The sequence below is a fragment of the Neofelis nebulosa genome, chromosome 17 (assembly GCF_028018385.1).
Source record: "Neofelis nebulosa isolate mNeoNeb1 chromosome 17, mNeoNeb1.pri, whole genome shotgun sequence".
NCBI lineage: Eukaryota > Metazoa > Chordata > Mammalia > Carnivora > Felidae > Neofelis > Neofelis nebulosa.
Window position 1 is genome coordinate 10314848 of NC_080798.1, and position 109099 is coordinate 10423946.

General features: G+C 47.9%; 2 protein-coding genes, 1 long non-coding RNA gene and 1 pseudogene across 9 annotated transcripts; 2 read left to right on the forward strand and 2 right to left on the reverse strand.

Annotated features, from left to right (window-relative positions):
* Positions 1 to 802: 802 nt before the first annotated feature.
* On the forward strand, positions 803 to 10094 carry BBC3 (BCL2 binding component 3). Of its 5 annotated transcripts, none has more exons than XM_058706973.1 (4): positions 803 to 885; positions 4696 to 4984; positions 6492 to 6682; positions 8993 to 10094. In XM_058706973.1, the coding sequence occupies exons 2-4, from the start codon at positions 4711 to 4713 to the stop codon at positions 9107 to 9109; spliced, it is 582 nt and encodes a 193-aa protein (XP_058562956.1). In that variant the 5' UTR covers positions 803 to 885; positions 4696 to 4710; the 3' UTR covers positions 9110 to 10094. The 5 variants fall into 5 exon arrangements, with proteins under 5 accessions (XP_058562956.1, XP_058562955.1, XP_058562959.1 ...); XM_058706972.1 differs by lacking the exon at positions 803 to 885 and adding an exon at positions 1990 to 2129; XM_058706976.1 differs by lacking the exon at positions 803 to 885 and adding an exon at positions 2689 to 2762.
* A 7264-nt stretch (positions 10095 to 17358) lies between these two features.
* On the reverse strand, positions 17359 to 92592 carry SAE1 (SUMO1 activating enzyme subunit 1). Of its 3 annotated transcripts, XM_058709532.1 has the most exons (9): positions 92405 to 92592; positions 79912 to 80023; positions 73585 to 73758; positions 71351 to 71493; positions 68998 to 69097; positions 56381 to 56486; positions 32791 to 32935; positions 22705 to 22774; positions 17359 to 18405 (listed from the first exon to the last, which is right to left on the reverse strand). In XM_058709532.1, the coding sequence occupies exons 1-9, from the start codon at positions 92500 to 92502 to the stop codon at positions 18313 to 18315; spliced, it is 1041 nt and encodes a 346-aa protein (XP_058565515.1). In that variant the 5' UTR covers positions 92503 to 92592; the 3' UTR covers positions 17359 to 18312. The 3 variants fall into 3 exon arrangements, with proteins under 3 accessions (XP_058565515.1, XP_058565517.1, XP_058565516.1); XM_058709534.1 differs by lacking the exon at positions 73585 to 73758; XM_058709533.1 differs by lacking the exon at positions 22705 to 22774.
* Positions 26605 to 32089, reverse strand: LOC131500372 (uncharacterized). Its single transcript, XR_009256263.1, has 2 exons — positions 28678 to 32089; positions 26605 to 28409 (listed from the first exon to the last, which is right to left on the reverse strand). It is a non-coding gene; the product is annotated as an uncharacterized LOC131500372 (long non-coding RNA).
* On the forward strand, positions 58252 to 58971 carry LOC131500371 (glycine cleavage system H protein, mitochondrial-like; annotated as a pseudogene).
* Positions 92593 to 109099: the final 16507 nt, after the last annotated feature.

The window sequence follows — 109099 nt, forward strand, 5'->3', positions numbered from 1 at the left end:
TGTGGTGGTGCACGCACATTTACACACAGCATACATTAGTCACAACTCACCAAGCCTTACACCTAAAAGAGTGAAGTTAATTACATATAAATACAGCTCAATAAAGTTCAGTAAAAACAAGATCCACAAAAGTGATTTCACAATCCATGGTTTGCTCATGATCCCCAGTTTGAAAAACACTGGAAGGGAGGAAGAAAAGGGAAACGAATGAATGAAGGAAGGGAAGGAAGGCTGAATTAGTCCCCAGTATTTATTTATTTAGTGAGTAAGCTCTACACCCAATGTGGGGCCTGAACTCATGATCTGGAGCTTAAGAGTTGCTTGCCCTTCGGACTGAGCCAGCCAGGCGCCCCCCAACTCCCCAATATCTCAAGTCAGGAGATTTCACAGGAGATGTGCATTTCCTGTTTCTCCTGGGAAATGGAGGGACCTGGCCCCCCGGGGGAACCACCTTTGAGAACCTGGAGAAGCCCACCTTTGCTCGCGTCTGGCATCCTTCTCAGCCAGCCCGGTGCTGGGCACTCAGAGGCCACTGGCCCTGAGTGGGGGGGACATAGAGGGAACTGAAGGTGTACAGGAGACCGAGCTCCGGAGCCCTTGGCGGGAGGCGGGGGGGGGGGGGGGGGGGGAGGGGGGGGGAGGAAGGATAGGGGGTCACCAAGTCCAAGAGAGGGCAAGAATGACAAAGAGAAACTGAGAAAGGGAAGTGAAAGCCAGAAGGCAGGGGTGTACCTCAGTGCAGGGGCTGCCCGGGCATGTCCCCGTCAGGTGCCTGGGGCTTCCTTCTTCCCTGGGTGCCCCGTCAGATTTGTGGCAAGTGTGGCTAGGTGTGCATGCTCCAGAGTGTGTCCTGTCAGTGGGCCAGTTACCGGGAACCTTTTACAGGTGTGACTTTGTGACCGTATCGGGGGTCAATTTTTGTTGATGTCTAACTCGATCTGTGTCTGTGAAAGTCCGTTTCTGACAGTTGCAACGTGCCAGCTGTGAATTGGTGTGGGCGTGTTTGCGTGTGTCCCTGTAGGAGTGGGAGTGTCACCTAGATCGCGCTGTGTGTCCAGGTGTCCCTGTGACAGGTGTGTGTGTGTATGTCCCGCTGCGCCTATCAGGAAGCGTGCGTACATCCTGAGAAGCTCTCAGCCTGTGAGTGTGTGTGTGTGTGTGTGTGTGTGTGTGTGTGTGTGTGTGTTGTGGGTGCCTGTTCCGTGGGGACGTCTGTGAACACAGTTTGTGGGTCTGGATGCGCTCATCAGTGCAGGTGCTTGTGCAACACACCCCCGTCATCGTGTCGTCTGCGTGTCCCTGTGACCCTCTCGTCCAGCCGGACTACGCGTTGGTGCCTGGGTGTGGGAGTGTGTGTGCCCCGGTGTGGGAGTCTGCACATCCACGCCCCCGCCCAGGGTGTGCGTCTGTGCGTGGCCGTGTGCCTGCGAGTCGGCGTGTCCCCGTGGCCCTGTCAGCACGTGACTTTGTGTACCCCGGAGCGCCAGTCGGTCAGCCTGCGTACACGTCTCCGGGCGCGTGGGTCTGTGGGTCTCAGTCAGTGTGTCAGTGTGTCAGCGTGGGTGTCCGGCTGTCCCGCGGTCTGGGCGGGGCCCCCGTCCGCGCGCCTCGGTCCCCCTCTCCCCGGGGCCAGGCACTGCCCCGCCCCCGGCTGCAGGGAAACCCCCGCGCGGAGGTAGGGGGCGCGGCGCGCGCCTGCAAGTCCCGACTTGTCCGCGGCGGGCGGGCGGGCGGGCGGGGCCGTGGCGTCACGCGGGGGCGGGGCGTGGGACCCGCCGGGCGGGGGCGGGGGCGGGGCGGGGCGGGGCGGGGCGGCCGCCGAGCGGGCCGGGGATCCGCCGGGCGGCCTGAGACGCGGCGCGAGCCACATGCGAGCGGGCGCCCGGCGGCGGCGGCGGCAGCAAAATCGGCAGCGGCGGCCACGACGCGGACGCGCCTGCAGCCGGAGCAGGAGCAGCGGCAGCCACAGCCACAGCAGCCGCCACTGCAGTTAGAGCAGCAAGTAGCAGCGGCCGCAGCAGCAGCAGCAGCAGCCGTCGCAGCGAGCGGCGCTCGGCGGGCGCGCCCTCTTGAAGGAAGCCGCCCGCCCCCCCCATCGCCGCCCCCTCCGGCGTGTTCATGCCCCCGGGGTGAGTGTGCGCACCCCGAGTCCTCGCTGGCCGCGATTGGCCAGGCCGGGTGGGCTCCCTGGAGGAGGTGGCAGGAGTGCGCTGGGAGAGCAGTGGGGGCGCGCTGCATCCCCACAGCGTGCCTCCCTCTCTCCCCGCCCTCCACCCCACCAGCGACCCTGGGCTGGGGTCGCTGGGCGGGAGGCGCTAAGGGTCCGGGAGCGCAGGTGCCTCAGCGGTCTGGCGGGTTTGTTTACAAACAATGGGGTGCAGGCTCGGCAGCGCCCCCTGGCGGCCAGTGCGGGCCCGGGGAAGTGAGTCGACCCCGACTGCCCCGGCCCCCGCAGTCCGGGAGGGGCGGGCGTGGGGGGGGGGGGGCCCGGCTTGTCGGGGCGGCCACACCCCAGGCGCGCGCCCGCTGGGGGCGGCGACAGGGGGCGGCACGCGGGCCGTGGAGTCTGCGGCTCCTACGGGCGGGGGCTGCGCCCCAGCAACAGCCGGTTATTGGCCCCGCGCTCGCCTGGCGGGCGGGGCGGGCGCACGTGGCGGTGGCGGGGTGGGGGGGGGGGGTGCTGTGACAGCGGAGGGGGGAGTCTGGGCCCGCCGTGGGAGCGCGCGTGTGCGGGGTTGTGGATCTGCAGGTGTCTCGCCTGGGTGTGTGCGTGTGCCTGTCTCCGAGTTTGTGCTGGGGTCTGCTGGGAGTGGCGGTGCCAGTACAGGGGAGTGTTGGGGCTGTGGCCCGTCGCCGTGGGCGCTGGAGTCCCCGTGTGCATTCATGTATGCGAGGCTCTGTGTGTGCCCTGCCGGAGGGGTGGGTGTTGTTTATGTGTGCTGTACCTGGGGGGGGGGGGGTCTCGGTGAGAGTTGTGTGTGTGTGCGCGCGCGCGCTGTGTGGGGGTGACTCCGTGGGTCTGTGTCGCCTGCGCGTGCCACGGCGGGTGGACGGAGTGTTTGTGTGCTGCGAGAGTGAGCTGTGTTTGTGGGTCCGTCTGTGTGTGGCTTGCCCCATGTGCTGGGCTTGCGTCCACGATGTGGACTGTCTGTGACTGTGTGTGTGTGCATCTCCAGGGCATGTGTCTCAGCTAAGCGTTTGTGACGGTGCGCGTGCTGAATGCGACGTCTGTGTGCTGTCCAGGCGCGTGTGTGAGTTCTCTCGGTGTCTGTGTTCTGTCCAGGTGCGTGTGTGTGTGCGCGCGCGCGCGCGCTGGGTCTGAGGGGCTTCTCTCTGTGATCGGCTGGCTCATGTGTGTCATGTGGGCTGCGTGTGTAGTGTTTATGTCGGTCACGTGAGACCAGTGTTTTCTGTGGGTGCTTTAGGTGTGCGTTGCCAGGGCTGTGTGGGATTAGAGTTAGCCGCGGTGTGTGCGTGTGTGTCCGGGGCTGACAGTTGGCGGAGGAGGGTGAGTTGATGTCTGCTCGCCTGCATCCGTGGGTCGTGGCCCTGGCCGTGGCCCGGCATGTGTGGTGACGCATCTGGGTCCGGTGACCTGTGCCTGTGGGGGCCCGACGTACATGTGTCCTGGGGGCCGAGAGTTGGTGACAAGGGGGCGTGTTTTGGTCGTGTCGGTCTGCATGTGGCCGTGGATGTGTTTCGTGTTGATGGGCGCCTAGGTCTTACCTCTTGGGTGTGCGGGGGGGAGGGGCGTGTGTGTTTGCAAAGTCTGGCAGTGCGTATTTAGTGTGTTTCCGTGTTTTCCATGGCTGCGTTGCGTGTGTGTGTCCACGGGCATATCAACAGTGGGTCAGCATGTGAGGTTCTGGCGGTCTGTGTGTGTGTGTGTGTGTGTGTGTGTGTGTGTGTGTACGGGGATGGAGGGGACGGGTCGTGCCAGCCAGTATGCGTTGTGTGTCTATGCCTTCGGACGGTCTGAGTGTCTGTATGTCCACGTTGTGGCCACTGTGTGTGCGTCCCGCACTGGGTAGCAGTGTCGGAGACTGTAACCATCTCGGTGTTTCTGTGCAAGTGGGAGATGAGGGGGGAGGAGGTCAGGCTGGCCAGTCCTGAGTGAGTCCTTATCTGTGTGCCGTGGGCCTTTCGCACCCATCCGTGGTCTCTTCCATTGGGGTCCTGCATGAGTCCCTGTGTGTGCCCATCACTGTGTTCTGGAAGTTAGCCCCACCAGGCCATGCCCCCCCCCCCCCCGGGGGACTCCCAGGCTGGGTGAGTTTGTGTTGTGAGGCTGTCAGCTCTCATACACACACACACACACACACCTGACAGACCCCTCCATCTGGGTCCCGCGTGAGCCCTTGGACTTGCTGTGCCTCCATCCTGTACCTCCTTGTCCCTCATGTGTGCCCATCACCATGTGCGCGGGAGGCTGTCCCCACCGGCCAGGTGCCCCGCATCAGACCCTCGGTGGGTGTGTGTCTTGTGGGGTCATCAGGCACACCTACAGTCCCCCATCCGGGGCCCTGTGTTCTGTGGGAGCCATCCCTGGGCTTCCCTGCCCCCCCCCAAGTGTGCTGATAGCCGCGTGCAGGAGAGGGGGTGTCCCGTGTCCCCCAGGTAGGGTGTGTGTATTGTGGGGCCTTGGTGCCCTCTGCACTTCCCCGCTGACCGCACCCCTCTCCCCCTGTCCTGCAGGCCCCAGGGAGCGCCATGGCCCGAGCACGCCAGGAGGGCAGCTCCCCGGAGCCCGTAGAGGGCCTGGCCCGCGACGGCCCGCGCCCCTTTCCCCTCAGCCGCCTGGTGCCCTCGGCCGTGTCCTGCGGCCTCTGCGAGCCCGGCCTGCCCGCCGCCCCCGCCGCCCCCGCCCTGCTGCCCGCCGCCTACCTCTGCGCCCCCACCGCCCCGCCCGCCGTCACCGCCGCCCTGGGGGGCCCCCGCTGGCCTGGGGGTCCCCGCAGCCGGCCCCGAGGTCCGCGCCCGGACGGTGAGTGCCGCCCCACAACTGGCGCCCCGGGATGCTGGGAGCCGGGAAAGAGACACTGAGGGACTGGAGAAGTGGGAGCGAGTGGGGGGAGGCGGCGAGCCGGCCGGGCCACAGGGAGGGTGTGGCCAGTGTGGTCTTTGTGTTGCAAGAAGCAGGAAGAAGGAGTGGGAGGCTGGGGGCGGGGGGGGGGGGGTAGGAAGGGGGGAGGCCGAGTGGGAAGTCCCTCCTGGAATCTGACTGCAGTCCCCGAGTTGCAGCCCACGGCCTTTTCCGGGCCTGGGGCAGCAGCTGTTTCCCAGCACCGCCCCCTCCCCTTCCCCCCCCCCCCCCGCCGCCCCCCTAGTCTGGGTCTCCTTAACCTCCCAGAGGACCGTGGTTGGGGAGAGTGTGGGCAGAGCGAGAGGACTGTCACTTCAGGACTTAGGGGAGGGTGGCCTTTTGCCTTCATCTGCATCTCCGGCCAGGGCCGCCCCTCTCCGCAGTCCGGGTGGAGAGAGGAGAGGGGGAGGGGCCATTGTGCGGGGGAAAGTGGGGGTGGGGGAGGCGGGAGTGGGAAAGTGAGTCTTGGGAAGGGAAGGGTTAAAGGTCCCCTGCCGGATGGGCTGTTAACCCTGTGGTGCCCTGCTCGCCCCATCGCAGGGAGCACACTCGGTGGCAGGGAAGACGCTCCTGGCTTCTCTCTCCACCCCAACCCCCGCACCCTGTGCCTGAAGCCCAGGGAGGTCAGGGGAGAGAAAACTTCCCCGGCTGAGTTCCCCGGCAGGCAGCGGGGGCAAGAGGGGACCCGGTTTCAAGCCCACAGTCACAGGTGTGGAAACTGAGGCCCCGATCTTAGGCCTCAGAGATCCCTCACACCAGGACCTGGTGTGGCAAGGAGGGAGGAGGAGACTTCGGGGCTGCTCAGAAGGGGGTGAGGCAGGAAGGCATCTCCCGAATCCCAGCCCCCGCCAGGCCCGAGCTCGGAGGCAGCCAGTCTGGCCTTCTGGTCTCCATGCCCCTGCCACATCCGGGGGGTGTGGCTTCACTGTGGTTGGACACGAGAGGGCAGGAGACCTGAGGCTTGTGACTGGGTGTAGTCAGTCGCCTTATCCCTATGTGACCTTGGGCCACTTCTTAGGGTGGGCCTTAGTTTCCCCGTCTGGTAAATGGAGCAGGCAAAATTTGGTCCCGTTTTGGAAGAGTTAGGTCGGATAAGAGGAAGGACTTCCAGACTAACATGGGTAGTGGGGGTGGTAGCTGGCTAGACAGGTGGCCCCCAGAGAGGCCTCCTCCGGGCCTCTTCTTGCTTTCTGGTACCTGGGGAGTAGAAGCTGAGAAACCTGACTTTAGGAGGGGAAAACAGAATTGCTAGAAATGAGGCGGGGAGTAGAAAGGAAACCAGGAGGCTGGAAAAGGGAGAAGCGGGCCCTGGCTAATTGGTCCCTCGGGAACACCTCAGGGCCTAGAGGGGTGGTGGGTGCTGATCACGCCCCCCCCACCCCCCCACCCCACCCCCGGCTTTCCCCAGGTCCTCAGCCCTCACTCTCGCCGGCAGAGCAGCACCTGGAATCGCCGGTGCCCAGCGCCCCGGGGGCCCTGGCGGGCGGCCCCACCCAGGCAGCCCCGGGAGTCCGGGGGGAGGAGGAGCAGTGGGCCCGGGAGATCGGGGCCCAGCTGCGGCGGATGGCGGACGACCTCAACGCGCTGTACGAGCGGCGGGTGAGTGCTGGGGGAGGGGAAGACGGCAGGTGGGACTTCCCGCCCGGGAGGGGGCTGCGGGCCGCCCCGCCAGATGTGCGGCAGCTGCCGCCCGGCGCGGCGGGGTCGCGCCGGGGACAGGCAGGTGGGAGGGGCGGCGGGCCCGCGGACCTGCCGAAGGGCCCGCGCCGCGGCGGGCACAGCCCGGGCAGGGGCCCGGACCGCCTCGAGCGCCGCGGCGCGCCCGTGGCCCGCGGCCGCGGGGACTGAGGGCGGCGCTCGGCGGAGCGGCTCATATATCCCGGGCTATTTATAGCCGGTGAGTCAGCAGCGGCGGCGCGGCCGCGCCCGCCCCTCCCACCCGCCGGCGCGCGGCCGGCAGCGCGTCACCCGGCTTCCCGGGCGGCCGGGGGCGGGCCCTGGAGCCCCGCCCCGCGGGACGCCCCGCCCCCAAGCCCACACCTCGGCCTCTAAAACAAAATCTGTGAAGCCTGCAGCGGAGAATAGAGAATAACAAATATCAGCGCGCCCACCACCCGGCTCTGTCCAATCCGAACATTACACCCGCACGGCTTGCTTGTTGAAAGAAAAACAAAACCCGGATGTTGTGAAGCCCCTTGTTCCCTTCCCTTGACCCTCTTCTCCTCCTTTCCAAAGCAAACCTCTCAAGTTGGCTTGTCCCCTGACCCCCCGGGTGCTGATTCTTTCACTACGTATTTATCAGGCCACAAACAGTGCTTAGGTTGGTAGGATGCTTTTTGGCTTAATGTACACGACACGGTGTGTTCCTCTCCAAACTTTCCCCCTCCCTGTATCGTGCTTTGAGATTGAGCCATGGGAGCAAAGAAGCTTTTAGCTCATACATTTTCGCTGCTGTGTAGCATTCTATCGGATCGTATAGTATCCTTGTTCATTTTCTCACTGGTGGGTATTTAGGATTTTTAAAAATGTTTCAAATGTTACTGGCCTTTTTTGTTGCTTGTTTTTTTTTGGCGGTGGTGGTGGTGCTGGTGGTGTTTTTGGTGTCTTCCAAACGATGCCCATCTCTGGTGCACTTGTGTGTACCCCCAGGGTAGATCCCCGGGTGCTGCGCCCCCCCCCCCCGCCCCCCGCCCTCGGCTTTACTAGATGATTGCCAGCTTGCTCACAGAGATGTCTGTGCCAGGTGGCACCCTGTAACAGTGTGCCATTGGTAGGCTTTTTAACTAATGTCATTCTGACGTGCCCCCTTTGCTACCTCCTGGCTGCAGGAGGGAGTAATGAGGCGGCAGGGGCTGGTACAAGGCATCCCACACCCTGGCACCCACTAGGATCATTAGGATGGCTTCTCTGACCTTGTCCTCAGCTGTAAGATGGCTTTCTCCTCTTTTCATGGGGCTGAGACTAGGTGGGCCCTTAAGCACAGGGCCCGGCCATGCACTCAGGATAGGAGCGGGAGAGTGCTACAGCTTACGTTTAATTTTTACCGGTGGGGACTCTTTTCGTGTATCTAGTATCTTTTGTTCTCGCTTTGCTAGCAATTTGGAACTGAGAGGGGCCTGGAGGCCACCCCAAGCCTTCATCCTGTCACTGGGGAGGAGGGCAGGGGGTTAGCTTTGCCTGGATATGTTTCCACGCAGCCTCCACACAGAATGTGAACTGTGGTTCTCAGTTCTTGTCCTTTTACAGATTGTTCTAGAATTGCTGAGACCGGGGCTCCTGGGCGGCTCCGTCAGTTGGGCGGCTGACTTCGGCTCAGGTCATGATCTCACAGCTCGTGAGTTCGAGCACCACGTAGGGCTCTGTGCTGACAGCTCAGAGCCCGGAGCCTGCTTCGGATTCTGTGCCTCCCTCTCTCTGCCCCTCCCCCGCTCACACTCTGTCTCTGTAACTGTCTGTCTCTCAAAAATAAACATTAAAAAAGAAAAATAGAATTGCTGAGACCGTGGGCTCCCTGCTCCCTTCTCTCCCACTTGCCAGCCTTTGAGGGGAGGGCGGGACAGGCTGCCATCCAGACTCCCCTGCCGCCTCCCCCACCCCCAGCCTTGGCTGACTTTGGTGACTTTCTGGAAACTGGAGACGAGGGGCACCCCTGCTCCAAGCAAGCACTGTGCTGAGAGCATTCTGTCTTGTCTGCAGCATCCTCTCCATCCTGTTCTGCTCTAGATGAGGATGCCCTCGTCCCTTGAGGTGGTGACATGAGCCCAGGTGGTCGAGGAACTGGGACTTGGGCCCAATTAACGACAAGAGTACCTAGGCTCTGAGGGTTGGTTCAGACTGCAGATCGCTCTTAGGACTGTGCCTCCCCTGCCACTAGCCCGCTCCAACTTCCTTTTCTCTCTCTCTCCCTAGAGACAAGAGGAGCAGCAGCGACACCGCCCCTCACCCTGGAGGGTCCTGTACAATCTCATCATGGGACTCCTGCCCTTACCCAGGGCCCGCGGGGCCCCGGAGATGGAGCCCAATTAGGTGCCTGCACCCGCCCGGTGGACGTCGGGGACTTGGGGGGCAGGACCCTCCCACCTCCTGATGCCCTGGCCAGCGCGGGGGACTTTTTCTGCACCATGTAGCATACCGGACTGCCAGCCCTGCCTGTCCCAGGGGCGGGCCAGGGCAGCCACTCCAGCCCCAGCCCCGGCCTGGCCTGGGTGCACTGACGGAGATGTGGACTCCTGGGTCCCTGGCTGAGGAGCCAGGGGAGAGAGGGCTGACGGACTGAGCGTCTGAAGGCGGCGGTGACGGAGAGGGTGGGGACAGAGCCGCCCGCCTCTGCCGCCCACCACCATCTCAGGAAAGGCTGCTGGTGCTGGCTGCCCGTTCCAGCTGCAGGGGTGACACTGGGGGAGTCTCCCTCCCAGTGCTCCTTCACTTTGGGCCTGGCCTCAGGCCCCTGGTGCTTCCCCCCCTCCTCCTGGGGAGGGGGCCCGTGAAGAGCAAATGAGCCAAACGTGACCACTAGCCTCCTGGAGCCAGAGAACGGGGTGGGTCTGATTGGCTGCCCCAGCCCAGCGCCCAGCCGTCTTCCCTGAGCCAGCCGGCGGGTGGTGGGCATGCCTGCCTCACCTTCATCTGGGGGTGGCCAGGAGGGGCCCAGACTGTGAATCCTGTGCTCTGCCCGTGACCACCCCGCGCCCCATCGATCCCATTGCATAGGTTTAGAGAGAGCACGTGTGACCACTGGCATTCATTGGGGGGGTGGGATATTTTGGCGGAAACCGCCCCAGCCTTAGTCCCCAGGGCGAAGCGCTGGGGGGAAGACAGGGGAGTCAGGGAGGGGGGGAAATCGCAGAGGAGGGAGGAGTCTGGGAGTGGGGAGGGATGGCCCAGCCTGTAAAATACTGTATATGCGCTGCTGTAGATACTGGAATGAATTTTCTGTACATGTTTGGTTAATTTTTTTTGTACATGATTTTTGTATGTTTCCTTTTCAATAAAATCAGATTGGAACAGTGAACGCTTTCTGCTTTCTTTCTCCCCTGCATGCTCTGGTCCAAGCCTCTGTGACCCCTATGTGAGAGGAGGTGGGAGAGGGGGTCCATGGAGCACATCGGTCTGTCTAGCTGTATCCGAAGCGAGACTAAACAGCACGGGTGCCACAGTATGTACCCAGTCTTCACGCATCCCCATCAAAAGCAAAGCCTCATGGAGGGCAGGGTTGTTTTTTTTTTTTTTTTTTAAAGACTTTATTATTATTTAAAAAATATTTTGGGGAGAGCGCAAGTGGAGGAGGGGCAGAGAGAAGGGGAAAGAGGATCCGAAGCCGGCTCTGCGTGGACAGGCTGACAGCAGCGAGCCCCATGCTGGGCTCGAAACCACCAACTCTGAGATCGTGACCTGAGCTGAAGTCAGACACTCAACAGACTGAGTCACCCAGGCGCGCCTAAAGATTTTAAAGTAATGTGGACACCCAGCATGGGGCTTGAACTCACAACCCAGAGATCAGGAGTTGCAGGCTCCACCCAGACAGCCAGCCAGGCATCCTGAGGGCAGGATTGTTTTTATCTTTTTTTTGGTGCTTTCTTCTCACTTCTTCCCTGCTGGAGGAAGTATGTCCTGGAAGCTCAAAATATTTACCGAACAAATGAGTGACCTGTAACTTATTCAGAAGCACCACCATGAGGAGTCCCTGGGAAACGTGTTGGTAAGGAGGTGGACCTTGTCCCCACCCTCAAGAAGGCAGGTGACATCTGGGAGAGCACCTCAGGCTAAGATCAAAGTGAAGCTTCACCTACACGCAGCTGCCCTAGAGCCTAAGACGCGGCCTGGCATAAAAAGCCTGTAATTAATTAGCGGGGCCCCTACCGCTATCTTCCTGAAAACGGGCAACTGGCCAAATGCTTTCCCTACGCCCTCTCCTACACGACTGGCCCAGACACAGGTTGTGCTTCGGGGAGTCCTCACCCGTAAGGGGGAAATTCAGGGGAATGGTCCTTCTCCTGAACGACCGGGGTAAGGTAACCGGGATCCATCACTTTGGACAGGGATTTGGCAACAGCTCGTCAAGCAAAGGATGCGCGTAATCTATGCCAGCAATCGCCTTCCCGGGTGTCCTCCCTTAGCAGTGGACGCGCACAAGTGTCCATGTGTTGGCCAACCATCCGACACAGTATCCGACAGCAGTTGAAAGGGTCTCAAGCCGTGCAACAGAACAGACAGCACTTAGCCGGAATGAACTAGAACACTGCGAACGACAAATGATGGCGAGGAAAGCAAGTGGCAAAATGGTGGTGGGTACTTGGGTGCGTCTTCTTCTCCAGATCGTCCCTTGTGCTTAAATGCCTGTGCACAGAGCCGGAGGCCCCTGGCCGGGGGGTGGGGTGAGGGGGGGTGGTGTTCACACCCAGCTGTGTGGCAGCCGATGCTTCCTGCCCCTGCAACCGACTCCTTCCTCTTTCCAGCAAGTTTGTGGAAATATTGATAGGGCCAAATTGGACCCATCGATTTACTTACTTTCCCTTTCCGTTCCTCTTTCCTCTCTCCTGTCTTCTGTTGGATTTATGAATGCTTTTTTGAATGCTTTGAGACTTCTCTCTTGGTACTTCAGCTTTTAGTACTGCTCTAGGGATTAAACACACATCCTTACCTCTTCTCGGTCTATTCAGGGTCAGCATTGAACCACTTCACTTACACGGTAGAGATGGCCACTGCGTAGGCCGCTGGTCCGTTCCACCCTTCCCACCATTTTGTAGCTCCAGCTTACATCTCCACGCATTAGATTCCGCAAGGCAAGGCCAGAACTTTTGCTTGAACTCGAAGGACTTCCATTAACATTTTGTATAGTGTAGTTTTCGCCGGTGACAAGTTCTCTTTAGTCTCCGTTTATCTGAAAACGGCTGGTCTTCACTGGCTATAGAATCCTCGGGTTGACCATTTCTTTGCCCTATCTTGACGACATTCCGATCTCTGGCCTCCCATTTCTGAGGACAAATCCAGGATCACCCGAATCACAGTTCCCTTGATTGTAGTATGTTATTTTGGTAAGGCTGCTTTCAAGACTTTATTTAAAAGGTCTTTTCCTCTTTTTCAGACTGGATAATTCCTATGAATGTAGTTCCAGTGCATGAAATCGCTCATCCTCTTTCTGCTGTTAGGTCTACCAGTGAATTTTAAAAATTGCTGATATTGTATTTTCAGTGTTAGAACATCCATTTGGTTGTTTCCATTTTCTTTCTCTGTGGGGACTTCCTATTTTGCAACATTATACATTTATTTTTCTTATACCTCAATGAGCATAATTGTAGTAATTGCTTTAAAGTCCTTGTCTGTTGATTCCAAGTTTTTTTTTAATTTCCTTAACATACGCTCCACACCCAGTGTGGGGCTTGAACTCACAACCATGAGATCAAGAGTCATGTGCTCTGAGCCAGCCAAGCACCCCCCCCCCCAACACTTGGGTTCTCTTGGTCATCTTGTCTTTTCCCTTGAAAATGAGTCACATTTCCCTCATTCTATGTATATTGGGTAATTCTGCCTTGTGTCCCAGATAGTGTTACATTGTAGCCATTCAGGATTCTGTTATATTCCTCCAAAGGATGTGAATGTTCTTGTCTTGGGGAGATCTGGAAATCCCAGATTCACACTGTTGTAGTTGCTGACAGTGTAAATCCGGTTTGCTTCAGTTATGTTGAGTTGGCCCCACACATCCATAGCCCAGTGGTCAGCAAGAGACTTGGGTTGAATTTATACTTACAACTTGGGGTTTCCCTTCCCTGGCACCCTCCTTTCCAGTAGCTGTGGTTATTCGGGGTTCTGTCCTCTGCTTCTTCAGGCCACTAAGATAGACGCTTTTCCACCTGAGTTTTAGCTGCCTGGCACAGTGCCTGGGGCCACAGCCTGCCCTCAGCTAACACCGTAGGCAAACACACACACGCCAGAAAACTACTGTGGTGGGGTCTCTTGCTGCAACTTTCAACTGCCTCCCCCAAACCCACCTGCTTTTTAATCACTATCCTGAGGTTTCCAGTTTTGTTTTGGGTTTTTGTATTTTGGCAGGGAGACGGTTGTTAGAAACCTAATGCATGATACCATAAGCAGAACTGCTGGTTGTTGTTTTTTTTTAATGTTTACTTATTTTGAGAGAGAGAGAGAGAAAAGAAAGAGCAAGAGGAGAGGGGCAGAGGGAGAGGGAGACAGAGAATCCCAAGCAGGCTGCCACTGTCAACGCAGAGCCTGATTCAGGGCTCGAGCCTACGAACTGCGGGATCATGACCCAAGCCGAAATCAAGAGTCGGATGCCTAACTGACTGAGCCACCCAGGTGCCCTTGTATTTTCTTTTTAATAGACCTTAGTTATCATTTTTTAGGACTGGAAGTGGGGAATCCTAACTCTCCAGGTTAGATGGAGAGTCAGGGGCCCAGGGACAAAGTCAGAGAAGGCCAGATTTTATTAGCAAAGTCCAAAGCTCTCCTAGGAACACAAAAGGCGGCTCACTTGTTCCAGAGGGAATGGAAACACCTAAAGTCACCTCTGTGGCCTTTTCCCTCAGAACCAAGGTGCTGAAGTCCTGCAACTTGGCAGAGTTGAGACTCAGAGTGCCTGGCGAACGAGGCCCAGGACTGAACCTTTGCCGCTGGCGAGCTGTGCCCCCTCTAGCAAGCTAATACCCAACTTGAACTGGTGCTCCCCACCCAGCTCCAGTAATCCCACCCTGCAATGGTGGCTTCTGGAAGGGACAGATTTACTTTTCATTGTTTATGTTGTTTTTTTCTTCCTTAAAAAGACTGCATGTCTTTGTAAACCTTTCAAGTTCTGCACTACGTGCCCAAATGATCTCTCCGAACAACAAATGACATGTAAAATGCTACCATGCTAGTCTTTTGGGAGGAATCAACATCCCAAATGCATTTATACACTCCCTGATGTCAGACTTTGGGAAGTCTTTCCCAAGTGTATCCAAAGGAAACCAGCTCAATGTCACTCAACAGCAGACTGATCAAATAGCTCATGGTTCAGTGTGGTTTTGGAACTCGGTGCACAACGCACTGACAAGGACCTCCAGGACATAGAGAAAGCAAGATGCAAGAAAAGCTAATGCTACATGTGCGTAACAGTAACTAACACAGAGCGATTTCCATTCAAAGAATGTATTCATTCAATTCCCACATATCAGAGGAATGTACTATTACCCCATTTGACACACGGGGCAACAGAGCCACAAAATGGTCACTCGTCCAAGGTCACATAGCTACATGGTAGGGTCTGCATTTAAACCTACCAGTCTGGGGCGCCTGGGTGGCGCAGTCGGTTAAGCGTCCGACTTCAGCCAGGTCACGATCTCACGGTCCGTGAGTTCGAGCCCCGCGTCGGGCTCTGGGCTGACGGCTCGGAGCCTGGAGCCTGTTTCCGATTCTGTGTCTCCCTCTCTTTCTGCCCCTCCCCCGTTCATGCTCTGTCTCTCTCTGTCCCAAAAATAAATAAAAAACGTTGAAGAAAAAAAAAAAAAAAAAAAAAAAACCTACCAGTCTGATTTAAAAGAAAAAAAATTAAAAAAAAAAAAGGGGGGGGGGTGCCTGGGTGGCTCAATCGATTACGCGTTCGACTTCAGCTCAGGTCACGATCTTGCAGGTTTGTGGGTTTGAGCCCCGCACCAGGCTCTGTGCTGACAGTTCAGAACCTGGAGCCTGCTTTGGATTCTGTGCCTCCCTCTCTCCCTCCGCCCCTCCCTCACTTTGTGTGCGCTCGTTCTCAAAAATAAACATTAAAGAAAAATATTTAAACCTGCCAATCTGGAAGGATTCACTCTCCAAGGCTGCCAAGGGTGACCTCTGGGAGGTAGATATGAAAAAACCCCCGAGTTTGGCAGTGGGCAAGGGGGCGGGGGCAACGACAACTTTTCACCCCTATGTATGTGTCGCTTGAATGTTTTACTACAAGCTTAAAAACAGAACCTACCTGTCCTTCTGGATGGAGCTGAAGGCCCTCCCTCAACTCCGGGCCTGCCTGATGGTTTTCAGAGGTGACCACTAGGTCTCAGGACCTCGTGAAGGCAAAACCGGAGTCCGTGACAAGCAGCGGTGCAACTAGATGGTGTCTGCGAAGTGTCCTGCGTAGAAGCCTCCCCGTCAGCCCACATTCTGGCCCTTCCCTGGGGGAGGCTGTGCCCTCATCTGCAGTATGGGCGTCCACCCCCGCGGGGTTCCTGTGAGGACCACTTTAGCTAAAGCACAAGCGCTGTTAAGGGCAGGAGGCAGACAGCGTGGGGAGGTTAGCCATCAGTAGGCTCTTCTGACCTGCCAACCGCGACCTAAGCCTCCATTTCTCTATCTGAAAAGGGCAAACTGGACATACCTCAACAGACAGACACGTTTGGATTTACAAAAAAAAAAAAAAAAAAAAAAAAAGCCAGAAACTGACAAAAGGGGTCTGCACTGCAAAGGGAAACCACAGAACGTAGGGCTCTGATGGGACCGAGAGCTTTTTTTATTGTTGTACTTTTTTACCTTTGCATGTGTTACTTTTCTGAGTAGCACCTGTTCCACTAGAATGTTCTGAGGCTTCGACACATTAAGCACTTAACAGAGTTTGGCTACTACACATACCACAAACAACAGAAGTGGGGTGTGGAGTGGAGAAACCTGGCAGGCCCGAAGTCAGCCCACTTCCTTTCATTTGGCAACTCTAGCATCCCAAAAGTATTTGTTACCTTTACAGATTAAAAAAAAAAAAAAAGTTTATTTATTTTGAGCGGGGGAGGAGCAGAGAGAGAGACAGGGAGAGAGAATCCCAAGCAGGCTCTGCGCTGTCAGCGCAAAGCCCGATGCAGGGCTCGAACTCCTGAACGGTGAGATCACGACTTGACTCAAGATCAAGAGTTGGACGCTCAACTGACAGAACCACCAGGGCGCCCCTACCTTTTACAGATCAGATCCTCCTTCCCAAGTAGGCTAGAAATCTCCCGGAGGGATTAGAAACCACAGGATAATCATTGTGCTCTTCCTGGAGACTTGGGGAAATCCATTTTTATGGTAATACTATCATGAAATATGGGAGAATATGAAATGTGAAGATACGAGAATAAAGACGTTTCTCGCCTGAGGCTGGCAGCTTCCAGCACCACCCCTAGATTCCCGAGGGGTCCATTCTGGATGACTCAATTTCTGCCACAAGGGGTACAGAGGTGAAGTCTGAAGCGCGTCAGAAAAGATTCTAGGATGACAGTTTTGTTTTTATCCATCCAGACCCACCTGCTCCCCCTTGTGACCAAGGCCCCACATTACCAAGCTCGAAATTTCAAAGAAAGGGTATTTTCACACACTGATAATTGGTGCCCCTAATTTGACACTGACAGGGTGCAGAAAGGGGCCCCCCCAGAAACACAGCCCTAGTCTCCCCTAGGGAAGGGCAGAGGTGACCAGGAGAGTCGGGGAATTGAGTTGCCCCTCCCTGGGGAGACCATTTTTTTGTTCTCTCACTGTAGCAGGACGCAAATACGAAAGGAGCTGCTGATTGGATTTGTTCAAACGGGCCAGACTCACACCTCACACACTTCTACATTAAGGGAGAAACCCGAGGAGGGTGACGAGAAGTGGAACATACTCAGGCTGCCGAGTCAAGACAAAGCCGGTGTCTGAACCAATGAAAGCTCTGACCTCTACCAGCTGTGGGACTCGAGGCACATTACTGAAGTGCCATGGAACTTTAAAACGAAGCTGGGGCGCCTGGGTGGCTCAGTAGGTTAAGTATCCGACTCTTGTTCTCAGCTTAGGCCACGAACTCACGGTTCGGGAGTTCAAGCCCCGCATCAAGGCTCTGTGGTGACACACAAGGTCTGCTTGGGATTCTCTCTCCTCTCTTTGCTGCTCCCCCCTTGTCTCGCTCAAAATCAACTTTAAAAAATAAAATAAAACAAAGCTATTGTGACTGTGAGTCTGCACAGTGCCTGGTACACAGAGAATCTAAACAGAAGGCAGCATCAGTATCCCCTCTTTTACTTCTTTCTTCTTTCCCGTCAAATAGAATTCTTGTCACTGAGACCAACCGCTATGGACCTGAATTATTCAAGAGACAGGTGGAACCAGAAGCTTCTATGCACTCTAGAATTTGAACAATCTAATTCTTGATGCATTACCCAGTAAAACAGTGGCAGGAATGGTGATGGAGGGGAGGAATCTCTGAGTCACATCGAAGCATCCAGTAAGATTTCTTCAGGTTAAAAAAAGCAATTGGTAGGATCACTTCCTGTCACAGGAAGATGTTTATAATGTGGAAGAAAAACAAATCCTAAAGCAAATAACTTTATTTCTATCATTCCTTTTTAAAGAACCAAGGAAATATAGAAAATATAAAAAACCACACAAACAGCTGCAATTCAGGGGGGAAAGGAAGGACTGACGGGGCCCTCGAAAGCAACAGCCTCCAGGATGGTCTGAGCTGCATCGGGGATGGGGGCTCCGAGAAGACGGGCTCTCACATCCTAGCTTGGACCCCAGTAAATCAGAATCCCCAGGGGCTGGGAGCCCGGCACCTGCCTTTTTAATACAAGTTTCCCCATTAATATACACTTTGCAAGGTCTCGCCCTAATGCCCGAGGGAACTTTGGTAACATTTCCTCTCTTCCAAAATCCAGGCTGAAACCCAACTAATCCTGCACTAAAGCTCCAGAACAGCACACCAGATGGCACCTGTTGTTTTTCGGGATCTCCGACTCTGGAGGAAATACATCCCGCCTGCCACGTCGTTTCCGCTCTAGGGCACCTGTCTGCATTTGGGACTGTGGCTCCACTAGTGTTTCACGGGGCCCGGCCTTACTCCCCACCTGGAGTCATCGTCTTCTTCTCTGTATGACATCAGGCGGGGAGTAAGTCCAAGAAGGTGGTGAGAGGATCCTAAGCGATGAGGCGTGCTGGTTCTGGGCGGGCATCTCCCGCGGTGCCCCAGAGGCCTGGCGACACCCGGACAGAGGGACGCATCACAGGGGGCTCTCTGGCGATGCCCAGTGAACGGCCCTGGACGGTGCCGGGACGGGGGGCGGCCAGTCCCTACGCCCCGCGTTTCGCAGCTGCTGGCGCTTGCAAGTCGCGTGTCTGCACAACCTCACTGCTCCCAGGAGGTGGTCTGGACCGGTGAGAAGACTTCAGCTCTTCCCTCGCCTGGAGCCGCCTTCGTGGGGGGAGGGGACGGGAAGGCGCGGGCAGGCTGCGGGCTAGCGTCGCCGGGGCCGCCAGATCTCGGTTCACTTGGGGCCGAGGCACTCCACAATCCCATTCCCCTTCATGCCGTCAAAAAAGAAGAAGTTGTTGTGAGGAGGGTCCCTTTGAGACAGGGCCTGGGAGAAGAACAAGAAGAGGGCTCAGCTCAGATGCTTTCAAACGGATAACAGGGCGAGAAAAAGAAAAAAACCTCAAGCACTAAGATCTTCTAAAACTGCGCAGTTTGGGCACTGGCTCTCAAAGGAGGTGGATTTTGCTTCCCGGGGGCTAACGGGCCATGTCTGACACATTACTGTGCCTGCCAGGCTTCTGCTTTGTCCCTTACCAGTTGGGGGTCTCTGGGCAAATCAGTTAGCCTTGCCGAACCCCGTTTTCCCATGTGAGATGAAAACACTACCTGTACTGTCCTAGGCTTAAAAGAGATGATGTGCCTCAACTGCCTGAAAGTACACTCCACGTGCAGGGGCCTGCTGGCCATGGGCAGCAGTAATGATTTATGACCGTCCAACTGAGAAAGGAGGCAGCTTGTCCCGACACGGTGCAGGCGGCAGCCGTCATCACCTGTGGGGCCACACACTGATGCGGAAGCAGCTCTCCTATGAGGAGACACGTTTCCTGCGATCTTCTGCACGGTGGGCCGGGGCTAAGATCCAGAAAGGCTGGGAGGTACTATTTAGCCATGGAAATGGTGATTATTTTGCGAGGCTAACAGAAGTACACAGCACATTAAAAAAAAATTTTTTTTAATGTTTCATTTTTGAGAGCCAGAGCCAAAGCATGAGTAGGGGAGGGGCAGAGAGAGAGAGAGAGAGAGAGAGAGAGAGAATATCCAAAGCAGGCTCCAGGCTCTGAGCCATCATCACAGAGCCCAACAAGGGGTTCGAACCCACAAACCGTGAGATCATGACCTGAGCCAAAGTTGGAGGCTTAACCAACTGAGCCACCCAGGTGCCACACCCCCACAGCACCTTTAATATGTTTTTATTTACTTTTCAGAGAGAGAGAGAGAGAGAGAGAGAGAAAGCGAGCATGCGAGAGAGTGAGCACAAGCTGGGGAGAGACAGAGAGAGGGAAACATGGAATCCAAAGCAAGCTCCAGGCTCCAGGCTCTGAGCTGTCAGTACAGAGCCTGACATGGGGCTCAAACTCGTGAATCGCGAGATCATCACCTGAGCCGAAGTCAGACGCTCAACCGACTGAGCCACCCAGGGGACCCCACAACACCTTAAAGATGGGGCTAGCCCTCCTGAAATTACATGCTGAATCATGTGTAGTAGAGGAAGGACTCATACGTGTCAATGAGTTTTCTCAGAGGTTCTTAATCAAAAAGGACTGCCATTTAAAGACATGGACATGATCCAAGCAAAAACCTCTAGGCAGGAGCACCATGCCTGTCATTCTTAAAGGACCTTTTTTACAAGGTTAGGAACACGCTCGAAATATCTTGAACTTCTCTCTGAATTGGGCACTAATCCCAATCTGTTTCTTCATCTGTAAAATGGGGTAATTATACCTACTTCAAGTGGTTGTTCAACCATCCATCCACGGAAACCACCTAGAGCATCCACCCCTGTGCCAGGTATCGTGTTAGGTACTGAGGATTCCGAAGCACGGTTAAGACAGAGGTTCACTTCCCTGCGCACACATACAAAATGGCAAATCGACAGCACCTGCCTGGTATAGTTTTTGGTGAACCTGAAACACGATCAAGCTTGCAATGTGTCTGGCCCGTAATAAATTCTCAAAAAGTGGGAGGTGCTGTTATGAACAGGAGCCAGGGGGTCTCTCACCAAACTGTGAGGAGATCCCAGGCACTCAGCCGGGTGGAAGGGCCCAAGAGCCCACAGTTAGAAGTTCTAGACCCTAGAACTCAAGTTACAGGAGGTGATACGACGGGGCCCGATATGGCTGCCGCCGCCATACTGCAGGCAGGGAGGCCTAGCAGGGACAGCGGGAGACAAAGGAAGGACGACTTACACCTAGGGAAGCATGACGGGACAAGGGACGTGGACGGAGGATGCAGTGTTTGGAATGATGGCAGGAAGGAAGAAAAGAAGAGGATTCCAAGGGAAGAGACTTACGTTTGCCCCCCGCCTCCTAACATTTATTATTATGGGTGGTCAGATGGTCGTCAGGAGAGAAGGGGGGAAGGTCTGCGGCCCTCAGATTGTGGAACCCTGGTGCCAACTGGCTGAAGGCAATACTGTGTTAAGTAAGGGTGGGGTGGCAGGGACAAGACACCAGGCCATGGGGTGAACACGGGGCAAAAGGTAAAGTGCTTCCCAAGCAAGATGGGGGTAGGGGGAGATTCCAAACACACCCAGCAACCAAGAATGCAGAGTACTCTGGCCGTCTGGGATAAACAGAAACAAGACGCGGGCAACAGCTGTCCCCAGCAGGCAGGAAGGAGGGGGCTGCATTAGAGGTTAGGACTGGGACGCAGGGAAGCCACTGCAAACAATGGGGTCAAGGCCAGCTGCCCCGACCCCTAATCTCCATCCCACGTGAAAAACCCAGGGAGCAGCTTCTCGGCGGGGGGTACAAAGTGTGGCCGAAGACACAGAGGCGGTGTCCCGGGTCCAGGCGGACAGCACCTGAAGCACAAGGGCCGAGCGGGGCGGGGCACAGGCTCGGAGGCCAGACAGCCCGGGCTCGCATCCTGGTGCCGCCATTCTCTGCGCCTCCGCTCCTCCTCTGTGCCTCGGGGGTCGCACCGGTTCCCACCTCCGAGGGTTGCTGTGAGGAAGAGATGAGCACATCCATGTGAAGAACGTGGTCCGAGTGAGGGTACAGGGTGGGCCTCCGATACGCGCTGTTGCGGTGTTGTCACGGTAACAGGTTACGGACACGCGTCTGTTCCCTTAGGATTCTTCCATCGCCGCCCTCCTTCCCATCCAGTCTGTCTACAGGCAGCTTCCCAACCTCAGCGCGGGCTTCTGGGCAGCCCTACCGACCGACCGGGCGCACACACCACGATTCTCACGGCAGTCTGGGCTCACCAGAAGGCACGAGCGAGGCAAACGGCGCGGCCATCACATCCCTCTCTTCTCCCTCTACCTCCCTGGTGCTCGCCCTGCTCCCTAGGACACAAGAGGCGGGGGGGGGGGGGGGGGGGGGCACACAAGAGGGTCTGAAGGAGAGAATCTGGTTCAGAGAGAAGGACCAGGAAAGAGAAACAAGAGCCTTTAGAAGACGGTGGCAGGACCATCAGACTCAGTCAAGCGTCTCCAGAGCAGACGTACTGACTTCAAGACAAAGTAGCGAGAGTGGGGTCTCCACACGCCTCTCCCGAGCTCCAAGATGACGTGTGAACGGGCTCGGAAAATCATTTAACGAGGCACGACTCCACTCCAAGAACAAAAAGGACAAATCATCACCGCCAATCTACTGAAGCAGTCAAGGACCTACAAAAGGCAAAGTGAACGGGGCGCCTGGGTGGCGCAGTCGGTTAAGCGTCCGACTTCAGCCAGGTCACGATCTCGCGCTCCGTGAGTTCGAGCCCCGCGCCAGGCTCTGGGCTGATGGCTGAGAGCCTGGAGCCTGTTTCCGATTCTGTGTCTCCCTCTCTCTCTGCCCCTCCCCCGTTCATGCTGTCTCTCTCTGTCCCAAAAAAAATAAAAAACATTGAAAAAAAAAAATTTAAAAAAAAAAAAACAAAAGGCAAAGTGAACATCTTTGGGCGAGTATCTAAGTCCCAAAGAAAGCATTTGGGAATATGCTAGAATTCTGACAACCCAAATGTTCCAGAAGAGACTCAAAACGTTGTGCTAGTTACCAGTTACGGGACCGCCAGTTGACTTCCCTTCCGAGAGGGACGATGCCACCAAACCTAACGTGTTCACAGGTCACCCTCTGCAGAGCTCCACGGGGCTCCCAGCACCGTGCACACGCTCCCCTGGTACCGGATGCCCCCTTCTGAATAAACACCCATGGCGTGCGCATTAACAAGAAGCTCCGATGCCACGATCGAGGGCAAAGAAACACCGTGTGAAGTAGAAGTTAAGGGCACAGGTCTTGGAGGCCCATCTCCGGGCCTCGATGTCCTCCCCTTACACGGAGATCATGATAGTACCATTTCACAGAGCTGTGAGAAGCAGAATACGTGACAAGGGTCGGAAGCACCACGTAAGCAATCAGTACAGTCAGGGGACAGTGGCAGGTACACCTGAAGACACTATGCCCAGCTCTGGGCACAGCACAGAGCAGACACTCAAAGATCATTTGCTGAATGCTCATCGGGATGGGCGGGAGAGAACAAGATGAGGTAGAAAAGGGAAGAAAGGAAATAGGGCACGAAACAGGGATGAATGGGGTCAGAGAAACCAGGCAGTTCTCTAAGGCAGTCATGGTTCTTTCGGTTGGCACTCTGACAAGGTCACGGTGGACCAATGACCTGCTCCTCAGGGACTCTTTACCTTCACAATTTCCTGGGCCAGGATCCCTCCAACCACTGCACACACGGGGGCCATCTCAGAGAAGCAGTACCTACAAGAAAACACAAATAAAATGGAGCCCTGAGGAACAGGAAGGCTGGTAGGACATCTGGCAAAGGTCAGGAGTGGGCTTGCGAGAATGAAGACATCTCCTACCAGGAGGAGTCCATCCACACGGCAATGGTAATGCTGGCACCTAGGCGTGAAAATGAAATCTGGTCCAGGAGGTTAGCTGGGAAAGACCTCTGAACCTTGGCAGGCAGGAATTGTTTCACAACATTTTTTGTTTAAGTTAAAGGAAAGACTATATCTGTGCTTCCTAAAAATAAGGTCAACAAATATCAGATGTTTCGGTGCCCGGGTCACATTCTCGCAATTCTCCTCTTACCCACAACGGGCAGTGGGTCCTATATGCTATTCCCAGACAAATGTCAGGGAGAAGGCCTGTGTTAACATGCAGGAGGCATGGGAAATCTGGGGCCTGAAACTGAAGCATGGGGACAGAAAGTCTTCACTCCTCCTATAGATACCAACCCTTCTGGACCGGGATGGGGCATCCAGAAGACAAATTTTGGCCCATACTGTCACCTGCCCCTCCAAATCACAGGTCCTAGGCAGTAAAACACTTTTCTACCACCTCTCCAGAGGAAGTGTGCTCTGCCAGTTCTCAGCCCTGAACACAAAGGCATTTTTCTTTTATTTTTACTTTTTAAAAGTTTATTTATTTTGAGAGAGAGAGTTTGAGCGCGTGCGTGGGAGAGCCTAAGTGGGGGAGGGGCAGAGAGAGGGAGAAAGAGCATTCCAAGCAGGTTCTGAACTGTCAGCATGGAGCCCAATGCAGGGCTCAATCCTAAAACCGTGAGAGCCAAAATCAAGAGCCAGATGCTTAACCAACTGAGCCAGCCGGGTGCCCCACAAACGTATTTTTTAAATGAGCAAAGCGGAACACAGAGAAGTTAAGGGGAGAGCTTACCCAAGGACCCCACCACCAGGAGACTACCTCTAAACTTCCCAGTGTGGTACACACTCTTCCTGATTTTTCAAAGTGCACGTATGAAACACACATAATCAAAAACCCAAGTAATATTATTCACTCTGCTCTGTAATCTACTGACTGATACTTCTGTTCCACACGGCAACACACATCTTGGCACAGGTGTCCAAATAATTCCTTTTGGCAAATTCCTAAATGTAGAATTTCTGGGTCCTGACACATTGTGCCAAAATGCCCTCCAGAAAGTCTCTGCCAATTTAACTCGTGCCTACTGTGTGTGAAGGTGCACATCTCCTCACGGCCTGGCCTGGCTGGGACTGACGTTCCCGTCTGTGCAGCCACAGCGGTAACTTTGACTCCAGATCATCAAGGTCCTTCACAGAACTATAAAACATATAGAGAACGATACCACAGAAAAACTAGTCACCCATAATCCCACTACTCAAAGACAAATGTGGAAATAGGTTTTCTTTAAAAAAAAAAAAAATTACACCTATACTCTGTGTGATACTGTACAATTTATTTATTTTTTTAGTGTTTGTTTATTATTGAGACAGAGCGAGACAGAGCATGAGCATGGGAGGGGCAGGCAGAAGAGGAGACACAAAATCGGAAGCAGCCTCCAGGCTCTGAGCTGTCAGCACAGAGCCTGACACCGGGCTCGAACCCACCGAATGCGACATCATGACCTGAGCCGAAGTCGGCCGCCCAACCGACTGAGCCACCCAATACTGTACAATTTAATATTTGCCCTTCTTCTCTTAAAAGTTTATCATCAGCAAAATGCTAGCAAACCTAACCAGCAACATGCAGAAAGGATTACACACCATGATTACATGGGACTTACAACCAGGAAAGCACGGTTGGTGTAACATCTGAAAAGTCAATCGATGTTAGTACTGCGTATTAACTGAATAAAGGGACCATAAACACACGATCATCTCAACTGACAGAGAGAAAAAAAAGCATGTGACAAAATCCAGCACCTCTTCATGCTAAAAACATGCAACAAACTGGGAACAGAAGGAAGTTTCTTTAATCTGATCAAGGGCTATGAAAAATCCACAGCTAACATCATACTTAATGGTGAAAGACTGAAAGCTTTCTTCCTAAGAATGTCTGCTCTTACCACTTCTATTTGACACTGTGCTAGAGGTTCCAGCCAAGGCAATTAAGGAAGGAAAAAGAGACACGACAGCCAGATTGGAAAGGAAGAAGGAATACATATTCATAGATAATATGATCTGGTTATATAGAGAATACTAAGGTATCCAGAGAAAAACTATTTGAACTATTAAATTTATTCAACAAGGTTGCAAGACAGAAGATTAACATACAAAACGTATACTTCTATACATTAGCAATGAACATTCTGAAAATGAAATGAAAACTTTCATTTATAATACACCACCCAACAGTATTTTTTTTTCAAAACAATAGAATATTTAGGAATAACTTAACAGTAGTTGTGTAAAACTTATATTCTGAAGACTATAAAACATTGTTGAAAGACATAAAAGACCTAAATAAATGGAAAGATATCCCACGTTCAAGAATTGATACACTTGGGGCGCCAGGGTGGCTCAGTCGGTTGGACGTTTGACTTTGGCTCAGGTCACGGTTTGTGAGTTCGAGCCCCGTGTCAGGCTCTGGGCTGACAGCTCAGAGCCTGGAGCCTACTTCAGATTCTGTGTCTCCCTCTCTCTGCCCCTCCCCTCCTCACACTCTGTCTGTCTGTCTGTCTGTCTCTCTCTCTCAAAAAGAAACAAACATTAAAAAAAACTCTTAAAAAAATCAGAACACTTAACATCATTAAGGGGCCAATGCTCCCCAAATTAATCTATATATCTGGCACAATCCCAATCTAGCTGCCTTTTCTGTAGAAATGGAAAAATGCATTCTAAAAATTAACATAGGAATGGAAGAGACCCAGAATAGCCAAAACAATCTTGAAAAAAAAAAAAAAAAAGCTGAAGAACTCACATGTCTCAATTTTGCAACTCACAACTACACAAGTATAGTCATCAAAATACTATGGTATTGGTATCTATATGGACAGACACATAGATCCATGAAGTACACGTGACGATCCAGAAATAAAGAAATACATACATGGTCAATTGATTTTTGACAAGGGTGGTAAGACCATTCAATAGAGAAAGAAAAAGTCTTTTTACCAAACGATACTGGACAAGTGGGTCTCCACATGCAAAAGAATTAAGCAGGACCCCTACCTCACACCATGCACAAAAGCGGACTCAAAAATGGCTCACAGACCTAAATGTAATAGCTAAAATTACAAAACGTTTTTTAATGTTTATTTATTTTGAGAGTGAGAGAGAAAGAGAATCCCAAGCAGTCACCACTCTGTCAGCAGAGTCATATGCAGGGCTAGACCTCAAGAACCATAAGATCATGCCCTGAGTCAAAATCAAGAGTTGGATGCTTAACTAATTGAGCCACCCAGGTGCCCCTAAAACTACAAGACTCTTAGAAGAAAGCAGAGGAATAAATCTTCACGACCTTGGATCAGGCAATGGTTTCTTAAACAGTATCATACCAAAAGCACACATAAAAAAAGAAAAAACAGAATAATTGTATTTCATAAAAATTAAAAACTTCTACTTCAAAGGATACTTTTCACTTCAAAGAGGGTGAAAAGACAACCCACAGATTAGGAGACAATTTTTGTGAATTATGTATCAGATAAAGGACTTGAATCCAAAGTGTACGGAGAACTATTATGATTAACAATAAAAAGATAAACCAATTAAAAAGTGGTCAAATGATCTGAACAGACATTTTGCTGAAGATCATACACAAATGGCCAGTGAGCCCATGAAGAGATGCTCTACATAATCAGTCACTAAAGAAATGCAAATCACAACAACAGCGAGATAGGATGTATTGCCCACTAAGGCTAAATAACAGACCATAACACTTGTTGGCAAGGATGTGGAGAAACTGGAACCCGCACAAAGTGCTGGTGGAATGGAAAAATGGCGTGGCTGCCGTGGAAGACAGTCTGGCAGGTCCTCAAAATGTTAAACAGAGAATTACCATGTGAATCATCAACTCCGCTCTTAGGTGCACACACCCAAGAGAGACAAAAACTTATGCTCACACAAGAACACATGAATGTTTATAGTGGCTTTAGTCGTTAATTGCCCCAAACTGGGAACAACCTGAATGTGCTTCATCTGGTGAACAAACTGGTGTATCCATACAGTGGACTACTGCTCAGCAATAAGAAATGAGTTATCGACTTCATATAACATGGATGAATTTCAAGTGCATGAAGTTAAGTCAAAGAGGCCAGACTCAAAAGGCTACATGAACTGAACAGATTCCATTTGTTACACTATTGGAAAGGCAGAACTGCAGGGATAGAGAACAGATCGCTGGGTGCAGGAAGGAAGGTGCTGCCCTGTTATCGAGACTCTACAAGAGAATTTTTACAATAATGACACTTTTCTATATCTTGACTGTGGTGGTTACATAACTCTATACCTTTGTAAGAATTCACGGAACTTTAAAACAAAACACACCCACACAACTCACATTACTATTTAACAAAAGGTAAATTTTACTGTATATAAATTATTTAAAGATTTTTTAAAGTTTATTCATTTACATCATCTCTACACCTAACATGGGGCTCACACTCATGATCCTGAGATGAAGTCACATGCTCTTGTAAAAACACCATTGAGGAAACAAGTCTAAATAATAAAAATGAAACAAGAAAATACAAGCATCACCTCAAGAAACAATCAGAAGAACCCAGAAGATGGGTGGCCTGGACTCCTTAAAACAAAAAAGTGTGGGGTGCCTGGTGCCTGGGTGGCTCAGTCAGTCGGGCGGCCGACTCTCGATCTGGAGTCACGTCATGAGCTCACGGTTCCTGAGATCAAGCCCCACCCATGTCCAGCTGCGCACTGGCAGCAGGGCCCTGCTTGGGATTCTCTCTCCCCCTCTCTCTACGAGAAATAAATAAACTTAAAAAAAAGGGGGGGGGGATAAACTGTTCTAGATTAGGAACTGGAAAGCTTTCTCTGTAATGTACTCGACAGTAAATTGTTTTGGCTTTATGTGCCATATGGTCCCTGTTTAAACTCTTTGAGTCTGCTGTCACAGAGCTGTAAAAACTACAAAAGCTACCACAGATAATACATAAATGAGGAGGTGTGGAATAAAACTTTATTTACAAAAACAGGTGGCAAGCACAGTTTGCCAACTCCTGAATTAAATGAGACACAGAATTGAAAGCAAGTGATGAACTTGGATGTGTCCTTAAGGATTCAGCTTAAGTATCATGTCATCAGTGTCGCCCCCCCCTCCCCGCGCCAAAGTAAAAGCAAATTATTAACGACTGAATCCAACTGAGTGGTCCGTTGGCATTCACCACTGGATGATTCTTTCCATTTTTCTGTATGCTTGACACTCTCTATAATAAACATCATTTCAACCTGCACACAGCACTGCATTGATCTGTGTCATTAACTCTTTAATGCCGTTCCAAGTTTTCTTTTAAATATGATAATGAATACCTTTTGTACATGAATTTTGCTCACATTATTTCTTAAAGGTATATTCTCAAGTAAATCAAGGAGAATTACTGGACCAAAGAGAGAACAGGATTCTTGATGCACATTTCCAAACTGCTTCCTAAAAAGGCTGCACTTTGGGGCACCTGGGTAGCTCAGTCAGTTAAGTGTCAGACTTCGGCTCGGGTCATGATCTCACGGTTCATGGGTTTGAGCCCTGTGTCGGGCTCTGTGCTGACAGTGCAGGGCCAGCTTGACATTCATTCATTCATTCATTCATTCATTCATTCATTCTCTCTCTCTCTCTCCCCCCCCCCCCCGCCCCTCCCCAACTCGTGCTTTCTCCCTCAAAATAAATGAACTTTAAAAAATATATAGAAATTTAAAAAAAAACAAAAACCTTTTTTGGGGCACCTCGGTGTCTCAGTCAGTTAAGTGTCTGACTTTGGTTCAGGTCATGATGATCTCGCGGCTCATGACTTCGAGACCTGCATGGGACTCTGCTGTCAGCATGGAGCCCGCTTTGGATCCTCTGTCCCTCCCTCCCTCTCTCTGCCCCTCCTGTGTTGGTTCTCTCTCTCAAAATAAATAAACTTAAAAACAAAAAACAAAAAACCTTTTTAAACAGCGAAAGTTGAATTACATGCACAAATTATGAATGTTCATCATAAATGTTTGCAATACTGAGAAACTATAAACAGCCTGAATACCCACCAATAAACTAATGGTTACATAAACAACCATCTATCTATCAAACAATGAAACATGCAGTACAAGTGAGGCTACTGATCCATATTTTTGCCGCAAACAGGTTGAACACATGCTGGAAAAATAAGGCTATCATAAGGAAAGTGTGATCTCATTTTGCTATTTAAAAACTGAAAAAAATAGGGGTGTTTGAGTGACTCAGTCGACTTAAGTGTCCAAATTCAGCTCAGGTCATGATCTTGGGGTTCATGAGTTCGAGGCCCACGTTGGGCTCTGGGCTGACAGCTTGGAGCCTGGAGCTGCTTCAGATTCTGTGTCTCCCTCTCTCTCTGCCCCTCCCTCACTCTGTCTCTCTCTCAAAAATAAATACACATTAAAAATTTTTTGAAGGAAGGAAGGAAGGAAAAAGAGAGAGAAAGAAAGGAAGAAAGGAAAGAAGGAAGGAAGGAAGAAAAAAAAAAAGGAAGGAAGGAAGGAAGGAAGGAAGGAAGGAAGGAAGGAAGAAAGAAAGAAAGAAAGAAAGAAAGAAAGAAAGAAAGAAAGAAAGAAAGAAAGAGAAAGAAAGAAAGAAATATAGGGTGCTTGGCTAGCTCAATCAGAAGAGCATACGACTCTTGATCTTGGGGTCTTGAGTTCGAGTCCCACACGGAGTGTAGAGATAGATCACTTAAATAAATAAAACTTAAACAAAAATTGAAAGGAAAATTAGAATAAATAATACACGGAGAAGTCTGTGAGGTGAAACCCAAAACATTAACAGTGGCCACTTCTCAAGGGTGGGACTATGGGCGATCTTGTTCCTCCTTTCAATACTTCCTGGCAAGGGGCATCTGTTACTTTCATAATCAGAAAAGCAATACAGCTCTCCGAAAGAGAATAAATAACAAAGGACAGTGTTAGAAATTGCAGAGACGAGGGCAATGGAGACTTGTGCACAGCTCTCTCAACTCAAGCGAGTGCACCCTGCTCAGAGCTGGCAGAGGACAATTTGTGAGGGCAGCTCAGCTGCCAGGCGGCGGCTCATTTCCTCGCCAGCGTCTCTAGCCCATGTCAGGCCGTATCTCCATCTACCTGCACACAGACACTCTTCAAGAGGCCACCGGACACCTCTTACTTAAAGGGCAACAGAGTGGGAGCGCCTGAGCACATGAGGACCTAGACAAGGGAAGGCAGTTTCTGCAAAGAGGGTGGGCAGGGAAAGAAAACACTCTGGAAAGAACACCAGCCAGCAGCCGGTTAGGCTGTGGCTTTTTCCTTCGGGAAGGCAAGGCCTGCAGTGCACAGGCAGACTGTTCTTTTTTCAGGCCGTTCTTCACTCAAGACGCCAAATTAGTCACTAAGCTGCATCCTCACAGCCCGGCACTCGGCGTCGGCCTTGCTTGGTGGCCCCGCGTGGCCCAGCCCCTCCTCCTATAACAAGCACAGAGCAGACGCCACTTGCTTCTTACACACTGTTCTTCCTCCAACAGACGCATACCTGGCTGTTAGCAGGACACAGGGACCCCACCCAGCCCACGGTGTCGTGAGCCCCTGACCACACAGGGCCACCTTACACAAGTGCCCCGGAGACTGCTGCCTCTTTTTGGCCGACAGCTTGGCAGGTGGTTCAAGGCCCAGTGCCAGGCCTAAATTGGTTGGGCTTTGGTAGGGTCTAAATGAGGTTCCCGGCCAAAGTGAAGAAAGTCGGGACCAGGAAAGGGAGGGACCCTGATATACTCTATTGTTGAAAAGAAATCAAGGTAGTACTGTGTTGTTACCAGAAATTAGCAGTGTGGAAGATCTAAGTGAGATTTTGGCTGGCTGCATACTAAAACCTTGGGCAAGGGGCGCCTGGGTGGCTCAGTCAGTTGAGCATCCAACTTTTGGCTGAGGTCATGATCTTAGGGTTTAGGAGTTCGAGTCCCACCTAGGGCTCTGTGCTGTCAGTGCAGAGCCTACTTTGGATCCTCTGTCCCCCTCTGTCTTTCTGCCCCTTTCCCACTCAACGTGCATGCATGCTCTCTCAAAAAACAAACATTAAAAAAATAAATTAAAAGCATGGGGTGCCTGGGTAGCTCAGTTGGTTAAGCGTCCGACTCTTGGTATTGGCTCAGGTCATGATCTTGCAGTTCCTGAGTTTGAGCCCCGCACTGGGTTTTGTGCTGGCATTGCAGAGCCTGCTTGGGATTCTATCTCTGCTCCTTACCCACTCTCTCACACACAGACTCTCTCTCAAAATAAATAAATAAACTATAAAAAATTAAAGTAAAAAATTAAAAATAACACCATGGGCAAGTGATTGCATCTTTCTGAGCATTGGTTTCTTCATTTAACTAATGGGAAAATAAAAATAATAATGCACACTTCAAGCGATTATTGTGACAATTAAATGTAGCTGTACAGGTAGGTAAAACACAGAAAATCTTCAATACGTGGTGCTATTGTCATTAGCTGTTGAGCTTTAATTTAGCTTTTCCTCCCCTATATAATGGGTCGTTGCAAAGGGAGACCATGTACATAAGACAACCACCACAATGCCCGGTACATAACAGCTGCTAAATTAAATAAACCCAATACAGCCACCATCGCTAGTGGTATAAGCTGGAAGCATTTTGGGCACCCTGCAGAGACGCTGAAAGAATGACAGTACGATGATCCCAGAACTGCCTGGAAAGGGGATCCAGACCTAGTCGCCCTCTGGACCTCTCCAAGCAAATCCTAAACCTGCTGAGTATCAGAGTAAAAGACTGGTCATCTAGGGCGAAAGCATCCCAGGACCCAAGGGTGAGGTGCTAGGACTGTAGATGTCTTTGCTGCTGAGGGTATGGACTGATAAGCTACCAATGGAGAATAATGGGGTACTAGCCACCAAATGATAAATTACAATCTTCTGACCCAGCCACTGCCTTTCTAGGAATAGATACTGCACTTACACCTGCACACATACAAAACGCGACTCACAAGGTCATACACTACGGCATTATGTGATAGCAAAAGCCTGGTCACAACTTGAGTCGGTAGGGGATGAGTTCAATAAACTATAGTGCGCCCATGTTGAAATACCACAGAGCTGCAGAAACAAGGGAGGGAACTATGTACTGATCTGGAAACTTCCCCAAAAGATGATATAAAGAGAAAGGTATAGGGGCGCCTGGGTGGCGCAGTCGGTTAAGCGTCCGACTTCAGCCAGGTCACGATCTCGCGGTCCGTGGGTTCGAGCCCCGCGTCGGGCTCTGGGCTGATGGCTCGGAGCCTGGAGCCTGTTTCCGATTCTGTGTCTCCCTCTCTCTCTGCCCCTCCCCCGTTCATGCTCTGTCTCTCTCTGTCCCAAAAAAATAAATAAATAAATAAAAAATGTTAAAAAAAAAAAAAAAAAAAGAGAAAGGTATAGAGTAATGTATATAGATTTTTTTTTTCAATGTTTATTTTTGAGAGAGGGAGAGAGAGAGGGAGAGGGAGAGAGAGAGAAAGGAAAAGAGAGAGAGAGAGAGAGAGAGAGAGAAATAGAATATGAGCGGGGAAGGGGCAGAGAGAGGAAGACATAGAATTTGAAGCGGGCTCTAGGCTCTGAGCTGTTGGCAGAGTATATATAGAGAGTATATATATAGTGTATCTAGATTTTCTATTGCCTTGAGTTTTCAGCCACGTGAATATAAAGTATCTATGACAAAAGACAACCTGCACCTCTCTTACCAGAGGTCAATGGGAGTAGGCAGAATACAGCAAAGGAGGCTCTCCTCAGGGCTTTTGATCTTAATAAAGGATCTCCCCAAACTAAGCATGTACTGAAAGCAGGCAGTTCTCGATACAGGCTAACCTGTGGGAAACATGAAGACTAACCTGACGAAATCTTCAGGAAGCAGGTCAGGACTAACACCCAGGGAGTCAAGCACATCGTTTCGTATCTGGAGCAACAACTCAGAATCTTCCCCAAAGGTATCAGAACTAGGATCTCTTCCTTTATCTGTGCGGAACTTCAGGAGCACTGGAAAGACAAAAAAGGCAGGTTAGAAACAGGTCTTTTCATAACAAATGCTTACAGATGCTGAGAACGAAAACACAGAAAACGGTACATTAATTAAAATGTGGGCCAAGTAAGGGGCGCCTGGCTGGCTGAGTCGGAAGAACGTGCAACTTTTGATCTCAGGGTTGTGAGTTCAAGTCCCACGTGGGGTACAGAGATTACTTAAATAAATACAACTTTATCTTGTTAAATTAAAAAACAATTTTTTTTAAATTTGTATTTTTGAGAGAGATAAATACAGAGTATGAGTGGGGGAGGGACACAGAAAGAGGGAGACACAGAATCCGAAGCAGGCTCTAACTCTGAGCTGTCAGCACAGAGCCCGACGTGGGGGTTGAACTCATGGACTGCAAGTTCATGACCTGAGCTGAAGTCGGACGCTTAACTGACTGAGCCACCCAGGTGCCCCTGTTAATGTATTTTAAAAATGTTTTTTATTATTTATTTTGAGAGAGAGTGCAAGTAGGGGAGGGGCACAGAGAGGGAAGGGAGAGAATCCCAAGCAGGTTCTGCATTGTCACCGGAGAGTCTGATGCGGGGCTCGACTTTCCAATCGTGACCTGAGCTGAAATCAAGTCAGACGCTTAGCCAACTGAGCCACCCAGGCTCCTCTAAATAAAACTTACAAAAAAAAAAAAAAAGTGGGCCAAGTGAAAGGTAACATACTCTTAATTTATTCACAAACATAGCCAGAAAGGCAATCGATAATTTTAAAAATGACTAAAATTACTGTGACGGGTGCCACAATAAGGTAACAGAGGATCCGATGTCCTCGGTAGGGTGGCATCAGTTAAGGCCTCTCTGAGGAAGCAGTTACTGAGTTGAGTGTATGTGAGTCTGGGGGGCGGGGAAGCAGGGGAGAAGCTTTAAGCAGAGGGAAAAGACCCTATTATGCCCCAGAAGACAGGTCAGGGGTGGGAGGCATCATTCTAGGCATCAGTTCAAAGGGCTGCTTCGACCAGAAAGGCCAGCCAAATGCTCAGACTCATCAGACAGCCAGGTCATTACAAACAAAACCTCCCTCGTGTGTCAACCTCCAGAACGAAGGTTTAATTTCGCTTGTGAAGCAGAGGAAAGGTTCAGATGACGGCAGCAAATCAGAGCTCCTGCATAACGAGACCCTAACGAGGTTTGAATTTTTAACCCCAACAAAAAGACACAGGAAGGAGCCTAAGACTGATCAAAGTGCCGGCACCCTCTCCTGCCACCGCACCTCGTCCGCGATGTTCACCGCACACAGGGTGGATGGTGTTCTTGTCCCCCGTGTGCTTCCTGAGGCCGGCCTATGGCCAGCCCGGGGCCTCATCCCTGGGGCAACACCCCTCCCGCATCACCCCAGCTGCTTCAGAGTGGGGGTGGAGACATGCGGACCCTGGGGCGCTGGGATAGCAACCCACACCTGGAGGGGGCTTCGCAGTTACCAAGGCGCTTCCCTTGGGGCGCCTGGGGGGCTCAGTCGGTTGAGCGCTGCATTTCAGCCCAGGTTCCATTTCAGCCCAGGTCAGCATCCTGCGGTTCAGGAGCTGCAGCCCCCCAAGGGGCTCTGCGTTGACAGTGTGAAGCCTGCTTGGGATTCCCTCTCCCTCCTTCTCTGCCCCTCCCCTGCTGGTTCTCTCAAAATAAATAAACTTAAAAAAAAAAAGTGCTTTCAAGTCTCATGGGGATTTGCGAACCGAAAAAGTGAACTCCGTCAACAAATTATACTTTCCGTCAGTACAACAGGCTCTTCCCTAAAAATTAAGGTGGATTGAAAACTGACACAATTACTTCGAGGCTCTGTAAAAATTTAAGTATTTGGAAGCCACCCCAGACTAAGGAATCAGCCCTACTTGTTTTCTGAAGACTCAACTCACAAACCGTCTCAGTGACGAGCAGCGTGGCTTGACAACCAGCAAGATGGCCAAGCACAGGCTGTGGGCCGGAGGCTGAGGAGGCTGAGGCCCTGAGGCTGCACCTATGGAGGGGTGGGGGGTGGGGGGGCGAGGACTCAGGAACCACAACCGATGGCCCCCACGAAGCCCGATGGCCCCCACGAAGCCCGAGGGAAGTTCCTAAGTGGGTTGTTGTGAAGTGCTCCAAACCATGAGGCCCAGGTAAAAGAAAGACCCGACCTGCCCTGGGCTGAGTTTTTCTCAGAGACAGGCTCCCGGTCCAAATTTCTCTGGCAACCTTCACACTCCCAGGACGGGGCTCTGCAAGTCGGCAACTGTGAAGAATGGACTCCAGAGTATCTGTTTGGAATATCGTTCCTTTCCTCTCTTCCAACAGCAGAGCTCCTAGAACCTTCCATTCTACCTGAGCACTTGGCAGCGGACTCCGAGCTGCTGACAACGTGGATGCTGGCTAGCACTGTCCTGCCATCACCTAAGCCTCACTTCGAACTCGGCAGATGTGCTGCTGGAATTCCAATTTGGAGAAAATAAATGCAGTTGCAGAATAAGCATTTGGGGGCAGGGTGGAGAAGATGGCAGGAGCGGCCGTTAAATCCCTTTTAGTGCAAGCCTCTTTTTCAACAATGTCCTGTGAAGATAAAGGAACGTGGAAATTTGCTAGTGTGGCCAAAACGAGGCTACTCTGAGCGGACTGTATCGAATGTCATCATCATTCCTATCGATCACTCCCGAGAGGACACGAGGACAGACCCAGAATGAGTTACCAGTGTTGCCTGAGCAGTGACAGAGGCAATGGCAAGCGTGGGCCGCTCAAACTGCCCAATCCAAGGCCCTGTGGCAACCGTGTGGAAACTGAGGGAGGCTGCTTGATTTCCAGCCGTCAGGGCGGTGGGCAGCAGGAGCCCCACGCTGGCCGCCTCCAATGCCCCTCACTTCTGTGTCACTGGGACAGAAGCACCAACTGTCATGAGGGATGGGGAGAAGAGAATTTTTTCAGCCCCACCGCAAAACTTTTCATCTTCTGGTTAGACAATACAGCTCCTGGAACAAAGTTCACACCATTCTGATAACTACAGCACAAACAGTGCCTACAACGTGCCAAACACTACTACTCTAAACATTTTACGTGCGTTACCACTCCTCCACAATGACCTGGGGAGGTAGGTAGGTCCGATTAAGCTCCCCACTTTATTGATAAAGAAAATGAAGCTCAAAGAGATTAAGTGGCTTGTTCAACACAACTGCCAATAATAAGCAGTGGAGCAGAAATACCAATTAAGGTCTGGCTTCCTAATCTGTGTTTCTTAACCCTAATCGAATCCAGAAGAAATGGCCAGAAAATCAGGAACACAACCCCAAGGGTTCCAAGTGGTCTGGCTCTTCGCCCCGACCTCCAGAGGACTCCCACATTTGACCACTTTTTTGTGAGATGCACTTTCCAGATGGGTCCTGCCCTCTCCTCTCCCAATTGGTCCATTAATTCTAAGTTCTTAATTCAATGGGTGAGACGCAGAGGCAGAGGCCACAAGTAACCATGCCCGTTAATCTCCGGAGTGTAAGACCAGCTTCATCTCAGGAAGAGGGAAGATGTGGCACAAAGAGAGCAAAGGCAGCCAGCAGCTGGCCCCGCTGTTTCTCTGGGCCCCTTGCCCGGTCCTGGTGCAGGCCGCCTGGCCAAGGGCCGGCAGGCCGGCACCGTCCAGATACCTCACTGACCACATCTGAAGTCCTCTCAGGGCCTCTGGGAAGGGGGCCAGTCCGTCCAGCCACTTACTTGCAGCAAAGCAAACAGAAGCTGTATTTTTCACTCTTTTTCAAATGCCAGCGCTCCAGTCAGCAGGCGTGGAGGGGGACGGGGAGAAGCCCATGTCCTGGGCAGAGAGCAGCCCCAGAATTGACCCTGTCCCCTAACAAGCTCTTGCTCATTAAATTCTCTCTTTGTTCTGCTTTTGACCCCTCCCAAATAGCCAGCCAACCAGCCAGCCACACACACACACACACACACACACACACACACACACACACACACACACAAGTTGACTCTGCATTTCTGAAGAGCACCTCCTCACCAGTTTCCAGATTATAAAACTGTTCCATTAAGATCAAATATTGTCGGGGATGGAGAGCTGCTCTGCCAAAAGATGACTCATCGAATCATATCAAAACACTGCACAAAATTAGAGTTCCAAACTTGATTAACTTCCTCTGAACCTTTTAATTAACTCAGGTTGTTAAAGTCTGGGGGAATGACATTCATCGCTACAGATGATAGGCCAGTGTCTCTGCCCAAGTTTAGGACTTGCCTGTGTAAGGGAAAAAGGCAAACTTCAAAAAGGAGAAACCAAGAACCTTTTCATATGTTAAAAGAAAATTATGTACATGTGAATATACTGCTCTTCTGTAAAAAGAAATTGACACTCAAACTCACATTTAATCTGAATCAGAACATCAGATTCATGTTACAACAGAAATTTGGAAAGCAGTATTATTAATCACTGTATTTCTTTCTGCAAATTCCTTACTACATTTAAATGGTTGATTATATTTAGCATAATCACTAAGGCCAACGAAAAAAAACAACACTTTTATAGGGGAAAAAAGTGAAGTCAATGTTGCAAATTAGCCCCAACCCAATTGCTGTCCCCCCAAAACAGCTCAATTGAGAAGGGGGAAAAGCCACATCTACACAAAAACCTCATCTGCCTGACACCTAAAGCTTCTCTGTACCAGACGCCCTTGACCCATCTCCCCAACCTCCCACAGACCCGTTCTCAAGCTGGCTCACCCAGTGGAGACTCATCATCTCTAGGAATGGCCTGGAAATCAGCTCGAGTAAGAAAAGGAAAAGTTATCCTCCTAACCTATAGTCTATCTTTTAAGGCAAAACACTACATCTCCTGTTTGGTCAATTGCTCTTTCAATAAATACATACCAAGGATACTAATAACTAGTATTATTGTGATCATTTCACAGCGTATACCAATATCAAATCATTATGTTGTAACGTAAAATAGAATATTACAGGTCAAGTACACCTCCATAAAAGCAAACAAATATGTGTCTGGGTGGCTCTGTCAGTAAGCGTCCGACTTTTGATTCTGGCTCAGGTCGTGATCTCACGAACCATGATCTCACATTTCTTGCGATCGAGCCCTGTGTGGGGCTCCAGGCTGACAGTGAAGAGCCTACTTGGGATACTCTCTTTCCCTTTCTCTCTGCCCCTCCTGTGCTCATGTTCTCTCTCTCTCAAAATAAATAAATAAACGTTAAAAACAAAAAAAAAGAAAAAAAAACCCCAAAGGTGGGAACCAGAAAAGGTGCTCTGAGAGAGCACTCTTAGATAGAATGGGGTGGTCTCACTGGGCAGAACCATCTCGTCCTGACCGGCCACCAGGCCCAAACACTGGCCCTGGGCACGTTCTCACCCTTGGCACATCCACGTGCTGCTCTTCAGAGCCTGAGGAGCTTTGAAATTGGCAGACGGCAGCAGTGACGACCACAGCTTTGGGGCCAGGCTGCCTGGGTTGGATCCCCATTTTTCCACTCACTGTGACCTTGTGCAAGTGACAACACCCAAGTTGCTCTGTAAAATGGGAATCCTAAGTGCACTTCCCTTACGGGGTTTAAGAAGTGAAGTTAATACCCTGAGAGCAGCCAGGACAGCACAGGGAGCAGCGTAAGCACTGGGTAAATGACACTACTCTGGAACGGCGGCTCTTCCGCGGTCTCCGTAAACCCAGCTTGCACGTCCCCAGAGAAACTGACACACTTCACGCTGAAATCTCCCACTTAACTCTTATTACCATCGCTAATTCAGCTGTCAGCTCTGGAGACTAGAGAGACTCGGCTCTGAACAATCCTGATACTCTCCACACCCTACACTCTTTCCTCCAATGCTTGGACCTCAGTATGGCATTTTACAGGCGTCTATAAATTCACTTGTGCAAGGACTGACCTGTCTCCTCTCCTGGATTTTTGTGCTTGTGGGACAGAAACCATATCTGCTTTGTTCACTATTCTCTACTTAATGCCCAGCGCAGGGCACGCCCCACGGTAGGCACTGAGAAAATATCTGCTCTGTGGGAAGCCTCAATGTTTGGCCAAGGAAGAAAAAGTCACACAGAGGAGGGCTCACAACAACTGACACAAGGTCCTCACACATCCTAACTAACCAGGCCTGCTTTTCTACTAACAGAATTTAACAGAGTTTTCAAGATAGCCAGGATGGATCTGTTCCTTACCATGTCATTTACAAACACAGTAGATCTGGAAGGTCCAGCAAGAAACAAAAAAAGATACACAGTGCACCACGTGTGCCCTCAAGAGGGAAACAAGATGAAGTCTGGCTTTCAAGGCCATAGCTGAGGGTTAAAGGTGCAGAAAAGCCAGCCAATGGGCATGAAGCTCAAAGGAGGGGGACAGAGCTGGATTGGAGAAGGCAGGGACATTTCACTGGGAGTTTGGCCCTCTCAAACTCTTTCCTACCTTTGGAGGCACCTGGTCATCTGCTCAGCTCAGTTCCACAAGACTTACCTTACCCCCCCCCCCCCACCACACACACATTTTTTAAAGTTTATTTATTTTGAGAGAGGGAGAGAGCAAGTAAGCAGGGAAGGGGCAGAGAGAGGGAGGGAGGGAAGGAGAATTCCAAGTAGACTCTGCACTGTCAGGGCAGAGCCCAAGGCAGGGCCAGAACTCACAAACCATGAGATCACGACTTGAGCCGAAGTCAGACACTTAACTAAGCCACCCAGGCGCCCCCACTTCCCCCTTCTTTTACCCCACTCTTTAACGCAGAAACTTATAAGTAGGTATTTGCATGCATTCATTCATTCATTCATTTTTCATCCACAAACATTTCCTGAGCACCTGCACTCCACGCCCACACCCTGTGCTGAGCTGTGCTGGAGGCCCAGAAGGGACCCAGACAGCCCCAGGCCCTGCAATCCAGAGGGCATGCTCATAAGCCCTGAATGTCACCACTGCCACAGAGTGCTTCGATCTTGCTCTCCAGAGAGGCTCCCCGCTGGAGCGGCCTCAGGCTTGCTCTGAAATGCCCCTCCAGAGCTCCAAGTCCTAGCCACCATTCACCAGAGAAACCCGGTGTAGGACCTCATCACGTATCAGCTCAAAACAGAAAAGAAAGTTGCCTGTTATTTACGTCTCACTTTCTTCTGAAAAGCATCTGAAGTAGCTGCGTGGAAGCTGTTGGTGGGGGGAAGGAAAGGAAAGTGCTACTTCTCAGAAATGACCTGAAAACAAGATGACATGTTTTGCCTACCAAATTAAAGGCCAAGGTTACTCAACCTAAGCAAGAAGGCAGAGGGCACTGCTCTGTCACTCAGAGCTCTGGTGGGCGTGTACATGCTCAGTAAACCGTGAGAAAATGTGGTTCACAGGATCTTTATGAAGGGTCGTGACCCTTGGCCAGTGACTGAATTATGTATAAATGGTCACTGCTACGTTATTTATACCACTGAAAATCTGGAAATAACCTCACGTTAGGTGACAGGATGGTTACATAAAATATATGTTGAGAGGTTGGAATAGTATTCAACTATTAAAATTATGTTTAAGCAGGTTTTAGTCACATGGGTTTTACAACATTTAGGTTTAAAACAAGTCCTACAGGAGCACTGGTTGGCTTGGTCAGTGGAGTGCGTGACTCTTGACCTCAGGGTTGTGAGTTCGAGCCCCACGTTGGGTGTGGAGATTACTTAAAAATAAAATCTTAAAAAAAAATTGTTTTAATGTTTATTTGTTTTTGAGAGAGACAGAGAGACAGGGTGACAGCAGGGGAGGGGCAGACAGAGAGAGAGGGGGACACAGAACCTGAAGCAGCTGTCAGCACAGAGCCTGACACAGGACTCAAACCCACGAACCGTGAGATCATAACCCGAGCTGAAGTCAGACACTTAACTGACTGAGGCACCCAGGCACCCCAAAAACACAATCTTAAAAAAAAAAAAAAAAAAGAAAAAAGAAAGAAAGTTCTCGGGTGCCTGGGTGGTTCAGTTGGTTAAGCATCCAACTCAGGTCATGATCTCTCAGTTCATGAGTTTGAGCCCCAAGTCAGGCTCCGTGCTGATGGTGTGGAACCTGCTTGGGATTCCCTCTCTCTCCTTCCCTCTCTGCCCCTCACACACACGCTGTCTCTCTCTCAAAATAAAATAAGTCCTATTATAGCCTATATTCAAAATGCACTCTACCACGTGGAGATAAAATAGAACGAGGCAGATACAACTATCAGCACTCTGCTCTAGAGGTGGGAACCGGAAGCTTAGAGGTTCAGAGTCACAATGGACTCAAAGGTCACCACCACACACACTCGGAACCTCAATGTTACACTGCCTTCCTGGGAATAGAGACAAGGTAGGAAAAACGCTAGTCAGCAAGAAAAAAAGCACTTCCAATGGATTTGGCTCCCCACCCCAGAGCCCACCAGTTTAATTTTTTTTTTTTCAACGTTTTTTATTTTATTTTTGGGACAGAGAGAGACAGAGCATGAACGGGGGAGGGGCAGACAGAGAGGGAGACACAGAATCGGAAACAGGCTCCAGGCTCCGAGCCGTCAGCCCGGAGCGTGACGCGGGGCTCGAACTCACGGACCGCGAGATCCTGACCTGGCTGAAGTCGGACGCTTAACCGACTGCGCCACCCAGGCGCCCCGAGCCCACCAGTTTAGAATAATGCAGACCACTCACTCAGTCAAACTCTGGTCCAGCCAAGTGTTCTGTTTCTCCTTTAAAAAATGTCAAGTGATTCCTGAGCTAGAATCTCACCTTTGAAAGTAGAACAGTATGCAAAGACTGTAACTCATAAAAAGAGAAGGACAAAGAAATTCTCAAATGCGGAGGCAAATTATGCGGAGGGCGAGGAGAGAGACCCACAGCCCCCCGCCGCAAGGCCCCTTCTCTATCAGCTTTGCCAACGTCACCCTCTACTCACAGAGGGGTTCTGACAGGGCCCTCTGCATTCACACTCACCCTGCCTGGTCACAAGCAGCAGGGAGACAGGGCCTTTTCTCTAGCCCAGCACTTGAGCGGCACATGACCTTGACTCTGGGCATCTGCTGCTCTCTGCCAACCGCTCTTACCGAGGGAAGATGGCACAGGACATTCCCGTGACCGTTGTCTGACAGTCAGAGAAAAGATGGGAGGCGCCAGACAAGAACTGCAGCTGGGCTGGGGGCCCGAGAGGAGCGCAAGCACAGGCTGATGTCGGGGGTGGGGGAGACGCCGGGGCCGCAGAGCAGACAACCAGGCAGGTCTCGCCGACAATGCTGCCCATTATTACAGTCTGCTCTTAGGGGCCTCAGGTTCCCATCTGCCAAGTGGAATAAGGAAATGTCACAGGGCTTTTGAGAAGTTCAGATTTTTAAAACAGACATAATGCCATTATTAGTAATGCTAATATAGTCGACCCTTGAACAACACAGGGGTTTAGGGGCATTTGGCTCTCCATAAACTTCACTACGAATAGCCTACTGTTGACTAGAAGCCTTACAAACAATATAAACAATAGTATTTCATGGTATGTGTATCATATACTGTGTTCTTACTATAAAGTAAGCAAGACAAAATAAAATATTAAGAAAATCACGGAGAAGAGAAAACCCATTTTACGCTACCGCCCTGTATTCATCGAGAAAAACTTCACGTGTAAGTGTACCCACACATTTTAAATCTGTGTTGTTCGAGGGTCCCTTGTAATGAAAATCTGACTGCGGGGGGCAATGCTTGAACACTTACTAGGTTTGGTGACCCTGGACAAATGACTTAGCCTATCTAAGACTCAATACCCTCATATGAAAGTGGATGACCATAGTAAGACATGCTCTCACGAGGGCATTATGAAGATTTAACGCGATTTTGACACAGGTGAAACACTTACTTAATCAACAATTACGAATGCACAATATATGCCGGGCCTTCATTTAATCCTTGCGACCCAATGAGGCAGACTTAGGGTTCTACCCATTTGTCAGACTGAAGAGTGGAGCAGGTGCCTCACCAGGGTGGGTTTTCTCGCCAGACTACCTGCTGCCGGCTGGAAGGTGCCAGACCACACTTACGGGTCACCTCTGCCCTTCCCCTCACCTCTCTTCTCTCACATGGCACTGCCTTCCTTTCTGAATGACTGTGGTCTGTGTTCTCTACCACTGATAAGGCAGTGGCACCAAAAAACCCAAACAACAACAACAAAAAAACCCCACTGCTTTTCTTCTTTCACCCTTCCTACAAATTATTTTTAAACATCTGCGGTCATGACAGCAGCAAATCAACAAGCACTCAAGTGTTGGCCCCATTATCGGAACTCATTTCCCTGTGGCTGTCTCCTCCTCAGTAGTTCTTGTCATTGATGGACACCAAAACACCCACTGGGGAATGCCAGGCCCAAACAGCGATGGCTGCCTCTGACCCGGTTCGCAAAGGTTGTGAAGTTCTAAAATAAGAAGTTCCTTCTGGGGTGCCTGGGTGGCTCAGTCAGTTGAGCGTTCAACTTTGGCTCAGGTCATGATCACATGGTTCATGAGTTTGAGCCCCGCGTCAGACTCACTGCTGTCAGTGTGGAGCCTGCTTCAGATCCTCTGTCCCCTTTGCTCTTTGCCCCTCCCCTGCTCACGCACACACACTCTTTTTCTCAAAAATTAAAAAAAAAAGAGAGAGAGCGAGAGAGAGAACTGATCACCAAATCAAGCTGAGGTCTAGAGACCAAGACAATTACATATCATTACATATCATAAAAGCAGACAGATAAGTAAGGAGTGTGGTGGGGGCAGGGGAAACTAAAGCAGGAGGGATCAAAGAAATAAAAGTTTTCTGAAGTCTACAATAGTTGACAAATCATCAAGACACCTTGCAACAGAATCCATACAGAGATGGAGAATGAGGTATAAGATACTAGAAAGTCCTAGAGGCACCCAGCTAGCTCAGTTGGTGAAGCATGTGCCCCACACTGGGCATAGAGGTTACTAAAAAATAAAAAAAAGAAAGAAAAGAAAAAGCTCTAGAAGAATACACAATGAATGGCGGTTTCCTCTGAGGTATCTGAATATTCTGATATGTTTCACCGTTACAATTTAAAAAAGGAGAAAACAGAACTATTTCAAAGGCTCAAGGATACAAGATCGTCAGGAGTATAAAGTTATCAAACTTTCCTCCATTTCTACAGAGGCCACTAAGTGAAGGAACTGACGTCAAGGCTAGGAAATACCTAGCAGGGCTGGGACCTGAACTTCTTCCTTCAGATCAACGCTGGAGACTTCAATGCTTAAGTGACTGAGAAGATTCTACTGGTGGAGAAAGGAAATGTGAACTCCAAACTTGGACTGGCTAGATTCACAAACCAAGATTCGCCACCTTAGAAAAGATCCTAAACTCCCTGAGGGAGGTCCTTAACCTTGCCAGCTCCTAGCAGACACAGGAGCTGCTTGCTCCGTGGACATGGGGGGTCCAAGGAGAGTGCAAACCCTTCTCAATCCTTTACATGCTTAGGGCACAGTCTTGCAGCCAAGTGTGGGGCTTCCAGGTAATTCTGGTCTGGTGGCATAGTGGGGGAAAGGACAAAGACTATGCAAATTGGCACCATCTAGGTGGCTTTACATGAGCCCAAAGAAATTAATGAAGCCACAGATTAAGAATTAGCAAAATTCTTCAAACTTGGGACAGGTGGCCTCAGCAATCAATTCACATTTACCAAGGCTCTGCATCTGGCCTGTGCAGGACAGTCAAGAGACAAGGGAGCCCACAAGACAGACGTCAAGTCAGCTATGTTGTCAGGAGGGTGGTATGGGATTACCAAGGAAGGAAACGCAACTCAGATAAGGGGAGTTAGGTTCCTGGAGGTAACGCTGGAGCTGGGCGATGAGAGTAAGAGGGAAGGGCTGAAGCAGGATGTTGCAGGCAGAAGGAATGGAAATGTGTGTAGAAATGAAGGGATGACAACATGGGGTGACAGCAAGTAGTTCAGTAAGAATGTAGGGCTCGGGGCACCTGGGTGACTCAGTCGGTTGAGTGTCCGACTCTTGATTTTGGTTCCGGTCATGATCTCTCGGTTCGTTGAGTTCAAGCCTCACATGGGGCTCTGCGCTGACAATGCAGAACCTGCTTGGGATTCTCTCTCTCCCTCTCTCTCTGCCCTTCCCCCACTCACACTGTCTCTCAAAATAAATAAATAACTTAAAAAAAGAAAAAGAAAAAGAGGCCAGCAGGTCCTAGGTCTAGGATGCCAATCCAGGGAGTTTAAATTGCATCCTGATGGGAAAAAAGATGCATGGAAGGATTTCACTTTTTAGACAGACCAGTCTGGTGACTGGAAATGGATTAGGAGGAGGAACTCTGAAAGCAGAGGCTGGTAAAAGGACTATGCCACGGATGAAGGCTGCTGGCGAGAGACAATCCTATGGGAAAACTCAAGATCATCTCAATAGGAGGGAGGCATCTGGCTGGACTCTGGCATCAGACAGAGTGCTTGTCTGGGGCTTTAGGTGAAAGGAGCCACCAATCAAGCACTTGAACTTGACAAAAGCTCCGCAGAAGAGAATACAGCAAATAGGTTGGAATAAAACTTACAGCTCAATTTGGAGCACTGGTTTCCAACAGATTCATTCTGTGTATACACAGACAGCATGTTGGGACACCTCATCTTTAATCCAGCCCACAACCAACAATGAGGGTCAGTAGGGGGAAATGACTTGCAGAGGCCACCATCTAGATCTATGCCTTTAGCCCCGCCTAGTACTTGTCCTCAGGCTACCATTTGTATTTTTTAATAAGGTCCTGCCCAGCTCCAGACAGAACTTAAAGGCTTGCTTGGAGTGTGAACTGTTTACATGTAAATACACCCCCTGAAGTCTGCCTACCACTCCTGCTTGACAGAGGAGAAATTCTTTTTTGCAGAGCAAAGGCCCATAAATGGAGGCCATCCCAGCCTTGCACAGCATCTCCTGCCTGATTCACCAAGGCTTTGCTGTTCTCACCGGTGATAAGCGGTATTTCTCTCCCAGCAAGGGTCTCTCGGCACCCCTGAAAATCTAGGGAATCTATATGGCTCTTTTCTAGAGGAACTGTACACAGAAAATAACAGATACAGATCTCCCCACCATTTGAAGAGATGATGAGGATGTTATTTACTTAAACACGTCATTCTACGGACACAGCACAGATCAAAAAGCCCGTTGCAATGATTACTCATCAGCTATAAAATATTAACATAATTCCAGGTGCTGAGAATTAGTTCTTTTGGAGATTGTTCTCGCTTTTCATTATTTTTAGCTTTTGAAATACTTTTTTGACATACAGAAAAACTAGACAGAATTCCTGTATAACTTCACTAGATTCCCCAAATGTTAACATTCTTCCATGTTTATCAGTACTTCTTTATATCTATACATACTTCTATTTTCCTGAATGATCTGGCATTTGTCCCTAAATACTTCAGAGTGTATTTCCTAAAAACAAGAACATTCTCTGACATCACCACAAAACAATTAGGCAAACTAGGAAATTAACCTTGACAGGATATTATCTAATCTACACATCTTTTTCAAATTTTACCAACTGTCTCACTAATGTCCTTGAGAGCAAAAGGAAAGAAAACTCTCCCGCTTTCCAATCTAATCCAGAATCCTACATTCCATTTAGTTAACCAGTCTCTCTCTTCCCCTTTAATCTGGAACGAGAATTCTTCGGTCCTTAGTGACACTTGGAAGAGTACAAGCCATTTACTTTGTACAATATTCTTCTATCAGAGTTTGTCTGAGGTTTCCTCATAATCAGACTCACATTACCCACTTTGGACAGGGAGTTCGGACTGCTGGTGTGTCCTTCTCAGTGCATCCTCTCAGGAGGCATGAGCTCTATTTGTCCCATTTCTGGAGCATCGGCTTTGATCTCTTGGTTGAGATACAATCTGCCAGGGCTCTCTAAAGTCTCTCTCTGCAATTAGTTAGAAACTAACTTGGGGGGTGGCAGCACTTGGGTGGCAACTCAGTCAGTTAAGCATCGGACTCTTGATTTCAGCTCAGGTCATGATCTCAGGGTTTATGAGATGGAGCTCGGCACTGGGCTTTGCGCTGACAGCGCACAGCCTGCTTGAGATTCTCTCTGCCCCTACACCACTTGTGCACTCTCTCTCAAAATAAATAAACATCAAAAAATAAAATAAAATAAAAACTACCTTGGGAAGAGATACCGCTTCTGTTTCACAGCAAACCTTCCCATTAGTTTTAGCATCCATCAAGGATTCTTGACGGAGACAATTTTTACTACTATGGTCATGGTCATATACAGATTTTGCTTTATTCTTCTATGGTGGGGGGGTGGGGGGAGAACTTTCCCCTCCCCCCCATCTATTTACTTATTCACTTAAGTATCAACAAGATTCATGGACTCTTTTTTATTCTGTGGGTTATGTTTCTTTGACCCATATTCTTTTATTTTTATTTTTTAAATTAATTTATTTAAGGATTATAATCTATTGTTTACTTGATCCTCCAACTTTCCCAGATTTCACCAGGAGGAGCCCCTTCAAGTTGACTCCTGTGTCCTTGACATGACCTGTCATTCTTTGAGTGCTTCCTTACTTTCTGGCATAGAATGTTCCCAGCTCACCTGTAATTTTCCAACCCAAGCCCCAGAAACAGCCATTTCTCTGAGCTCAGATCTTGGGAGATCAACAATCAGGGTCTGGGCACGAGGCGTATTCACGGCTTGCTACCAGAGTGTCTTTGCTTCTCAGCCCTCTCAGCAAACAGAACTAGGAAATACATACCTATCATGTGAAGACACATACATACACATGTCTATTTGTGTACCTACACAGAAAAACCAGAGTTTACCTGGTGACTCCAATTCCCATCTGATCCCACAGGGCTCTTCCTAGACTCTCCCACCTTCCATACTTCTAGGAACTCCCTTTTCTGGCAATAAAAAAACCTGATTCTCATCATTCACAATGTATTTACCAATTTGCTCCATTCTAGAACTAACTAGTTTCAGAAGTGCTAATCCATATACCACTGTGAAAAACAAACCAACTAACTTGAGTCCAATATTTGTTTATAGTTCTTTTTTCTTCAGTCTGAGAGTATATATTCAAAAACTACCTGGGTTAGTTCCTTTTTTCCTGCCTCAGTGTAGTAATAGCCCCATTCAAAATAAATACTTAATATGTTGTAAAGTAAGAACACAACGAGTGACCCAAAGCTGTGACACAGGACACGGGATGGCCTTCTCTGTGGCAGTGTCCCTCTAACTGGCTGAGCCTTCAGAAACCGGGGGGCTGCACAAACATGCAGAGATGCCAGCCTCACCTAGTTACTTCCATCCCCTAAATCTGAGCTAGAACCTGGGTATCTGTATTTTTCAAATGTTCCCTAAGGGATTCTGACATCCTACCAGTTGGGGAATGACTTGCTATTAAGAATAAAAGCCTGGGGGGCGCCTGGGTGGCGCAGTCGGTTAAGCGTCCGACTTCAGCCAGGTCACGATCTCGCGGTCCGTGAGTTCGAGCCCCGCGTCGGGCTCTGTGCTGATGGCCCGGAGCCTGGAGCCTGTTCCCGATTCTGTGTCTCCCTCTCTCTCTGCCCCTCCCCCGTTCATGCTCTGTCTCTCTCTGTCCCAAAAATAAATAAAAAAAAAACGTTGAAAAAAAAAAAATGTTTAAAAAAAAAAAAAAAAGAATAAAAGCCTGGGGGCGCCTGACTGGCTCAGCTGAAAGAGCGTGTGGCTCTTGATCTTGGGGTCGTGAGTTCAAGCCCCACATTGGGTGTAAAGATCACTTAAAAATCCAATCTTAACAAAAAGAGAGAGAGAGAGAGAATTAAAGGCTGAAGAGCAGGGCCCTGATGACCTTCCCTCCAGCCAGCTCCCGGCGAGCTCCAGCCTCGCTACACCATGGTCTTGGCGCCAGCGACCTGGTGCAGAGACTGCTCGTCCACCTGCTATATTCTTGCCTCTCTTCAGCCCCTAGCAAATCCCTTCTTTTTCTTTAAAATTTTTTTTCTAATGCTTATTTATTTTTGAGAGAGAAAGATACAGAGTGTGAGTGGGGGTGGGCAGAGAGAAAAGGAGACAAAGAATCGGAAGCAGGCTCCAGGCTCTGAGCTGTCAGCACGGAGCCCGACGCGGGGCTCGAACTCAGGAATAGTGAGATCATGACCTGAACCAAAGTCGGACATTCAACCAGCCTGAGTCATCCAGGTGCCCCGCCCCCCTCGTCTTTAAAAGCCAGCTCAGATGTCTCATCCTCTGTGAAGACTTTCCAGCTCCCCAAAGACGGCCAGACCCCCAGTTCCCTGAGCTCCGTGGCAGTTTATTACGGAGTAATTCACACAGGCTGGAGAACAGAATAGCACAACATGACCGCCATCTCCACGGCTCTGGTACAGCTCTCCTCAAGAGGAGGAGAACTGTTTATGTTTCTCTTTTCCACTGGCAAGGATCTGATGAGGATTCCCAGGCACAGGATCTGGCACATAGCAGGTGCTCAAACAATGTTTGGTTAAGATTATTTTCAGCTTTAATTCTATGGCTCAAAAATGGCCTAAGTACTTTTCCACAACTCATCAGAACAGAGACTAAGAAAGTTCAGATTGCCAAGGATTCTCTGCTAAGTAATTCTCATCTTGTGATGAAGGCCATTTCTTCCTGCTCTGGGCTAAACCTGCATGGTATTGGTTCATGCTGGTACGTGAATGCTGTTTCCATACTAGACCTGATATTTTTAGCACTCCTGTTATGATAAACTCACAGTAACCTCAAAAAGAACAAATCAAAGTCAACTTTTTGCCACAGGAAACCAGCTCACGCTTAATGTTTTGCAACATGCCATGGGAGAATAATAAAAAGATGAGACCTTTTGCTCACAGATGGTGAGGCCAACTCTCAAGATAGTGGAAAAATGCAGCAGGAAGCATGCAGTCTGGCCACTGTCTTATGAAGTAAACTGGAAAAACACTCGACACCCAAACGAGGCAACACACACACACACACACACACACACACACACACACACACACACACACCCCCAGGGCAGCTGCTTCATCAGAGGCTGTTGTGAATGGGGTGGTAAGAAACTCCTCCGTGTGAGGGGCAGGCCAGGGCGACGTGGGAATCAAGAGTCTGATGGGTGCCTAGAGGAGCAGGCTGGCAAGATGGTCCTCCAGGGACACCAGCGGGCAGGCCCTTCTCCCTCTAGAGGGGAGCAAATGACCAGAGGAGCCCGAGTCAGTCACTAGGGCAAAAAAATATTTCTTTATGGAACACCTACTATATGCTCCACAGGACAATGGGGACACAAAGTCAGGTTCCCTGTGAGGTCTTCTCAGGTGTACATCATAGCCAAGCAAACACTCCATCCTCATTAGGAACTCCTAAGGTTTCATGAGATGTGTAAGACACCATCCTAGAAAGGCTCTCAGGAACAAATTCCAAGGCCTAGGAAAAACTGAAAACAACCTACATGGCCTTTTAAGATGAAACTGGTCACAAACAATGGTACACCCAAAGGAACACTACACATCATGCAGCCAACAAGACATGTGAAGTCACTCTATATATGCTCCAAGATCTCTCCAGATCATGTAAGGCCATCCGGTGAAAAAAAGCAAGCTGCCCGACAGCGTTGAAAAGTTTGGTTACGTACACACATGCGTGATTGTAATTGTTAATCATTTTGCAAGAAGACAGGCAACACATTCTTAGTAGTTTCCCTGACAAATTGGAAGAGGTGTGGAAATAGGGAGGGCTTAATGAAGAAAACTTACTTTTTTACATCACTGGGAATTCTCTGAAAATTGCTTACTGTGATATTATTCCCAACAAAAATAAAACTCAAGTGTTTTTTAGGGAAGGAAGAAAACTATCTGGGTCAGAATTCAGAGCACCTCTGTGCCTAATATATACTTGAACCAGGGTTTTTTGTACTGTAGTGGCCATCCTATTTCCCTAAAAGGCAGAGCTCCTGATCTGAAAGGTAACGAAATCACTTAGAGGTGCATATAACAGATGTGAAGAGCAGAGTCCATGGGTCAAACAGACCTCATGGTCTCAATCCTGGTTCTGTCTATAAAACCCAGCATATGCCTGAGCAAATCACAGCCATGCTCAACCTTGGTCTCTTTCAACAAAGCGGGACAACAACCACACTTCAAAGGATGTCATGATAATGGAAGACAATATGTCAGATGCTCAGCATGGTGCCAGGCAAGGCAGCAAGTAGTGAAATGCACAATAACCACTCTCACATGCCACATGAAAACCACAGTAGTGTCTAGAAAGTTGACCGTTCACCTGGATATTCCCCAAGGCCATCTCACACCCTGAAGTCAAATGTTAACACTGTTTGACTTTATAAAACAAAAGCAAGGCCATTTTAGAATTACATCAATTTCAGGTATACAAACCTTGACTTAAAAAAAACAAACAGCTGGGGTGCCTGGGTGGCTGAGTCAGTTAAGCATCCGACTTCAGCTCAAGTCATGACCTCATGGTGAGTTCAAGCCCCACATCAGGCTCTGTGCTGACAGCTCAGAGCCTGGAGCCTGCTTTGGATTCTGTGTCTCCCTCCCTCTGCTCGTGCTCTTCCTCTCTTTCTCTCTCAAAAATAAGTAAACATTAAAAACAAAATTAAAAAAAAAAAAATACAAAAATCTTCTCTGGGAACGCAAGCTGGTGCAGCCACTCTGGGAAAACAGTATGGAGACTCGTCAAAAAACTAAAAACAGAACTACCCTATGACCCACCAATTGCACTACTACGTATGCGGTTTCAAAGGGTCACATGCACCCCAATGTTTATAGCAGCGCTATCAACAATAGCCCAAGTATGGAAAGAGCCCAAACGCCCATCGATGGATGAACGGAAAAAGAAGATGTGGTATACATATATATAGCGGAGTGTTACTCGGCAATCAAAGAGAATGAAATCTTGCCATTTGCAACTACGTGGATGGAACTGGAGGGTATCATGCTAAGCGAATAGACAAGAGAAAGACAAATATATGATTTCACTCCTATGAGGACTTTAAGATGCAAAACAGATGAACATAGGGGAAGGGAGACAAAAATAATATAAAAACAGGGAGGGAGACAGAACATAAGAGACTCTTAAATATAGAGAACAAACTGAGGGTTACTGGAGGGATTGTGGGAGGGGGGATGGGCTAAATGGGGAAGGGGCACTAAGGAATCTAATCCTGAAATCAGTGTTGCACTAGATGCTAACTAATTTGGATGTAAATTTTAAAGAATAAAAAGTAAAACCAGTTAAAATTAAAAAAAAAATCTCAGTCCTCCTCAATATCTGATCAGAAAATATTCTGAAGAAGAGTCAAAAGAGAATATTAAATAGTATAGAAGTCGTGCCCCTGACACTCACCTCTCCCATTCACCATCTCATTACCTTTCTTAGAGCTGAGGAAAGGCAGGGTTATTTATCCCTTAGCTCCCTTAAGCCCAAGTCAGTAACCTAGATTGGAAGCTCACGTACCAAAGGTTAAGCCACCTGAGCTAGGCGCGGAGCTGTGATCTGAGCTCAGCTCTGGTAGTCCCCAAAGTCTGTGCTTTTTCCATGACACGAGACCATCAGCCTCTATTCGGGCTGTGCTTTTATTGCTATGGTTAGCAATCAAAACAGACTGGGCAAAAATAATGATTCTAGTTAAAAGTGAACTTCAGGACTACCTAGAGGATATTCTGTTTGAATTAATGAAATGATTTCTAGAACTCTTTTAAAAGAAGCACACTTAGAATAAGTAAATATTCTGGTACAAATCATAGGTCAATAAAGTTGTTAATTAAGGGGCTCCTGATTGACTCAGTCTGTTAAGCGGCTGACTTCAGCTCAGGTCATGATCTCGCGGTCCATGAGTCCAGCCCCACGTCGGGCTCTGTGTTGACAGCTCAGAGCCTGGAGCCTGCTTTGGATTCTGTGTCTCCCTCTCTCTCTGCTCCTCCCCCGCTCACACTCGCTCTCTCTCTCTCAAAACTAAAGAAAAAATTTTAAAAAGTAAATAAATGTGACACTATTCCAAAATAAAAAATAAAAAAGTTATTAATCAAAAGTATAAAAATAATAAACAGAAATACAAGCCACAAGAAGTTCGTATTTTATTGGATACACTGATTATTTAGACTGAGAAAAGATTTTAGCGACAGGCTCGCCAACTTAGTCTTATCATTTTATAAGTAAGGGGACAAAGTCCTAGAGAGGCAAGTTATTTGCCCAAGGTTACAAAGACAGTTGATGGCAAGTGTATTTGGCAGAAGGAAACTTCCCACGTAGGAGCTGGTGCGCTCTGCTGCGTGAATCCAGTGAGGTCAAATTACAGGACACTTTCATAGCTACATGAATGGCTGGGCAGAAAAACTGAAAGAAGGGGCACCTGCGTGGCTCAGTCAGTTAAAACGTCTGACTTCAGCTCAGGTCATAGTCTCATGGTTTGTGAGTTCAAGCCCCGCACCGGGCTCTCTGCTGTCAACGCAGAGCTCGCTTCGGATCCTGTCCCTCCCTCTCTGCCCCTTCCCTGCTCATGCTCTCTCTCTAAAATAAACACTTCTAAAACATCCAAAGATTTCTTTGGATGTAAGATGGAGATGATACACTCACAGAGTCAGGTCCACACCCACAGGCGGAGCGTTCTAAGCTGCTGGCGTAACCAGGTCACAAGGGCCATTTCCCTCTACTTCCAGGACTTTAGTCCAGTAGGCAGCGGAGGGCGTTAATCAAGTATGCATTCTCAGAGAAGCTCCCAGAAGCCAAATTGGCCCTCGAGCTCACTGCACCTGGAGCACGCCCTGTGGCTCCAGTTGCGGCCCTTCTGCAAAGATACAGCAGAGCCCGGAGACCAAGTGAACACATCAGCAGGGATGCGTGTAGGACACCACACACGAAAGGTCAGAACCTGTCACCTGCTGCAGAGAGAAAAGCCCAGGAAAGGTTGCGGCGGATCTCCAAAAACAGCCAGGAAGGGCACAGGGTGGGGGGGTGAAGGCACCAGCCCCTGAAGACTCCGGAGACGTGGGTGTGAAACCCACACTACACCACTAATTTGTTCTACAGTGACGGAGACTCCCTTCCCCTCTCGTGTCACTCACTGCAAGGGTCCTGAGGCTCAGGGAAACCGGTCTGACAATCTGGACTCGCGGGCCAACGATGAGGGTCCTTCACAGCCACGTCTGCCACAGGTGAGGCGGGCAGAGGGAGGAGTGGCAAGCCCACACCTGTCATTCCTGGCCTGGAGGCGATGTGGGCCCGCCTCCTTCTAGAATTCTATGACCGTTACAGAACTGTACATGGGAAAAAGATTAAGATAGCACACTGTATGGTATGTTTCTTACTACAGTAAAAAAGTTTCTGTGACTGTCAACTAATGGACGTCGTTCAAATCCAAAGCCCTGAACCCTGAAACCGAAAACGTAACTAGTACCACTTAGAAGAGACAAGTAAACAAACACAGGGGATGTATTACCCAACAAAGTGTCACAGGCAGAAAATTAAAATCCAGTGGGAATAGCGACTCAAGTATGGAATTAAGGGAAACTGAGTCAATCCCAAAACTTCTCCGCAGTTGCAAAGTACTCATGCCAAAAACAAAAACCCCAAAACAAAACCAAAGCCCCCAACTTCACAGACAACGCAGGTCTCTAAGACTTCCTCACTTTGTGTGGAGCCTTTTGCCCGTATACAAGCCTCACAAAAATCCCATGAGGCAAGTGCTATTAACACCCCCAAGGTCAGAGGTGAACTTGAGTGAGCTTCAGGGAATTTAACTCCGTGGCTATCAGCCACCAAAAACAATGACAAAACCAGGACCGAGAAACCAGATCTGTTCTGAACAACCGTGCACCACTGCCTGCCGTAGAGGTCACAGCACTAAAACGACAGCTTCTTCCTCGCGACGCTCTATTCCCCCCGCCCCTTGTAACTTCTGACGGTGAAGGCCAGCAGCGCCTGGATTAAATACAGACTTTCCCCCCACACCGTTTCCAGGTTACTAGTTCTGCCTTCCCGCCTCAGCGACGGCCTCCCAAGGGCAGGGATGACTGCAGGTCTGGGCCTTCATCGGTCCGTGCCTTTTACAACAGCTGTACGCGGGGACCGGCAGCTGCTTCACACGAGTGTGGCGAGGGTCCCATAAGCTCCTATCTAGAAGCACTCAGAATGGAGCCGGGCTGCAGCTCTCACGGGTCTCACACGGTATTAGGTGTCAGGGTCCTACCTCCCTTGTCACTGCCAACCGGCATCCTCTTAGATAAAACACTGAGCCTTTCTAGGTCTCTGTTTCCTCACCTCAAGAGACCAAGCTGGGGAGAACTCCCACCCTGTCTACCTCACAAGGGTGCTGTGATGAGATGGGAGGAGAAAATACTCTAGAAGCTGCAAAGGGCTAGATCACGTTCTCACCATGGCGCTACTGACGCTAGCGGCTGGATAACCTTGTTCGTCGGGGGCTGTCCTGCACCATGGATATTTAGCAACATGCCTGCCCTCTCCCCACCCCACCTGCCCCCAGCCCAAGCGACCAAAATCGCCTGGACACTGCTAATGCCCCCTGGCGGGCAAAACTGCCCTCAGCTGAGTATCACCCGATTTTGGTAAGCTCAAATACCAGATGACCGCTTTTATAAGCCGCAGCCAGAACCGCTCAGGCTATACCCCAAGGCTCTGCAAACTAATGGCCACTGTTTACTGAGGGCTCTCGAAGTGCCAGGCACTGAGTGATCAGCTTCTCCCGATGGCACAGGCCCCAAGCTCATGCTGAACCCTGGACTGGAGAGGGCACTCCCTCGCTTGCTGCTCTGTCCCAGTCCAGGGAAGGAGGTGTTTTCTGAGTCCTAGCAGACTCACGTGCGTAAGACTCATTCCCACCTAACCCACTGGATGATTTCTACACAAATGGATACTAAGTGCTCTGAACTAGTTCTTCCCAACCCCGATCTGGCGAACACCACTGATAATATGGGAAACGCTTTCTTCCTAGCTAATGAAGATATAAACCTTAGCCTCCTCCAATCTTCAGTTTATTAAGAAGTTTTATACAGTTTTACGTATTTCCATTTCAATCTATATACACAGCGCCTGGTTTTGTGTAGCTATCACAAACAGCCACACCTGTCCTGATATGGGGTAGGAGGTGTTCCCGGAGTCTGCGCAGACAACTAGAAGGAAGGAGGTGGGGATGTGGCTCCTTACCCAGCCCTGGAGAAAGGAAGGCTGAAGACTGTCCACTGCGCCCAAAATTACATTTCTGCAAACTTTACAAATACAAACGACAGGTCGACCTCAGTCTCCCTGAGAATGGGTCAGGGTTACACAGAGCTCAGTGAGGGGCCTCATCTCCATCCACCTGGATGTTCTTGTGGGGGGGGGGGGGGGGGGGGACACTGAGAACCAGCTTGTGAGGAGCTCGACTTGGGGCAAACACCAAGAAATCCCTTGGACTGTACAGCCAAAGCCGCAGCAATCCGAGCACATGGCGCTCATCCGGAAGCTCTGCTCTAAGCCCTCACCTTGAAGGAGAAAGTAATCGGAAGCTGTGCGCTTCAGAGCGGCCTTCGCTTTCTCACTGCTCCAGTCCACCTCCAGCGCTTCCTTCACGGAGCAGAAGACCACTTTCTGTTGAAAAAAGGCAGAACTGGTTAGGAAGAAAAAATGTTGGCTTTAAATTACAAGGCAGTAGCTCTTCACCTTCTAGGAGAAATGTGATTATTCAAGGTTTACTGTTTGTTAAAGGAAGCTGAGGACCACTCAAATCCAATAAACATTTATTAAGCACTTACTGTGTGGCTCCTCTGGGCACTGGGGACACAGCAATGAGTGACACATACTCCCTGCACTTGAAAGAGGTCAGAGCAAAGCTAAAAGACCCACTTCCACTCTGGCTCTCCTGAATTCTGTGTTCACACCTCAGACATACCTGCATGAGTAAGCAAGTGTGTGTGCCTAAAAATATTCAAGAAAACATTCTAACGGTCAAAAGAGAAATTAAATAGGTCTCAGTAGAAAAATGATTTGATGATAACGATACCAATAAATACAAGCAAAATACAAAGCAGAAAAACAAATAAGGGTTATGGAACGAAAGCGCCAGGCTGTGGGAATGGAAAGGCATTTGCAAAAGCCCTGTGGTAGAAGGAAGCGTGGCTGAAACCTATTATGCTAAATGAAATGATCTTGAAAACTGCCATCACAGAGTTCTATTTTAAAATACATATAAACAGGGGCGCCTGGGTGGCGCAGTCGGTTAAGCGTCCGACTTCAGCCAGGTCACGATCTCGCGGTCCGTGAGTTCGAGCCCCGCGTCGGGCTCTGGGCTGATGGCTCGGAGCCTGGAGCCTGTTTCCGATTCTGTGTCTCCCTCTCTCTCTGCCCCTGCCCCGTTCATGCTTTGTCTCTCTCTGTCCCCAAAAAAATAAATAAAAAACGTTGAAAAAATTAAAAAAAAAAAAAAAAAATACATATAAACAATTAAATATGAGTAAGAAAGTGGTTTTCCTTTTACTTTCCTAAATCATTCAGTCCAAAAGCCAAGGGCTGGGACTAAGGAAGGGTAGGGAACAGAGTGTGAGTGGAGGGGCTGAGTGGCCTGATAGGGATAGAGCAGAGCAACGCAGGAGGGGCGGCACTGGGAGACTGACTCCCCCCCCAAGGACTTATGCAACAAGTGAACATACGGGAAACCCAGGGTTCTCACTGTCAGAGAAGACAGTCCTAATTGTGCAAAGGGAAAAAACGAGAGTAAAGCCTGTGGTGGGCTACTGGTGTGAACTCATTTTCAACATATATATAGACAAGAAAGTAAACGTAGATGCAAGCGTGTCTGTGTACACACACAAATAGAGTAAAACTCTGGATTGCAAATAAGCTGTTCTGCGAATGTTCCACAAGACAAGCAAACATTTCTAATAAATTTTAACTTGATAAACGAGTGATGTCTTGCAACACGAGTAGTCTGTGCCATTGAAAGTCACATGATCACAGCTGAGCCAATGGTTCTTCGAATTTGCTTTGATATACAAGTGCTTTGGATTACAACCATGTTTCTGGAATTAATCATGCTCACAAACCAAAGTTTGACAGAGCTATCTATGTCCATGGACAAGGTATCAAAGCGACGATGCCCTGACAGCAGTGAGAACACGTAATAGCCAGATGGTTTCTAACCCCCACCAGAGAAATAGTTCTCTTTGGAAACATGGCTGATTTTGAAGCTGGGGCGGAGCCCATGTACTACTGTGCCTAGAATAAGGCAGCACGCAAAGAATGACGGGGAGGTATAGAGAGGAAACAGGAGCCAACATAAATAAACTTAAATAAACTAGAATTCATTAGTCATAAATCTAAAATTAACTATTACTGTGACCCCCACACCCCCGCGAACATGGCACTATGAGCAGTACGGAGCACACAGCCTTCCGCTTTCGCACCCTCGGTGCCCTCCACACCCTGCCTGCCATGACCCTGGGGGCTGAGGGTGGGCATGGGCTCTGCTCCACTCTCCCTGCATAAACTCAGACAAACACGAATGGTATTTGAAAAGAAGAGAAAACGGTATCTGAACAGTGGGAATCAGCAATTTCGCACAGAACTGTAGTCTGCCTGAAGTTGGGACAAAATCGAACACATAAGATGAGTTTGGTGCTTTGGAAAATGTGAAAGCTGCTAGTGATGTCTACTCCCCTCCATCAGAAGTAACTGAAATTAACGAAGCTCTTGCAGAAAACCCAGGACTTGTCAACAAACCTTCTTATGAGGATGGTTGGCCGATCAAGATAACATTCAAGGGGCGCCTGGGTGGCGCAGTCGGTTAAGCGTCCGACTTCAGCCAGGTCACGATCTCGCGGTCCGTGAGTTCGAGCCCCGCGTCAGGCTCTGGGCTGATGGCTCGGAGCCTGGAGCCTGTTTCCGATTCTGTGTCTCCCTCTCTCTCTGCCCCTCCCCCGTTCATGCTCTGTCTCTCTCTGTCCCAGAAATAAATAAAAAAACGTTGAAAAAAAAAATTAAAAAAAAAAAAAAAAAGATAACATTCAAGAATCCTTCAGAACTGGATGAATTAGCTAGTGAAGAAGCATATGAGAAATACATAAAATCTGAGGAATAAAAATGGAACCCCTAAATCGACTAGCATGAAACAAAAATAAAATAAAAGCAATTAACAAAGTTTGATGAAGAATACGGTACTTACGTATTTTCAAAATACCTCTCTGAAAATTTCATATTATTGCACAGGGCAGAGAGGAATTGTCTTCAAAGGAGAAATCTACCTTGAATAATCCTACGCTGAAATCAAAGTTAACACTGCCAGTAAAGGAGCATGTGGAAGCCAGCACCAGACCACAGGATGGGATGAGAGGCACCCACACTCTGGTGTGTCTGCCCAAGGTGTGTAGCTAGAATCTAATCATGAGAGGACATCAGACAAAGCCAAACTAAGGCACATTTTAAATTTTTACAAAATAACTGCCTTGTAATCTTCAAAAGCATCATGAAAATCCAGATAAATGCATGATCCTGAACTGGATCCTTCTGTCATTAAGGACATTATTGGAACAACTGGTAACAGCTGAAATGGGTCTGCGGTAGATGGTGGTGATGTATCCATTTGAATTTTCTGATTTTGAAGTTTGGTTTGATTTCTCTATGGAGAATGCCTTGTTTGAGAAAATACAAACTGAAGTATTTCAGAGTGATGGATGGACCCCTTCCTTATTCTCAAATCGTTCAGAAAAACATGGTTCTCAGTACTAACTACTATGATAAAGTTTGAGATGGTACGTGCATATACAAGTAATTTCAAACTTCCAGAGGTGTAGGTCTCTTTTTCTCCTTCCTTTTCTCACTACATATACACACCACACCCCAGATATTTAAAACAGAAAAGAGACACAGCGTAATTTAGAAGGCTAAGTGAACCAAGATCTAACTGCTCCCAGGCAGCTGCACGGTCTGCTAAGGATCAAAATGGAATTGACAGATGAAAGTTCAAATAGCTAGTGAAGATGAGACAGGTTTTTGAAAATGTTTTTTTAATGTTTATTTTTGAGAGAGAGAGCCAGAGAGAGCATGTACAAGGTGGGGGGGGGGGGCGGGGGGAGGCTCCAAGGCATCTGTGCTGACAGCAGAGAGCCTGATGCAGGGCTCTAACTTATGAATCGCGAGATGATGACCTGATCCAAAGTCAGAGACGAAGTCAAAGGCTCACCGACTGAGCCACCCAGGCACCCCTGAAACAGTCAGTTTTTAAGGCGGCTTTCTGCTTCCCCCATAAATACTCCTTTGGGGTTTAAACCCACCGTAAAAGTTAGTATACAAATATTTGTCCTGACCTCAAACCTTTTGGTCAGTGGGTCTGTTTGACCTCAAAAGTCAAGTCAAATAATCAGCTGACATTTATTGCCTGATACAGACTGCCAGATCCTTCCTAAGTCTTACAAAACAATAAAGCCAGCCGCAGTCTGGGAACACCATCACAATGATGACATAAACTCTCACTAGGTTTCATAAACTACCTAGATTTTAATTCGGAATTTTTGTAGTTTACTTGGCTAAGAATTCACTAATTTGTTAGGTCACAGTATGACAAACAAGGAAAAAAAAAAAAAACTGAGTCTTAGTCCCAGGCAGGCCTACCTCTAAACTTTCAGGGCCCAGGTTTTGTAAAAGTACAAATGGAGGGGCACCTGGGTGGCTCAGTCGGTTGAGCGTCCGACTTCGGCTCAGGTCATGATCTCACAGTTCGTGGGTTCGAGCCCCGCGTCGGGCTCTGTGCTGACTGCTTGCTCAGGGCCTGGAGCCTGCTTCAGATTCTGTGTCTCCTGCTTTCTCTGCCCCTCCCCCGCTCACGCTTTGTCTCACTCTGTTTCTCAAAAATAAATGTAAAAAAAAAAAAAAAATTAAAAAAAAGAAGTACAAATGGAAACCCGTATCACAACTACATATTTAGGTATACGTCACACTAACAATTAAAAAAATAAAGTACACTGTATTCTCCTGCCTTGACAGATAGACGTTCTTCATTACCACCTGGAAGACAGGGTTCAAATGTGGAATCCTCACACTCTTGGGACGTTCTATGTCAGAATGAGATGCACTGGAAAGCTGGTCCTCACCCCCTCCCCCTTTCTTCCCACCTCTGGCTCTGCACCACAAGGCAAGAGGCTGTGCAACTTGGGTGTGGCCACCCAGGCCACTCTTCTTGACTAAAACACCTGCCCTTCAGGCCTAGGTATGTGGACATTGTTGCAAAGTTTGCACTCCAAAGGCAGATCAGGGAAGCTCACCAAAGCCTGGGAAGTAAACCTGGGACTGTTTGGCAGGAGATTCCAGGGGTCCCAAGTATCCACAAGGGAGTCTAGGACAGAGGGGTGGGGGGATGGACTCCAGATGGACATATCTCCTTAATCCCATGGAATTCTCACTCTGCTAGGGGAACGGCTGGTAGGAGGCCAGGGTGGGACCTTCTAGAGTACTAGGGCCAGGGACAGAGGCCCTCTTTCCTCCCCAAGTCTAAGGGCAGAACTACTCACAATGTTGCTAGTAACTTGTGAACTCAGACAAATGAATTTACCTCTCAGGCCTGTCTGTGGCAGACAACTTTTAGGGGGGTGTCCTGGTATTTGGGGAGGCGGGCCCTAGTAGCCTCGTCTGATATGTGTACCAGCCCTCCAGCCACAAGTGACAGGGCCGAAGGTAGGTACACGGCCCAAGTCACACCAACCAGATTCTTTATTCTGGGAATCAAGAATCTGAAAGTTAAAAACAGGCATGTGAAGGGCAGGAAGGACTCTTTATAGAAAAGCTAAATTCCTCCAGCCTCCAAGTCTCCCCATCTGGCCTGGTCTTTCCCCTTCTCAGGTCACAGTAGTTCTAATGCCTCTTGTGCTACTCCAGGCTGCCTCTAACATAATGTCCCATTTTTTGGTTCAAACTGTTCAAAGTCTACTACCACTGGGGCGCCTGGCTGGCTCAGTCGGCAGAGTGTGCAACTCTTGATCTCAGGGTTGTAAGTACAAGCCCCACGTTGCAGGTAGAGATTACTTAAAAATAAAATCTTAACACACACACACACACACACACACACACACACACACACACACACACAGTCTACCACTGTCATTTGTAACAATTAAAAATAAAGGGGCGCCTGGGTGGCGCAGTCGGTTAAGCGTCCGACTTCAGCCAGGTCACGATCTCGCGGTCCGTGAGTTCGAGCCCCGCGTCGGGCTCCGGGCTGATGGCTCGGAGCCTGGAGCCTGTTTCCGATTCTGTGTCTCCCTCTCTCTCTGCCCCTCCCCCGTTCATGCTCTGTCTCTCTCTGTCCCAGAAATAAATAAAAAACGTTGAAAAAAAAAAAAATTAAAAAAATAAAAAATAAAAAATAAAAAAAAAACAGGAGTGCATGGCTGGCTCAGCTAATAGAGCATACGACTCCTGATATAGAGGTCATGAGTTCGAGCCCCATGTTGGGTATAGAGATTACTTTAGAAAACCAAACCAAACCGAACGTAACCATGTCACCTAATCTATACTACAACAAATGCAAACGGTGGTACCCATCTTATGCACCTGACACTGGATTTACAATGTGAAAAACATGCTTAATGGCACCTAGAGAGAAAGAACAGTCTTTCATATGAAGCACCCAGCAGTGCCTGCCAGGTAGCGGCAAAACTACTTGAATGAACACACTGTAACAGGTAACTTTCACATCTCACTCACCCCTCCCACTTCTCCATGCCCTCAGCTCATGGATCTCTCTGGGTAGAATGCCTGACTCACTTCCCTCCACTATCCATTTCTTTTCCGGACAATTCTGAGTCTTAAAGATCTCAATCTGATAGTCTAGTTAAGGCTAAGCCCTCTTATTCCTCTCCTCAGATGGGTATCAGCTTCCTGAGGCAGGGACCAGTGAAAGGCACAGCCCTGCATAGAATAGACTGTCAATAAAAATCCGTGAGCTGATAGGATCCAACCTGCTTTTCATTTGCCAAAAAGCCCAACAGTAAATATAAAAGATGAACTCTCCCACACGGTTGGACAGACATCAAATTGTAGGGCTGTGCTGAGCCACTCCAAACAGCGGGCAAGTACAAATACATCAACGCAACAGGAGCAGGTTTAACACTCCGAGGCAAGATGAAATCAGCAAACCAACACAGCCTCTTAAAACCACACTCTCCAAAGCAGACTATCCACTCCTGTGCTTACAGAAAATAAGTTGAGCAAAAAAAGCAAAGACCATACACATGTAAGTCATATGTATATAAGATCACTATGTATTTCTCATATGTGTTTATGTGTGTTAATTAGAAATCCAATTGTATCACATACTGGAGTAGAAGGAATACTGAAAGGAATGTGTAATTATTGGGGAGCAAGGTTCATGTTTTCTCAACTTGTTCTGTATCTTCCAATTTTGGGACTGTAAATGTATCTTACTTTAAGAAGCAGCCTGGGGGCGCCTGGGTGGCTCAGTCGGTTAAGCGTCCGACTTCGGCTCAGGTCATGATCTCGCGGTCCGTGAGTTCAAGCCCCGCGTCGGGCTCTGTGCTGACAGCTCAGAGCCTGGAGCCTGTTTCAGATTCTGTCTCCCTCTCTCTCTGACCCTCCCCCGTTCATGCTCTGTCTCTCTCTGTCTCAAAAATAAATAAACGTTAAAAAAAAAAAAAATTTTTTTTAAAAAATAAAAAAAAAGAAGCAGCCTGAACATCTATAACAAGGGATACAGCTCTGGCTGTAAAGCTAAATGTAAATCTTTGAAACGACTTTGAAAACTACAGATTTCAAAGATTTCAACTACTGGATTTCCACACCTACTCGTGGGAGTCTATAGTTTTCAAAAACATTCTAACAAATGACAACCGCCATCCAAGACAAAGCTGTCACACTCAGCAGAGTGGCAAAAGAGCCTGAAGTTACCAAATGTTGCCATTACATACTGCTGATTCTGGAATGTGAACTGATAAAACTACTTGCAAGTAAGTTAGCAGGTCTGGTAAAGTTGAAGCTGCACATGCCCTAATTTCCCTCCTAAGTATACGCCCCAGAAAAATCACACATTTACCCAAGGAGATTATCTTCTCTCTCTCTCTCTCTCTCTCTCTCTCTCTCTCTCTCTCTCTCCTCCCTCCCTCCCTCCCTCCCTCCCTCCTCCTTCCCCTGCCCTCAACTGCGGCACCATTTGTAACAGAAAAAAATTACACACCCACATGCCCATCAATAGAAAAATGGATAAATAGTAATATATTCACACAACAAACACTCTACAGCAAAAAAAACAAAAAACAAAACAAGAAAAAATGTCCTGCGTTGCTGTCCAAGATTACTCACTAGCATGATGAAAATGTTCTGTATCTGTGCTTTGCGATACAGATGCCATAGCCACATGTGTTTGGTGAGCATTTGAAATGTGGCTAGGGAGACTGAACTGAATTTTTTACTTTTATTTTAGTCCATTTTAATTTAAATAGCCATACGTGGCTAGTGGCTACCATAATGGAAAGCGAAGTCCTAGAACTGCGTGCAAACACAGATGGCCTCACAAACATAAGGCCGCTCTTAAAAAGCAGGTGGCAGCATGCATACAATATTAAACTCATTGGTAAGAAGTTAGAAAGCATACCAAACAATCCTATACTGCTTGGAAATACATACGTAGCAAGAAGGAATGGGTGGGAATGAGAACCACAATTGAGGACGGTGGTCACTTACATCGGGGAGGGAGAGCCAGGGGGTCAGGGGGCCCTGACCAAGAGGGTCAAGTTGAGTGCTTGAAATTAGGTGGTAACTACATGGTGGTTAACTCTATCGTTCTTAATTTACACCTGCATCACATTCCAGCGTTAGATTTACAAACATGGGTTAAGATGCCGCATCAAGCAGGGCTATAACCGCCCCTCCCCCTTCCGGGTACTTTTGAAAATCCACACAAACGTACCAGCCCAGGAGAGAAGACAGAGAAGGAACACGCAGACTGGCACAACAGGACTGGAAACGTTTTGATTTTTAAGTTGGACAGTGTTTTATTGTCATGTTCTGTAATCTGTATTGATGTATTATTTTGGGGTATCAAGTATCACAATAAAAAGACTGGATTGTGATGTGATGCTGGGAGAGACCCCCTCCCCTCATCTCCAGACAGACCTCCCCCCCCCCCCCCCGCCCCCAAGGCAGCAGCAGCACCCACACCCCACCGGCCACCACACACACACAGAACCGTCCTACGTGGGAAACCTATCAGCACTCCACCCAGCCCTGCAATCTGCACCCTGCATCTCCTGCCCCGGGCCCCCAAACCAGGTGATTCTGACAATTAGCACAGTATTGAACACCTCTGGCCTAAAGGTCTTGGTCTAGGCAACCCCATGAACTTACTTCTAAATACTCCTGGCCAAGCCCCCCTGTTCTCTTTGGAACTGTGTTCTCTCAGCCCAGCTCAGATAACCTAAACCATTATAACCAATGTATTAGGAAGTTAATACATTCGGTTGATCACAAAGAAAATCGATTCGGAAATTCTTTTTTAAAATCACGATCTTGGGGTGCCTGGGTGGCTCAGTTGGTTGAGCTTCCGACTTTGGCTCAGGTTGTGATCTTGTGGTTTGTGGGTTCGAGCCCCACGCTGGGCTGCTGCTGCTGTCAGTGCAGAGCCCACTTCAGATCCTCTGTCCCCTCTCTCTGTCCCTGCCCTGCTCACACTCTCTCCCCCCCAAAAAAAAAAAAAAATAATAAAATAAAATAAAATGACGATGATCTCCTCCAAAGCCAACACACTATGTCACAGGAGCAGCCACATCACACTGAACAAACATTTCCCGGGTAGGACCGTGCCCGGTGCTACACTAGGAACACGGTGGCGAACAGATCCGCCCTGCCCTACAGACCTTGGACTCTAGTGGGAGAGACCCTAACAAGTTCCTCGTTGTGCCAAACCCAGATGCCACCTAAAAGAGGAAGGCTGAAACCAGTCTGTCCCTGGAATGTTCCCTTCAGGACGGGGGTGAGAGGCGATGAATTGTCCATAAACTGCTCAGAAAGGGGGATCAAAATAACGAATCACTGCTCAACTGTGGAATTTCACAACTGATTCATGACAAGAGTATTAACAGGGCCCAAATTAGTCCCCTACTATTTCAGAAACAGAGGTGAAATTAAATCTGTATTTCTTAGCATGTCCCAAACAAATCCTACTTTATCTTTAATTTTTACAGAGCTGTTATGGAGAGCAACCATCACCGGGCATCTACTGGTGTCTGGCAGCACCTAACAATAAAGGAGACCTTTCACCCTAAAGGTTTTTCCAGAAAGGTCCCAAGTTTTGCATATTTTATCCCATCATCCCCATAAAACTTCAAATTATCCTAGAAACTCCAAGAGGATTCACCTTTTAAGTTGCAGGGCAAGCCAGTGCCCTCAGCCCCCGTGTACCCCCCAAATCGGTCCCATCGATCTCGGGCAGGTCAAGGAACTTCTCTTAGTGACCGCTGTACGTGGAGACAACAGGACTGGAGATGCTTCCCTGTACCCAACAGAGGCCCTGCACACAGTAGGCATTTTACAACTCACAGATGCAGAAAGCGCTGGCTGTTTGGGGGTGAGGGAAGCCAGACTCATCCCGTTCCTACATCTGTGCTTTCTGTCAGTGCTACCTCCTGTGACTAAATGCCCGTCCCGGCTTCGGTGCTTGACAAACTGTCCTTCACGTGCCGCCTCTAACAACTCTGCCTCTGGGAAACCTTTCTGGACAGTTCTCTATCACAAAACTACTGCTCTCTCCTTATCTATTGTGCGCTGATGATGTCTCCCCATCGCCCAAGACCTGATTCTGATGAAGTCTGTCTGCTACCCTTTCCTGGGCACCAAAGGAAGCAAACCACTGAGCACCTACCTCTGGGCTATGCGTTTTCCCACTGTTGTATTTATCATGATGACACATGTGTTAGAAAGGCCCAATATCCTCCGAAGCGGTGTGAAAACCACAAGCTCTATTTTTCCTCTTTGTTTTTTAAGCGTTTCTAATTTAGGAGCACAATGTGTACCTTGAAGCAAACGTGGCTATACAACATTTGGTTGAACCTAAGGAGGGGGGGGGAGGGAACCCTAACCAGAGACCTTTCGCAGGAAACAGGAAGTGGTTGCCTCCCCGCCCCCATCCTGCACTTTGAGCATAACCCAACTACTTATTCTGTACAATTGAGGCAAAAGGGCATAACCTCAATCAAGGAATTTTTGAGTTGGAAGACAACTTCGAGATCACGGAGCGGTCTCTGCCCAAACTGCGGTGGCGAAGCGGCAGCCCCACCGGTCCGAGCCGGTCCTTCCACGGCGCTCTCGGGGGCTCGGTGAGGTGGCACAAAGGCAAGGTTCGGAATCCCAGGGACCCAGGGACCGTAGTGAGGAATGCACCGCATGCCTCACAACCTTCAGGGCTCGGGGCTGGAATCCAGGCCTGCATTGTCCAAGTGAAACAGCTGACTAACAATGTCAGCTGGGGAATATTTTGATACCTTCAGATTCGGCCCCTGTGGGAAGAGGCTGCACGAGGAGCCCTGTGACTGAAGAGCCCTAAGAATGGGAGGCGAAGGCCACCGGGGGCCTACCAGGGCCGCCCGCATTCTCCTCATAGCTCGCTAAAGTGGCCCCCCGAAGGGGTTTCCAGATCTGCCCCAGTGGGCACCACCAGAACTGACTCAAGGGAAACTTCCAGCTGTGAAGGGCTAACAAAGCTGGCCGCTCTCCCCATTTGAATGTAAAAGACCCGCCTCAATCAGGGAAGGCCTTTAGGCCATAAAACCCTTCACACCAAGGCCAAGTGTCACACTTGTAAGAGGGTGTGATTTATGAATTGACAGCACCCACAAAGCTCCTTCTGTGCTCCTCCGTTAGTTAACAATTTATCTCCCCCCACCGAACTCACGGCGCTATTCAGATAGAGCTCAACTGGGCCTCAGAAAGAAAGAAAAGAGGGAAGAAAGAAAAGGACCCAAGTTTTGGCCAAAACACCAATGTTCGCTCTGGATAATTACCGGTCCTGTGAATAGACACCAAATTTAGGGCTTAATAATTCCTCTGTATCACACTCCCAGCAGCAAACTCTTCCAACACAAACACACAGAGCAAGAAGACGAAAATCTCCAGCGCAGCCCTGCGGGAAACTCAACAGAGTTCCACTTCTGTGGTTTCTGCAGTCTCTCTTGTGGTTTCTGCACTCTCAGAATCCCCCCGTTAGAGCAATTTTAACTCGAAGCTCCGACCAGCTGTTTTTCTTTCTCAACATTTCAAACTACAAAGCAAAGAGTAAATATGGGCTCGGTCAAGTCTTTCCTCGGTTCCACAAAACCAATCCTGGCCCCTTCTGTCTGGTCTCCCCCATCGCATGACTCCCTTCTCAGATTCCAACACTAGCTGCCGAGATCATCTCCTTCCAAGTCCCCGCCCCTCCTTTCTCTGTAAAATGAATTTAAATGACTGCGCGAACCAGGCTGAAAACAAAAAAATACACACCGGATAGTAACACTTGTCAACACGGAGGCCTTTATTCTTAAAAGGTAATCTGGTGGAAACACGACCCCGAACATTTCATCGTAAAGAAGCAAAGCATACGCAATTCAAGCTTAAACTGTCTTCCTGCCCGCTTAGGTAGGACCTTCCTAAATTATCTACCTATCCCCCCAAGATTTATTTTATGCAAAAGGGATGGCCTTTGCTCAAGAACAGTGGTTCTGATACTGCTCCAGATACTAGAAGCCCAAATCGGCCCACACACCATGTCAGTCCTGCAGGCATGTTTTCTTTTGTCTCCATGGGGTGAAGGAACAGCATTCAAACCAAGGTGAACAGACAGGCGGTATTTAAAAGTTTGGGACAGAGCCGATAAAAAACACATCTCCAATTCTGTTAAAAATTCATACCCTGCATCACTGGGTCCCTACTCGTCTTCATGGCAAGAGCTGGCTGCCACTAAGCAGCAGTCATCCCCTTTAAGTGGGATGAGCACTGGCCCGGCTTGTCCAGACCCCACCTCGCCCTTCAAGACTACACGCGCGCTTCCCCTGCTTGCAGATGTAATTGCCCGTCCCCTACAAGGCTCCGAAGTTTCTGATCTTTGACCCCTTCACAGTACACATACCTTTTTGACCATAGTTGTTTCAGATGAATCAAGTTTTGCCCTCTTGGTATCAGGTCCATCTTCTACTCCTTGGCTAACTTTGGCAACTTTGGTTTTCTCCCTAGAGGGTGACAAAGCGAGGGAACGGAGTTTACTCTCTGAATCATGCCATTAGAACAAAAAGAGCATCATCAGCTCACAGAATAGGATGGTAATTAAGAGCAAAAGCTTTGGAGTCAGGCAGATCTGGGTGGATTCAAATCCGAGGGTGGCCAATGATTATCTGATAAATAAATTACCTACCACATGGGAATAACAATCCCTGACACAATTACTGTAAGACGAGAAATAACAGGGGCGCCTGGCTGGCTTGGTCAGTTGAGCGTCCAACTCTTGGTCTTAGCTCAGATCATGATCTCACGGTCCGTGGGATCGAGCCCCGCATCGGGCTCTGTACTGACAGCACGGAACATGTTTGGGATTCTCTCTCTTTGCCCCTCCCCTGCTTGTGCACTTTCTCTCTCAAAATAAATAAATAAACTTAAAAAAAGACAATAATAAATTGCTTAGCACACCTGCCTAGCATATAGCAAGCTCTCAATAAGCTTTATGAATTTCACTTGAATCATGAAATAAAAGCCAAACTTAATTCCTCCCCTCTGCCATGGGGAACTCACATTAAGATAACCTGGGCTGTTTTCTCTACTGTGACTTCTCTATTTATAGTATGCCAAGAGAACTAGAGTTTCTGAAAGCCATAAAATGCCAAAGTTATGAGAAATCTTGAACATGTCTGCCCTTCCCTCATTTTGATTTTACAGACAAGAAATTTGCAGACCAGGGACACATGGGGGGCTCAATTGGTTGAGCGTCCAGCTCTTGACTTCAGCTCAGGTCATGATCCCAAGGTCATGGGATTGAGCCCTGCACTGGGCTCCACATGGAGCATGGAACCAGCTTAAGATTCTCTCTCCCTCTCTCTCTCTCTCTCTCCCTCCCTCCTTCCCTCCCTCCCTCCCTCTCTCTCTCCACCCCTCTCTTCGGCTGGTGCTCTGTCTCTCTAAAATAAATAAATTTTTTTAAACTGGAAGAAAGAAAGAAAGAAAGAAAGAAAGAAAGAAAGAAAGAAAGAAAGAAAGAAAGAAAGAAAGAAAGAAAGACTTGCAGACCAGAGAAATTTCAGTGATTTGCCTAAGAAGCTGAACAAAAGAGGGGTGCCTGGGTGGCTCAGTCAGTTAACCGTCCGACTTCAGCTCAGGTCATGATCTCGCGGCTTATAAGTTCAAGCCCTGCATCGGGCTCTATGCTGACAGCTCAGAGCCTAGAGCCTGCTTCAGATTCTGTGTCTCCTCCTCTCTCTGCCCCTCCCATGCCATGCTCTGTCTCTCAATAATAAATAAACATTAAAAAAGCTTTTTTAAAAAGAAGCTGAACAAAAGAAGGCAATTCTTTTTTTTTTTTTTTTTTTAACGTTTATTTATTTTTGAGACAGAGAGAGACAGAGCATGAACAGGGGAGGGGCAGAGAAAGAGGGAGACACAGAATCTGAAACAGGCTCCAGGCTCTGAGCTGTCAACATAGAGCCCGACGCGGGGCTCGAACTCACGGACCGCGAGATCATGACCTGAGCCGAAGTCGGACGCTTAACCGACCAAGCCACCCAGGCACCCCAGAAGGCAATTCTTGATTCTTGGTAGGAAGCTTCACCTACCACACAGGGTGTCTTTTTACCTCTTATTAGCAAGGGACATACAAGAAACAACAGCCAAAAACCCACCACAGAGTTTTACACAACACGGGTATCATCTGCCATCTCTCATCTAGAAGCTGCAAGTTCAAACCACTGCAGGTCCCATCATGTGAGAATCCCTACGGTCTGCAACCTTGATATTCAAAATGAGAGGATGAGGTGTGTTTGTTACACCAAAGCAGTGTCTGGACTTCGGAGCTTTTCCCAGTAGACTGGCTGAGTGTGCCTCCAGAGTTACCCATCTGACTACTCTGTACTCACTTTACTACCAACCTGAAAACACAGAAGCCAAAACTCAGAAAGGCAATCCAAGCAAGCCTCCCCTATACAGGAGGTGTGTGGTTTCACCAACTGAAGTCCAGGCCCATCAAATACCCACAATGGTGTACTTTGATTCCTAAAGAACTCTGCTTTATTTAGGATTTAGATCAGAACATTATTTTGGAAGACGGGGCTGCATCTCCTACGATTCTGAACACACAACCTATATAATCAGTGAGCTGAAAATGAAATGGTTTCTGAATATTCTAAGAACACTTTCCTTAGATGGGTTGTTCCCCACCAATGAGTAAAACCGTATTTTTCTGAAAATGTTACGTTCTCCCCTCCTCTCCCAGAACTTACTCTACGAATTCATGCTCTCCGAGATTGGCAAATGTGTATCCATGGTAGCCAAAAACATCTCCTGTAAAAAACTTGATGCTATTTTTGTGACAGATCTGGTCAACTTTAACTATGACATCCCTGGAGCAGCAAGTCAGACAAACCTGCAGAGAGAAAAAATTCGCTGGGTGTGAGTTTTGCAAACTGTGAATCACTGCCCTGATGTCTAAATAAATCTTAATGAACAGTCTCTCTGGGCATGTCTAAAGCCAGTTTTGAACTGGTATAACAGGTTCTTTGGATCCTATGGTTAGAAGACAAAAGACAAGTTGCAGGTTTCAGGAGAAATATAAATTGCAAGACCTCTACCTTCAGCAACCAAAACAAAACGGGTTTGGCTATAAAGTAAAAGCTATTCAATGAATTTATTTCCTCTATTCTGTAAACATAAACAAACCACAGCTCACAGTTTCCGTGAAGTGGAAAAACACAGTAACAATTTAGCGTAAGTTACTTCTAAATTACTAAATCTATTAAAATCTGAATAAGCTATCGCAAGAAGCAAAACCAGTTTTAAGTGACCCAAAGGTCACTTTAAATACGAGGGCATTTTTCCCCCTTCTTTTGATTGATAGGTTAAGATAAAAAAGATAAACAAGTCCCGTTGAGATTAGTTTTCCACAGTTTTCCACAGTTTTCAAAGTGAAACTTTATCTGAATCTGAGGACAAAAGAAAAGGTTACACACCAAGTGACCTTCCATTCAGACGTAGACAATGAACCGGTGATTCACTCAATGGAATTATCAATGTTGCTCTGAGACCCCTAGGTTGTGTTCCAGTAAGTTGAAGCACTGGAAATAGCTAAGTTTTATGGCATAAAACACCTTTTCAGGAGAAACTCTGTGATAAGGGCTATGAAAACAAGTTCCAAATTGCACATGTTTTCTTCTAAACACAGAAAGTTGGAGAAGAAGTTACAAAAGGATATTTTCATTTGACAGAACCTCTTTGCTGCTGTCTGGCAGCCTGAATACCGAAACAGCCCACAGAAATGAGTGCCTCTGGTGTCATTCAAAGGATGCGGCCACCTAAGGGAAAAAAAAATCATATCTAAAAGGCAAGATACCCACAGTTGAACATGCAATCAAGCGACCAAAGGGAACTCTGCAGAGTCAAGAGTGAATGTAAAATCTCCAAGGACCAGTCAAACATGGCCCAGTGAGGCAGTCACCTCACCCAGCACACAGGCTTTATACAAGCAACCCGCCCGGTGCTTCAGTTCTTAGAAACCCTCGCTCTAAGTGCTAGAAATTCAAGGGGCGGCTAGAATTAACTAAATGTGGTTACTATGGATAAAGAAATGAAGAGAAGATGGTCCAAACAGTCCAAACAGAAAAATGTTCCAATACTTGGAAGATACAAGATAGAATTGAAAAAAAAAAAAAAAAAAAAACCCAAAAACAGACAAAACGCACAGATGATCCATCATTCCAAGCACATATTTGAACAGATGCACATATGAAATATAACAATGTGGAAAAACAAACTACCCAACCCAAATCCTAACCTCTCGTGTAATGGGCCTTTCATTTAAAAAACAAGTAGATCATCTGTGACTATTTCATGGTTATCCAACATTTGTTTAGCTTTTCCTGGATCCAGGGAACCATGTCTGAAGGTCACAGACGCTGGAACCGAATTTAACTTATCCTTTCACCTCTCCACAGATCTGGCAGTGAAACCAAATGAGGTTGGATATGCCTCATTTGGCTTATGACTAGTGAATTTGTCTCATTATCCATGGCAACGTGGTCAAAGTGGCTGTGTGAAAGAGACAGACACGGACCAGGATCAGGTGTGCTCTTTTTTTTAAGACAAAACACAAGCTGTAGTTTGATATTTCTAACCAAAAAAAAAAAAAGCAAGCCTCTACTACAGAAATTAACCACCAACTTGTTTTTAGGAGAAAACATTTGCAATAAAATGTACCAAAGCTATGTGCAAAGATTCTGGAAGGAATACAAAACACCAATGATGAAACCTGGTCTAAGGGAACATATGCCCAAAGAAGAAACCAGCAGACAGCAAGTCACAAACAGCCACAGCAGAACCAACAGACTGGATCTACCTACCGACACATTCAACGTGGAAAAGCAATATGCTAATAAGGCACATACACTAAGGCAATACAAGACTTGAGACTACAAAGGCAATGTACTGAGCCTAAAGATTTTACACTCTTTATGAAACTTACAGCATCGAACTGAGTGAAAAATGACTCAGGTTTCTTTTCTATATTCTCAGTGTCCACCTTCACATCCACCATGGGGTTGAGATTCTGGGCTCGCTCCAAAGAGGCTTCAGCCCTGTTTCGGCCAACAGATCCAGTACGGATTAGAAACTGAGCTCCGGGGTCTTCTGGAGATACCTAGGAATAATTTTTTTTTTTTTTTTAATGCTTGAATTTTGGGGAAAAAAAATGTTTCAAAGACAACGAACCCTTCCACTTCAAAGCATAACTAAAATACCTACAATTTAATTGTATTACTGTTCCAGTGGGAATTTGCCTAATGTATCCTCCATACACTCAATCCTTCGAAGGCTTTCAAGTAGAGACATTTAATTTTTTTTTTCACTTCGCATTGATAGTTAAAGAGCACCCCCTGGTGTTTGTAAAGAAAATTCACTCTAAACAGAAATGTCCACTCTTTCTTCTTCCATGATTAAATTTGTAACTAATAAAGTGACACAATTATCAGTGCAAAGAATTTACCCCAAACATTTACTCTGTGCCAAACTTTAAGGATACTCCTAGACAAACAACAGTAGTTTAAAGGATGTAGTCCCTGCCTACGATTGGTTTAAAATCGGACCAGTGAGGGGCACTTGGGTGGCTTAGTAGGTTAAACATCCCACTCTTGATTTCAGCTCAGGTTATGATCTCACAGTTGTGAGATGGAGCCCTGGGGCTCCACAATGACAGCGCAGAGCCTGCTTGGGATTCTCTCTCTCTCTGTCTCTGTCTCTCTCCATCTCTCTCTGCCCCTCCCCTGCTCATTCTTGCTCTCTCTCAAAATAAACAAATAAACCTTTTTAAAAAATTAAAAAAATAAATAAATAAATCAGACCAGTGAGGGGCAGTACCTGGCTGGCCCAGTCTGAAGAGCACACAGCTCTTGATGTCAGGGTCCTGAGTTCAAGCCCCACGTTTGCGTGTAGAGTTACACACATACGTACATACATACATACATACACAAATATGCTAAAGAAATAAAATCAAACCAGGGCAAAAATCAAACATAATTAAGAATGCTTGAAATGAACTCTTAAATTCAATTAAAATTCAGAAAAGAAAGATGAGGGGGGCTGGAGCAAAGGGAAGATTTCTCCCACAAGGCTGGATGTCAGCAGAGAAGAACCTTAAATCCAGATAATACAATCACCTGACAGCTGCCGGTAGGGTTACAGATTCCCACTGTTCACAGAGCCATTCTTTCCACATCAAACATCTAATTTAACCATTAATCTCCAGTATGACCTTGCTACCTTCACCAAACTGGATTCAATACAAGCAATCTCTCTCCTCTCCTCTGGCCAACTACCCAGAGCACATACTCGCACTTGCTAACTTTTCTCCAAGGAAATGAGCTGGTCCTCCTCCCTTTCAAGGCCAGCCCTTTAAGTCTCCTTGATCTTTCCTGTCCTGCTTCTTCAGGGATCTCATTTCACACTGAGAAGCTGTACATCATAGTAGTTAAGAGCAAGGCTCCGAAACAATTCAGGTTGGATTCAAATCTTTGGCTCAACCACTTTAACTGTGTGACCTTGAGCGAGCGAGTACATGGGAATCACGTGCAAAATGAGGAGGTTAAGAAAAACAGTACACTAACTAATCACTCTATCAGTGCCGCTCTGCTCCTGCCCCACCGGACACCCAGCCTCCACATGGGCCCTCTTGGGTGTGGCGGCCCCAGGATTCCATCTCAGAGTCACTCATCTTTCCACTTGGCATAGCTCCATGCTCACTGCTTCTTTCGTTCTTACAGGTACAGATTGCTTCCTGATCCATCTGAGACTTTTATTAAACTGCCCACCAGATATTTCCTCCTGGGTAAGTCTGCAGGCCCTTCGTATTTGACTGTTTTTTTTTCTTTTGTCTGTTGATGAGCCTACCAACCACCCATCCAGTCACCTGAGTCAGGAACCCAGTCTTTACATCCCTGATATTTCCCTGAGAGCAGCCACCTGCTGAGATGGCTAAGAGCATGGGCTCTACAAAGAGTCAGACTGTCTGGGTCCTGGTCACAGCAACTACTGTGACCTTGGGTGGGCCAGCAATTCAATTCCTTTTCTGGAAAATAGGGATGATAATCCCTGACTCTCAGAGTTGCTGTGAGGACTAAATGGGGTACTACAAATGCTGCTTTTAGAGCAGCGTCCAGCACCTTGAGGAAGCATCGCTGCTGCAGTCATTCCTTGCCTCCCCTACATTCCCATATACAATCCTACTGATTCTATCCTCTGGTATTTCCACCTCAAGTGCTTCTTGCCGTTTCTATCACAGTGCTGTTACTCAGACTCTTCTCATCTCTCACCTAAACTACTAATGCGACATAATAGAAGAAGAAAAATAAAACAACAAAAAAATAAACTACTAATGCAGCCTTCTAGCTAAGTGGTCTTCTGCCCCGGACCTTGTGCCAATCATACCCAGTAGCTGGCGATGTACGAAGAGCCGGAGGTTGGCTAGGTCGCCTGTCTCACATCTGAAACTCTTTGATGAAATCCTCACCACCTAGAGGATGGAGTATGAGCTTCCAGCAAGGCTTACTAGCAGGCCCTTCGTGATTTGGACCTTACCTGCAGCCTGCATCCACCCCCGCCACTTCGGGCCCCACACCCTAAAACACCAAACAGCACCGCTCGCTGTGTTCTATTTCTACCATGCTGTTCTGTGCTACTGCCAATAATGTCCCCTGCCTGAAGTACAGCCCCTCAACTTGAGAAACCTCCAGTTGTTCCGTAAGCCTCAACTAAGATCACAGCTCCAGGAAGCCGTTCGTGTCCCCCTAGCAAAACCTGAGCCAGGTAGGCTGCTCCGGTTTATGGAATAAACCCTGAGAACGGGAACCGAACCTTGTGCATCTTTGTATCACAAGGATCGAGAATGCTTCGGGGCAGCCAGCAGGTACTCTCGGATGTTTGCTGATGTAAACAAAACGAATACCTCTGTAGGGCAGGAATTAACGTCCTTGATGAGCACACTGAGGGGTGCCTGCCTGGCCGAGTTGGTAGAACATGTGACTCTTAATCCTGAGGTTGTGAACTCAAGCCCCACACTGGGTACAGAGATTACTACAATAAACACATAAATAAGAAAAAAAAAATTTTAATAGATGAGCAAACAGAGTCGCTGAGAGGTTAAGAGACTTAACCCAGCTTGAAGAGGTAGGATTTGAGCCCAAATCGACCTAATTCCAGAGCTTTTGCACTAGGTAGCACGGTCTCCCTGAGATGTTCCCAGTCAGGGAAAAAAAGTACAAGCAAACTGCAAAAGGCAGAACCACCAAAGAGTGTCCATGAACCACTAAACATATGAGGTAGGAGTCAGGCTAAGTTGACTGGGCCCAAGTCATACAAAGCCAGTAGTTCTCAACTCTCCCTGACTTCTAGACTCACTTGGAAAACTTTCAATAACCCCCCCTAATATTCAAAGCACAGATGGGATTGAGAACCACTGTGTTGGGCCTTGAAAACCAGCCAGAAGATTTGGCTTTGCAGTGCCAGATAGGTGAAAAGTACTGTAAGTCCTCAAAGCAGAGAGGGAAGGGAGGATAGTCGGCCCGGTCACTGTAACACTGGTGGCACCCATCACTGGACTGAGGCAGTGACAGAACTGCATCACACACCGCTCAGTATTAGATCATGGTTCCCCATTCTCCGGCGCTCCCAACCATATGAGGAAGTCACCATCCCCATCCGGTTTCATTTTCCCACACCAAGGGCCTGCCTCCACGTTTAGAAACCATCCTTCCCTGCAAACAAATTCTCCCTCCAGATGCCTCTAGGGGGCACTGTGGTTGGGGAAATGTCAAAAAGGCAAGAGCTCAGACTGTTAATAATCTGGCGGCTTGCCTGCAGGAATTTCTTTCCTTAGAAGGTTTTGAATTCAAGTCAAAAATCAATTTGTGACTGTGATATTAAGTGAGCCAACCCACGTGTCTTCACTGCAGAAGAATTAAAAAAAAAAAAATCCAGGTATGATTTTTCTCCTAAAACCCAAACAAGATGAGCTTTAAAAAATTTCATTTGGGGGGCGCCTGGGTGGCGCAGTCGGTTAAGCGTCCAACTTCAGCCAGGTCACGATCTCGCGGTCCGTGAGTTCGAGCCCCGCGTCGGGCTCTGGGCTGATGGCTCGGAGCCTGGAGCCTGTTTCCGATTCTGTGTCTCCCTCTCTCTCTGCCCCTCCCCCGTTCATGCTCTGTCTCTCTCTGTCCCAAAAATAAATAAAAACGTTGAAAAAAAAAAAAAATTTATTAAAAAATTTCATTTGGGGGGCGCCTGGGTGGCGCAGTCGGTTAAGCGTCCGACTTCAGCCAGGTCACGATCTCGCGGTCCGTGAGTTCGAGCCCCGCGTCAGGCTCTGGGTTGATGGCTCGGAGCCTGGAGCCTGTTTCCGATTCTGTGTCTCCCTCTCTCTCTGCCCCTTCCCCGTTCATGCTCTGTCTCTCTCTGTCCCAAAAATAAAAAAAAAAAAAAAAAAAAATTTCATTTGGGGGGCACCTGGGTTGCTCTGTACGTTAAGCAGCCGAGTCTTGACTTCGGCTCAGATCACGATCTCACAGATCATGAGATCAAGCACAGAGTGGCTTGGGATTCTCCCTCCCTCTCTCTCTGCCCCACCCCCATGCACATGTGCGCTCTCTCACCATCTCTCTCTCTCTCTCAAAATAAATAAATGTTTTAAAATTTTCATTAACATTTACCTTCTTCCACAGAGCCTATACCACCCTCTGTGTGTGGTAGTTACCATGTATGAAACAGGACCCTTATTCATTACCTATAAGGAAAGACACTAATAGTATCATGTGATGACATAATCTTCAGAGGTTTTGGGGTTTGTTTTAATTTTTTTTTTTTTGGAGACAGTGAAAGCGCAAGCAGGGGAAAGGCAGCAAGAGAGAGGAACAGAGGATGTGAAGCGGGCTCTGCCCTGACAGCAGAGAGGCCAACGTGGGCCAGAACTCACAAATTAGGAGATCACGACCTGAGCTGAAGCCAGACGCTTAACCGACTGAGCCACCGAGGTGCGGCGCCCTAAAGTTTTATTTTTTAAAAGGGGGTTGCACCTGGGTGGCTCAGTCGGTTAAGCGCCCGACTTTGGCTCAGGTCATGATCTCGTGGTTGACAAGTTTGAGCCCCACATCAGGCTCTGTGCTGGCAGCTCAGAACCTGGAGCCTGCTTTGGATTCTGTGTCTCCCTCTCTCTCTGCCCCTCCCCTGCTCATTCTCTCTCTCTCTCAAAAATGAATAAACATTAAAAAAAATTGGGGGGGGGGGGCACCTGGGTGGCTCAGTTCATTGAGTGTCTGACTTTAGCTCAGGTCATAATCTCGTGGTTGACGAACTGGAGCCCCGCTTCAGGCTCTGTGCCGACAACTCAGAGCCTGGAGCCTGCTTCGGATTCTCTGTTTGTCTGTCTGTCTGTCTCTCTGTCCCTCCCCTGGTCATGCTCGGTCTTTCTCTGTCTCAAAGATAAAATAAACATTAAAAAACATTTTTTTTAATAAAATAAAAATACTGTCCAAAAAATACAGGCGAGAAAATACCGATAAAAAAATAAAAATAAAAATTGATCTCTGTAGAAGCCAGGTAGATGGGGTGTCAAATGCTATTCTACTTCTGTATATATTTAAGCTTTTGTATAAAAGAAAATTAAAATGTTTTTTTGAAAATTAAAATGTTATAGCATGAGAATGTAGAGAAAGAAGTTATTTTCACCTTGGAGAAACTGGTCAGAAAAAGCTACACAGGAGCTGGGAACGACTATTATGGCAACAATTAAATGGTCTATGATGTAATTAATTATCAGATGCTTACTACATGCAAGCACTATGCTAAGCAGTCTGCACAGATCCTCTCTGATCCAACATTTTTCAAAGAAGCTCTCCTGAGACAGCTTTCAAACGTACAGATTCCTCCTGAGCATCATCTCAAACCTTCTAAAGCCGAATCACTCAGGGTAAAGGCTATCCTGTGACAAAGCCCCAAGGCAATTCTGCACTTTTAATTAGTCATGCAGGTGGTGTACAGGTACAAGGAAGAAAACCACCCCCTCTCCTCCCCACGGTAACCCTCCAAGCGAGAGATTAACTACACTTTACAGACTGGCAAGCTCAAGGAGAGTGGTCGACCACCTAGGATGTGCCAGTGCCATTGGGCCAAAGGCTCCACTAATGCCAGCCCTCCTTGCACAGCTTGGCGGGGGCATGTAGCAATTCAGAGTATCTCCAAGTGTTTATATTTATACTAAAGAGGGGAGACTGTGAAGAAAGAGTGTTGAGGTGGCCAAACATCTCACCTGTTCAGGATCCAACATGGTCAGTCCTTTCACTCCCGCCAGAATGAGATTCTTGGCAATTTCAGCCCCGAGTCCTTTCATGCCGACAAGAAGCACCCGCGAGGCCCGCAGCCTATAAGGCAGACAACTGTTAACCGGATGCCACGGAACAGTGGAAGCTTCACCGAATCGTTAAGAACAAGCCAAAGCAACAGCGAAGTAACTTTGGTTTTCATTAAATGCACGGAAGCACCAAGGCCTCAAATCTAGGAAAGAGGCTCTAATCCATCCTACAAAGAATTCATTCAATAAACATTTACTAAGCACCTACTATGCCAGGCACTCTTCTCAGGTATAGAAATATATCAATAAACAAAATAGACATAATCCCTGTCCTCCTTGAGCTTACATTTTATGATAGAGGTAGACAAATAGATAATATACCAAAAAGTGATGAAAACCAGGGGCGCCTGGCTGGCTCAGTCAGTAGAGTATGTGACTCCATCTCAGGGTCGTGAATTCAAGCCCCACGTTGGGCATAAAAAAGTGATGAAAATCAAGCAGGATATGGATCAAGAATGATGGAGGATGCTATTGCATGCAGACTGAAGGCCTTTCTGAAAAGCTGCTGAGCAAAAATCAAAATGAAATGGACAAATACACAGATATTTGGGAGAAGAGCATTCCAGGAAAGAAAACAACAAGTGCAAAAGCCCTGAAAGCAGAGGGGTGTGCAGCATGTTTCAGGGACAGGAAGGACAGAGCGGCTAAATAACAGTGAGGAAAGGGAAGAACAGTAGGAGACGGGTCACAGACGGAACCGGGGCCATGTCATGAAGGCTCTTACAGGTATTGTAAGGGCTGGATCTTACTCTGAGCACCATAGAAAGCCATGGGATGGAGGACCCTTGGGGGAAGGGTGTCACAGTTGAGAGAGGGGACGATGGCCCGGACTGGTATGATAGCAGGAGAGGAGGTGAGAAAAGTTACTATCTAGGCTGTCACACACAAGCAAAACCGTAGCAGCATGAAAGAGGGTGTATTTGGAAAGTGTTCGGATCATCCTAGTCTGTAAGGTGACAAAAGATGAGGCTAAATGAAGGTAGTCAGAGGTTTGGCTGTCTCAAGAAGTCCAGAGTTAGGGGCGCCTGGGTGGCTCAGTTGGTCGAGCGTCCAACTTCGAGCCAGGTCACGAGCTCACGGTTCCCGAGTTCAAGTCCCATGTCGGACTCGCTGCTGTCAGCGCAGAGCCAGAGCCCACTTCAGACCCTCTGTCCCCTTCTTTCTGCCCCTCCCCCACCTGCATTCTCCCAAAACTAAATAAATATTAACAAAAAAAGAAAAAAGAAAAAGTCTGGACTTAAATCTGAGGTCAGTGGAAGGCAGTATGGCTCCACGAAATCTTAGCTGAAAGAAACCCCTTGACCCAGAAGTGTTTCACAATCGGAATTTTTCAGAATTGGTTTACATCACGTAGTATGAAACAACCCCATCAGGGTCTTGGGCCGCACTCTGTAATCAAACCCATTAATATTTTTGCAGCAAATGTATGACTATTCACACTGAAAAGGGATAGTTAGAACTAAGAACGATCTCCCATAAATTCAAGTTTGGCTGGCTGAGGAGTTTGCTCTTAATTTATGAAATGAGCCCATTTTCAACTTGTACTAGTATTAGGGAGAACATGCAGAAAAGAAACTCTTTCAAAAGTAGTCCTAAAAATTAGGAGCACTTGCATGTAATTAGAGGCCTTTAATGAGGATGGTGGCTGATAAGAGGGTCCTGCACTGATTCTTGATACTAGAGATACTGAATTTCCTTCACTAATACAATCAAAGGGTAAAATGTGGGGAGGGAGAGAATAGGGACAGAATTTCCTTCAAAGGCCTATGTCTGGGTCTCAGCTTCTCTGTTATCGCTTTTATTCTATGGGGACCTTCCACCATCAACCACAGGCTAGCGGACACGGCCTTTCAAGTGACAATGTCACTTCGTTAGAATAGGAGGGAATGGGAAAGAGGGCCTACAAGATACAAGCAAGGTAAATAACATGCTAGCAAAGCGTACATTGCTTACCAAAGATTTATACCAGTGGGTGGAGGAAGAAAGGCCATGTGGCTTTCCAGAGGAGCTCCAATCCCTCCAGAATCAGCACATACTGACAGGCAATGTTTCCAAAAAGAACCTTTGGTATCAGAAAGGCTGAACACTCTTGCATTTGGCTGTACCTTCCAGGGCTCTGGGGTCACTGTCGGTCTACAAGTCTTCCCTGACACTGCCCCTCCCGCACCCACCCCGGAATTCCAGAATGCCAAGTTCCCTTTCAGTCCAAGAATGGCCCAGATTGGTCCAGCTCTCTTCTGGGAAGCCGTATCTTCAAACGATACCAACAGCCTCCTAATCCCTAGACCCCCTGAATTCTTCTCAGGCTCTGTTCTCTCTGGCGTTCCGTTCCTTCCGCAAAGGGCACTGCTAATCACTAAATGCCCTCTAGGTCTGGAGACGGGTTTGAATTCTGGTTCTGCCACTTCCCAGCTGGGTGACATGGACAAGCTGCACAAGCTGTCTGAACTTCAGGTTTTTCATCTGTAAAATGGGGATACCAGATCTGACATCTTGTCAATTAATCCCCTTGACAACCTGGTAAAATGTGTGTGCAAAAGCATCTAGCATAATACCAGGCACGTAACAGATGCTCGATATGTTACTTCAACTTACTGAACTCCTTTATCCCACTCCTAATTACCAAAAGGGCTTAGTGGTAGGTGTGACTCTGATTTTCAAAAAAAAACCAAAAAAATCTCACAAAAAAATTCTAAAGCTGCATTTAAATTCCTTCAGTACTGGCTCCCTTCCACCTGCCCAGCCTTCTCCCCTACCACCACCAGATTACCGCCACCCAGACCTGCCTTCCATTTATTACCCCTCCCCACCTGTCGACTTTACATCCCAGCATTCCACACACCTGAAATGCTCTCTCTTCCTCTCTAGGCCAAGTCAAGCTTGTCCCCCGACTTCAAACCCCAATTCAAATGCCATTTCCTCAAAAAGTCCCCCTCTCTATGGCTGACTGAAGTACGCGCTCCCTCCTCTGAGCTCTTAGAGCACTGCAACATATAAATGCCTCTGACATAAATCACATTTAGCCACGTGGCCTCTCCAAGATCCCTACATCCTATAGAGCTCTAGACTCTGACTGCTTGGGAGGTTTTTTTTTTTTTTCAACTGCCATCAACGCTGAAGATCACATTTGTATTTTTAATCCTTAACCATGCTAAAGACCCTGAGCCGACAGCTTACTTATGGCTCAATTACAAGAAAAATACTTAAAATAGTACCTGGCACATAGTCAACACTTAATGAATGGCAGCTATTAGTATTCATATCTGATGTATGAATACTTCTAGGAATTAATCCTACAGAAATACTCTGGTGTGCACAAAGATCACTTACAAAGCCATTCACAGCAGCATCCGCCCACTTCCTTTCACCTCCACAGACACCATCGCTTCTCACCTACAAAACTACAACAGCTTTACACCTGGTTTCCCTGCTTCCACTCTTGCCCCCTACAATCTGCTGTCCCTGCTCAGGAAGAGAGATCTTTTAAACCAGATTATGCTGCTCTCCTGCTCAAATCTTTCAGTGGTTCCCTATGCAAGTTCCTTAAGCCAAAGCCCTGCATACCGCTCCCAACTTGGATCGTCCTATTCTCCCCACTGCTAATTTGCCCACAGCCAGGCTCCAGCCTTTGGACTTTGGCATTAGTTCTTCTCTGCTTCTTCCCCCCTTTTTTGCACGAGCAATTCTTTAGGTCAACTCAACTGTCACCACCTTAGAAGCCCACACTGGCCACTTAATCCAAAATTATGTCCACACCCTCTTCTATCTGGAATTTGTTCATATGTTCACTGTCCACTTCTCCATTTGAATGTAAGCTCCAGAAACCACCGTATCCCTAACACCTATGACTATGCTTGGCACTTAGTTTACTGTTACTCAAACAGCTGCTGAATTAATAGAATACATTAAAAGAAACCCGGCTGTCCATCCGCAGAATTACATAAATCTACTACATAATAAAATAGTAACAGTTAACATTTACTGAAACCTCACTATGTGCTGGGGCCCTTGTCTGACTCAATCAGTAGAGCATTCGACACTTGATCTTGGGGTTAAGTTGGAGCCCCGTGTTGGGTGTAGAGATTACTTAAAAATAAAGTCTTAGGGGAGCCTGGGTGGCTCAACTGGTTAAGCATCTGACACTTTGATTTCAGCTCAGATCAAGACCTCACAGTTCTTGGAATTGAGCCCTGCACTGGGCTTTGTGCTGACAGCGAGGAGCCTGTTTGGGATTCTTTCTCTTTCTCTCTCAAATTAAATAAATAAATAAATAGATAGATAGATAAATAAATCTTTATTTATTTTTTTTTTTTTTTAACGTTTATTTATTTTTGAGACAGAGAGAGACAGAGCATGAACGGGGGAGGGTCAGAGAGAGGGAGACACAGAATCGAAACAGGCTCCGGGCTCTGAGCTGTCAGCACAGGGGCCCGATGCGGGGCTCGAACTCACGCACCGCGAGATCGTGACCTGAGCCGAAGTCGGCGCTCAACCGACTAAGCCACCCAGACGCCCCGATAAATAAATCTTTAAAAAAAACCTCACTACGTGCTAAGCACTCTTCACACGTATTATGTTATTTAATCCTCAGGGCAATCTTATGAGCTGGTAACTTATCTCTATTTTGCAGCTGAGAAAACAGGCACAAAGAGGTCAACTAGCTTACCCAAGATTACATAGCTGGGAATTGGCTAATAATCAGCTACTTGGTAAGGGCAATAGTAAGAGAGAGCAATTAAGATCCGGGGCTCTGAGGCCACACTGCCCTGATATGTATATACTATGGAAAACTAGGTAGCCATCAAAAAAAATAAATAGGTAACACTTATTAAATACTTACTGTATGCCCAGCACCATTCTAAGCAATTTATGTATTCAACTCTGCAAGAAAAGGCACTATTACTCTCATTTTGCACAGAAGAAAACTGTAGTTTGTAGTAGGCAAAATAATGCACCCCCACGAGCCAAATGCAGGTAACTTCTAGATGCTAGAAAAGTCACACAGATTCTCCTCTAGAGCCTCCACATGGAACATGGCCCTGTCAACACCTTGATTTTAGCCCAGTGGAACTGATTTCAGACTTCTGACCTCCAGAATTGTAAGAGAATAAATTTGTGTTGTTTTAAGCCACTAAATGTGTGGTAATTGTTATAGCAGCAACAGGAAGCTAATACACTGAAAAGAGAGTTACAGAACTTACCAAATATTGGGGTGCCTCGGTGCTGGGTGGCCCAGTCAGCAAAATGTCTGACTCTTGATTTTGGCTCAGGTCATGATCTCACGGTTTGTGGGTTCAAGCCCCACATCCGGGCTCTGTGCTGACAGCACAAAGCCTGCTTGGGATTCTCTCTCTCTGCCGTTCCCCCACTCACTCTATCTCTCTCTCTCAAAATAAATAAGAACTTAATAAATAAATAAAATGCATCAAAACAAACAAACTTGCCAAAAATCACACAACTGCCAAATGGCAAAGCAGGTATCAACTTAAGCAATATTGCTCCAAAGTCTGTGGTCTTCAAGTTATATTGCCTCTCAGGGCACCTGGGTGGTTCAGTCAGTTAAGTGTCCGACTTCAGCTCAGGTCATGATCTCACGGTCCATGAGTTCAAGCCCTTGTCAGGCTCTATGCTGACAGCTCAGAGCCTGGAACCTGCTTCAGATTCTGTGTGTGTCTCTCTCTCTCTCCCTCTCTCTCTCTCTCTCTCTCTCTCTGTCCCTCCCCCACTCATGCTGTCTCTCTCTCAGAAATAAACACTAAAAAAATACTTTTTAAGTCATATTGCCTCTCAATACCACAAATAATGTAAAAATTACATTGATATATTATGTATATAGTCCACTGATAACAACAATGGTAGTAGTTACCCTCTACAGAGGGCTCACTAGGTTCGAGGCATAGAATTATACACAGCACCTCACTGAAACCTTAATTGTGGTTCCTTGCCATTTTTCTTTTGGAAAAAAAGCATACACATCCTAAGTATTGCATAAGATGTCTCTCTAGAAGTCCAAGGGGCTCCACAGACCCCAGAGTACACTATCACGTTTCCACAGGAAAGGATTCATGTCTGCCTAGAGTATAAAGAAAACAGAGGCTCAGAAAAGGTGCCCAAGCTCTCCCAGGTAGTAAGTGGCCAGAACTGGGATGAGAATACAGTTCTGACCACAATCTAGGAGTTTTCCTCTTTCAATGTCTCTTCCACATTGCCTTGCACACAAGTAGGTTCTAAATAAATATTTGCCAACTTTGCTCTCTCCTCTTTGACTTCTGCCACAGGAATACCTCCTAAATTTCTGGAAAGGAATGAACAGAGCCTTTATATCACAATCTCTGAATTCACAATACACACTACAAGTCAAGCCAAGTGAATTCCACTCATAGTTAAAAATTCCTAAGACTACCAAATTCACATTTATTTTATTGAGTCTAATTGTGTGACGACAGTGAGTCATGAAAAAATCTGGTATAAGACTATTTTAAGTAGGGTAAGCACAAAGACCTCAGGCCAGAGAGAGGTTTAGCATATTTGAGGAACAGAAAGATTCAAGAGCTCAAATGAAGTGAGCCAGAGAGATATAGGCAAGATCAGACAGGGCAAGGCATGGAAGGTAATGAATTTTAAAAGCTTTGGATTTTATTCTGAATATAAGAGGAAATCACTGGAAGGCTTTATGCAGAGAACTGTGTGATCTGATTTTTTTTTTTTTTTTTTAATCTATCTGGCTGCTGTGGGGAGACTGGATTATAAAGAATCACAAGTGAAACACAGGAGAGCAGTTGAGAAGACTACTGAGGTGACCAATCAGAGATAATGAGGGTAGCTTGGAATAAGAAAGAAAGGTGGCTGAGATCGTTCGAAGCAGAGTACACAGGACTTGACAAGGGACTGGACATGGGCCCAAGGGACAGAGATGAATAAAGAAGTCTTAAGTTTCTGGTCTGTGCAACCAGATAAATGGTAAAGCCAACAGCATTTGGCAGATTGGACCGCTTTCTCCTTCAGAGATAATCTCACCTTCACTTAACAGCAAAGTACTTTTCATTTATTTATTTATTTATTTATTTATTTATTTATTTATTTATTTATTTATTTTGGGGACAGAGAGAGACAGAGCATGAACGGGGGAGGGGCAGAGAGAGAGGGAGACACAGAATCGGAAGCAGGCTCCAGGCTCCGAGCCGTCAGCCCAGAGCCTGACGCAGGGCTCGAACTCACGGACCGTGAGATCGTGACCTGGCTGAAGTCGGACGCTTAACCGACTGCGCCACCCAGGCGCCCCTGTACTTTTCATTTAAATCTAGCATCTTGTTCCATCCAACTGCCCATTCATTACATTTACTTCAATGTCTTGTCAAAATCCAAAACAGAACTTAAGGCTGCTCCCCACCATGATCTGCTCAGGCAAATCTACTCCCCTTACAATCTTCCTCATCCTTCTGGAGTCTCCACTCACCCCACTGACTTTTACTTTACACTGGCCTTATTTATCTCAACCTATTTCCTATGTAGCTTCCCTTCTCCTGTTGCTAGTGATTTATACTTGTCAAATAACTGTAACTATGATTTACTCAATGCTTTCTGTGCATAAGCACTATTTATGCATTATCTATTATTTTTATTTTTTAAGTTTTTATTCATCCATCTAAGTAATCTCTACACCTAACGTGAGGCTCAAACCCACAACCCTGAGATCAAGAGTCACACACTCTTCTGACTGAGCCAGCCAGGCATCCCTTGCGTTATCTCCTTTAATTCTCAACTGTCTTATAATGTAAATTCTATTATCTCCACTTGACAAATGAGCAAACTGAAGCAGAGAAGTTAAGAAATGTATCCGAGGTTAAATAACTAAGAATTTTTGCAGCTGAGATTCAAACTGAACTATTAATCACTACCGACACTACAATAAATCGGTCCTTAAGTGAAACAATCAGGATTGGCCCCTAAGACACAGTACGTACTCAGTCACTATTATGGCAAATGTGTGCCTACGGAACCAACTGAAGTTCTTTTGAAGAGCGGCAGTGTTGGACAATGAGGCTTTGAAAACGGGAAAGTTTTTGTAGTACCTTTTTTGTAAAGTCAAAATTTCAGAGTTGAAAGAGTCCTTAAAAATTTAGTCACACTCACTCCTCCTTTTTGCAGATGTGGAACTTAAGGCCAACAAACTTTGTGACTGACCCAAGGTCAAGAGAGCTGGTTAGCAGAACTGGATTGAACCCAGGTTTCTTGAATTCCTAGATCTTTGCAACGTACAATCATTTCATCATTCGACAAATACATGTGAATGTCTACAAATTTGCAAGCACTACAAATTGAATAAGACCAGTCAAACCCCTATTTTAATTGTCAAACATTTATAAAATGCTTGCCCTCATAGAGCTTATCATCTACTTTGCTCTTCTGGGTCACCCTCCGTCCTTCCTCACTCTTAGATACGAGATCAACTACTATTGAGTGGAAGAAAAATCAGACATGCCTTGGTTGTGAAAGGCAGTGCAAAAACTGCTGAAGCATGCATTCTGAAAACACACACAGCTGCCAGCCTCAACATCTTCCTTTATGATTATTTGACTGAAAGAATGAGCCCCGATCGTGGAAAATGAGCTGAGGGAGGGGAAAGGGAGTCACTTAGATTCAACTCCTCTTTACTTGGTGCATAACCTTGGGAGCCAGCTCTCATTCCTTGAGCCCCATCCATAAAGTGGGCTATGTCCCACAGCAAAAAATGGAAAGTCGCACCTGTAGGGCCAGGCAAATCAGATCAATGAGGGAAGTTGAACTGATGGAGACAAGGCTAGAGAACCACGTGCCATGTCAGAGGTGGCCTCTGCTTGGCTCCAAGCAAGGTGGAATATCTGATCTTTCTATTCTTCAGGAGATGACAGAATTCAGAAATTACCAGATTGCAGAAGAGGGGTGCTTGGGTGGCTCAGTCAGTTAAGTATCCGACCCTTCATTTCGGTTCAGGTCAAGATCTCATGGTTCGTGGGTTTGAGCCCCACGTTGGGTTCTGTACTGACAGTGCAGAATCTGCTTGGGATTCTCTCTCTCTACCCCTCTCCCACTTGTGCACTCTCTCAAAATAAATAAGCTTTAAAAAATTATAGAAATTTCCAGATTGGGGAATGGGGCAGGAGGAGGGACAGAGAGAAACACATTTCTTTTCCACCTTTTCATTATAAAAATTTGAAACACAGAAAAGTAAAAAGAATAGTTAGCATTTTGCCTTTTACCCATACACTTTCACCACAGCATGTCACAACTTTAGCATGCACCTCCAAAAATGGGACACTCTCCTTCATAACCATGTTATTATTACATCTAGAAAATAATTCTCAAATATCTAATGGGGGGGCACCTAGCTGGCTCAGTCTGTTAAGCGTCTGACTCTTGATGTGGGCTCAGGTCATGATCTCATGGTTTGTGAGTTCGAGCCTGACTTTGGGCTCTGCGCTGACACTACGGCAGAGCCTGCTTGGGATTCCGTCTTTCCCTCTCTCTGCCCCTCCTCCATGAGTTCTCTGTCTCTCTCTGTCTCTCAAAATAAATAAACCTTAAAAACATAGAGGAAGGAGCATCTGGGTGGCTCAGTCAGTTAAGCGTCCAACTCTTTATTTCGGCTCAGGTCATGAGCTCAAGGTTCGTGAGATCGAGCCCTGTGTGGGGCCTGCTTGGGATTACCTCTCACTCTGTTCTTCCCCTGCGTACGCACGTGCTCTCTCTCTCTCTCCCAAAATAAGTAAACTTTAAAAAAAATTTAAAAATATGCATATATCACCTAATAGGACTGAATATTCAAATCTCCACTACTGTCTAAAAGACGTTTTTATAGGAGTTTTCTTTTTGAACCAAGATCCAGTCAAGGTTCACATTTTGCATCTGGCTTCACCTCTTTATGGTTTTTAAGCCTAGAACACTCCCTTCCTTTGTTTTTTCCATGACACTGACTTCTGGAACAGAACCAGTACAGTTGTCTTATAAAATGCCCCACATCCTAGACATCTTATCATTACCTCAATGTTCTTTAATCTGTTCCTCTGTTCTCTGAAAGCATGATTAGGCTAAAAGATATTCAGCAGGAAAACTTCACAGATGACACACTGAAGTTCTTATTTCACCACATTAGAGGGTGCGTTGTTAATAATCACTTCCAAAGGCAATAAATTTGTTTTTAATTTTTTTGTTTGAATATTTCCTTGGCCTTAGGGATTCTAAGTCATTAAGTATTTTTAAATGAAGTCAATTTCTTGCTTTTTTAAAGGTTTTATTTTTAAGTAATCTCTCCACCGACTGTGGGGCTTGAACTCACAATCCCAACCATATGCTCCACTGACTGAGCCAGCCAAGCACCCCAATTTTTGTCTCAAATTCAGCCAATTCTCTAGATTTTCAAATGTTGGCAACTCATTTCAAAAAATTTTAAACACTGTAAGAAAGATACAGCCCAATTTTAACCGCTAGACCCTATGAATTCCCTGGAGGGCCCTTTTGGTTATTACTCTCCTTTTCAGTTTTCTGATAAACTTGGTCCAAACATCACGCAGAATCAGCAACAAAACGGTTGCCAGAATGTAGTCGGCCATTTCCTAGGCCACCTTCCATTTCACATTTCCAGGTCTTCAGAATTCGATTCCACCTGGAATTTCCTTAGAGGCAAGTCGATTTGCTTTGTGCAGCCTCTTTCTTGTCTGTACAGGGGGAAATCACTGCTCTTCCTACTTCAGAGAGCTGCTATGAGACTCAGTTGAAAAATGTACATGGGGGGGGCACTTGGGGGGCTCAGTCAGTTAAGCATCCGACTTCTGCTCAGGTCATGATCTCGAAGCTTGTGAGTTGAAGCCCTGCGTTGGGCTCTGTGCTGACAGCTCGGAGCCTGGAGCCTGCATCCGACTCTGTGTCTTCCTCTCTCTGCCCCTCCCCCCACTTCAAAAATAAATAAACGTTAAAAAGTTTTTTAATCAAAACCTAAAATAAGTAAAATAAAATGCAAATCTGCTCCTATGACTCCTATGCTCAAAACTTTCCCATGGGTTTCTCGGAATAAAAAAGCTACACCTCGGGGCACCTGGGTGGCTCAGTCAGTTGAGCCACCAACTTCGGCTCAGGTCATAACCTCACAGTTTGTGAGTTCGAGCCCCGCGGCAGGCTCTGTGCTGACAGCTCAGAGCCTGGAGCCTGCTTCGGATTCTGTGTCTTCCTCTCTCTCTGCCTCTCCCCCCACTCGTCCTCGCTCGCGCGCTCTGTCTCAGAAATAAACATTTAAAAAAAAAAAATTTTTTTTTAAAGCTACATCTCATTTGCTTCCAGCCACCTTGCTTCTTTGCTTCTCTCTCTCATTTGCCAAGCATGCTCTGGCCTCCAGAATTTTACACTGTTTTCTCTCTCCTAGCGAGCTTCTTCCATATGGTTCTTTTCCTTCATACAGGTCTGTGGCTCAATGAAGGCCTCTCCAGAGGCCTTCCCTGGCCTCCCTATCAAAATAGCTCTCCCACCTCAGCATCCTTTAAAGATCCTCTGTCCCTTCTTTACTTCTCTCTCAGCACTTGCACTGCCTAATATGTTATTTATGTTAATTGCTTCCCCCACCAGAAATGCACGCTCCATGTGGGCAAAGGATACAGCTCGCTAATTTTCGCTAAGCGCCAAGAAAAAGCGATCGTGGCAGGTACTTCGTATTTGATAAAACCAACCAACCCTTTCGAAGACCTCATTTCCCCGATAACTACCCCACACCCAAGGTATGCCCAACCTTAGCGCCCAGTCCTCTCGAGACACACCCTCATACCTAGGCATAAGCAACCTCTTCGCGTACCTCCAACCCCTGGCCTCCCCGAGCTCCTCAAGATTCCCACTTGAAATACGTTGCTGCAAAACTCCTCAAAAACCCTCCTCCTTTCATAGCGGCCCACCCTTTCGAAGCCACAAGAACGTAAATTCGCGCGCGTTCGGTTCGCCAGTCCCCCCAGCGTCCAAGAGATTCCCACAATCCACGAATGAATGAGCTACGCCCCCCCCTTCATCCTCCCCCTGCACGGCCTGCCCCTCCTCCTCCCTAAGCACGACCCCACCCCACCCCCCGCATCATTCCCTTTGGGCGCCTGAGCCCCCGAGTTTGAATCCTCAACCAGGACTCCCCCGCCGCCCCTTCCAGAGGCCCTCCCTCGGAGCGACCCTCCCACCACCCTGGGAGGTCCCCGCTTCCCTCAGCTTCCAGAAACACCGCTAACCGACCCCTCCAGTCCTCTCAGGAAGGCTACCAACCCCGGGCACGTAATTCCCGCCTCCGCGCTTCAAATCCGACCCTCCGGCTCCGCGAGGGCGGCGAACGCCTCAGGCCAGACGCCCCCAACAGCCCCTCAGCCCCGCGAGCCGCGCCGGCCCTGACCGTTTCTGGGCCTCCAATCCCCACAGACGGATCTGCCGGTCATACTGAGCCGCCTCCTCCTCGCTGATGCCGCCGCCGGCCTCCTCCTTCTCCACCATGGCGCCGGCTCCGGCTGCCTGCACTCGGGTCCTGCCCACGGCAACCGCCCGCCGGCCCCACGCGCCGCCAACCGCCGCCGGCCGCGCGCCCGGGCCGCGTCTGCGTCTGCGCCAGGGACCGCGCCTGCGCAGGACCTCCTCCACGGCCCGGCCCGCCCCTAGAGCCTGAGACCAAGCGAAGCTCGCCCGCCTGAAAGGCGGGCCGGCAGGACTGTCGGCCACGTGACCGGGGCTCCAGCCAATCCTGGCCCAAGGATGGCGCGATTCTCCGCCCCCCTTTCTTGCCCCCCTCCCCCCCCCCCCCGACCCCGTCGGTAAATATCCAAGTGTTCACCTAATGGGGCTTTTTAGTTTTTATTTATTTATTTTTTACTTATGGGGTTTTTTAAATCATCAGATATTTATCTAGCCCCTGCTGAAATCCCGGTAGTGGAGGCGTTGGGCAATAGAGCAGCGAATAACATAGAGCCCTGCCCTCAGGCGGCTAACGTTCTTTCGAGGAGAGCCCAAAGACAAATAGAACTCAGACCGTGAGAAATGCCGTGGAGAAAAATAAGCCCGGATGGGACCACAGGGTTCCAGGAGTGGCCAGAGAGAAGCTTCTCGCAGAAAGGGGATATTGAACCGAGATCTGGAGGGACTGAAGAAAACAAACCATGTGGTTAACTGGGCGATGGAGCATTTCTGGTCAGGGCAAACAGCAGGTGCAAAGGCCCTGAATCTGGAATGTGCTAGCATAGCTGAGGAACTTTGGAGAGGGCAAGGTGGCTGGAGCAGAGTGAGAGGATGGGCAGCGGTAAGAGGTGAACTCATAGATGAAGCAAGTGGGGCATCCTGAGGGACCTTGTAGGCCTGGCGCTAACTAAAGTGTATTTTTTTTTATTTTTTATTTTTTTTTTACTAAAGTGTATTTTAAGCAAGGTGCCTTTTTATTATTCATTTAACAAATACTTATTGAGCATCTGTTATGTGTTAGCCATTGATCTCAGTGCTGGGATAGAGCACTGAAAAAAAAAATAACTGTCTTCTCATGGAGTTTAAATGGGTTTTCAGTGAATTCTTTCTCTTCTTTTTCGCATTTGTTTGTTTGAAAGAGAGAGAGAGAGAGAGAGAGACGGGGGGGTGGGGGGGGGGCGCCTGGGTGGCTCAGTCAGCTAAGCATCTGACTTCGGCTCAGGTCGTGATTCTCACTGTTTGTGAGTTCAAGCCCCGAGTTGGGTTCCATGCTAACTGTGCAGAGCTTGCTTGGGATTCTCTCTCTCTCTCTCTCTCTCTCTCTCTCCCCCCCCCCCGTCTCTCTCTCTGCCCCTCCCCCACTTGCACACACACACTCTCTCTCTCAAAATAACAAATAAACTTTAAAAAAATTTTTTTAAAGAGAGTGCACAAACTGGCAAGTGGGGGAGGGACAGAGAGAGGAGAGAGAGAGAGAATCCCAAGCAGGCTCTGTGCTACCAGCGGGGAGCCCAAATGCAGGGCTCGGTCTCAAGAACCATGAGATTCATGACCTGAGCCGAAATCGAGAGCTGGACGTTGAACCCACTGAGTCATCTGGGCTCCCCTATGGGAATTATCTTTCTAATTTTTATGAGATTAGTTAGGTTCTTTAATAGAACTATTTCATACGTAATGAGTCTGAGGGCCAGCAAAGTTATCAGTAGCCCGAACGAAGTCTTGTGTCTTAGAAGTAGTGAGAGTAGGATTCAAACCCGGGCTATGTGGCCCACATGCTTCATCAGGAGATCATACTGCTGATGGTATATTCAGCTTCTACTCTGTCCTCTGATCTTGCCCCTGAGGCACATACACACTCTGCGAACCTCAAAGATCGATATTTCATCCCCTTTCACAGATTGCAACTCTGGGACTCGGGGAGGGGTAGGAATTCATCCAAGATCGCAACATGACTCCAAAAAAGTTTGGCCGATGCTTACCCTCGGTTATTGATGTGAAACAAATCACGGAAAAGATGAGGGACTTAACAATACATATTTATTATCTCTTGTGGTTTTGTGAAGCTGGACTTCAGGAGCAGCTTGGCCGGGCTGTTCTGGCACAAGGTCTTTCGTGAGAACGCAGTCAGAGGTCAGCTGACACTACAGTCATCTGACGGCTTTTCCGTCGATGATGGGAGGAGGAGATGACCCACTCCCGTGACCGGAAGTACTGGGGATACAATAATGATAAAAATAAACATACGCCAGGGGCGCCTGGGGGGCTCAGTTGGTTGGGCGACCAACTCTTGATTTCAGCTCGGGTCATGATCTCACAGTTTGGGAGCTTGAGCCCCGCATTGGGCTCTGCGCTGACAGTGCGGAACCTGCTTGGGGTTCCGTCTCTCCCTCTCTCTCAAAATAAGTAAATAAACTTTTTTTAAAAAATGGACATACCCCTGCTTTATGTAGGAACAGTCACAAGACAGTGGGAGAGAGAGAAAACAGTCCCATAAATATAAATAGAAACTTCATGAAGTGCTGTGAAGGAAAAGAAGAGAGAGCTATAAAAGTGTTTTTGACTTAGTGAGTGTTGGGAGTCAGAAAAGTATAGTTCTGAGGGGCGCTTGGGTCACTCAGTCGGTTGAGCCTCCGACTTTGGCTCTGGTCATGATTTCACAGGTCATGAGTTCGAGCCCCGTGTCAGGCTGTGTGCTGACAGCTCAAGCCCGCTTTGGATGCTGTGTCTCCCTTTCTCTGCCCCTCCCCACTCACACTTTGTGTGTGTGTGTGTGTCTCTTTCTCTCTTAAAAATAAATAAACGTTTTGAGAGACAGAGAGTGAGTGGGGGAGGAGCAGAGAGACAGAGGGAGACACAGAATCCTAAGCAGGCTCCAGGCTCCGTGCCGTTAGCACAGAGCCAGATGTGGGGCTTGAACAAGTAAACCTGAGCCCTAGTTGGATGCTTAACCCACCGAGCCACCCGGGCACTGCCCCCTCTTTATTTATTTATTTATTATTATTTTTCAAATTTAAATTTTTTTAACGTTTATTTTTTTCAGAGAGAGCACATGAGCAAGGGACGGGCAGAGAGAGAGGGGGGAACACAGAATCTGAAGCAGGCTCCAGGCTCTGAACTGTCAGCACAGAGCCGGATGGGGGGGCTCGAACTCACCAACCAGGAGATCGTGACCTGAGCCGAAGTCGGACACCGACTGAGCCACCCAGGCGCCCCCACTGAATTCTGTGTTATGTGAATATCTCAGTAAACTTTAAGTAAAGAAAGACAAGAAATGGAAGCTTCCACTTTCCCTCCCTTGGGACACTTGATTTTAAGCTCAGCCTCCTTGCTAGGAAAAGCCAAAACAGCCCAGAGAGAAGCCTTCGTGGAGAAGAGCCAAAGTTCCCGACCCTCAGGCAGGCGACAGCGCCAGGCGCCGGCCAGCACCAACTCGCTGGCCATGTGAGTGAGCCATCTCGGAAGTATATCCTCTGGCAGCTGGTCAAGCCACCCCGGAGGGAGCAGATACGAGCCATTCCTTCCAAGCCCTGCCCAAAGTTCTGATCTATAAGCAAAATCAAGGACCGCTGTCGAATTATACCACAAAGTTTTGTGATCACCTGTTACACAGCATTAGATTACCTGGACACTGCCCGCTACCAACTCTCTTCACACTTTCTTTTTTCTCCATAATGTTTCCTTCTCTCACCCTCCCCCTGGTGTGCACCCTCTCAAGGGGTCAAACAGGCGCTCTATCTTCCTCTTTCCTTCACCCCATTCTCTTTCTCTAACTCTCTTTCCCTTTCTCTGCCAACACTCTCCATCTTTCTGATTTTAGTCTCTCTGACGAGCTCATTCTTTCTGTATTCCCTGAAGACGTCCTCTGGGCCCAGCCCTGTGCGAGGTGACACATAAACCCTGGGGGGGATATGTTGTCCTGTGGCATCACAGAAGATCTCTCAGAGGAAGTAATGACCGAGTGGAGATGTGGAGAATGGTGACAAGTCAGGTGACCGAGCCATGGTGACTGAGGGGGATAAAGGTGTCAATTAAGAAATCGGATGGTGGGGGCACCCAGCTGGCTCAGTCAGTAGAACATGTGACTCTTTATCTCTGGGTTGTGAGTTTGAGTCCCACGCTGGATGTAGAGATAACTTAAAAATAAAATATTTTTATTTTATTTTATTTTTTTTAATGTTTATTTATTTTTGAGAGAAAGAGACAGAGCATGAGCAGGGGAGGGGCAGAGAGAGAGGGAGACAGAATCCGAAGTAGGCTCCAGGCTCTGAGCTGTCGGCACAGAGCCCAACATGGGGCTCGAACTCACCAGTCTTCCAGCTGTGAGATCATGGCCTGAGCCGAAGTCAGCTGCTTAAACGACTGAGCCACACAGGCACCCCAAAAATAAAATCTTAAGCAAGAAAAAGAAGCCAGATCATGAGTTGCCTTTTTTTTTTTTTTAATGTTTATTTATTTTTGAGAGAGAAAGACACAGCGTGAGCTGGGGAGGGAGACACAGAATCCGAAGCAGGGTCCAGGCTCCCAGCTGTCAGCACAGAGCCCGATGCGGGGCTCGAACTCACAAATGGTGAGATCATGACCTGAGCCGAAGCGGGTTGCTCAACCAAGTGAGCCACCCAGGTGACCCTTGTCCTTTTTTTTAAGCCCTGAAAATCTATTTGTTAATTACAATATGTGACCGTTGTACTTTGAGGCAAATAGAGAACTTAAAACATCAGTATCCTGAACGCTAAAGAAACAAGTCCAGAGTGAACATCACTTCGCTTAGAATGATTTGAGGCTGGAATGTCTGGGTGGTTCAGTCGGTTAAGCATCTGACTCCAGCTCAGGTCATGATCTTATGGTTTGTGGGTTCAAGCCCCTCGTTAGGTTCTGTGCTGACAACTCAGAGCCTAGAGCCTGCTTCAGATTCTGTGTCTTCCTCTCTCTCTGCCCCTCTCCTTCTCACCCTCTGTCTCTCAAAAATAAATAGATGTTGGGGCGCCTGGGTGGCGCAGTCGGTTAAGCGTCCGACTTCAGCCAGGTCACGATCTCGCGGTCCGTGAGTTCGAGCCCCGCGTCAGGCTCTGGGCTGATGGCTCGGAGCCTGGAGCCTGTTTCCGATTCTGTGTCTCCCTCTCTCTCTCTGACCCTCCCCCGTTCATGCTCTGTCTCTCTCTGTCCCAAAAAATAACTAAAAAAAAAAGTTGAAAAAAAAATAAATAGATGTTAAAAAGAAAGAAAGAAAAGAAATGAGAGAGTTTGGAAAGTACACGTCTCTTCAAATCTGTATTGTTTCTTCCAAATACCGCTTGGCCCCCTAGGAAAGTCCGTTTTCTAAACATGACCTTACCCCTTATCCTAATCCAGAGGATGAGACAAGGATCCAGATGGCTTGAAGTTCAGAAACAGAATGAGAATAGGGGACACTATTTGGTAACTTTTATTTTATCACAATCTTAAAAAAAAGTTTAATGTTTATTTATTTTTGAGAGAGAGAGCAGGGAAGGGACAGAGAAAGAGGGAGACACAGAATCCGAAGCAGGCTCCAAGCTCTAGAACTGAAGGCACAGGGCCTGATGCAGGGCTTGAACTCACAAACTGTGAGATCATGACCTGAGCCGAAGTCGGACGCCTAATCGACCGAGCCACCCAGGTGCCCCACAAATTTTTTTAAGTAACCTCTACACCCAACGTGGGGCTCAAACTCACAACCCCGAGGTCAAGAGTCACATGCTCTACAGACTGAGCTAGCCAGGCACCCTACAAATTTTTATTTTGGAGATTTTCAAGCTTACAGAAAAAATAGTCCAATGAATATTCATATATCCTTTGAATAGATTCATTAATTTGAAATTTTGGCACATTCTCTCTCTTTCTCTCTCTCTCTCTCTGTCTCTCATACACACACACGCTTACCCATATACTTTTTAGCTAACCCACTTTACAGTTCGTCCTTCCAGGTCTTTAAGTCAATGCAGGGAAAAATTTTGAGAACCAGTCGGCCAGATTCTCTTACACACTTCCTGCATATGAAATGCCAAATATGCACAAATCCCTTCAACCGAAAGATTAATTCCAGAGGTCTGAGCCACTTGAAAATGTCTATATTTAACTCCAAATATTCGCTGGGTTAAACGACGCCAATGAAGGAAACGATTATCGCAACAAGGGCATGCAGTACGTTCTCTTGATTAGCGCTGAGGCCGATTGCATTTTGCACAGATGGCTACAGCCGTGTCTGTCTTCTATTCCCCATGCTCGATCTTCAGCAACCCCTCGACGCTACTCCCACCGAGAGGGTGCGGTGTGAACGCATCTTAATTTAGTTCATTATAACTTCAATGACCTTATTTCTGAATAAGGTCACATTCTGAGGTTTCCGGAGGAACACGAATTGGGGGGTAGGCAAAAACTACTTAACCCAGTATGGGTACCAAAATAATTTGGCAGAGTTGGAGATGGTCAGTGGGTGGAAATAGGGCTTGGCTATGAGTTTATAATTCTTCTTTTTTAACGTTTATTTTGAGAGAGAGAGAGAGAGAGAGAGAGAGAGTGCACGAATGGGGTACGGGCAGAGAGAGAAGGGAGAGAGAAGCCCAAGCAGGCTCTGCATTGACAGTGCAGTGCCCAATGTGGGCCTGGAACTCACTAACCTTGAGATCACGACCTGAGCCCAAACCAAGAGTCACACGCGTGATCGACTGAGCCACCCAAGCGCCCCTGTATTTTTTTTTTAAGATTTTATTTTTATTTATTTATTTTTAATGTTTATTTATTTTTGAGAGAGAGAGAGCACAAGCGGGGGAGGTTCTGAGAGAGAGCGGGACAGAGAATCCGAAACAGGGCTCCGCACTGACAGCAGAGAGTCCGATCTGGGGCTCCGACCCACGAACTGTGAGATCGTGCCTCGAGCCGAAGTCAGACGCTTAACTGACTGAGCCACCCAGGCACGCCAAGATTTATTTTTATTTTTATTTTTTATAATATACATCCAAATTAGTTACCATATGATGCAACAATGATTTCAGGAATAGATTCCGTAAGCCCCTTCCCCATTTAGCCCATGCCCCCCTCCCCCAACCCCTCCAGCAACGCTCTGTTTGTTCTCTGTATTTAACAGTCGCTTGGGGCGCCTGGGCGGCTTGGTCAGTTAAGCGTCCGACTTCGGCTCAGGTCATCATCTCACGGTCCGTGAGTTCGAGCCCCGCGTCGGGCTCTGTGCTGACAGCTCAGAGCCTGGAGCCTGTTTCGGATTCTGTGTCTCCCTCTCTCTCTGCCCCTCCCCTGTTCATGCTCTGTCTCTCTCTGTCTCAAAAATAAATAAACGTTAAAAAAAATTAAAAAAAAAAGAGTCTCTTATGTTCTGCCTCCCTCCCTGTTTTTATATTTTTGCCTCCCTTCCCCTATGTTCATCTGTTTCGCATCTTAAAGTCCTCATAGGAGTAAAATCATATATTTGTCTTTCTCTTGTCTATTCGCTTAGCATAGCACCCTCCAGTTCCATCCACGTAGTTGCAAATGGCAAGATTTCATTCTTTGTGATTGCCGAGTAATACTCCATTGTATCTATATACCACATCTTCTTTATCCGTTCATCCATCGGTGGACACTTGGGCTCTTTCCATACTTTGGCAATTGTCGATAGCGCTGCTATGAACATGGGGGTGCATGTGCCCCTTTGAAACAGCATACCTAGTAGTGCAATTGCTGGGTCGTAGGGTCGTTCTAATTTTAGTTTTTTGAGGAGCCTCCGTACCGTTTTCCAGAGTGGCTGCACCAGTTTGTATTCCCAGCCAAGATTTTATTTTTAAGGAATTTCTGCACCCGATGCGGGGCTCAAACTTCCAACCCCAGAAGCAAGAGTTGCGTCCTCCACCTTCCGAGCCAGCCAGGCGCCCCTCCCATCTTCTTTCTCAAGGCTGAATATGAATATGTCCCATTGTAAACTATAAACCACAGTTTGATTATCCATCCATCCGTTCAGCAGACATTTGGGTTGCTTTTCAGCCTTCGACTAGTGTGAATAATGTGGCCATGCACGTGGTGTCCAAATATCTCTCTGAGACCCTGGTGAGACCATGGGATATATACCCGGGGGGAGGGGGGGAGGGGGTAGTTTTGTTTTTTTCAGCCAAAGCTAATCGGAACAGCTGCCAAAACTGAGACTTGGTCCCTGAAAGGGGGTGGAGAGCAGTTAGTCAATAGATCAGGCCCCTGGGTTTAGGGATTACATAATTACCTCCACCCAGGTGGCAGCTCCACATTAACCACCTCGGTGGTTCTCAGCCCCACCTGCACATTAGGATTATCTGGGGACCGTTTCAGCAACTCTAGTGCCCGGGCCCCACCTTCCGAGACTGATTAATTGGTCTGGGGTGGAGCTGAGACGTTGGGATTTTTACAAAATGCTCCCCAGATGATTCTAAACACAGTCAGGATGGAGAACGCTGTAACAAAGGCACGTGTGGTGTCTTATTCCGGTCTCGATTCTTTTCCCGCCCTTCCTGTCCGAACCGCATAATTCTTAGGATTCTTTAAACGACATCGGATTAGGGGCACTGGCTGGCTCAGTCAATGGGGCACGGCGCGTGATCTCAGGGTTGTGAGTTCGAGCCCTACATTGGGGGTAGAGATTACTTAAAAATAAAAATATTTAGGGGCGCCTGGGTGGCTCAGTCAAGTCGGGCGCCCGAATTCAGCTCAGGTCACGATCTCGCAGTCTGTGAGTTCAAGCCCTGCGTCGGGCTCTGTGCCGACAGCTCGGAGCCTGAAGCCTGCTTCGGATTCTGCGTCTCCCTCTTTCTGCCTCTCTCCTGCTCACACCTCTGTCTCTCTCCCTCAAAAAGTAAATAAACGATAAAAACATTTTTTTTTTTTAAGTAAAAGTATTTAAGGGGCACCTGGGTGGCTCAGTCGGTTAAGCATCTGACTCTTGATTTCGGCTCAGGTCATGATCTCATGGTTCGTGGGATTGAGCCCCATGTCAGGCTCTGCACTAACAGTATGGAGCCTGCTTGGGATTCTCTCCCTCCCTCTCCCTCCACACCACCCCCCCAACTGCTCTCCCCTGCTCTCCCCCTCACACATGCTCCCTCTCTCTCTCCCAAAATAAATAAACATAAAAATTTTTTAAAAATTAAAATCTTTGAAATAAATAAAATTACATTTAATTTTTTTTTCAACGTTTTTAATTTATTTTTGGGACAGAGAGAGACAGAGCATGAACGGGGGAGGGGCAGAGAGAGAGGGAGACACAGAATCGGAAACAGGCTCCAGTCTCCGAGCCATCAGCCCAGAGCCCGACGCGGGGCTCGAACTCACGGACCGCGAGATCGTGACCTGGCCGAAGTCGGACGCTTAACCGACTGCGCCACCCAGGCGCCCCAAATAAAATTACATTTAAAAAAATTAGGCAGCACCTGGCCAGTTCAGCCAGTGGAGCATGTGATTCTTGATTGCGAGGTTGTGAGATTGTGAGTTCGAGCCCCACATTGGGTCTAGAGATTGCTTTAAATAAATAAGTAAACTTGAAAAAATAAAAAAAATAAATGAATAAATAAAAACTAGCATGTTTGAATAGAAGTAAAGATAACCTTTATTACCTGTAATAAAATACATACATTTAATTATACAGATGGTGGATTTTTACGTACATGAGATGTCATGGATCAAATTGTGTCCCTGCAAAAGATATGTTCAAGTACTTATCCTTGGGACCTATGAATCTGATCCTATTTGGAAATGGGGGTCTTTGTAGATGTAATGAAATTAAGATGACATCATTAAGGGTGAGCTGTAGTCCAATATGACTGGTGTCTTTATAAGAGGAGGGAAATTTGAATACAGAAACCACAGGGAGAAGGGCCACTTGAAAATGAAGGTAGAGGGGAGCCAAGAGGCTTAATTGGTAGAGTACATGACTCTTGATCTCAGGGTGGTAAGTTCAGGCCCCACATCGGGTGTAAAACTTACTGAATAAAATAAAATGAAATAAAGTGGAATAGAATAGAATAAAAGCTCCTGGCTGGCTCATTTGGTGGAGCATGGGACTCCCAATCTCAGAGTTGTGAGTTTGCGCCCCATGTTGGGTATAGAGATTACTTTAAAAAAGAAAATAACATATGTACATTTTTAAAAGTTTATTTATTTATTTTTGAGAGAGAGAGCGCACAAGTGGGGAAGGGGTAGAGAGGGAGAGACAGAATCCACAGCAGGCTCCAGGCTCTGAGCTGTCAGCACAGAGCCCGATGCAGGCTCAAACTTACAAACCATGAGATCATGACCTGAGCTGAAGCTGGATGCTTGACTGACTGAGCCACCCAGGTGCCCCCGATGTTTATTTATTCTTGAGAGAGAGACAGAGACAGAGCGCAAGCCAGGGAGGGGCAGAGAGAGAGAGGGAGACACGGAATCCAAAGCAGGCTCCAGGCTCTGAGCCGTCAGCACAGAGCCCGACGCGGGACTCAAACCCACAAACTGTGAGATCGTGACCTGAGCTGAAGTCGGATCCTTAACTGACGGAGCCACCCAGGTGCCCCTCAATCTCTATGCCCAATGTGGGGCTCAAACTTATAACCATGAGATCAAGAGTTGCAGAGGCACCTGGGTGGCTCAGTAGGTTAAACATCCGATTCTTGATTTCAGCTCAGGTCATGATCTCAGGGTCGGTGAGTTTGAGTCCCACATGGGGCTCCAGGCTGACAGTGTGGAGCTTGCTTGGGATTCTCCCTCTCCTTCTCTGTCTGCCCCTCCTCTGCTCACTCACTCTCTCTCTCTCTCTCTCTCTCAAAATAAACAAACGTTAAAAAAAAAAAAGAGTTGAATGTCTACTGACTGAGCCAGCAGGGTGGCCCTGGAGGGTAGAAGTTTGAAACGAAGGTCTGAGCTCCTCTGAAGGCCCTAGGGAAGCAATCCTTGCCGCCTCCAGCTTCTGGTGGTTGGCCAACAATGCTTGGCTCGTAGATTACTCCAATCTCTGCTTCTTCTGTCACATGTTGTCTCCCTGTGTGTATCTTTGTGTCTCTTCTCTTCTTGGAAGGATACCAATCATATCGGGGTAAGGGCCCACCCTACTCCAGTGTGACCTCATCTTATTTTTATCAATCATATCTTTAGTGACCCTGTTTCCAAATAAGGTCACGTTCTGAGGTTTCAGGAAGAATGTGAATTTGAGGGGAGGGAAGCACTATTTAACCCATTACAGGTACAAGTATACATTCTTTTTTTTTTAACATATATTTTTTTAATTTGAGAGAGAGAGAGAGAGAGCAGGGTAGAGGGGCAGAGGGAGAGACAGAATCTCCAGCAGGCTCTACACTCAACTTGGAGTGTGATGTGGAACTTGATCCCACGACCCTGGGATCATGACCTGAGCTGAAATCAAGAGTCAGACAGATGCTCAACCTACTTACACCCAGGTTCCCCCCCCTTTTTTAATATATATACTTTAAAGTTTATTTATTTTGAGAGAGAGAGAGAGAGAGAGGGAGAGAGAAAGGGAGGAAGTGTAGGAGGGGCAAGAGAGAGAGAGAGAGAGAGAGAGAGAGAGAGAGAGAGAGAGAGAGAGAATCCCAAGCAGGCAGGCTCCACACTGTCAGTGAGGAGCCCGATTTGGGGCTCAATCCCATGAACCTTGACATCATGACCTGAGCTGAAATCAAGAGTCTCACACTTAACCGACTGAGCCACCCAGGCATCCCACAAGTGTATATTCTTAAATGTGTAACAACATACATAGAAATAACTATGTATGTATATGTATGGAGCTAGGTAGTTAACTAGCTAGATGAAACAAATGTGGTATTTGATTAAAAATAAACGAAAATGGGTGCCTGGTGGCTCATTCGGGCATCTTTCTTTTTTTTTTTTTTTTAATTTTTTTTTTTCAATGTTTTTTATTTATTTTTGGGACAGAGAGACACAGAGCATGAACGGGGGAGGGGCAGAGAGAGAGGGAGACACAGAATTGGAAACAGGCTCCAGGCTCCGAGCTGTCAGCACAGAGCCCGACGCGGGGCTCGAACTCACAGACGCGAGATCGTGACCTGGCTGAAGTCGGCCGCTTAACCGACTGCGCCACCCAGGCGCCCCAGGGCATCTTTCTTTTTAATTCTTTTTATTTTTAGAGACAGAGAGAGAGAGGAAGGGAAAGCACGAGAGCACTAGCAGGGGGGAAAGAGAAAGAGAAAGAGAGAGGGAGAGAGGGAGAGGGAGAGAGATTGAGAGGGGATCCTGAGCAGGCTCCACACTGAGTGTGGATCCCATAACCCTGGGATCATGACCTGAGCTGAAATCAAGAGTTGGACACTCAGGGCGCCTGGGTGGCTCAGTCGGTTGAGTTTCCAACTCTTGATTTCAGCTCAGGTCATGATCCCAGGGTGGTGGAGTCCAGCCCAGCATCAGGCTCTGTGCTAAGCAGGGAGCCTGCTTAGGATTCTCTCTCTCTCTCTCTCTCTCTCTCTCTCTCTCTCTCTCTCTCTCTCTCCCCCTCTACCCACTCCCTGGCTCTTGCCAGTGCGGGTTTACTCACTCTCTTTATAAAAAAAAAAAAAAAAGTCATTGGTGTGGGCGCCTGGGTGGCTCAGTCAGTTAAGCGTTGGACTCTTGATCTCGGCTCAGGTCATGATCTCACAGTTTGTGAGTTGCAGTCCCATATAGGGACTGCTAGGGATTCTGTCTCTCCTTCTCTTTGCCCCGCCCCCACTTGTGCTCTATCAAAAATATAAATAAATAAACTTAATAAAATTGATAAGCCATCAGAGTTGGGGGATGGTCAGTGGGTAGGTGTAAGGAACTGAATTTCCCTGACTTTGTAATTCTTTTCTTTTTTACGTTTATTTATTTATTTTCAGAGAGAGAGTGCGAGAGAGAGCAGGGGAGGGGCAGAGAGAGAGAGAATCCCAAGCAGGCCCCAGCTGTCAATGCAGAGCTGGATATGGGGCAGGAACTCATGAACCGGGAGATCACATGACCTGAGCCCAAATCAAGAGTCAGACACTTAACCCACTAAGCCACCCAGGCACCCCAAGTTTATAATTCTTTTTTTTTAATTTTTTTTTTAACGTTTATTTATTTTTGAGACAGAGAGAGACAGAGCATGAACGGGGGAGGGGCAGAGAGAGAGGGAGACACAGAATCGGAAGCAGGCTCCAGGCTCTGGGCCATCAGCCCAGACCCCGACGCGGGGCTTGAACTCACGGACCGTGAGATCGTGACCTGAGCTGAAGTCGGACACTCAACCGATTGAGCCACCCAGGCGCCCCCCAAGTTTATAATTCTTGAAGCTGGGTGATAGGTATATGAAGGTTCATTTTACACTTTCCTCTATTTTTGTGTATGTTTGAATTTTTCCATAATAGAAAGTTTTTTAAAACCCTTATTTTAATGTTCCGAATCTAAAACTCTTAAACTATGCTGTGCTACTTTCCAATCCTAGGGGAAAACGCCAGTGACAGGATCAAACAACCTCTTTGTGCACAAGAGATGTTTCGAAGTCTGGAATGACCATGCAGCAGAGGGCTATATCAAACGTCTGTTGGATAAGACTTTGGAGATAAACACTTTTGCTGAGTTGTCTTGTATTGTTAAAGTGAAATGTTCAGGGGTCATAGAAATAAAAATAAAGGGAGTCAAGCTATTTTGAAGAACTAAAACTGATTCTTAGCATTAAATGATTTATTAGTTATTATATTGACCTTGAAATGACCCTGAAGATCCATGGCATGTAGTCATTTATAACTGGTTAGCGAATGACCTGAGCTATTTCCTGTGAGTATGCAGTAACTCTTGTGAACAGTAACTTTGTGGAAAAAGGACTGAAAATAAAGCAACCTGGTCTATAAATTATTTTATCCTGGACCTCTAGACTCATTAAACATCTAAAAGGGTTCCTTTTCCCACTCCCCCTTATAGTTTTATAAAGCTTACAAAGAAAATTTCATGTAATGGTAGGTTCTCAAATTTGGGGGTATATATGTTCTAAAACTTTTTTTTTTTAAGGTGAAATTCACATTAAAAAAAAGAAATTTACGTAACTTAAAATTAACCATTTTATCTTATTTTTTTTAGTTTATTTTTTATTTTGAGACAGAGAGCGGGGGAGAGGTAGAGAGCGAGAGAGAGAGAAGAGAGAGAGAGAGAGAGGGAGAGAGAGAATCCCAAGCAGGCTCTGCACTGACAACTCAGAGCCTGATGTGAGGTTCGAACTCATGAACCTTTCAATCAGACCTGAGCCAAAATCAAGAGCCAGACACAACTGACTGAGCACAACTGGCTATAATTTTGTTCATTAGGTGAGCATTTATTACCCAGAGTCAGGTTGGGCCCTGTGCTGTCATCCTATCATCCCTGGTCCCTGTCCTCTAGTGTCAGTAACAACTCCTTTATTATTGTGATGTCCCAAAAGGTCCCTGCAAACTTCCAAAATGTCCTCAAGGGTGCAATACTCTCCCCTTGAGAATTAAAAAAAAAACCAAAAAAACCAAAAAAACCCCCACCCCAACAGGAATTTCCCACAATAAGTCCCAAAATGTCCTCTAGGGGGCAACATCATCTCCTTGAGAACTAGGTGGAACCATGATCTAGCCTGGAGTTCATTACCCTCCATTTCCCAATAAAAACAGGGTTGGATTAGCAAGGAAGGTAGAGAAAATAGCTATTGGTTGGCAGTCAGCAAGATACCATAATGCCTCCCTTTAGCCAATGGTCTCCTCCTTTCTTCCCTAGTTACTTCCACGGGCCGGAGCCAGCTTCTGGCATTTCTTCCACACCGTGTAGTGACTTCTCTGTAGAGCCATCCCTGTGACTAGAAAAACAAAATCTTTTGCCAGAATAATGATGTTCCCAGAGTAGAAAGAAATAGGTACCAGGGAAGCATTGGTCACTTACGGGCATCACAGAAGTTTCCATCTCAGAAAAATACAAGGATCTGCCAAGCTTGGAGACATTTTGGAGGTCCAGATGAAGAATTTTGGAAACGATGGGCAAGTTGGTAAAACATGCAACCTTCCTCCACAACCTCCCCACACCACACCCCCCACACACCTGGCACACATGGGCACGTGCGTGGGCACACACACAGATACACACACATGCACACACACAAAGCCACGTTTGGTAGCTCTGTTGGAATCTTAGAGGCAATTTGTATCATGACCGGGAGACTCGCTCTCACTGATCAGCAAAGAAAGTTCTAAGGTATACAAAAGAAGGTTCTTTAGATATATTGCCCAAGATGTATTGCAAAAGACTGCCATCTGGGTCTTCCAACCCAGCCATCCAGGGGGTCCTCAAAAGTGGCAAATATACTACAATTTACTTGTCTGTTCTCCAATCGATGGGTATTTAAGGTGTTCCCAGTTAGGGACTATTTTGACTAGTGCTGCTGTGAACATTCTTTTCATGCCTTTTGGTACACATTTGTTGGATATATACATTCGGGTGGAATTGTTGAATCATAGAGTAAGCTTCCTTTCAGCGGGAGTTGATATCGCCAAGCCATTTTCCAAAGGGGTTCTAAGGGAGGTCCTGTGTTTCTCCTCTACTCTAACATTCTATACTTCTCTACTCTGGTCGCCAAATGCTCGGAGGCTTTCCCACACCAAGCAGTTCTGCAACTGGGGGATACCAGCTGAAGTTCAATTCCGTTCCGATACTATCTACCCAGAGTTAGCATGAGACCCCATTGGTTAAGAGCTCATTCCCACAAGATTGCCCACCCCCAGCTTCAGCCTCAAATTGGAAGCACTTCTGATTGACTGGGTATAAATCAGATGTTGCCACAACCCCTTTCTCTGTTTCCATTAATTTGCTACAGTGGCTCACAGAAGTCAGGAAAATAGTCTACCTACTAGACTACTGGTTTGTTACAAAGGATATTAAAGAATATGAATGAACAAGGGGCGCCTGGGTCGCTCTGTCCATTGAGCATCCACTCTGTCCATTGAGCATCCGACTTCAGCTCGGGTCACGATCTCATGGTTTGTGAGTTCAAGCCTCATATCAACTCGCTGCTGTCAGCATGGAGCCGACTTCCTATCCTCTCTTTCTCTCTCTGGCCCTCCCCCATTCAAGCGCACATGCGCGCACTCCCTCTCAAAACTAAAACATAAAAAAAAAAAAAAAAAAGAACAGGAATGAATTTAACTCATTAATGAGCGAACCAGCAGAAAAATTGAGCTGGTTCAAGTTGGAGATGAGAAATGTGTATGTATAAAAACAAATGTAGGAATTAGGTTGGAAAATTTGCTACAAAATTGATTAATACCATTCAAGGTCGTCTTTCCTACCAGACCAAAAATCCTTTGAAACTTGAGAATCTTCCATAACTTCTCAGAGTCTAGACCCCAATCAACAATTACATAGTAAGTCAAAGTGACATTTAGAATGTTAGGGCGGGGGCGCCTGGGTGGCTCAGTCAGTTAAGCATCGGACTCTTGATTTCGGCTCAGGTCATGATCTCACGGTTTCATGAGCTGGAGTCCTGCATGGGCTCTGTGATGACAGTGTGGAGCCTGCTTGGGTTTCTCCCTCTTTCTTTGCCCCTCCCCTGCTTGCGCTCTGTCTCTCAAAATAAATAAACTTAAAAAAAAAAAAAAAAAAGAACGTCAGAAGGGCTTGGTAGGTAATGTTAGACAGTGGTCTAATAAGACTCTGAAAAGGC

Bases quoted from the DNA above. Each gene is read 5' to 3' on its own strand.
- BBC3 (XM_058706973.1), top strand. From the start codon at position 4,711: ATGGCCCGAGCACGCCAGGAGGGCAGCTCCCCGGAGCCCGTAGAGGGC. The intron at 4,985-6,491 runs GTGAGTGCCGCC...GGCTTTCCCCAG, and splicing joins CCGAGGTCCGCGCCCGGACG to GTCCTCAGCCCTCACTCTCG. The intron at 6,683-8,992 runs GTGAGTGCTGGG...CTCTCTCCCTAG, and splicing joins ACGCGCTGTACGAGCGGCGG to AGACAAGAGGAGCAGCAGCG.
- SAE1 (XM_058709532.1), bottom strand. From the start codon at position 92,502: ATGGTGGAGAAGGAGGAGGCCGGCGGCGGCATCAGCGAGGAGGAGGCG. The intron at 73,759-79,911 runs GTGAGATGTTTG...AATTATTCCTAG, and splicing joins CCATGTTGGATCCTGAACAG to GTATCTCCAGAAGACCCCGG. The intron at 18,406-22,704 runs GTAAAGAGTCCC...TTCTTCTCCCAG, and splicing joins TGGCCCAGGAAATTGTGAAG to GCCCTGTCTCAAAGGGACCC.